We start from the raw sequence: 144179 nt of genomic DNA, 5'->3' as shown, positions 1-144179 counted from the left end.
TGTATCCTGCAGGCAGGTCCATGGAAAGGGCACCTGGCCACATGTGTCCATAGCACAATAGGCACATCTCCATCTAACCACATCTAGCAACATGCACCCCTGTCAGTCCAACATGAAAGCATGCAACAGGTACATGCACCATCTGTTGAGGATCAAGCAGAAGTGCTCTCGAACAACAACACACAAACAAATGTCATGATGACATATCATGTATGCCCCCTCTTTCAGTAGCCTGACAGGTACCAATGTTGATCCGGATAGTCAAATGAACTACATTGCCATGACCATGCATCCATACACATGTGTCAGTCCCAGCTGCTGAGTGTAGATGATGCAATCATCATACACAAATGAGCAACCCCTAGAGGAGCATGCATGAGTGTACGTCACAATGCTCACAAACATCTTAATCTGCTAATGCACACAAGTTTACCTTGTCACCAAAAGCTGACTGAGCTCATTCCTATACTTGTCCACTTCACAGATTTGTGCCATTAAATACTTCCAGCGTCCACATGAGGCTGCATGCCAGTTAAGGTTTGTGCAACACACATGCCTTGAACAACACTAACTTGCTCAATTCATGTATACCCATGCAGGACATATAAATCAGTGGAAATGTTCATCCTGTGAGTATTCACCAGCAGCTTGGATACATGCCTGCAGGTCAAGGATTTGGGCCTGGGCAGCTTGGTTGATCCTCTCCAGGATCCAATGGTTAAGGGGTGACACTCGATGGTGGCCTGCAGAGTGCACCTGCACAGAGCCACCTGCCTCAAGGGCCAGCTTTGACTGGCTCCAGATCCTAAGGTCTTCCCAGCACTTCTTTGCATTTTCCACTGTACGGACTGCCACCCCCTCCGCGTTGATGTCAGCCACGATGTCCACACAGACCTTTTAATGGCCACATATTCCAAGATGCTTCTGTGGAATGATGGGGGCATCATAATGTGCCAAGACCTGTTCACCCATGATGCTAACTTCTGCAGCAGAGAAGTTGACAGCCGTTAGCCTCACCTTGGGGGTTGCTGGTCGATGTTGCTAACATGGTGCACCTGAGGCTGGAGGGGTGAAGCTTGGCCCTAACTATTCATACTGTGGAGCTGTGGTGGTGTTATAGAGGTGTCGAAGTCCTTATATGGCAGATGTGGGGGTTACAGAACCTGACAGGAGAGCCACAGAAGAACTGGCTATGGTGGAATACTAGCCACTCCAATGCAGTGCTAGTGTTCCGCAGCCAGTGACACACATGACTAGAGGAGGAAAGATATGGCACAAGGCTGGAGTAACAGCAAGGCATTGGTGTCTCCACTTCATACACGGACCCTATGCATGTAAATTACATTCCGCACGCAGCGTGCATATGCGCTTAACTCTGTAAATAACATGCCCATGAGCGCTCCTGCATGTTTGGAGGCAGCGATATTTAGGGGGTACCATGTAAGTTTCCTGTTGTGTGTTGAGGTGGCGATATGTAGGGGGTAACATGCGGATTTACTGCTGTGAGCAGAGGCGGCTATATTTGTGGGTACCTTGCCATGATTGCGGCTTGCACCATGAGTGGGAGTCTCCATGGAGAGGAAAAGGATGGGGACAGGGGCAGAAGAAGGGTCCACCTGCTAAACATGGTGGTGAGCCTACAGGTGCCCCAGTACCACCAAGGTCATCAAGGCTGAGCGGACCATCTAGTAGAGCAGGCACAGGCAGAAACCCACAAAGAGGCAGAAGTTAAGGAAAAGGTACCACCAAGGAAGTGGCACTTCACAAATCAGGGGCTAACAATCACTGATCAGGTCAACAAACACCATGTTGACATGTACCCTTGAGAAGGCAGCACCCTTTCTGTGACCCAGCAGTACAGGATGTGGCAGGAGGTCACAGATCTCATCAATGCCTGTGGGGTGACCACATCAGTCAGACCAAGTAGAAGCTTGGTAGCAATGTGGCCATTGCCCAGGCCACTGGATTTGGCTCACAAAATGTTGATGAGCTGACTCCATTTGAAGAGGTCACCAATGGCCTCATCAGCAGTGAGCAGGTGTTTGGTGTGGGAGGCTTGGACACCTATGCAGCCACATCATGTAGTACCATGTATGCATAAGATATATATGCGTTCCGCCACACATGATATGCTATCACATGTTGTAGTACAGTTGATCATGGTCCTTCTCACCCATTCACATGTACTACAATAATGCATCCATGGACACTTCCATTCCATTCCTATAAGGTGGATTCTTGAACCATGTTTGCGCTTGACATTGAGCTTACAGCACACATTACTGTATACATGGCATATATTGCAACAATTCTTCAGAATCATTGCTATATGTGCCAGTGCCCTGCAAGACGCATGTCATTGGACACACTCACAGTGTCATGCTTGTGGATAGTGCATTGTGAACACAAATTATGACTCACATGGAATAGCAATAAGCAGTGGCCGATTTGAGAGTCATCCATTCACTGGACCTGGTGGCCAGTGGACATGGATGAGTGACAATGTCAGTAAGAAGTTGCATGAGGGTGTGTTTCAGACAGAAGTTGCAGTGGTTGGCAAAAAGATGTGTGATGAGTGATGTTCATTCCACATTTGGGGTGTCAATTATTCAGTGGTCATTTAAGTGCACACTGGTCATATGCATGTTGCACCCTCTTCACACATGGTAAAGATGCATGTGAGTATGGCTAACCACAAATATGGCCTTGGCCGATTTAGCGAAGGGGATGATGGGGATTTTGGCAACAACATTTCCTGCATGTTTTGTCAGCAGGAGAAAATGTGATAATTCCTCATGTTGCAAGTAGGCATCATTGAAGTAGAGGAGGGGCTCAGCAATGAAACACAGACCTCCATCCACCTACATGTATGTATGTAGGTATGTATGTGCGCCTAATCCTCCAATCTGTGGCTTGATGCAGGACATAATGCAGGACCTAATGTGTACTGACATGACTGCCTGTGCCTTCCACATGTCAGAATGCCCAGTGTCAAAGGCTGATGTATGTGTGGCTAGCCCTATTGTGTCTGTATGCATTTGAATTCACATATGCGTGTTCAGTTGGGTAGGTAAGCCTCTATATATAGTTGTCTGCCTTTGTGCAGGTGAGGACAAAGGAGATGAGGGGTATGAGGCAGATGAGGGGGAGAAGGCGGATGAGGCACAACCATCCACCAGTGCAGCCTGGGGTGCTGTGCCTGGTGAGAATCCCCTTGTGTGGCAGGCCATCATCAGAAGGCCTGCCGACTCCTCTTCTGACGATACTGCTGAATCTGATGTGGAAGACATGCTGAGGGACATGGTGGAGGGTCCATCTTAACATTCTGGAGTTTGACCTGGGGTTCAAAGTATAAAAATGCCCATGCAAATAACCCACTGAACTTCCACGATTGCACAAACACACTCTCGAGCCCCGAATGCATCCATCATTACATTGTGTACCAACCTAAATTTCTACAAATCTGCATTGGAAATGCACCCCAACAATCACAACACTTTAGGGCATATCCACCTCCTCCCTTTCCCAGAACTGTGTGTGGTTTTCTGAACAAGACTGGCATGCACCCAGGCACCCAGGCTCTCAAAAAACCTTCCTGGCTCCATCCCTCTCTCCCGGTCTTTGTAGCATCTATTTTCCACTTTCCCATCCACTTATCTTCCTCCGGCACATTTTCTTTCTTCCAGGAGAATAGTGTCTGGATATCCTTGGCGGTGGGTCACTGCACCCCACTCCGCAGACGAGTTTGTGGTTATGATGCTACTAAGGTGGAGAGTTTAATGCAGTACAAAAGTATATTGACATATCATAACACAACATATTACCATTGATGTTTGGCAGTGCTACCCACTGATGTATGTCAGAGTTCCATATTGATATTTTTCAGAGCTCCACTGATGTTTGTCAGAGTTCCCTGCTGATGCCTGCAGAGATCCTGGTTGATGTTTGGCAGAGCTCCCCGCTGATGTATATCCCTGCTGAAGTATATCAGAGCTCCCTGTTGCTCTTTTTCAGAGCTACCACAGATGTATGTCAGAGTTCCCACTGATGCTTGTCAGAGCTCTCCGATGATGCATGGCAGAGATCAGGTTGGATATTTGGCAGATCTCCCCAATGAGGTATGAGAGAGTTCTCGGTTGATGATTGGCAGAGGTCCCGGACGATGTATATCAGAGCTCCCTGTTGGGTTTTTTCAGAGCTACCATTGATGTTTGCCAGAGCTCCCCACTGACGTTTGCCCGAGCTCCCTGCTGATGCCTGGCAGAGATCCCGGTTGATGTTTGGTGGAGTGCCCCATTGATGTATGACAGAGTTCCCAATTGATGTTTGGTGGAGCGCCCATTGATGTATATTAGAGCTCCGTGATACGTTTTTTCAGAGCTACCATTGATGTTTGCCAGAGCTCACTGCTGTTGCCTGGCAGAGATCCTGGGTGATGTTTGGAAGAAAGCCCCATTTATGTATTTCAGAGCTTCCCTTGATATTTCTCAGAGCTCCCCACTGATGTTTGCCAGAGCTCCCCGCTGTTGCCTGGCAAATATCCCGGTTGATGTTTGGCGGAGCGCCCCATTGATGTATGACAGACTTCCCGGTTGATGTTTGGCAGAGCTCCCCACTGATGTATATCAGAGCTCCCTGATGCGTTTTTTCAGAAGTAGCATTGATGGTTGTGAGAGATCCCCTGTTGCCTGGCAGAGATCCCGGTTGATGTTTGGCAGAGCGCCCGGCTGATGTATATCAGAGCTCCCTGATGCGTTTTTTCAAAGGTAGCATTGATGGTTGTGAGAGCTCCCCTGTTGCCTGGCAGAGATCCCGGTTGATGTTTGGCAGAGCTCCCCACTGATGTATATCAGAGCTCCCTGATGCGTTTTTTCAGAGGTAGCATTGATGGCTCTGAGAGCTCCCCACTGATGTCTGGCAGAGATACCCATTGATGTATGGCAGAGATCCGGTTGATGGAGGTATCCTCTGAAGTCTAGCAAGCGTGCACTGGAGTATTGTGCCCGAATAGTTAGAAGACTACAGGATGCCATCCGGAGCGGCAGTGGAAGATATCCCCTTTGACTTTGCCGGAAGGATTTCTCCTCGGCTCCTGAGCCGATGATCACCGCCTGACAGCGCTGATAAATCAAACGACTGGGCTCCTCCCAGTGGACAGCACCCAGGCCCCATGCACAGTCAGGCCGCAGTGCACACCACAACAACGAGCCACACTGTAGTAAATTCTTATAAAGATGACAGGAGGCTTTCGGTTAGCTTGATGTCCTTTATTAACTGGGCGACATCTGCTGCAAACATATGCACATAAACGTGCCAATACAACCAGGCAACGTGCCTGTTAACAGCTGCAGGGCTGGGGGCTGTGGTGCCTTGTAGTGCAGGCCCCAAGCCCAAATCTCGGAGGAGCCGTCCGGACGCGTCCTGATGCGCCCTCTGCCGCTCCCGTAATGTGCGTGGCGCGCGCGGGGGCGGTCTTGGTGTGGCCGCGAGATCTCGCGAGAGTGGGGCTCTCGTGATATCTCTACACACCTCCCTTGGGTAATGCAAAGGAAGTTCATGCAAGACATAGTCTTTGTATCTCACCGGTCTTCTGTGCTCTCTACTGGGTCGGCCACCTTCTCCGGTGCGGACTTCCGTCTGCTCCTGTTCTGGTTCAGAGCTAGGTGTTTCCGGTCCCATCTCTGTTTCTTCCCTCTCTCTGTCGTCCCTCTCTGGCTCGCGTTCTTCCCTTCGCTCATAGTCTAATCCTCCTTCCGCATGTGATCTCTCCGGGGTCCTCGCTCTTTCTTGTCTCTTCTGATAAAGGGCTACTCTTTCCAGATTCCACGTGCGCCCATCTTCGGTGCGAACATGGTTGGTTCCCCTGTGACTCACTTTGATGGGTCTGCTGAACCGCGAGCCTGTGATTTGATCTTTTTTTGGTAGTCTTATTTTGACCCAATCTCCCCTTCCCATGTCTGATGCTTGCTTGGTTCTTCTTCTTCGGTCACTACATGTTTTCATGCGTGCCTTGCTGTTTTCAATTCTCCACACCACCTCTGACATGTCAACTGCTTCATCCTCTCTTACTTTGGACAGCCATGGGGGTATGAGCGTGGAGGCTGCACTCCTCCCTCTCAACATTCGAAACAGGGATATTTGCGTGATCCCGTTGAGAGTGAGCCTGTGGGCCGCTATGGCCTCCTTGGTTGTTTTCAGTGGGTCCATTCCAGAGGCTGTGGCTAGTTGGATGGCCCCTTTAATGAACCTGTTGGCCCTCTCTACGAGCCCATTGCCTTGGGGATGATACAAAGCCGCTTTCTTTTGGCCTATATGGTGCTTTCTCAGGAATTGTTCCATGTCCCTTGATATAAGTTGTACCCCATTGTCCGTCACTACCTCCTTGGGGAGGCCTTCCCTTTGAAAAATGTCAGTGAGGACTTCGATTACTGTCACGGTGGTGATGTTTGGGACGAACACCGCCTCGACCCACTTGGATAGGTAATCTACCAGCACTATGCCGTACCGATGTTCTGGCGCCATCGCCTCCAGGGGGTCCTATAAAGTCTATGCCCACTTTTGACCACACCGCTTCTGGTACTTCTGTGGGAATTAGAGGTGCCTGTCTGACTTTTAATCTTTTGTCGCTATTGAGGCACTCATGACACCGCTCTATCATGGTGCGAATCTCTTGGTCCATGGAAGGCCACCAGTAGGCCTCTCTGACTCTGCGACGGGTCATCGTGTTTCCCAGGTGACCCGCATGGGCTCTGCAGAGAATGGTTCTCCTCATGCCTACGGGTGGGATTATCTGGTCCGTTTTCATTATTATTCCGTCCGTTTCAGATATCTCCTCGGCCACCTTCCAATCGGGTCTCATGCCTTCTGGCATTGCTTTTTCATCGGGCCACCCTTCCTTGATCCAGTCTCGGATTTTTGCCATGGTCGGGTCTTTTCCGTCTTCTTCCAACCAGTGTTTTTCACTGAGTTCCAGGTAATCAGGTGCTTTTATATCAGTGATGGATGCCACGATGCACTCCCCTTGTAGAAACGTGGTGGCCTTGTCTTTGCCCTCTGGCAGTCTCGACATGCAGTCTGCCTGCGAGTTCTTCCATCCTGAGATGTGCTGCACTTCAAACGTGTACTCTTGCAGTTTTGCTGCAATGCGTGCCAATCTGGGTGTAGACACTTTTGTGCCTCCCGGGCTGAGCATGTGGATGAGGGGTTTATGGTCTGTCACCAATTTGAATTTCGTGCCCCACACATATGTTCTGAAATTTTCTACCGCCCATGCACATGCCAACATTTCCTTTTCTATGGTGGAGTAGTTCTGTTCCGCCGAGGACAAAGCCTTCGAGGCAAAGGCTACCACATGTTCCGTGTCTCCTTTCTTCTGCGTTAGAACGGCTCCTAGTCCATACGCACTGGCATCCGTGGTGATGACTGTCTCCCACTCTGGGTTAAATGGCTGTAAACACGGCGCTTCCATGATGTGCCGTTTTATACTTTCGACCGCCTTCTTTTGGGGTTCTTGCCACAAGAATTCCGAACCTTTTTTGAGGAGGTCACGGATTGGTGCCGAGGTTTCTGAGAACTTGGGGATAAATTTGGCGTAATACTCCGCCAGTCCAAGAAATGATCTTACTTCATCTTTGCTGGTGGGTTCCGGTGCTTTAATTATGGCATGCATCAAGTTTTGTTTGGGACTAATCCCTTTTTCTGAGATTTTGTACCCCAAGTACTCGACTTCTTTCGCTTTGAATACGCATTTTTCATGGCGTAGTCTCACACCTGCTTCTTGCAGCTTGGTCAGGACAGTTCTCAGTGTGGCATCGTGTGTCTGTTCATCCCCTGCGTACACGAGGATGTCATCCTGAAAATAGGCAACATTTCTGACCTTCCGTAGCAGGACGTCCATCATGCGTTGGAAAGCTGATGCCGCTGACGATAAGCCGAATGGCATCTTGGTGAACGGATAGGTGCCAAACGGTGTGATGAATGCTGTGAGAGGTTTCGACTCTTCGTGCAATTGTATTTGGTGGTATGCGTTTCTCATATCCAATTTTGAGAATATTCTGACTTCTTTCATCAACAGAATGAGTTCGTTTATGCTCGGTAGTGGGTAGTTGTCGGTGATGACTTCTAAGTTTAAACTGTGAAGGTCAATGCACACTCTCAGCTCTTGTGAGTTGGGCTTCTTTATGAGTACGACCAGGCTCAGCCATTCCGACGCTTCAATTTCTTCAATGACTCCCTCCACTCTCATTTTGTCCAATTGATTCCTGAGCGTGTCTCTTGCGGTTGCTGGTACTGGCCTCACTCGATGCTTGACTGGGACGGAACTCTTCCTGAGCATTATTTTATGGACAAAGCCCTTGATGTGTCCCGGCTCCTCCGAGAAAAGTTTTGGATAGTCACTCTTGTCAATGGGCCCGCTCCTCGCGCCGACAGACAGTACCTGGTCTTCTGTGCTGGGGTCCAGTTTGATTTTCAGCTTGTCTTGGTCGTCCCATCCCAGCACTGCTGGGCCTTCATGACTGAAGTAGACTCTGGTGGTGGTTTCTCTTCCCTTAAACTCCACTTTTCCTTTGATATATCCCAGTAGTTCGACTGACGCCCCACCGAAAACTGTGGGTTTGTGTCGTGTAGTGAGAACTTGGACCTTTTCTTTTCCCACCATTTCTTTGTAGGTTCGTAGGGGTATGATGGTGAGGTCCGACCCGGAGTCCGCCATGACTTTTGTTTCTAGGCCGTCGATTTTGATTATACAATGGGGCTTTTCTCTTCTCGCCCTTGTGCTGTTTACCATAATGACGGTGGGTCTCCCCTCCTCTTCTGAGGACGATTCTCTCTCGATGTTGCGATCTGTGTTTACGCTGGTAACTTTCTTGTTCCTCCATCGACACACAATCGAAAAATGGCCAATGCGTTTGCAGATGGAGCACTCTTAATCTCTGGCTGGGCACTCCCTGTCGAACGCCAGGTGTTTCGTGCTGGTGCACCTGTGGCATTTCAGGGGTTCTTTCTTGCCCCCTCTCCCCTCTCTCGGTCTGGTGCCTGTCTTTCCTTTCTCGAGTGAAATGCAACCGCATGAATTTCGGTGGAACTCTGAGCTCCTGTGAGTTCTCTTCGTCTTCCCGCTGTTTCTTTGACTGCTCTGGCAATTTCAATCGCTTTCTCTAGCTGTAACTCTTTCTCCACTATGAATTTATCTTGAACTTTCCTGCTGTTTGTGTGGACTAGCAACATATCACAGATGAGGCACTCAGCATTGTTGCCAAAACTGCACAGCGCCGCCAGTTCCCGCAGCTTGGTGACGTAATCGTCAACAGGTTCTGAGATTTCTTGTTTGCGGCTGTAAAAACGTGTTCTGTGCAACACTGTGTTTTCTTTTCTGGCAAATCTCTTTACGATTCTCCTTACTGCCTCCTTAAAGACATCATCGTTGTCACCCGCCACCGGAATCGGGGTGAGACTCTCAAACACCCTCTGCCCTTCCACTCCCAGGGCGTTAAGTAACATAGCCCTGCGCCGTGCCGCTGAAAATCCTGCCCCTCCCAGTGCCTCCACATACGTCATGAATAAGGGTTGCCATTGCGGCCACGGGATGGCAGGTTTACCTGGAGTTTGCAGAAAGGGCGGTGGTGGCGTCGCTCCTTGCATGTTCTCACGTGGGTTGTGGTGGTGATCCTCGTCGCCAATTTATGTAGTAAATTCTTATAAAGATGAAAGGAGGCTTTCGGTTAGCTTGATGTACTTTATTAACTGGGCGACATCTGCTGCAAACATATGCACATAAACGTGCCAATACAACCAGGCAACATGCCTGTTAACAGCTGCAGGGCTGGGGGCTGTGGTGCCTTGTAGTGCAGGCCCCAAGCCCAAATCTCAGAGGAGCCGTCCGGACGCGTCCTGATGCGCCCTCTGCCGCTCCCGTAATGCGCGCGGCGTGCGCGGGGGCGGTCTTGGTGCGGCCACGAGATCTCGCGAGAGTGGGGCTCTCGCGATATCTCTACACACACGCGCTCCTACAACCTCCGCCTGCTGCAGCAGTGCGCTACAAGGGCACTCAGAACACATGGCAAAGTCACCGCCAGGCTGATGTGGATGATGGGATGGGCGCGGGACCATAACGCACGACAGAAAAAGGCCCATGGCCAGCTGCTGCAACCATCCGACATACCACACAAGCTCCCAATCGGATGCAGGCACTCACCAGCTGCATAAGCAACACCCTTGATGCACATATCCCAAAGAATCTGTCTGCAGTTAACTGCATGCTTTAAACAATTCATGAAACCCTGTTGGCATTGGGTGAATGAACATACAAATAACGAGTCGTGAACAATAAAACATCCACCCAAACAAAAATATGTTTTTGTATTGTATATCTGGAGTACAAAACCTTTATACATTTACAAAATATATATATATATATATATGTATAATTTCATTACAATACATATCATACACCATTTCATTTATTTTTCCCCTTAAAGCTCCTGTATGCATCTAATAAATGGCACTGCAGCTAAAACCATTGGCGTGGTGTGGCCGCTCAAGATACAGAACCATACGTTTTCCGGGAACACGTGGCCTAAACCGTGTGCAGACCTGGCCAGAAATTGGATTCTGAGTGACCCTGTTTTGTATCAAGCGGATCTTTCCTCATACATAAACGGCAAATCCTCAAATAACAATATTATGGTTTTTACACATTTTTGGTTTATGATACAGAAAAAAATACACCTGCAAAGAGAAGCGGAGTGCATTAAATAAAGCATTAATTGCATAAACAGACATCCTAAGTACGAGGTGCTCTACAGAGAATAGTCTGCTGTGTTGGGTTTGTTTGTGATCGAATTGAAGAAACCTGAACATGATGGGAGGAGGTCATGCAATTTAGAGAATACTCGACAGCGCAATTTAAAGTGTTTTTTTCATCTATTAACACTACCATTACATATATATGTACACATATAATTTGAGGCAAAGGGAAGATATATCAATTTGCCAAGAATCAAACAATAATTTTAGCCAAGTGCCGACGCCAAGATTAGAACGCAGTTCTGAGTTCAAAGTTGAGCGATTTAGCCACTTGCATTATATTGTATCACCAGTGTAAATTTTTTCTATGGTTATCAAGTCAGGGCGTGGGGGCCCGACTTAAGACTAGTTGTAAACAGCAACAGCAGAGCTTTCACGGGGTGGGCCTCAGACACAGAGAAGATGGGAGGAGGCAACAGAAGGAGGGTGAAAGGAAGGAATGCTGCAAAAGAGATGAGGCACAGATGTGATGGAAAATGCAGGCATGGCCTGTGCCTCAATATTGTTCCAGATTGGCCACTACCAGAATGCATCACCCTCAGGGCAAGGACGTGCCTGTAGAAAAAGACCCTGAACTCCCTTCATCAAGTTCAACCTGTACTGCCATAGATGAACAAGTTACTTACCAACTGTAACGTTCTTTCGACTGGATGTTCCTCCCACGTATTCCTCATCTTGTGATAATTCGTTATCTCCAGCTTCGCTGCTTCGTAAAAAAAAATTCTCGGCAGAGGGCGCTGTGCTCGAGGTTGTGGCGTCGATTGTCCCTCGACGGACTCCGTACCTTTAGGGTGCCACACTGAAAAGGGTCCACATCCTTGTCTTTGCACCAGTTACTAAACCTGTTCCAGCGACATCGGTACAAAGATTTTGTTGCTGGTCTTCTGGCCGAAAGCAAGATTTCCATTACGTCATCCGGAAGATCCCAATTCTTGTATCTCAACCTCTCAGAAACCATGGGTGAGGTTGAGTGTCTTGATCTCTGGATGGAGAACCCAACCTTCCTCTTGCGAGAGAAGATCCTCTCTTTGCGGAAGACGTATTGGAGGGCAGATGGACATGTCCAGAAGGTCCGGGTACCACGTCCTCCTGGCCCAATACGGGGCAATAAAGATCATGGTTCTCCTGAACTTTCTCAACCTCCTGATTACTTGAGGAATCACTGGGACTGGGGGAAACGCGTACAGCAGTGGAAACTTCCACTCCACTACGAATGCGTCTCCCAGAGCTCCTCTTTGAGGAAATTCCCTAGAGCAGTACTGATCGCACTTCCGGTTGATCGCAGTGGCGAACAGATCCACTTGAGGGATTCCCCAAAGGGCGAAGATCTCCAGAAGGACTTCCTGAGCTATCTCCCACTCGTGAGAGACCGTGCTCTGCCTGCTCAGAGCGTCTGCCGCCGTGTTCTACTCTCCGGCTAGGTGAATTGCCGATAGATTCCTTCTTGTATTGCCCAGAACCATAGCTGCATTGCCTCTCTGCACAGTGGTAGTGACCCTACTCCTCCTCTTTTATTGAGGTAGTACATGGCCACCGTGTTGTCTGTCATTATCAGGACATTCTTTCCCTGTACAGAGGGCAGAAAGGCCTTCAGAGCTAGTCTGATTGCCCTCAGCTCCAAAAGGTTGATGTGTAGTTTGGACTCCGATGGAGACCAACGACCGCTGATTGTCAGATCGTTGGTGTGTGCTCCTCACCCCGTGAGTGAGGCGTCCGTCACTACTGTTATCTCTGGCCATGGTTGCCAAAAAGACTCTCCCTTGAGAATGTTGTTGTTACAAGCCCACCATAGAAGATCCTGAGCAACTGCGCTCGGGACTTACAGAAGATCCAACATATTCCCTGAGAACTGGGACCACTGAGTTCTAAGTGCCCATTGAAGGGATCTCATTCTCAACCTGGCCTCTGGTACTAGGAAAATGCAGGATGCCATGAGGCCAAGCAACCTGAGAAAATCGAAGGCCGGTAGACGTTGGGCATTCTGGAATTTTGTTACCATCTGCTGGATGTGGAGAGCTCTCACCTCGGGAGGCGAGGCTTTTCCCGAGGAAGTGTCCAAGACTGCTCCGATAAACTGGAGCTTCTGGGATGGTATCATGTGGGACTTCTTGAAATTGAGAGAGAAGCCCAATTTGTGGAGGAAGTGGCAGGTGATCGAAAGATGTTCCTGAGCTTGTTCTCGAGAACTTGCTCTGATCAACCAATCGTCCAGGTAGGGGTAAATGTGAATGCCCCCTCTCCTGAGACTTGCTGCCACAACCACCAACAGTTTGGTGAAAACCCTCGGGCGGAGGTCAACCTGAATGGCAGAACTCGAAATTGATAATGAGAATTGACAATCACGAACCTCAGGTACTTTCTGTGCTTTGGATGAATTGACACATGAAAGTAAGCATCCTGATGGTCCAATGAAACCAACCAATCTTGGAGTTGGAGAGCCTGAAGGAGCTGAGAAAGAGTCACCATCTTGAACTTGTCCTTCCTGAGGAACTTGTTCAAGTTTCTCAAGTCCAAGATGGGTCTCAGTCCTCTGTCCTTTTTTGGGATGAGAAAATATGGGTACCAACCCCTGTTCCTCTCCGCTACAGGTACCAGTTCTATGGCACCTTTCTCTAGCAGGGTTAACATTTCCTGCAACAGGAGCAGATCTGGAATTTTGGCAGAGTTGGCTCCCGGTGGATGACTCTGAGGCCTTTTTTGGAAGGGGAGGCAGTAACCTTGGGCTACTATTTCCAGTGCCCAAGCATCTGAGGTAATGCCCCGCCATTTCTTCAGATGCTGGGAGATCCTGCCTCCCACTGGTGTTTTGTGCAACAAGGTCTCAGAGGGATTTGGAGGTGGCTGCAGGATGGCTGAGGGTACAGATGCCGCTCCTGAGGCTGATTTTGCACCTCTTCCTCGTGCTCCACGAGGGAAGTTTCTTTTGCCCCTTTGAGAAGCCTGTCCTCTTCCTCTACCAAAAGAGGAGTAGTATCGAAAAGAACAACCCCTCCAGGAAGATGAGCCGGAATAGGGTTTTAGAGGCTGGCGCAAAGAGGCACTAAGTGATTTAGCTGCCGCTTTCGAGGTCTGAAGTTTTTCTAGTCTTTCATCAGCCTTTCTGCCAAAGAGCCTCGAGCCATCAAAGGGCATGTTGAGGAGTCTAGCTTGCACATCTGGTGCAAACCCCGACTTCCTCAACCACGCAAATCTGTGTAGCACAACGCTTGCAGCCATGGATCTGCTGATACTATCAGCAGTATCCAGTCCAGACTGGAGACATTCCCCCATTGCCTCCTTCCCGTCTTTAACTATATTCAGGAAGCCTTCCCTTTCCTCGCCTTCCGGAATATGATCAGCCACCGCCGAAATACAGTCCCACAGGATATGGGTAAACCTGGCTAGGGTACAGGTGACATTTGCTGACTTAAGTGCCATATTGCCTGACGTGAAAACTTCACGTGCCCAGTCATCAACTTTTTTACCCTCTCCATCTGGAGGGATAGTTGGATAAGCAGTTTGCTTTGAAGTGGATGCTGCCTGAATGACTAAACTCTCTGGAGTCGGATGTTTGTTCAAATATTCAGGATCCGTTCCAGCTGGTCTATATTTTTTTGGGAAAAGTGCTATCTGCAGCAGCAATACTCTCTTGTTACTCCCAGTTTTTCTCCACAGTCCTTTGAAGGGCCTTGTGGAAAGGGAGAACAGGATCTTTCTGAGGTCCCTTGACGATTATATCCGTCATGTTATCTTGTTCAAAAATGGGTGAATTATTACCCCAGCCCATATACTCAATTTCCCTGGTCATAAGACCCCTGTACCCAGCATCTGCATGCTCTGCAGGATCAGGTCTGACGAACTCTAATTCTGGGGATGTGTCAATTCCACTGGCAGAATGTAGAGTGTCACTCAGGTCTCTCATTCTAGATTCCTGATCAATAAATTCCTCAGCAACTTGTCTTGTACCATAAGAAACTCCAAGAGGAGTAACTTCGTCCTCTTCTGAAGCAGATTCTTCATAAATTGCTGACATAGACTTGAAAAAGTCTTATCTGGGCAATGGAGTGAATCTCCTTTATTCCTCTACTATCCGCGTCGAAGGAATTGATAAATCCTTCGAAATTGTCGAAGGGGTCTTCGAAGACTTCGAAGACTTCGATGATGACTTCGATACTGGCGTCGAGGATGTTTTTGGTTTTGGAGTCGAAATTATCGACGCCGAGGGCGTCGACGAAGTCGTCGAAGTCTTCGACGGCTTGTGTTTTTTGCATGGCACTGGAGAAGTGCTCGACTCTCGAAGAGTCTTCGACGGATTTACGTCGACTCGAGTTCTTTTATATTCCTCAACGCTACCGGTCTTTGCCATGGTATTCTTGGACTTCCCTTTCTCGTCCAATGGAGCGACTTTAGGGGTATGGCTTTTTCGATGGTCTTTCGAGGGGGCCGGGGCCGCATTCTCGAAAACCTCCATCATCTTTTTGTGGAATTCTTCCTACTTACTGGGAGAATCCGATTTAGTCGGACATCGAATTTCTTCGGTCGACTCTGAAGAAGAAGATGATGATGAGGGAGATCTATGTCTCCTCTTCATTTCTTTAGATGATGACGAAGAGTGTCTCGATCTACTCCTAGATCGAGATCTCTTTGAGTGCCTATGGTGATCCGATTCCTTCGAATCAGTCGCTTTCTTATGTCTTTTTGACATAGCCTTCTTAGAGGCTTCCCTCCCCACTGACAGTTTACCTCTCCTCTCACAAAGAGCTTTCTCGGTCATGGATTGACAGGACCCGCAGTCGTCGGTTCGGTAACTGGAACCGAGACACCAGAGACAAATCCGGCGGGGATTGGGGATTGACATTTTAGATCCACAATCAACACACTTCTTGAACCCCGTGTTGGGTGTCGAAGGAGTTGAAGATGACGACATTTTCTTCACAGAAAATAGAAGCGCGACGTTTTCGATAGCGAAGCGATCGGAAAAACGGAACTGAAGCAAAAGGCGCGGCTCGAGCTATTTATACCATTGGTGACGTCGACAGAGTACGGAGTCCGTCAAGGGACAATCGACGCCATGACCTCGAGCACAGCGCCCTCTGCCGAGAATTTTTTTTTCCAAAGCAGTGAAGCTGGAGATAACGAATTATCACAAGATGAGGAATACGTGGGAGGACACAATCCATTCGAAAAGCAAAGATAGCCCATATGCAGCCATAGCCGTGATTCTAATCTATTTATCGGCTTATCCATTCTTCCCTATAATTTATGTTTTTCAGTGTTCACTTTGCAATCCCTTTTCTTTGTGTTTTATAGTGGTTGGCCCAAATTTACGTTGTAAAAATCTGGTCACCTTCGTGTTCATGTATACAGCATTTGTCTTCAAGTTGTGGAATTTGCGCGGTGCCTCCTACGTGGACCATGAGACGTCCATTGGAGGTGTGAGCTAAGAGTGTCACTACTTTTAAAAGAAAATATAAGCAGATCCTGCAATTGGTGGGGCCCCAATATCCTTCATTTTACTTAAGGGGGCCAAGCGTAAAAAAGTTTGGAAATACCTGATGTAGAGGAAATTTGACAAATCTCAGTGCGCCAATGTCTCCGGCAATCCACACGCACCCTGCAGTTAACGTTGCCCACCACCTCCTCTGGAGTTGGAAAGAGGGGGTTGCATAATCCCAAATCTTCCAACATTGATCCAGTTCTTGCGGTCTTTAGCCCTTAAGTGCTCTTGGCACCATTTTCCATCTGTGTTAGCGTGTCTGTGCCACTACAGACTGGGATCAAACGTATCTACACCAACAAGCCTAAGCAGCCACTGGTGGAAACTGCTAGCCCCCCCTTTAAATCCCCCCCTCCATCCCTCGACATAGGAGACAACAAGCAACAACAGAAGCACTCCAGCTTCACCCGGCCTCATCGGTGAGGTGTGGGCTCAGTCTGCAAGCAGCGTAATCGCGAGGTCGACCTCTCTGTAAACACGCTCCTCTTAGGAAGACAAACGGAGCACAACAATTTATTTTTGGGATTTGTAGAGCACATTACAGCCCACAAGCATCAAGGTGCTATTACAGGAGAGAGTAGGTAGGCTTAATTCAGGGTTACAGGAATGCAGCCCAACAGCAAGTTAGATAGTTAGGAGGGTAACAACAACAGTATGTTTGATCCCAAGTAGATGAAGCAAAGGGGAGGGTACAGGGCCATACAAATAGCCTGGTTTTGATGGCTTTCCGGAAAGCTGTGTGAGAGTCAATTAGCCTGAAATGAGAGGGGAGGGAGTTCCAGTAAGTGGCTGCCCTGGTTGGGAAACTGGTACCACCCGCACGAACTCTGCAGTTCTTGGGTACGGAGATCCTGTTGGAGTATGCTGTCCTTTTTAGCCTAGCTGGGGTAGGTTTGGTAATCCTTTGGACAGGGTAAGGGGGTGCCAAGTCATGGACACACTTATGTGTCAGGGCGAGGGTTTTAAAAAAAGATAATTTCCTTAACGGGAAGCCAGTGGACCTGCCTCCTAACCTCAGAGATGTAATGCATTGAAGAGAACTTGGTCTTGCAGGGTAGGCTGGACGGCTCCTCGGGGGCCATGGTCAAGAAGGATTTGTCTATGGTTGGCCCTGTTCTCTAATGACATAGACACACTAACAAAACAATGGAAGTAGATTCTTATTGGCAGTGGTTAAGATGGCTTTCCAATGTCCCCCGGATTCAGGAATTGCTCTCCATAATCGAATTCATACTGAGCAGATCCAGGCTGGCCACATTGACTCCACTACAGATCAATTAATACACTGGTCATTTCCGCAGGATTGCGTGCATTGTAAAAAACCCTTCAGGTGCGAATGGCGATCACCCCGGCATTCCCGGGGTGGACAAGGATGGTGAGGTCCCTCATCGCTCAGCAAGACCCTTCAGGGATGTGACAAAGTAGTTTGGGCAGAACTGCCCCTTTGGGGGCGGGAGCAAGCCTGATTTGCATATGGCCTTTTCCCTTTTGCAATGGCTTGATAGGCTAAAAACGATGGTCTGGAGAGTTGCTCAGAGCAATGCCAGAGGTTACAATTTAGTCTAAATATTCCAGCCATCAGCTGTTTTGTTTTGCTGTGGATAGGGTAAAACAGATGGTATGAAAGGATGCCCCGGACAAAGTCAATGGTTATGCCTCATTCAAAACCTGCCATCCATCATGTTTTGGTTTTGTGCCTGTATTGGGGCTTGTCTCAGGGCTGTTGAGTGGACCTTTGTGTACAACTGAACCGTTTTGTCTTTACAAGTGCCCGCATCAGAGATGGTCTACAACTGAATCCCAAAAAGAGACGTTTATATTAACCTGTTTTACCAAGGAAGGCTCTGAAATGGGTCCCAGTTTAGGTTCATCCCAAGTTGACATGAATTCGACCTGCATGAGATTCAGAGTGACTCTGAACCACTTCATGTCTTATGAAACCTTCCCCACCTTGATACACCATTTCTCTGCGGTGATGGGCATTAATGCCGTCCACAAGGTATTTCATGGTTGTGGTATGAAATCTTCCCAAACTCTGATAAAGCATATCTTCGCGTTGATGGTCATTAATGCCGTCCACAAAGTATTTCATGGTTGTGGTATGAAATCTTCCCAAACTCAGATACACCATATCTATGCTTTGATGGTCATTAATGCCATTCACGAGGTATTTCATGCCTGTGGTATGAAACCGTCCCAAACTCTGTTACATCATATCTCTGCGTTGATGGGCATTAATGCCGTCCACGAGGTATTTCATGCCTGTGGTATGAAACCTTCTCAAACTCTGATACACCATATCTATGCTTTGATGGTCATTAATGCCATTCACGAGGTATTTCATGCCTGTGGTATGAAACCGTCCCAAACTCTGTTACATCATATCTCTGCGTTGATGGGCATTAATGCCGTCCACGAGGTATTTCATGCCTGTGGTATGAAACCTTCTCAAACTCAGATACACCATATCTTTGCGTTTATGGTTATTAATGCTGTCCACGAGGTATTTCATGCCTGTGGTATGAAACCTTCCCAAACTCTGATACACCATATCTCCGCGTTGATGGTCATTAATGCCGTCCACAAGGTATTTCATGGCTGTGGTATGAAACCTTCTCAAACTCCGATACACCATATCTTTGCGTTTATGGTTATTAATGCTGTCCACGAGGTATTTCATGCCTGTGGTATGAAACCTTCCCAAACTCTGATACACCATATCTCCGCGTTGATGGTCATTAATGCCATTCACAAGGCATTTCATGGCTGTGGTATGAAACCGTCCCAAACTCTGATACATCATATCTCTGCGTTGATGGGCATTAATGCCGTCCACGAGGTATTTCATGCCTGTGGTATGAAACCTTCTCAAACTCCGATACACCATATCTTTGCGTTGATGGTTATTAATGCTGTCCACAAGGTATTTCATGCCTGTGGTATGAAACCTTCCCAAACTCTGATACACCATATCTCCGCGTTGATGGTCATTAATGCCATTCACAAGGCATTTCATGGCTGTGGTATGAAACCGTCCCAAACTCTGATACATCATATCTCTGCATTGATGGGCATTAATGCCGTCCACGAGGTATTTCATGCCTGTGGTATGAAACCTTCCCAAACTCTGATACACCATATCTCCGCGTTGATGGCAATTAATGCCGTCCACGAGGTATTTCATGCCTGTGGTATGAAACCTTCCCAAACTCCGATACACCATATCTCCGCGTTTATGGTTATTAATGCCGTCCACAAGGTATTTCATGCCTGTGGTATGAAACCGTCCCAAACTCTGATACATCATATCTCCGCGTTGATGGCCATTAATGCCGTCCACGAGGTATTTCATGTCTGTGGTATGAAACCTTCCCAAACTCCGATACACCATATCTCTGCATTGATAGCAATTAATGCCGTCCACAAGGTATTTCATGCCTGTGGTATGAAACCTTCCCAAACTCTGATACACCATATCTCCACATTAATGGCCATTAATGCTGTCCACTAGGTATTTAAACAGGTGTTGAGTTTATAGCATGGCTATGCACTACTTACCAGGATCTCACATTGGTGAATAAGGACTATAAGGGCTTATTTTCAACAAGACACATCAACCTGTGAAATCACTAGTAAGTTTAATGTATTTTTAATTAAACAGTCAGTTATTTTGCAGAATATTTTAAGACTCCAAGTCTTGTTGAGCATCTGTCACTGTATTCTTGCCATTCGCTCTGTAGCTTTGAAATCTGTTATTTTGCTCCTCAAACCCAATCCTCCCGTATCTGTCCTTTAGCATATTCCGATTTATTAGAGATTAACCATTTGATAATCTATATTTACATTTTTGAGGAAGAACTTTTCCAAAAGTTCATTAAGATATCAAATAAAAAAATATATTGATTCGTAAACCGACCATTTTGCAACTGTAGGCACAGTCACTCATTTAATGGGAGTTAGACGAATACAAGCAGCATCTGCGTGCAGATAGCACATGGAGGTTTATTGTTTAAAAGCAATAATAATGAACGTTGAAAACAGGTAATCAAACGAGAAATCTGCTGTGAATGGGGATTAATCATCAAACCTGAGAAAGTGACACTTAAGGTCTGCATTGCCTGCTGCAGACAGGAGCCAAAACCCCACAAGCATCAAGAGGGAGATTCCTGAGAGGAGTACATTGCATGCTAGTTATGGGAGTGTGACTCTTTCATGCACGTAGAGCAATATGAAGGGTTCCACTGTATGTTGCATGCATGTTATGGGAGTCTGACTTCCTCAACCACTTAGAGGGATGTGAAGGCTTCCACTGTATGCTGTATGCATGTTATGGGAGTCTGACACACTCAAGCACTTACAGAGATGTGAAGGGTTCCACTTTAAGCTGTATGCATGTTATGGGTGTCTGAGTCGCTCAAGCACTTAGAGAGATTTGAAGGGTTCCACTGTATGCTGCATGCAAGGTATGGGAGTCTGACTCCCTCAAGCACTTAGAGAGATTTGAAGGGTTCCACAGTATGCTGCATGCATATTATGGGAGTCTGACTCGCTCAAGCACTTAGAGAGATTTGAAGGGTTCCACTGTATGCTGCAAGCATGTTATGGGAGTCTGACTCGCTCAACCACGTAGAGAGATGTGAAGGGTTCCACTATAAGCTACATGCATGTTATGGGAGTCTGACTCCCTAAAGCATTTAGATAGATTTGAAGGGTTCCACGGTATGCTGCATGCATGTTATGGGAGTCTGAGTCGCACAAGCACTTAGAGAGATTTGAAGGGTTCCACTGTATGCTGAATGCATGTTATGGGAGTAGGACTCCCTCAAGCAATTAGAGAGATTTGAAGGCTTCCTGTGTATGCTGCATGCATGTTATGGGAGTCTGACTTCCTCAACCACTTAGAGGGATGTGAAGGCTTCCACTGTATGCTGTATGCATGTTATGGGAGTCTGACACACTCAAGCACTTACAGAGATGTGAAGGGTTCCACTTTAATCTGTATGCATGTTATGGGTGTCTGAGTCGCTCAAACACTTAGAGAGATTTGAAGGGTTCCACTGTATGCTGCATACAAGGTATGGGAGTCTGATTCCCTCAAGCACTTAGAGAGATTTGAAGGGTTCCACAGTATGCTGCATGCATATTATGGGAGTCTGACTCGCTCAAGCACTTAGAGAGATTTGAAGGGTTCCACTGTATGCTGCAAGCATGTTATGGGAGTCTGACTCGCTCAACCACGTAGAGAGATGTGAAGGGTTCGACTATAAGCTACATGCATGTTATGGGAGTCTGACTCCCTAAAGCATTTAGATAGATTTGAAGGGTTCCACGGTATGCTGCATGCATGTTATGGGAGTCTGAGTCGCACAAGCACTTAGAGAATATTGAAGGGTTCCACTGTATGCTGAATGCATGTTATGGGAGTAGGACTCCCTCAAACAATTAGAGAGATCTGAAGGCTTCCTGTGTATGCTGCATGCATGTTATGGGAGTCTGACTTCCTCAACCACTTAGAGGGATGTGAAGGCTTCCACTGTATGCTGTATGCATGTTATGGGAGTCTGACACACTCAAGCACTTACAGAGATGTGAAGGGTTCCACTTTAAGCTGTATGCATGTTATGGGTGTCTGAGTCGCTCATGCACGTAGAGAGATTTGAAGGGTTCCACTGTATGCTGCATGCAAGGTGTGGGAGTCTGACTCCCTCAAGCACTTAGAGAGATTTGAAGGGTTCCACAGTATGCTGCATGCATATTATGGGAGTCTGACTCGCTCAAGCACTTAGAGAGATTTGAAGGGTTCCACTGTATGCTGCAAGCATGTTATGGAAGTCTGACTCGCTCAACCACGTAGAGAGATTTGAAGGGTTCCACTATACGCTACATGCATGTTATGGGAGTCTGACTCCCTAAAGCATTTAGATAGATTTGAAGGGTTCCACGGTATGCTGCATGCATGTTATGGGAGTCTGAGTCGCACAAGCACTTAGAGAGATTTGAAGGGTTCCACTGTATGCTGAATGCATGTTATGGGAGTAGGACTCCCTCAAGCAATTAGAGAGATTTGAAGGCTTCCTGTGTATGCTGCATGCATGTTATGGGAGTCTGACTTCCTCAACCACTTAGAGGGATGTGAAGGGTTCCACTGTATGCTGCATGCATGATATGGGAGTCTGACTCACTAAAGCACTTAGAGAGATTTGAAGGGTTCCACTGTATGCAGCATGCATGTTATGGGAGTCGGACCCCCTCAAGCACTTAGAGAAATGTGAAGAGTTCCACTGTATGCTGCATGTGTGTTATGGGAGCCGAACCCCCTCAAGCAGTTAGAGAGATTTGAAGGGTTTCACTGTATGCTGCATGCGTGTTAAGGGAGTTTGACTCCCTCAACCACTTAGAGAGATTTGAAGGGTTCCACGCTATGATGCATGCATGTTATGGGAGTCTGACTCCCTCAAGCACTTAGAGAGTTGTGAAGGGTTCCACTGTATGCTGCATGCATATTATGGGGGTCTGACTCGCTCAAGCACTTAGAGAAATGTGAAAAATTCCACTGTATGCTGCATGCATGTTATGGGAGTCAGACTCCCTCAAGCTCTTAGAGAGATTTGAAGTGTTCCACGCTATGATGCATGCATATTATGGGGTCTGACTCACTCAAGCACTTAGAGAAATGTGAGGGGTTCCACTGTATGTTGCATGCATGTTATGGGAGTCTGACTCCCTCAAGCACTTAGAGAGATGTGAATGGTTCCACGGTATGCTGCATGCATATTATGGGGGTCTGACTCGCTCAAGCACTTAGAGAAATGTGAAAAATTCCACTGTATGCTGCATGCATGTTATGGGAGTCAGACTCCCTCAAGCTCTTAGAGAGATTTGAAGTGTTCCAGTGTATGCTGCATCCATATTATGGGAGTCTGACTCGCTCAAGCACTTAGAGAGATGTGAAGGGTTCCACTGTATGCTGCATGCATGATATGGGAGTTGGACTCCCTCAAGCACCTAGAGAGATTTGGAGGGTTCCACGGTATGCTGCATGCAAATTATGGGAGTCTGACTCCCTCAAGCACTTAGAGAGATGTGAAGGGTTCCACTGTATGCTGCATGCATGTTATGGGAGTCTGACTCCTTCAACCACAGAGATTTCAAGGGTTCTACTGTATGCTGTATGTATGTTATGGGAGTCTGACTCACTCAAGTACTTACAGAGATTTGAAGGGTTCCACTGTATGCTGCATGCATGTTATGGGTGTCAGAGTCGCTCAAGTACTTAGAGAGATGTGAAGGGTTCCACTGTATGCTGCATGCATGTTATGGGAGTTGGACTCCCTCAAGGACCTAGAGAGATTTGAAGGGTTCCACTGTATGCTGCACGCATGTTATGGGAGTCTGATTCCCTCAACCTCTTAGAGAGATTTGGAGGGTTCCACGGTATGCTGCATGCAAATTATGGGAGTCTGACTCCCTCAAGCACTTAGAGAGATGTGAAGGGTTCTACTGTATGCTGCATGCATGTTATGGGAGTCTGACTCCTTCAACCACAGAGATTTCAAGGGTTCTACTGTATGCTGCATGCATGTTATGGGAGTCTGAGTCGCTCAAGTACTTAGAGAGATTTGAAGGGTTCCACTGTATGCTGCATGCATGTTATGGCAGTCTGACTCCCTTAAGCACTTAACATGCATTGGGAATGAAGGGATTTGAAGGGTTCCACTGTATGCTGCATGCATGTTATGGGAGTCGGACTCCCTCAAGCACCTAGAGAGATTTGAAGGGTTCCACTGTATGCAGCATGCAAATTACTGGAGTCTGACTCCCTCAAGCACTTAGAGAGATGTGAAGGGTTCCACTGTATGCTCCATGCATGTTATGGGAGTCTGACTCCCTCAAGCACTTATCGAGATTTGACGGGTTCCACCGTATGCTGCATGCATGTGATGGGGGTCTGATTTGCGCAAGCACTTAGAGAGAGTTGAAGGGTTCCACTGTATGCTGCATGCATGTTATGGGAGTCTGACACTCTAAAGCATTTAGATAGATTTGCAGGGTTCCACTGTATGCTGCATGCATGTTATGGGAGTCGGACTCCCTCATGCACTTAGAAAGATTTGAAGGGTTCCATTGGATGCTGCATGCATGTTATGGGAGGCTGAGTCGCTCAAGCACTTACAGAGATTTGAAGGGTTCCACTGTATGCTTCATGCATATTATGGGAGACGGACTCCCTCATCACTTCGAGAGATTTGAAAAGTTTCTCTGTATGCTGCATGCATTTTATGGGAGTCGGACTCCCTCAAGCACTTAGAGAGATTTGAAGGGTTCCACTGTATGCTGCTGCTGTATGCAGCAGTCACAACTCACACATCAAGAGGTGTAATCCCGAGGGAATGGCATGCTTTCGGTTATAGTGGTCCAGATCCCTGAAGCATATAGAAAGGGGCAGTTGAAACGTCCCACTGTATGCAGCTTGCAGGCATCAAGAGTAACAATCCTGGGAGAGTAGCACTGCATGTTGCATGCAGATGTCAGAACCCCTCATGCATCAGAGAAAGAGATCTTTAAACACGGTAATGCCTGCGGTAACAGGAGTCTACAGCACAAGCACAGTGATGATTTGGCCCAGCAAACCGAAGCCACATTTGTCCAAAGTTAATGGATAATGATAACGCCGACAATTTGCAAAACTTAGAAGCACGAGAAATCTATCTCAGAGGATTATTTTAAAATGTGATATTATTAAATCAAAGAGAAATGTGTTTTATTTTGCAATTATGCTGCTATTTCTAATCATGTTTTGTTCTGCATCTTTTCAACTATACCTATTAAAACGTTTACACAATTCCTTAAAATATCTATAATTCAATCTTATAGTAATAGCCTTTAGGCAATCATGTTCCTCTCTTTCTTTTAAGATCGTGCCTCTCTTTTCTAGTATATTGTGTATTGTTTCTCTGGTTCTTGCTTTTTACTGCCTTTTAAAGGTTTTGTTTGTAGCCTTGACCTTTGACCTACTTCATGCAATTAAAGATACACAAACATTTATTTTTTACAAACAGAATACGCTCATGTTGATATCTGGAGCAATTATACTTCAATAATTTTTTGGAGGCCGTTATACTCATAATTGTTTATATATATTTAGAATAACACGATATTGAACACATGTATTTGGGGCATTACTTTTGTGAAGTCCCTAAATTAAGTTCAAATAGTTTTTTTTTTTTTATTGTTGAGGGTATGATTGCTGTTGTGGCATTGAAAACAGACTGGCATCTAATTATGCTGGATGGGACGGATGCCGGTTGGGGTCTTAACAAGTCCATTGATAATGTTGCTTGTTTCTCCTTTGTCCGAGTTTAGACCCTGCCCACTGGTCCTGCAGTCCAGAGGCAGAATTACAAGTCCACCATTGTCTCATATCATACGCCTGCTATCTAGTGATACAGTGTGAAATTATCACTTCAGCTCTTGGTGCATCTCTTATATGGTCACCATGCCACCTAGACGCACGACACGCATGCTCACCCAAAAACAGACATGCACCTCTGAGGATACATGTGTGCTCCTAGTGCCGCAGACAAGCCAATTCCAAGTCCTGATTGCTTTGCCATATTGGGGAGCAATTCTTAGACATGTTAAGCAGCACAGCATGAACTCCATATAGACCATCCTTTTTTTTTTTTTTTTTAATATAATCATCTCTTTACAGACCCTTTTATTCATACAAGATATAAGCATACAAATACATCTTGGAGTAAATGCAATTGGTTATACATAGACACACACAGATAAGGATAGCTACAAACAAGGCCTACATCATCGTAAGTGCAGTTGAAAGAGAATGCGCTTTCTCGGCTACTACGACACTACCCAGTGCCGAGGCAGGTAGGCAGAGAGATCACACATGTTAACAGGGTCTGGAACAGAGCGTCCACCCTCTCTTTTTTCTGTTTTTGTTTTTACATATTTATTGATTTTAAACTTTGCAGGCATTACAACAACAAACCACTAATACCATATATACGGAAACATATATACAAAGATTACAGTACAATTCTTCACAGTTTTGTCAAATAACAATGGCAAATCTTTGGAAAAGTTCATACAGTAACAACACCTTTAAAGAAAAATGTCACAGTTCTAAAAAATGTTCCCATATTTGTTCATACACATTCCTTTTCTTTTTCTCTGTAAAAAAATAATTCTCCCCAATCTCTACATTTGTTGCATGTCCATCAGCCGTTCCGACACATCTGGTGTTTTCTCACTTTTCCATTTCCTCAGAATTCTTTTTTTGTGCAGAATTTGCAGACCTGAAAAACGAACAGTGCTCTGGGAATGAGAGATCTTCTACCAAATCTTCCTCACCAAGAATAAAGCTTAAATAATCAAAGTCTCAGTTTATCATCAGGACCTTATTTATTCTAGACATAACCTTACTCCAAAAGGTGCCCTCAGTGTGCTAACACCTCCAACAAGCCTCTTATTCTAACAATCCTCTTGCATATAACATTTGCAGAGTCCAAACTACTCTGTTTAAGATTTTAATTTGCCCACTTCGTTCACCTAGATTTAATGAAGTTAATGTCACATTCTTACACAAATTCATCCACCTGCTCTCACCCATTTCTGATCCTATTATCTCAGACCATTTGTCCAAAAGCTCTTCATTTGGTTCTTTGTTTTGTTCTAATTGTTGGTACACTTTAGAGGCTATGTGACCATCGGATTTATAATCTCTTAACCAATCAGGCCATCCATTACCCTCCTCTGGCAACCTATTCATCAATGTCTTCTTCAGCTGTCTGTATTTTCCCAGCGTGCAGTCTCTAAGACCTTTTTCATGTTTCAAATGTTTGAAACAAATAAATGTTTTATCCTTAAAAAGATCTTCCATCCATTGTATTCCACACAAAAGCCAGTTTGGCCAGAGTAGTTTAATGTCTGAATTCAGCCACAGAGAAGTAACACCACAGGCAGAGACTTCCTTTTTAGCATTTCTCAGTAGATTTTTCCAACATGCCCTTATAAAAATGGTTGGTGCATACGATCTGCAACCTACAGCATCCTCTGATGAAGGTTTTGTTCTAGGTGATAACGGAGAAGACTTACAAGTCTCAGCTTGTGTCCAGACATCTTTTGAATTTGATAGGAATGGAAGTAGATGTCGAGCTCTGAAAGCCAGATGGTAGTTTTCAAAATCTGGCACAACAAGACCACCTCTTTCTATTGACAGCTGAAGTTTCCATACTTTCCAGCCCTGTTGTTTTCCATCCCACAAGCTTTCTATTTTCTTTATAGCTTTCTTTTTAAACCGAATGGCGATCATGCTCAAAATGTAATTGATTTGTGGTGCTGATGTCATCTTTATGGCATTCACTCTCTCCCAAAGGCTTAATCCTAGCTCCTTCCACCTTCTTAGGTCTGTCCCCAAGTTTTGAGTTATGTATGCAAGATTAACATCCATCATTTGAGCCACTTCTTTTGTAAGCCAAACACCTAGGTAGCACATTTTTATCAGGGCACCATTTGAACCTGTAGGCATTCATATGCTCGATCGAACATGTATTTGAAGCTGGCAATGCTTCTGATTTCATCCAATTAATCTTGGTATCCTGAAAACCTTTGAAAAATATCATATTGATCAATTAGTGCTGGTACAGATGAGTCCAGGTTTTGTAGTACCAGAAGCATATCATCAGCCTAGAGCCACAGTTTTTGACAGGTTTCACCAACATGTATTCCTTCAATTAGAATATCTTCTCTTTTTCTCACTCCCAGGAGCTCTATTGCGATGATGAAAAGCAAAGGGAAGAGGGGGCAACCTTGTCTTGTTCCCCTTTTCAGTTCAAATCCTTCCGACATGAAGCCGTTTGTGTTTACACTAGCCGTTGGACATGACTATAAGAGCCAAATCCATTCTATCAAATTTTCTCCAAATCCAAAACCTTCTATTGCTGCCATGAAGTATTCCGATTCGATTCTATCAAATGCTTTCTCTGCATCCAGTGATAATACCACCACCTCCTTTGAAATTTTCTTGCTCTTGTGTAATTTCTCAATAATCTCCTGATGTTCTCCGAGGCATGCCTTCCTTTTACAAAGCCTGCTTGATTCTGATTGATAATGCTTGATAGCAGGTGCACCAGTCTCAATGGCTTTTGCAAAAATGTTATTGTCATTGTTTATCAAGCTTATGGGTATCTGCTTGTATTCACCGATGGTTTCCCCTGCTTCAAGAAAAGGGAATAGTGGCATGACTTGTGCTCGATGGGAGAAGACCATCAGGCAATGATGAGCGTAGCATAGCCTGCATTAGATTGATAGCCTCATCAGGCAAAATTTGATATAGTTCCACTGGAAGACCATCCGGCCCCGGACATTTACCTGGATTTAAGAGACTCACTGCTCTTTTCGCTTCCTCTACACTCAAATCCTTCTCTAGTCTTTCCTTGTCCCCAGTCTTGAGACTTTTTAAATTACATCCATTAATGAATTGTTTCATTTGGTCTTGGCTCACATGCACTTCCAAGGTATATAACTTGGTATAGTATTCCTTGAATGTTTCATAATCTCTGTAGGCTCATATGTCAAATGACCATCACTGCTTTCAATAGCACTTATTGTTTTTTCACTGTCCATTATTCGTAATCGATGAGCCAATAGCCAGTCACATTTTCACCTACTTCATAATACTTACATCTCATTTTGAAAAGGAGTTTTTCTGCCCCTTCTGTAAGTAAGTCTTCCAGGTTTTTCTTGTTCCTTTTCAGCACATTGTAAGAGGCTACTGAATATGTTACCATATTGTGCCTTTCAAGTTTAGAAATCTCATCATGCAAGCCCTTTGACGCTTTCTTTTTCTTTTTTCTTTTTACCTGAGAGGCCTCAGCATTCCCCTCATGTATGATTTGAAAGCCTCTCACACAAATTCCACTTTCACATCTCCAGTCCAGTTCTCTTCCACAAAACACCTAGCCTCTTTTACTATTTTATCCAACAATTCTGTGTCATCAAGAAGTGTTACATAAATTCTCCACGTACTTGTTGTATGATTTGAAAGCCTCTCACACGAATTCCACTTTCACATCTCCAGTCCAGTTCTATTCCACAAAAAACCAAGCCTCTTTTACTATTTTATCCAACAATTCTGTGTAATCAAGAAATGTTACATTAATTCTGCATGTACTTGTTTTGGGCATCGGAAAAGTTAACATTATTTCAAGAGAGATTGGTGCATGAACAGAGATTATGATGCCTTCAATATCTCCCCCTTTATAATTCTGCGTGCACAATCCTGCTGTCAAGAGTAAATCAATCTGTGAGTACTTCTTATGTCGACCAGAATAAAAGGTGTATTGTCTGAGCAAAGGATTCTGTAATCTCCACAAATCCGGTAAATTCCACTCTGCCATAAACTCTCTCAAGGCATTCCTTTTCAAGTGATTTTCATTACTCAAAGTTTCTCCACTTATCTAGCTGTGGGTCTAGAGTGACATTAAAATCTCCTCCCACTATGAGATTGGTTTGATTAACATTTTGCATAAATTGTGCGAGAGTACCAAAAAAAGCCCCATCACCGCCATTAGGAGTATCAATATTACACGTACAATGGGTAACATTTTGTATTTTCAAAGTTACACAGACAATTCTCCCCTCATTGTCCGTTTTACAATACATTTCTGAAATAGGTAAATTCCTCCTAATCAGTGCACGTACACCTCTAGAACTTGAGGTGAATGTAGAACAAAGAACATTACCAACCCATTCTCGTTTCCATTTCTTTGCCTCTGCCTCCAGTAAATGTGTTTCCTAAAGTAGAGCAACATCTGCCCCCAACTCATCCAGTCTCTTAAGAATTATTTTCCTCTTATTTATACTATTTGCACCATTAACCTTCCAGGAAATGGCCTGCAAACTCTGCTTACACGAATTTGCCATGTCAACACTGTTAGCTGCCAGCCCTGTGAAGAAGCCTATAAATGTATTAAAAAAACAACACTAAAAACATACAATCACAATACTGAAACAAGAAAACCCCTGGTTTTGTCTAACCCGAACCCCTGGTATCTCCCTTCCGTATTCCACATAGAGAGAACTCCACTCTGCTCCCTCCCTTAATTTCAAATCTTATCTTCAATAATCAACCATTCCCTTTTACCCATTCAATATCTGGTGTACTTACAAGTAATCCATTTAAATATATTTTAACCCATTTAAGTTACTCCAACTTTCTATACTTAGTCCAAATCCCTCTATTATATTAATCCCCAACATATATTCTTTACTATTCAACAAATGAAAACATTAAACTTCCCTTTGCTAACATTCAAACTGAAATCTAGGTAATATACCGACCGCCCTTAGCAGTCTCCTCCTCTCATCATTTAAACCTTCATATAGTTCTTGCTAGAAATTATACTAAACCTAGTCAGACCTCTGGCCCTCAGGTAGAACTACCAGGCCACTAAACAATCAGAGGAACCCCCCAGACACACTCAATGTATGTTCCAGAGCACACTCTGAATTCTGAGGAATGAATTTCTGCCTTTCTGTCACCTCATCCTTGGTACTTGATATTTTGGCTTCTGAGCAGTAGAGCAACACAAAATGAGGGCCCCTCCTGCAAGACGTTTTGAGCGCCCATGGTATTCCCCCCACCCAGGTATGGATGCAGGTATTGGGCCAACATGGGGCCCTAAATGATGGGGGCACACTGGGATGTAGGGGCTACATCGTGTGCATTAAACCCCCACTTCTGAATTTGATAAGGAAGACCAGAATCATTCTGCCACCTGATGCCCTTCCTCTGCAGAAACTAACAATACCCAAAATAGCAGATGATTTAGGAGTGGCAGAGGTAACAACACCAAGAATGCCACTATCTTATGCCTTCTCAGGCCAAGATATAATGCATGTATGTACATATTTTAAGTATTTAAATATGTTGAGAAATCAAGCTTGTGCAGACAATTACTGCAACAATTACTGAGTTTTAGAAGTGAGGAACTTCTAATCAATGTTAATTTGCAGAAAAGAATGTGTATGGCTTCATGGAGTTGCAAGACAACAAGATTGTAATTTCACAATTCATGAACTGTAAAGTACTTATTTATTCATATAACCCTTGAAATTCAGCACATTTGGAAAGTCATGACCGGCTTAACTCGGCGCACTCCCATTGTTGTCCCCATAATGCTTTGTCCCCTATAATGCAATTGTGTATGTTATTGTGAATCTCCTCTCTTGTAATATATATGTGCTCTTGGGCTTTGCGATGGGAACACAGCAAAATACATTTTTTTCAGTGAATTTTAATGTTATGTTTATACTGTAATTTGTTTGCCTTCAGCCATGACTTGTGGCCACGGCTTTCAGTCGTGACCACTATACATGTTTTTTAGCCCACTAGCCACGGCCTTCGGCCCCTGTAGTTCAACACACTAAAGGGCCACTAGCCATGGCCAAATACATTTTATCTTTATTTCCCTGTTTTTTTATTTTTTTGTATCTTTTCCTTCATAACCACGGCTATAATAGCAACGTACTACAAATAGTTGCGGTTACCTGTAGTCCTCAGATAACCAGGGTTATAAGGAAAAACAGCTAAGAAAAAATGCTTTAGTGTCCTCCCAGTCACCCACAAGGTGCCCTTCTGAAAGTTGGTCTGAGGGTGAAGGAAGGTAACTCCGCTCAGGAAGGGCATGCAGAGGTAAAATTAGTATGGTCTGATTCATCATGAGGTTATTTGAAAGACCCAGGGCGTTATTACAGTATGAGAGTTTACAGAACAAAAGACGCAGGAATCCTTGTCAATTTGAAATGATGTATCTATTCCCCTCCCTCAGCCAACATCATGCATATCTGCATATCCCTCAACTCCTGGTCCTACCAGCAGGCAGGGGGTGTGGTGGGGGAGGTGAAGGGAACAAGGTAGCCAATCCTGACTGTGGGAATCATGATAAGGTTATTGTGTCACTAGCCATAGAAAAGGACCAGTTTGCATCAGAGCTAGACTTTTTGGTGAATTATTCCAGGAGAGAGATGCTGCTGGACTCTTGCAAGGAACAACTAGCAGAGAGGCCTCAATCCTTACATTGGAGACAGTGGCTTTAACATAAAAAAGCTAGCTGGGACCAAAACCAGAGGAGCAAAAGGAGTCTGGGTGCAGGAGAAAATCCATGACTGAAAGCCCTTGACCAGACATGTGCTGTCCACAGAGGAGCCCTGTTGTTTTCCCTGACCAAAGCCTCCCATGTAAGTAGATATCCCAAAGCCATCAATTGTGTGGGGGAGCCACCTGCCATTATACCTTTCCATTAGTGGGGAGGGATGGGGGGGTGAAACTGGGTAGGCCCTTCACACACTTTATTAAATCTTAATCAAAGTTAGTTCCCCATTCGACAACCACCCCTCTGTTGAAATTGAATTGTGTTGGGAGCAGCCATCCTTAAAAAGTTTGATTAAAGTGTGGGGAGGGGGGAAACTGTGTAGATACTTAGCATATTTGATTAAAGTAAATTAATTAATTCCCACCTAGAAAATCACAGGATGAGTGTTGTTAGAATTTGAAACCAACAATAGCTCATGCCCAGTGTGTTAGAACTGGTATAGCCCATAAAGACCTGGTTGCCTGTCTCTGAAATCCTTGACTCCCACATAGAAAGGAGACGTGGGGGGTGTCAATCGTCCCAAAAAGTAGTAATCCATAAAACACCACCTTTCAAATCAGTGTGGAGGGTGTAAAACAAAATTCCCTATTCCTTTTAAACCAGAATTACACAAAGTATTGCATCCCATTGGCATGTGTGGTGCAAAACTAAATTGTTCTTTTGTTTTCATTTTTCTCTGACCTCAAACTATCGAGTCCTGCCTTTTATTTTCAAGTGTGTTGAAAGACGATTTTCATTTGAGTTCCTTTTTCCAACATCGCTTTTTTAAATCAGCAGTAAAATGATTGTTACATTGTGTCCTCAATCCCTGCATCTTGCCTTTCAATCAAAGGGGTCATATTAAATTGAGGCCTGGTGGGTGTGGGTTGCTGGGTGAAAAGTATTGTTTCAAAGTAAGTAATTCCTGTGGACACTGTATCAGATTGTGAACATTTTCTGTCGGTTAAATTGAAATTAAATCTGTGTAAGTTGTTATTGCATGTTTCAAAATTTCACCTGTGTTGTTTTATATAACTGAGTCCTAGTTGTGATTTCGGCTGTTCCCACAGCATTGGTGGCTGATGTTAGTCTGTCTCTCAAATCTTGATTCAATAAGTTCATAAATATATATTCTTACTACACATCGGCCTGGTTCCTAGTCCATTGGTGACAACGGGTATCTGTCGGGTTTGGGTGCGAGACGGGTTGGAGGCCTCGTCAAACTGAACTTGAATAAACCGTAATCTGTTGTGCGCCACCTTGCTTGGGGGAAACAAACTCCCTGAGTTGAGTGTGACCGCACAATAAACTGCGACAATTTACTTGCAGTGTGTCATGGTGCGAGCTCCGAAACCCCTGGAGCTGTTGGGCCCATCCCAGTCCTCACCACCCAGAAGAGCTTGTCAGGCCCCAAGGAAGCACCCCAGAGCCTCATAGACTCAGTCCTGGCGCCTTTGGCGCCTGGCTCATGAAATGGGCTGAACTCATGGAACTATTTAACCTGCCTAGTGAGGCTGGGCCTTGGTATAATCTAGGGAGGGGCAGAGGGACTATTTTTCTTGGCAAGACAGGGTGTGGCAAAGGGACTACTTTACCTGGAACTACTTACAAGGCTATATAAGCCACACCCTGTAGGCAGAACACGCTTCTTGTTATTCTGCACTCCTGCAGCGTAACGCTCACCGTGTCTGCTCTTTCCTCAAGCTTGTACATCCACGCCCGTCAGTGCTTCCATCCATCGGAGCCTGGAAATAGAAAAAGAGAAGAACAGGTGTTACTTCAGCGACCAAACACTTACCTGCAATCGGGTCCAATCATCACATCTCCAGCTGGTTTCCTGATCGCCGCCCCTGTTGAAAGAACGTCCACGCAGGTGCCGATACTCACCTGGGATTCCGCGTTCCCCCTGGTTTCATTGGAGCGGTTCTTCCATTCTTCATCTAGGGACCGCGCCGCGCCTGCAAAAGGGAACAGAAAAAGAAACAGCAGGTTAGCCGCGCACAATACTGAATGAACATTTCTTCAGCCACTCAGCGCCTTTCATCCGTGCTATACTCACCTGGATGCAACCAGTCCATTCTTCATCTTGGGACCGCGCCACGCCTGCAAAAGAGAACAGGAAAAGAACAGCAGGTTAGTCGCGCTCAGTACTGAACAAACATTTATTCCAGTCACTCAGCGCCTTTCATCCACGTTATACTCACCTGGAGGCAACTATTTACCATCCTGGAAGAGTCGAATCTTTTACTTGATTTCTGCACCAAAACTGCATCTGCAAGAGAAAACGAATAAGTTTAAACATTGGGGCAATAAGACTTTGAGCATCTATACCAAGCTGCTATTGAGGTAGATACTCACCCGATAATCCCAGCATTCCGAAACGTACGGAAACAGCACTCTGGAACAGTGAGGTAACTGCGCCCAGAAAAAGACTGTGCCTACCGCGCCCCTGCTGATGGTTAAGCAGGACGGAGAGCCAGCCTCATCAAACTCAAAGGTGAGGAGGAGAGGAGTCGGGCATCAGGTGGTGACAAGTAGTGGGACCAATCCAACCCACTCATAGCTAATATCTTGTTTCGCCATTGCAGGCTAACGCCACCTGGGGAGGTTAAAAGGGAGAGGTCGCCAACATACCATCAAAACTGCGCCAGTACAGATATCGGTCATACGACTACGTGCTACGCCCCCGTGGAGACCAGGTGGGCGTGACACAGTGGCAACAGGATGAGAGTAAATCTGTTAGTAATAGTTTCTTCTATTTTCCATCAAATTTGTGATTTGGCAGAACAGTAAAAATTGCAGTAATTTTACTATCACCATTTTTTACCACTTCTGTCATACTCGTGATGCAGACCTTGTTGTTTCCTATTGACGTGCAGTCAACTTGCAACACTATCATTGCGGCACTAGTTTTCGTAAAAGTGACTCACTGGATCATGTTTGAACCTTTCTCAGCGATTTGTAAAAATGTGTCATTGCTCAGGCACCGGGTAGAAAGGAATAAACTCCGTAAATGAGAGTCTTCAGCTAGAAAAAGCTTTGCATTCTAAATTCTGAATTCCCTTGTATCGTACACATACAGATGGCAAGAGTCTTGGTGATCAGATGACACAATGTCAGCGTAACAAAAGATTTGAGAACAAATGAATTCTGGGAGTTGTGGTCTTGGTTATCTTCTGTTAAACCTAGCAACTTTAAGGGCCCAATACCAAAGATTTTCAAAAGTAAAGGCCAGGTCTGGGAAGATGGTGTCCCAGTGACACTGGGCTATTTGGTTAGTCTGTCTGTGTCTTTTCTGGCTCTTTAGGCCTTTTAAACCAGCCCTTAAAAAGCGGGGGGGAGCTGTTGTGTGCAATCAAGATGGCCGCCTGATGGGAGTGCTCCGATCCCACGAACATCCTAGATTCAAATTAATCCTTTTTGGAGCCGTGACTGAAAGAAACACGCTATTAATCTGGTGCCTCAATGGACACGGCACATTTTGTGCAAATTTGACCTGGAAACGCGACAGCGCTGGGGAGTTCGTGGCTCATCTGGAACTGACGGGCTGACCCGCTGATGGCGGGCTGCTGCGGAGGTCCAGAAGGTTCTCGGGCCACACTGCGGCTGCAAAATCAACAGGGGGGGGGCGTTGACTACTGCATGGCGGCTCTGCAGTGCAGGCTCGGAGCGGCGACCGGAGGCAGCCAGCATGAGCTGGAACTGAAGTCCTTAGCTGAGTGGAGGATCGGCTGCAACACCCTCCCGCACCCTGACCAGCTGCCGAGAGGGCGAACCATCTCCCGCGCGGGGCCCCAGCTGGCTCCGGCAGATGATCCGTCACTGGCTGGACACGCGGGTTGGCTCTGCGCGGGCCGGCGGAGGAAGTGAAGGCTGCACGGCCCCTCAGACGGGACAGAGGAAAACCGAGTGCAGGGCATGGCACACCACGGCTGTACCGAGGAGCGGGACACGGCCCGCTTGGGCTCAAGAGGTATGTGCCCAACACCATGAGGGGCCAAAAAGAAAAAAAAAAAAAAGAAAAAAACTATACACACCAGCCAACACTTATAAACTCTACAAGACGTGGAAGGATACAATCCACCCATGCATTGGCCCGTTAACTGTGTTAAACTCGGAATCCTTGGATGGGGAAATGTGATGGTGCTGGCCCAATAATACCTGCCACTGCGAGGGCCCTACAACCTCATACGCATTGGTCTACCTTTGAATTTCGGCTCGAGCCGGCGGACAGGCAGATCACACGGAAAATTAGTGACATCCTGCTCCAAAATACCACCAATTGCGGCACCTCTAACACCCTAAGCCCGGGGTAGACGGGTCCTGCCCTGGGAGACCCCTGCTGACTCCAGCGGACTCTCTGACAACGATTGAGCCCGCGGGAGAGTGCTGCGGCGACCCCCTGCTGCCAGAGAGAAAGTAAACCAGACACAGGGCACGGCCCGTTTGCACCAGAGAGCTGCGCGCCCGGCATCACATGGGGAAAGGCACTATAAGCAGCGACTAGGACCCACACACTATAATACGTGGGAGGGCACAAGCTATCCGCGTGAGGGCCAGTGAGCTGTGGTTATTGTGGAGATCTGTATGTTGGATACATGAGACCGGAGGTGCAGGCCCAGCAAGGCCAACCACTACGAAAGAACCATAACCTCACACTCATGAGCTCGCACTTGCCCCACTCAAAGCCAACATATAGGTGGATCACACCAGCAGCTGGAACAATCCTGGATTGGAACGCCGCTAACAGCCACACATCTAAGGCCCTCAGCCCAAAATAAAAAGGCCTGGCCTTAAAGAACCGCACGTCGTCTGACAACTCAGTAATAAGGGCTGGGGCTGTGCTCACTGCGGGACAGTTAAGACACCATAGGACACCCCAGCGGATGAGGCATTCAATGATCCTGTATGTACATTGTCAGCTACAGCAGGCTAAAGGATCACAGAACAAACTACCCTACCATATAGACCACCACTAAACAAAGCCCTGTCCCCAAAAGAAAAAAAACATCCTCCTCAATCAACAGCAGGGACCTGATATACACCATTAGGAGGAACCCTGGGGGACACGGCCCAGCTACGGAATACCCAAAGATCTTGGCAACAACGACGTTGACTGACCAAAGGAACTGTTACACTGGTACCCAACAGGTCGAAACATACAGTCGAGGAAACAGGTCTATATGGACTACACTAGACCAATATAAGCGACCAGTCCAATCCAAATCACGGGAGCACGTTACTCATCCTAAATCTACGTCAGCGACTCATGGGCCGCCACGAGAAGAAAAACACAGGTGGGAAGAAAACCGGCCCAATGGACTCCTTTGCTAGCTCTCAACCTCATGGGACGCCTGCCACCACGTCAATGGGAGACGACAGTCCTGCTGGGATACCGACCGATGCCAGAGAAGATCGCCTAATGACTATGGTCCAGAATGGCTTCCTAGCAGTGAATGTCAAGCTCTATGATATTGTCACAACAATCGGCTCTCTTAAGACAAGAGTAGAAAAGGAAAGCTCTCGCATTACAGATGCCGAGAATAGGATCAGCACAAACGAAGATGCAATAACCCAACATAGCCGGGACATAGCACAATTGAAAGGAGAATAAAGATTACCCCTGCTAGCTGCGCAGGGAGTATTAATTCTATTAAAGACTAGGAGGCGAGCATTATGCTTATTACTACTTTTCAGCAGTTTCAACAAACTATAACCAAAAACAACATTGAAATGTCCCAAGTGACTTTTCCATTTTTGAACTACGAATCCCATAGCCTCTGTAGTCCTTCACTCTCCAGCTCAGCTATGACTGCTTCCTGTCCCTGAGCTCCTCCTCTCTTTTACGTGCTCTGAATGTCACTTAACCATTAGAACTTCTCGTCCCGCCAACAGAGCAATGACTTTTTCCCACATCAACCGGCTGCCAATTCCACAGGCTGCTCTCTCGCCTTCTCCTTACTAGCCACCTTACTCAACTATTCTTCTGCTCTTCCTCTAAGGAAAATACAAAATAGAGTATCAGGGTGGTGTCCAGCTTTGTTATCATATCATCACCAAATATGCATACAGAACATATGAATAACATATGACAGAGGGAGGGAACTAATGCTCGCCTCCTACTCTTTAATAGAATTAATACTCCCTGCGCAGCTAGCAGGGGTAATCTTTATTCTATGAAAAGACTGGAGGCGAGCATTATGCTTGTTTAAAGCTGCCCCAAAACTGTAACAGCTATATTGTCAGAAGGCTTAAAGTAAAATTCTCTAAAGATGCGATCATTAGCCCAGTCTGCTGCTGACATGATTTCTATTAAAGGCACCCCTGTTCTATATGCTTTCGACGACATTGCTCCTCTTACGGAGTGAGCCCCATACTTCTGTAAATCAATCCCTACTGCTTGCATTATTCCCCTGACCCATCTCGCGATGGTAGCTGTTTTTGGAAAGGCTTCCTCTGCGCTATTAGCAACTGAGTAGTGCTTGCCGCTCTATTCTCTGCTGTCCTAGCTTCGTACTCTTTGATGCAACTCGCTACGCACCATTTAATGTTATTCGGAAAATATGGATAGTGCACTGTTGAGGTGCTTGTCTTAGTCCTTTGCACTACCGCAAAGGTCACCCCTTCCGGCCCAAAAGTCCTCCTGTTGACCTCTAATGCTTTGATATCCGATACATGTTTACAAGATATGAGACACAGCAACATTGCTAATTTGCCTGAAAGTTACTTGAGAGATAGATATCTGTTCATTGGCCAGCTCTACAATAGTCGCAACACTATTGTCACGTCCCTGAGACCTTGTATTTAGGTTCAGGAGGTACTTTAGCCTGCATACCACTGGATTTTCTCCCGCTGGCACTACATCGATCGGTAGATGCCCTGCAGAGATCGCTGACCTGCACACTCCTATAGTTCGGAATGCTTTCCCATCCTCCAGAAGTTGTGCTAGAAAATTCTGTATAGCTACTACAGGTGCTGAAATGGGATTGAAAATCTCTCCTTCTACACCAGCTAGTCCACTTGGCCCAAGCCGCGTCGTAGCTCCCCATAGTCGATGGAGCCCAGGATTCTGCGATGAACTCTGCAGCTTGCATCGAAATGCCTGGCAGTTCCCATCGTTTCCTGATATCCTGCACGCGATGAGCGTGAGTGTCCCTCTCACTTTCAGAGGATGACACTGCCCAGCTCGATCAGTGAGCAGTCGCTCTCCTTCTGTCAGGATTCTTGGCAGGTCTATCGAGTGTTCCATCAGCGTCGGAAACCACACTTGTCATTTCCACAATGGTGCTACTATCACCAGCTCCGCTTTCTCTCTCAGACATTTAGCTATCACTCTGCTCAGCATCATGAAAGGAGGGAATGCGTAATGCGGTCCACCTGCCCAATCTTGCAGGAATGCATCTGTTCCACTTGCGTCTGGGTCTAACCTCCAGCCGAAGTAGCTGGTTGTCTGTGCGTTGAGGCGAGATGCAAACAGATCTGTGTTTACCGGACCCTACCTCTGATCCAGTTGCTGGAGTTTGTGAGGTATCGGGAATTCCAGTCCGCTATCACGTTCAGTGCTCCGGGCAAGTACTCCGCTCTCACTGACGTTCCTGTCTACAGACAATAGTGCCAGAAATCCTTCGCTAGCTCCGCTCGCATCCTGGATCTCATACCACCTAAGTGGTTTATGTAACGTACTGCTGAAATGTTGTCCATTTTCAGCAATACGCATGACTTTACTTTGTCTCTCCTGAAGGTCTTTATCACGAAGGAGTCTGCTAGAAGCTCTAGGCAGTTTATGTGTAAGTTTAACTCCTCTTCGCTCCACTTGCCCCCTGTCTGCAACTCTTCGCATCGAGCCCCCCAGCCTAAACGGCTGGCGTCTGACTCTATGATCAGGTGTGGCCGGTCTCCGAAAATGCCACGCCCATTCCGAGCGTCCATATCCTGAAACCACCATTCCAGCTCTGTGACGGACTCCTGATCCAACGGTATCAATTGATGATACTTCAATCCCTGCTGGAGGTGCCCTATCTTCAATCTTTGTAAGGCTCGATAGTGTAAGGGACCTGGAAATATGGCTTGTATGGAGGCAGCTAAGAGGCCCACTATCCTCGCGAGGACTCTCAATGAAATCACTTTCTTCCTCAGACACATCCTGATCTCTCTTTTGATATCCCAAATCTTCCTTGCTGGAAGTTCTAGCATAGCTTTCCTTGTGTCTAACACGAAATCTAGAAAAATCTAGCCTCTGTGCTGGCTTGGTATCTGATTTTTCTATGTTCACTATGAAACCTAGAGACTGCAATAGGTCTAGAACCCACTTCGTCTGATATTCCAGCGCTCCCCGATCCTCCAATAGAAGCAAAAGATAGTCTAGATATATTAACAATCTTATGCCTTTCTCTCGGATTGCTGCCGCTACTGGTTTCATTAACTTAGTGAAGGGCCAAGGAGCTGATGCAAGCCCGAAGGGCATCGTTTTGAAATGCCAGAGATGATTCTTCCAGTGAAAGGGCAGGAATTTCCTGAACTGCTTCTGCACTGGAATTGTCAGGTAAGCATCCTTTAAGTCTAGTCTCGTCAACCAGTCGCCCTCTCTCAAGGAATCTCTGAGCTGGTGAATCCCTTCCATCATGAAACGATGGGAGACGATCCATCCGTTCAACTCTTTCAGATTTATTACTGGTCGTACTTTCTCCTTCCTGTGAACGAGAAACATGTTGCTTATGAAACTCGGGGCTACTGGGCATCTCTCTATGGCTCTTTTCTTCGCTAGCAGGTCTAGCTCGATATTTAGAGATTCCTGCTCTACTACTGCTAGGCGCGGGTGCTGGGGTATACGGATCTGCACTGGTGTCTTTATAAATTCTATCGGCAGACCTCTGACGGTTCGCAAATTTCAGGCATCACTGGAAAGCGCGCGCCAGTTCTCCCAGAACATACTGGTCCTCCCTCCTACTGGGGGTAGACAATCACCCTTACCTGGTGTAAATCCTTGTCCTCGTCCGAAACCTCCGCCTCTGCACCCTCTGGTGTTGCGGCCTCTGGCTGGGAAGAACACATCCTGCTGCCTGTTCTCCCAGTACTGGGCTCTATGACTGGGGGGTCTTCTCCCTCTTTGTTGTCGACCGGTTGTGCGACCCCTGTAATGACCGGTCCCGGCAAAAACTCTATGCGGAAAGATCTTCCGAATGGATGCTTGGGCTTTTTCTAGCGATGTATATGTGCCCACGAAGCGGCCCATTTCCTTTCTGGAAGTTTCTCCGAATAGGAGGCCCTGCGCTGCTTCTCCAGCTTCATAGGATGCCAGGTCGCTGAGCTTCGAGTCGATCTTTAATAGAAGACCTCCCCTTCCCTCTGAAGCTATGGCGCAGTTCGTGTTTCCCAGAAGGCAACCTGCCAGAGCATCCGGATCCACTTCTTCCCCGTGTCTCTCGCTCTTTCCGCTAGGTCCATGATCTTAGCGAGAGGACCAGCCAGGTCTAGCACTTTCTCCTGGCAACTCTTCCATGACCTGCTTATACCCTTCCGTGGATCCTTGTTGGTCTTGGACACAAAAGTAAGCATTTTGGGGTCTGGTTCAGGGGTCTCTGCCACTTTCCCCGGCAGGTCTGGACAGGGGCATTCTGCCCTGAGGTGCTGTCTAACCTCCTTGTCTAAGGCCTTTCTCAGCCTTGCTGTCATGTATTGTGCCACCCTCAGGGACGGCTGCCAGGATCTCGGTTTACGGATGCTCTCCGGATTGAACATGCAATCTTGATCCTCTTCGAGGTGCTTCTCCTTGCGGGTTCTTTTCCCCCCGCTGGGCTTTGCCCATTCTTCCTCGGCTGGCTCCTCTTACTCTTGGTGGGACATGTCCCCTTCAGCTGGCTCCTATTCTGAGCCCAGGTCTTCTTCTCCTTCATTGTCTTCCCCAGTAGTGGGGGTTGTGAGTTCTGGCACTGCCTGACGCTGCAAATATGCCTCTTTAAGCTTTGCAAAGGCGTCAGCGACCTCCGGGGCATTCTCTTTTGCCCCTTCCATAGGGCGTTGGGGGTCTGCAGAGGCTTTCCTCTTGCGGGCTTGAATACTCCCCTCAGACCCTGCTCCAGAGGGTTCAGTGGGCGTGCGGTTCGTCCTCGTGGTGCTATCTTTAGGCTGGTGAAGCCTCGCTTCTAATGTTTACAGTCTTTCTTGTAGGGGTCTGACCCCTTGAGCCACAGCATCTACTAGAGAATTCCCTAGCGCCTCCTTGAAGCTAGCAGCTAAGTCTAATGACTGCTCCTCCTCGCTCCATTCGAATTCCGACATGATCCGGAGTGTGCTGTGTGGCTGGATACCTGGTGAAGGTGTCTTTGCCGCCCTCTTCCTAGTAGATGACTATACTTGGGATAGCTCTCCTTTCCCTTTCACAATTTTCTTTTTATATTATTTTTTTTCAATATTATGTGGCTGCACCGGACTTTGTCATTTTGTATGCCTGGGGTGGCTTAAGGTCTTTCACTCCCTTCCACAGTGGAGCTGTTTACTTTTTGTACGCAGGAAGGGGCCTGGTGCTGGTGTCTGCCTCCTTCCTCGTGCTACTGAGGCGTCAGTCTTTTTATGTAGAGGATTTCCCTTTAATGTCTCGTGAGCTAGCTGAACTTCTCACGTTCTTTTCCAACTGTGCACTGCAGTTTAAATATTTATCCGCGCTCGAGCGGTCCTTTTCTTCTCGGTGGCTAAGCGTCGCAGATCGAATGCAATGCTGAGCGGGCGCACACAGGAATCCGGCTCCGCCCAAGCGAGGGTGGGGGCCGGTGCGCTCTGCGTTAGTATAGCCTTCTGCTGAGGGCCTACTACGGGCGCGCTTCAGCGCTCGACTCCTCCTCCACAAGGGAGGGGGTCCGCACTCTGCTACCCTCGTACGGGGCCTGTTAGCTCCGTGGCTACTCTGCGAAACCTCTGCGGTACCGGGCATACTGCATGGGGTTGGGATGCCACTGGAGCTCTTGCCATATTATAAATATGACAAAAGCATATCGTATACAACGGCAGAAATGCTGCCTCGTACTGTCTTCCGCGCCACAACGAACGCTGGTCAGCTGTTCTATCTGCACCACCTAACATGTGTACAATGCTACACTCTATCTAATCTATGGATTACTGTATTCCGCATGACGTAATCTATGTATTATAACTTTTCCCCTCAATAAGAAAACATAAGATAAACTTCCCCTCTTATAGTTAACAGGGAGGTAAAGAAACTTTACTTAACTGCTTGAAGAGTAAAAGAAGAGGAGGAGCTCAGGGACAGTAAGTAGTGATAGCTGAGCTGGAGAGTGAAGGACTACAGAGACAGAGTGAAGGACTACAGAGACTATGGGATTCGTAGTTCAAAAATGGAAAAGTCACTTGGGATATTTCAATGTTGTTTTTGGTTATAGTTTGTTGAAACTGCTGAAGAGTAGTAATACATGAAGATGAAGCAAAATGCTCGCCTCCAGTCTTGTCATAGAACTGTGCAAGACTCAAGCAAAATGCAAAGACCTAGAATCGAGATCTAGAAGGAACAATATCCGTATTGTCGGCATCTCAGAATCCTTCTGCAAGGGCCTGATGGAGCGACAGGTAGAAGGCCGGCTGAAAACTCTTCTAGGAACAGAATTCTTCTCTGACCACTTCTTCGTTGAAAGGGCGCACCACATCCTGGCACCACCACCCAAACCTGGGGCACAGCCGTGCACAATCGTTGTTTGGCTTCTCAACTACAGAGACAGGGACATGATCCTCAGGCTTTCCAGAGAAATAGATACCCAACAATATGAGGAAAACAGAGTGCACATATATCTGGACTTCCCGACCAGCATCCAAAGACAACGGAGATCCTACGAACAGGCCAAAAGGCTACTAAGACTTCACCATATCCCATACGCCCTCATCTTCCCGGCGAAGCTACAAATCCAACATGGAGGCAGATTGCATTGCTTTGAGAACCCAGCGGAAGCCATATCATACATAGAAGCGTCCATTGCAATGCCTCCCAAAGATCAAGCACGTGATCAGAACAGGCCACCGCAACCGGGGGATAGCGGACTAGGCCCAGCAGATTGAAACAGATCCACAGCGATATCCTTACACGGGCTCCGAAGCCCATCCAGTCGAGATCAACGGCTGCAACTGATAACTATTGTGACAGCCTGGATAAGGAGCCTCTACTGACGGAGTCCAGGCGACTGCAACAAGCGACCCTCAGAAAAGTTCCACAGGTTATGGGCGAAGGGACAAATCATCGTGTTGTGGTTGATGGTGCGGGAGGGGGTGATGGGAGGCACAAAGTTTTGCCACAAATGGCAACAGTTTAAAATCAGAGAGCCTGGTTTCATCGAGCACAGTTGTAAAGGCCAGCGGCATTCACAAATCAACACACAAAATAGTACCAAAAGAAGACTATGGCACAGGGTGACAGGGGCATAACCATCAAACTCCTTTCATGGAACATCTGGGGTCTAAATAACCCAATTAAGGCCAGGAAAACTGCAGCATACATCACCAGACATAATCCCCATATCATACTATTGCAAGAGACACATGCACTTGGACAGGTTTGCACCAACTTCCTCCCAAGATGGGGTCCACTAAGATACTACACCGAGTACTCCTCCCAATCCAGGAGGGTTCTCACTCTAATACATCCGAAATTGGGCTTTCGTCTCCACGATACCAAAATTGATATGCAAGGGAGATATGTTTTGGTCCGGGGAGAGGTGGCGGGACAGGGGATGGTTATAGTTAATACATATGGCCCCAACATAGAGGACCCCGAATTCTACAACACCATACATAATATGTTAACTGATGTTGAAGACACGGCGGTGATTGGGGGGGAGATTTCAATACGATCCTTGACACAGGCCTTGGTAGGTCCACAACCTCCCATAGACCCTCAACTAAGACTGCATTAGCTATACGGAAGATAATGCAACAAATGACCATTGTTGACATTTGGCGAGAACTACATCCCCAGAAAACGCGTTTCACTCTCTATTCGTCAGTGCATGACTCTGAACCCCGAATAGATTACTGGCTTATTAGCTCCTGACCTGCGAGATGTACCCACGTACTCTCTCAGATCACTCCCCAATATCAATCGCTCTAAATATCTGCGATACTACCCCGCGGGGCAGACATTGAAGAATGCCCCCCACCCTGCTCAGAGTCCCACACGTGTGTGAATCATTACACATTGAAATTGAGGAATTATTTCAATTAAACAGGGGTTCGGTAGACCGCTATGCCACGGTATGGGAAACATTTAAAATATGGGTGCGAGGTGCAATCATGGCCAAGACTTCTAGATTACTGAAATCTGTTAGGCGACACTGGACACTATGGAAGCCAAACTTGAACTACTTGAGTTTGAGTACACCACCACTCATAGCAAAGAGGCCCTTTCAGACATCCACATGACACTGGCAGAATTTAATAAACTTGCTGAGAGGGAGGTCCAGTATATGGCTGCCTGGGCTCGTATATACGGAGAAAGCAATAAGGCTGGGAAGTTCCTAGCCCACATGCTCAAGGCCGAGAACTGCCATCCCCCCATTACGGCTGTTCAGACGCCCAGTGGGAACATGGTAAACAGCGAACAGGAAATCAATTACATGTTTGCCGCATTTTACAAGTCACTATACTCCAATCAGGACACCAAATCAAGGGAAGAAATAACAGAATATCTACATGCACTCGATCTCCCGACTCTAACCCCAGAAACACGAATGCTATTAAACACCCCCATATCGCTTGAGGAAATGACAGAGACGATTAAGGCACTAACCGCAGGTAGGGCCCCCGGATCTGATGGTCTGGGAGCCGAAATATATAGAGAATTTCGCAACATGTTAGCCCCAGCCTTGCTGAAAGTCTGGGAAGAGGCAATGCAACAGGGCATACTGCCGGACACTATGCGTGAGGCAGTAATACCAGTCCTGCTTAAACCCAGACGACCCCCTCAAAACATGGGTTCATATGGACCCCTCTCACTTATTAATACAGATGCGAAGATTTTCGCAAAAATCCTGAGGACCAGGCTACTACCCTATATGCCCATAATGGTACATCCCAACCAGGCCGGCTTCATACCGACCGGGTCCACGGCCCTTAACCTGCGCAGACTCTTCAGAGTGATGGCACAAATAAATCCAAAGGCAGACACAGTTGTTGCATCCCTAGATGCCAAGAAGGCTTTCGACTCGGTTTCCTGGGACTATCTATTCTTGGTTCTTGAAAGATTTGGGCTAGGTCGATATTTTGTAAACTGCGTCCGGTTACTGTACACGTGTCCCGGGGCAAAAGTACTATCCAATCAAACATGTCATCATTATTCCAACTAGGTAGAGGCACTAGGCAGGGCTGCCCCTTTTCCCCGATTCTATTTGCGCTCATAATAGAACCTATGGCTGAATACGTTCGACAAAACCATGCACACCGGGGCCTCAGAATGACCGGAAACCCACAAATGATCTCCCTACACGCAGATGACACTCTACTATATCTCCGGAACACTGAGGAAACCTTAGCACCAATTATGGCTGAGATCGAGAGGTTCTCTGAGTACTCAGGGTATAAGATCAACATATCTAAGTTGGAACTATTCCTGCTCACTCCCAACACTAGAGACATGTCAGACACACAAGGATTTAAATGGTCCCCTATACATATCTGCTATTTGGTGATTATAATATCAAGAGATAAAAGTACACTGTATGCAGATAACCATGGCGAACTATTACAATCTCTTGCCGTCAAATTACAACTATGGAACAAACTCCCCCTGTCTCTTTACGGTTGAATATCACTACTTAAAATGGTAGTACTACCCAAACTATTATCTCTTTTCTGTTACATACCGATATGGCCAGGGAGAGCATTCTTTACTAAACTCAACACGTTGACCACTACATTTGCATGGAGGTGAGACGGCCAATGGTCCAAAATGACGGAACCTTTCGAAAAAGGTGGGATCATGGCACCAGACTTTGAACTCTATTATTTGGCATTGCAGGCACACTTTGCGAGACACTGGTTCGACCTGGAGGATACAGTAGCACACATCCCCCTGGAAAGATATGCGGCATCCCCCTCAGACTTACGAGCAGTAATGTTTGACCACAAAAGTAAAGGCACATGTGAATATGACCCCGTGAGTACTACCACATGAGCATGGTTTATGATATACAAGAGAATCGACCTCACAACCCCATATGATCCAGAGATACCACTATGGAACTTTCCGGGTATAACACCCACATTTGATAAGGCACTTCAGGGGGTGTGGGATCCAAAGAAACTATTTAGAATGCGGGATATGTTCCCGGAAGGAAAGTTCTGTGAACTGGATGATTTTATTAAAGCGGTGGGTGGGGGTTACCTCAAACAATTCCAATTTCATAGGATGAAAGCCTCCTTTACCGCTAAATGGCCCTCACTCCCACGTGAATGCATTGCGGCCATGACGGAACCAGGGGGACACAGGAAAGGTTTGCTGCATTATACAACTTAATCCAAACGCACTCCAAACCACGCAACAACATTAAAGAAACCTGGGAACGGGATTTGGGAATGGAGTTATGTGAAGCCACTTGGTTGAGGTACTGCCAATTGACCAAACACGTCTCCATGAACTCAGGGCTGCGCCTGATCCAGTTCAAAGTTCTAAACCAACTACACTATACCCCTGCCAAGTTAGCTAAGTTTGCAAAAAAAAATAACACACAGGAAAATGCCCCAAATGTGACACCTCAAACGCAGACTCGTACCATATGTACTGGGCCTGCCCACCCGTAACTAAATTCTGGGGGGAAGTGGATGAAATTCTAGAAGACATTACTGCAATACCAGCCACACCTTCCCCACGTAAATAGCTATTTGGGGATATCAGAAAGGTTTCAGCAACTACTAGACGACTGTTCAATGTGGTATGTGTTGTTGCAAAACGGAATATACTGAAATGCTGAAAATCCGTAGAACCTCCCAGGAGATTGGATTTTTTTGGAAGACCTGTCAATGATTAACGAGTGTGAGGTGCAATTTACTGTAACATTACCGCCAAGGTGTCGCCCTAAGGACATATGGGCACTGTTCAGACTATATCTATGCAATATGCGCCCCGAAGAAGATGACAATATGCCATCACCCTCCTAAGCACATGTGAACAATGTGACAATATGTAAACTATAATGTGTGCGTTCCCTAATGTTGTTCCAATTCATGTGTTGTGCTGACTGCCGGCCAGTTTAGTCTCGATGTAACTCTCTCTGAACAAAAATAAAAACTTTTTTTAAAAAAAGAGCAACAGGATGTCTCAAAACATTCATATTCCACTACTGATGCCACCATATCGACTTTGGGTGAGGGTACAGTGCCCATTTAACAAAGGCATCACTTTGGGGCTCATCTTGTTGAAAGTGTTAGTTGCACATAGCGGAGCGGTAATGCATACACTTATGTATAGGTCAGTTTGCTCTGCAGTTTTCATTGTTTGCATGCTAAACTGAATGTACCCTGGATTACACTCACTTTTTGCACTTCTTAGCGCAAAGAAGCATAACTGTCTTCTGCCATGTTTGGATGCCTATGCCAGCATCAAAATCAGATGCTGGTGTTGTGGATAGAATTTTTGGACAGTGGAGAGGATAGGGCTGGCGTTCAGGTCCATTTCAGACCCCACTCCAGCTCTGCCGGCCAAAAACTACAATATCCCCTGCAGCGCAAAATGAGGTGAGCAGGTGTTCACATTTTATGCATTTATTTATTTATTTGATCATTGCTATTGCGTCTTAGACCCATAGGCAAACAGGCACAGAAACAAACAATAACTTCCAGCCAACAAACCAACAAAAACAGTCAATGAAAACAAAAATGAAATAAACAATATTTGGGCCTAAAAAGAACTATGGTAAAAAAAAAAATACAGAAATACATGACATGACTATGTTTGCAGTGGAAAAAGAAGAGAAGACATTCACAGAAATAAGAATATCGGCAACATGTGATGTTACAGGGTAGAAATGGATACCCTGTGTAAAGTATATATAGTCAACCACAATTTTCAAGTCGGATGATGTATTTACCCAGTTTTTACTAATGCTCAAGAAATGGGGTAGAATACTTTTACCGCACCCAGTGACAATGCAGTCTCTAATATGAGAACACAATTCCTCAATCTGTCGTCTCGGGCAACATTTCAAGTCCTACGATGATTTTATGAGCCCATTCCCCAGTTTCTGGCGCAACCAAGCTAGACCTTTATTTCCTATGGCTTCTCTGGGTTCACTTCTCGACGGCTTCTCCACATCAGTAATAATGAAGTTCCTCTTATCCTGTACTAAGCTGCTTATTTTCCGGTTTGCGATGGCTGGCATTTGAGCTTTTGTTACGCAAAGATCTCTGAACATAGGCATTCTTAGCCTCTGAGCGGCAGTTTCAGTTCCAGTTCTGGCTAAACTTGTTAAACTTGTAGGACCTTTGCAGGTTCTCATGATTGACCTGCCATATTTGGTGATGATTCTGCCGGGAGGGATGGGGATACGAGAGATAGTAGGGATAGTGGTCGCTGTGTACCCCCTTCCCTCTGATTCACCATGATGTTGCTAATTACCTCTCTGGTCCCCCGTACTGTCGCTGTATGCCCTGCCCGCTCTAGTCCCTGTGATGTCACTGTGTGCCCCTTTGGTCCCCCGTGATGTCGCTGTGTACCCCCTGCCCTCTGGTTCCCTGTGATATTGCTGTGCCCCATGCCCCTCTCATGTCCTGTGTTGTCGCTGTGTGCCCCCAAGCCCGTCTAGTCCCCCTTGATTTCGCTGTGCACCCGCAGCCCCTCTGGTCCCTGTGATGTCTCTCTGTGCACCCAGCCCCCTCTGGCCCCTCCATGCTGTTGCTGCATACCCCAACCCCCTAGTTCTCCGCAATGTCACTTTTGCCCCACCCCGCCGAGTCCCTGTGTACCGTTCCCTCCTGTCTATGTCTTGGCACTTGCACTGTCCGAGTCTCGCTAGACCACATGCCGTGGCTTCCTTTCACATCCTTGCTGTTCATGGCCTGTGTGAGTGTCCTTGCATTTTCCCTTCTTCCCTCCCATTGTGTTTGATCGCTGTGTGGATGAAGCATCATATCATATCACTATACTTACTCTCTACTCTACACCATCACACATTTAGAGTGCAGCTACACCCCTCGATCAATTCGGCCTAGCTGCTCACATAAGAACACTATGTTTGTTTCTTTCTTTCTCTATTTGTAGCGCACGCCAGACCCAAAGGTATCAGGGCGCGAGAACAAGAATACTTTAGGCTTACAGGTTACAAAGGTTACACAATCACAAAAGTACAGATCACAGGAAATACAGCAGGTAATCCATTTACATCACAAAATGGGTTTTACAGTAGAAAGGTCAGTTTGGCTGCTAGTCAGTTAGTTATCCCATGAATACCTCATCATTCTAATAAAATGCAGCTATACCCCACATAAAACCGGCCTAGCTGCACACATAAGTGTCCCACTAGCCTAACGCAGCCAGAACCCAGTCTTGGTGTCCACCCGCCAGACTGCACACATTGAAACGATACCACTACCACCACACCTAATGCTAGAATGCAGCTACCACCAAGCAATTACATCAGCTGCACACTTAACTGGTGCACCCAAGCACCCTTCGACACCGTACTCTTTCAACAGACCTGGCCTACGGTCCCCGAGGGCGTTCAACCTACCATTGCTTTGAGGTCATACCAATGATATATAGAGCCCTATATAAATGCCAAATAACATGACAGAAGCATTCTCATCCTGCCATTTCTCTCCAATCTCAGCTCTTGGACCATTATTACCACTGACTGTTGGTAGAGTAGATAAAGTAGCTTGAAAATGATTGTCACCAATGTCGGCGGAATCTGTGACTCGTCATGGTTGCCAGTCACAAGTCACTGCCAAAACTATTTAATGATTCATTTTACAGACCTTTTTGCACTCTGGAGCATTAAAAAACGAGGCCGTAGGCCAGAATGCATTTAACAAACCAATAGACTCTGGAACTTGTCTTGGTTAAATTCAGCAAAACAAGTTGCACAGTGGCCAACATGATTCCAATCTGTACGTGCTTATCCAATCCGGGTTTTTTGTTTGCATTCTGGGACTTATACTTCCGCTTTTCCTATTATAAAACTCAGACTACAAGTCCCAGAATTCAAAGCAAAAACCTGGACTGGATAAGCACCTACAGATTGGAATGCAGCATGTTAGCAACTATGAAGTTGGGTTTAACAATCTGGCACCAATGAGTGGGATGACAAGCCCAAGAGTAGAAAACGTGTCTTGGAGACTTTCAGCATTCTGAATACTCTATTTGACCGTGGCATTTCCGCGCACAAAACATTCAGATTTGCCATTGTAGTGACATTTGTAATGTTGCTCCGACAGGCACAAATTCTAGTGCTGTTGTGTTTTCAACCGGCATGCACCAGAAAAAGCAGGTGCTCTTTCTGCACAGCTGAAGGTCATTTTGCATGCGTGTTATCCTTCCACTAAAAAAAATAAAGTTTGTTTACCCTACTATTGCTTTGGCGAGCTCGCAGCGTAATTATAGGAAACACAGCTGCACGCCCAGGGTCGTCCATCACTGATCACCGATTGCATATTGGAAAGTGATTGCAGCCCAGTCTATGTTGACAAACGCATTAATCGCAAGCAGGGGTTTGGGTTACCTTTGGACTCCCCCCCATAGCCTGGGAGGTGCAGGCACAGGGAGTTCCCACAAATAGCCATGCTTTGACAAGCATGTGCATTATGCCCTGCAGTTAAACTGTTTGGCAGGTGCTACAACCAGGGAGAAGATTGGAAAAGCACAGCTTTAAAGCATCTGCCATTAGATTCTTCATAATTATGATGTTCCTCTGTGAAAAAACAGTTATGGCAACAACATGGCTGCCTTGCAGTCCCGCCCTGACTCTACTCTCTGAAGCAATACTGCATAGCGCTCTCTACAGTGCTCAGTGCCACTCAGGGATCCGCTAAACGTTGCTGTTGCTATACATTACAACATACACCCTTCCAAACTGGAGATACCAGTTTAGGCATGTTTGCTTTCTTTGCATTCTGGGACTTGTAGTCCTGGATTTCCTCGTTATAATTCTCCTCCACTTATAAAATGCATGTAGTCCTTCAGTTGTCTCTTCTGTCTACTAAGTGCATGTAGGGTTCTCAATATTTTGACCTTCAGAACAACCTATACAATATACATGCATTCTCAGTGCTTTGGAAGTCACTGCAGGCTATAAAATGAATGCATGGTTCACACAGCCTTGACATTCTCATCAACCTACTAAATGCAAGTGTGCCTAGCACTGTTTTAGACTCTTCCACCTATCAAATACACGAGGGAGCTCTCTATGATGTGACCTTTACCTCTGACTACAAAATTCATGTTGGATTGTCAGTGCTTTGGGTTCCCCCTGCACCTACTAAATGCATGTTGTGTTCTCAGTGTTTTGGTCTTCTACTCTGCATACAAAATGCAAATGTGGTTCCTACTAAATGCAGGTGGGCTCAATGCTTTGACCTTCCTCTCCACCTACTAAATGCATATCAGTGTCTCTGTGCTTTGCCTGTTCCTCTGCCTTAATACATGTGATATTCTCAGTGCTTTGGCATTCTCCCCTGCCTACTAAATATAAGTGTGCGTAGCACTGTTTTAGACTCTTCCACCTATCAAATACAAATATCAAATATGATGTGACCTTTACCTCTGACTACCAAATTCATGTTGGGTTGTCAGTGCTTTGGGTGCCCCCTGCACCAACTAAATGCATGTTGTGTTCTCAGTGTTTTGGCCTTCTACTCTGCATACAAAATGCAAGTTTGGTTCCTACTAAATGCAGGTGGGCTCAATGCTTTGACCTTCCTCACCACCTACTAAATGCATATCGGTGTCTCTGTGCTTTGCCTGTTCCTCTGCCTTAATACATGTGTTATTCTCAGTGCTTTGGCATTCTCCCCTGCCTACTAAATATAAGTGTGTGTAGCACTGTTTTAGACATCTCCTCTGCCTACCAAATGCACACAGGGTTCTCAGTGCTTTGGCCTTCTCCTCTACTGGTGAAATTAACATGGGGCTCTCACTACTCTACCCTTGTCCGCCTCCTCTTAATGCACTTGGGGAGCTCAGTACTTCTGGTTGTATGTTTGTCTTTGTATTATTGGATTATGTCTTTTGCATTTATGTGCGCCCCTATGCTCATGGGCTATTGGGCGCATTATAAATAAATACACTCTCCTCGACATACAAAACAAATGTAGGTTTCTTAGATCTTTGACATTCTACTTCACCTACAAAAGGCATGTAGGGTTCTCAGTGTTCCGGCCTTCTCTGCCAGCTAAATGCAGGTGGGGCTGCTAGTGCTTTGCTCTTCTCATCTGGCTATGAAATGAAAGTGCTCCTAACACTGATTTTGCCTTCTTCTATGCCTACTGAATGCATGTGAGGTTCTAATGTTTTGACTTTCTCTTCCCTCTATAAAAAAAAAAAAACATGCAGGGTTTTCAGAGCTTTGGCCCGCTGCTCAGCGTATGAAATGCAAGTATTCCTACCACTGTTTTGGACACCTGAGACTACTGAATGCATGTAGGGCCTTGGTGCTTGGCCTTTCTTCTCCTCATACACAATGCACATGGGGATCTCAGTGCTTTGGACCTTTCCTCATTCTACTAAATGGATGTGGGTTCTTAGTGGTTTGGCTTTCTCCTTCGTCTACTAAATGCATGTGGGGTTCTCAGTTACTTGTTCTTCTCCTCTGCTTACAAAATGTACATGAGGATTTTTGCGCTGTAGCTCTCTCCTTTGCCTACAAAATGCATGTGGTGTTTTCATTGCTTTGGCCTTTGTCTCCACCTACCAAATGCAGGTGTGCCTGACACTGCTTTGGCCTTCATGTCACCTACAAAATGCAGACAGGGATTTCACTGTTTTAGCCTTCTCTTACCCCTACAAAATATAGGAACAGTTCTCACTGCTTTGGCATTCTTCTACATCTACAAAAGGCTCCTGGGTTCTCACTACCTTGGCTTTCTCCCCTGCTGGCAAAATAAATGCATGTGTGCTTACCACTGCCTTTGCGTTCCTCTCTACCTACGAAAAGCACATGGCATTCCCACTGCTTTGGCACAGTCTGGTACCTACACAAAACGTATGTGCCTAATATATTTTCATGATCACTGGTTTGGCGCACTGCCCCACATCCACAAATGATGTGCACCCAAATAGCAGCAGCATTGTCTCCTAATTCCCTAACTCAACCTAATCCCTGTGACCAATGTAATTCTACTTTTACCTAAACCACTACAATCACAAACCACAACCAGCAATAATTCCCTTTCCTAACTTTATTAGACCATACAAATATCCAATACATAAAACAACTTGCCACAGCTGCTCCTTCCTCTTGAAACGCCAGCCATCGATTGTTCCGAGTTTCTACTTGCATGCTTTCACATGTACTCACCAGGCCTTGTTATATCCAAATACATTTCAATGAGTCAGCAGGAGAGGGATGATCCCACCAGGCACAAAGGACGCAAGTAACACCAACAGCCAGTCATGGCGTTTCTGTCAACGCAAATTTTATACGAGGTCTTGATGACCCGCAGCAAAATTCCAAGTGCAAGGGATATTGATGAAAGAATCAGCATTGGCCGATGGTGTAACATGACATATAGCAAATGGGCAGTCATGCTTTTTAGTGCATCCCACTGTGCCTGCGCCTGGAAACAGTCTTGCTTATAATATGTCGGGTGCTAAAAACCCACACATCAAGCATATGGTTTGAAGCCAGGCCTGGATCTTTTAGTCACAAGGCGCACTTGACAGCATGCCCCCATGTCCTTCGGGCGATGCTCGTCCATTTCTGCTTCTTTCCAGTGCCCTGGCAAAAAGGAACTTTTCAAGTCCAAGAATGCAAAGCAAAAACCAATGCTGTGTGAGCATCTCATCACGTGGGGCATTTTGGGGCGTACTCTACAGTGCTTAATTTGTGGCGGTGGTTGCCAGTGCCCAACACCGGCACTCTTTTTTGGGCACCGGACCTAATCATAGGGGGGCCAGCACACGTGCAATTGCTTTATTTGTTCTTCCACTTCATTTTGCTTCATTATAAATCATTGGGTTTGTTTGTCATTGTGATCTCTCGTGCTTGCAGGTGCAGGCCATGTCCGGATGGGCCTGGGAGGGGCCAGCAATAGCAATGAACAACAAGTTACAAACAACAGCCAATGAAAACTGCCATTTTGTTGTTACTATGCAGTATTTGATACATTCTGTATAGTAACACAGAATGTGCAGTTTTCATTGGCTGTTCTTCTTACATGGTGATGTGTTGTTGTTACAGGAGGCAGCGCGGCCCCACCTTCATTTCACGAGTTACTGTGAAGTGAAGGTGTCTAGGCGTGGCGTGTGAGAGACCGCCTGCCCTGCTGCACTGCGTGGTGCGGCCTAGTTGCTTCCTGGGGCCCCCCTCTGCCTTTTTCATTTGTGCCAGTGTGCGCCCCCCCAGCCTGAGGCCCCGAAAGGAGAGAAGACCAAGTAGCAGTCGGCAAAGCAGGTAAGTCTGGACTGTAAAACAGCAGCCTGCCCTGAGCCTGTCACAGTGATCAGGCAAGGAAGGCCCAGGTCGAGCTTGGGGGGCAGCACGGCCCCCTGGTGGTGTCCCGACTGCCCAGGAGTCAGGACCCCACCAGGGGCCAGTCCGCATCCGGGCTTCTGTCTCTGTGACCTGTGTGCTGCTGACTGCAGTGCCAGGCCCAGGCCAATTTCTGTGACCTCCAGGTAGGGCTGCCGCAGATGACTCTGCTGCGGCACTGGCCTGTGGATTGTGCCCAAATTAGTACGTTTTTTACTTTTTTCTTTTAAAACCTGACCTTCCGTGGGGCCGGTGGCCGAAATCCTTGGCCCAAGTGATGTGCGTTTAGCCCCCCTTCACAACGCGGTACACCACGAGCCCATGTGCAGGTTTTTACACTTGCATATTTCCTTTTCCATAATTTCGATCCTTCGGGGCCCCGTCCGCCCGTTTGACACCATTTTGATTGCAAGCAGGAGCAGCCATGGTCTTGTCACCTATGCCTCTCTCCACTGGAGTAACATACCTCACTGCTTCCTTCACCCCAAAACGCACACCTGGCAGAGTACCGGATAGGATTCGGTCGATGCAGGGGCTGAGTGTTTCGTTTTCATTGAAAGATAGCACCGGCTCGGACTGGCCTATAGGGCAAAGATAGCATCGAGCTCGGACTGGTCTATAGGGCAATGCACAAACCAAAAACATAAAATGCTACTGTGGGCTAGCTTTTTTGGTCCATGTGGGCCACTTTTTTGTCCCATGTGGGCCAGTTTGACGAGTTACTTCACCATTCGGTTAGTAGTTTGGGCCAGTGTCACTGAAAAATACTCTTTAAAATGCACAATTTGCCTCACATTTTATCAAAAAGCCTCCCCCGTGGGTACTACTCAGTCTGTCACAAAAGGAATGAATTGTCGTTTGCAACTTTGGCCACTTTTTCATTGGTGCCCGACTCGAGCGAATTTTATGCCCCAACAACACCATGTCATGCTTGAAGGAAGGGTGAGGGGGGGATGCATTTATGAGATGTGATGACTGATAAGGGCTTGAGAGTAAATTGATTACACAAAACACCTGAATGAGGTGACTGAAGAACAGGCCGAGTGGAGGGTGCACTTCCTGGAGGTAACCGATTAACAATACTTGGTGTACTTTAACAGACTGTCAGATGGGGAAGAAGGGGTAGAGACAAATACAGCAGTGAAAAGGGACCTTTACTTGATGGGAGTACACAATGGATACCTACCTCCAACCCTGGAAAAGATGGCAAGAACAAGATCTGAAAAAAGAACGCTCTTGTATGCGCCAGTGAGGACTTTGTCTTCTTTGTCACACATAGCCAGAGAGCTAGAGCAATCAGTATAGAGCAAACCTAAGTGAGTTTATGACACAACTTATTTCATTGTGCATCTTAAAGCGATTAAAATAAAGTGGGAAAATAAATATTTTGCCCTTTGCATCTTATAGTTTTCCATCCAGGATGTGGAAAATAAAGGTACACTGATATTATTTTGGCCCAACATGCTGCTATAAGGATTTACATGTTGTCATGAAGCTTTTATGCAATTTGTGTATTTTGCAAGTAAACTATAGGACAGTATTGTAGGTCTTGTTGACAACCAAAACTGAAATATTTGTTCCATGTAAAGCATGGAAGAAGGTGGCTGTTCTGTTCCCAAATTGGGTTAAAATCCCTGCTTCGCTGTTCAGCATAAGTGTGTGATCCCGGGCAAATAATGTAATCTCACCCTGACTTCAACTGCAAAGAGTGTCCCTCTATCCCTTTGTTCCCCTCTGCATTTTTGAAGGGAATTGCAAGTCAAACATATGTCTGCGGGTGCTGTGATGGAGGTCAGTAAAATATTGTGCAGTGTGTAACGTCCTGTCATGTTAAGTCCACCTTGCCATAGAAAATTTGCCCTGTTAGTAAAATGTCTCACTTACAATGCCTACAGATTTGGCCCATTGTGTCCTAGGCTTTCTTTTTCCTACCCTCAAGTTTGAGTTTATACAAACCACTGAGTGGGGAGTGTAAGGGTGTGCAGCTCAGAGCAGAATAACCTGATGCTGTATTAGCAATTAACAAGTAAGGAAGCACCTGTAAAATACCTCCTGATAAAGCAACTGCGGCCTGTACATCTACAACCCGAGTCAGTGTATTATTTCTGGGGGGCTGTTGAAGGAGGTTATGGGAAAAGGGAAATGTGTGGAGGGCTGCAGGTTAAACCAAGGTGAATTTTTAACCAGGTAAATCAAATGCAGGGCCCGTGGAAGGCCGGTGTGGGGTGTTGCGGCTAAGCAGGGGGATGCGCCGAGTGCAAGGAGGAATGTAGCAGACACCATCATAGCCGCTACATGCAGCCGGACACACTTGGGCCCATGTACTCCATCCCCCTCCAACAACAGGATGGGATGATCAGCGGTGGGGGGACCTCCTCAGACTCGATGGCACAAGGAGACAGGAGAAGGCAGGGAGCAAGGAGATGCAAAAGGGACATTGGAGGAGCGGGCCTAGACCATCCCCTATCTCAGGCTTAAAGGCACGGGGAGGTGAGGGAAACAGCATCATTCTTCGACAACCAAGAAGGGTTTTCCAACTTTAAAGCATTATACTTTCTCAACCCATGTGTGCTCTTCCCCATCCATTCCCCTACTAGCCTGTACCAGCAGTTGCTGCAGCACCAAACATGTGTCATGGAGCAGCACCAGTGTGATGGGCTGGTGGTGGGCAGATCTAGGTCTAACACTGAACTTGCGCGGGCCGGGCAGCGCCCCGCGCAGCATTATGGGGCCAATATTTATTGGCAACTGGCACTTATTTTTTTACAAATTAAACACTGGTCATACAGCCCTATGTCTGAGTAATACCGTGGGCAGGTAATGGTTTTTCACTATGCGCGCCTTGGATTTTAGAGCGCCATATATTTGAGAATCGCTCACCTTACCTCCCGACGTGAGAGCACGCCACACCAACCCCAAGTGAGAGTGTCTCGAATGCATCCTCCTAATGCGATAATTTACTACACTTCACACGATTGAGCACATTTACCACTAGAGAGAGCCTCTCTCACTTTACCCCTAGTGTGAGTGTTAAGACGGATTTCTGAACTCTGTCCTGGTAGCGCAGAAGTTCAGAAGGCCAACCTAATTACTTGGAACAGGGTAACCTCTGGACGAGCCAGACCAATCAAGGTAGCGATCGCGGCGGTCAAGACTAGGTCTCAAGAGGGGTGAGGGTAACTGAAAGCCCGCAATGAGCACACAAAGCAAGAGCGCTTACAAACTACTCCAAACAGTTGTTATATCAAAAATATATACACATTTATTTTAAGGCCTTTAAAATAATGACCGTAGCGAGAAAATCACAATATCACAATATTAAGCCAACACATACCATATCAACACAATATATATACAAATACGACAGTCGCAAGCGTTATATGCACGAAATGTGTAGTCCACCTGAAAGGGAAAGAAAACAGGCAGTGCGATAACGCTTTAGACTCAGTTCGCCTTCAGAGGCACCTAACTAGATGGAAGTCCGAGCCCTGCGAAGAGTGGAGCCTTGTGCTCAAAGTACCTGCACACGCTGGTGCCAACGGGCAAAAGGGGAAGCTCTTCGGAGGAAGTCAGGCAGTTCGGGTTAGTGCACAACAGAAGAAGAACAGGTTTCGCGACTCAAGCGCAGCCTCCACAGTGAGCAGAAGCAGAGCGCGAGTACGGACAAAAGTGTGCTGTTTTTACACAGCGGGGAAAAGCAATGGGCTACTGCAGGAGGGCGACCAGATCCTAGCTATACTACTCACCGGTCCCCGATGCAAGCAGACCCAGGCTTCTCCACGTCCGTTTCAGCAGCTGGCAGGTTCAGAAGAGCCGGGAATGCCTCGTCGTCGTGTAGAGAAAAAAAGACGTCCCAATCGAAGAAACCTGCACAGTTTTGTCACCACCGCAGGGCAACGGAGCGGCCGTGTGTATTCGAGCCAAATGTACACTACTCACTTCAGACTTGGGAACGCCAAGTGTACGAAGCGTGTGAGAGTGACCAGGACTCGAAATACAACACAACCTGGCGGCGGTTACAGAGCAGGACTCCCGTGTAAGCTGGTCAGTCAACTGGATGGCCCAGAGACGCTTCCGAAGGCTTACTGGCAGGAGAGGATGAAGTCGCCGAGAATAGCTGTTCCTGCTATTCCAAAGGTCGAAGCACCAGTACAGGCCTTCTGGTTCGATCAAAGGAGGAAAGGGTTCCACAGGACGACAGCAGTGCAAAGGAGGAGTCCTTCAGCGGGTCACCAGCGATTCCTCGGTCCAGCCTCTTGGTTGCAGGATACTTGGCTCCTGTATTCCTTCGTTCGTGAGAACTCAGGAGATCGACATGGTAGTGGTGTTTCCAGCCCCCTCTTATCCACGGTTCCCTTCGCGCCAAAACGGAGGAGAGCCAATGGGAGATCCGCTCATCAACACACATACCATACGTGGACCAATCACGGACCACGGTGGTCCCAGGCATTCACACCACCCTAGACTCTCTGGCACCCAGGATGTGTATTGGGACCAGACATCCCAGCCCACACCCTGGAGGCACACAAACGACATGTAGAAGCCCGCGAAAGCAACCACGTTTCGCGGGAAAGTACATGCCCAAATAAGGAAGGCCCCGGGTCGCTCGACCTGGGGAAGGTGAAGGGAGCAAGACGGTCAGTGGACAAGACAAAGGAGCCTCGTGGTCTGGCCATTTTGGGAGCCAGGCCACCATTTTGGGTTCAGTGCGAAAAACGCGCTCAGAACGCCAAAAGGAGCTCAAAATACACAAATCGATCGCTGCCACCATTCCAGTCCCTGAATGACTTGCACCGATCAAAATACCATCCTAAAAGAGTATCTATGGCCTGTAGAAGGCTAGAGACCCAAGAGAGCTGTAACTTAGCTTACAGTGCCCTCTTGTGTCATGTTGCACTAAAGCCGCAGCATGATAAAAGAAACTACGGGAAACAGCGTTCCCCGGTACTGACTGTCTTAAGGGCATGTCAGTTTCCCCGTAAGAAAGGAGCGAAAGCCCAGAGGAGTGCGGCAGAAGGCTGCACTTCTCTGGCAAAGTCAAGAACAAGGTGAAAAACAACAGCAAAAAGTTTAGGGGTTGCCACATGGAAGGAAAATTACCTACAATTACGAAATCTTTCCTAACACTCGCCCCTCCCAGACTATGGACAGGGGGAACTAATCCACCCCTGGATGAGTCTCTTGTTCAGGTCGGTTAAACATTCTGGACAACCCATCAGCATTGCTATGTTGGACACCTGGCCTATGCTCAATAGTGAAGTCGAAGCCTTGTAGACTTATGGACCACCTAAGCAACTTTGGATTCTCCCCCTTCATGTTCATTAGCCACTTTAACGGCTTATGGTCAGTTTGCACAGTGAAGTGGGTCCCATAGAGGTAGGGCCTCAGCTTCCTTAGGGCCCACACAACAGAGAAACATTCTTTCTCTACCGTGGACCATCTGAGCTCTCTGTCCTTAAGATGGCGACTAATAAAACCGATAGGGTGTTCCTTACCCTTCTCATCTACTTGTGATAGTACAGCTCCTATCCCAGTGTCAGAGGCGTCCGTCTGCACGATAAAAGGTCTTTGATAATCCGGGGCCCTAAGGACAGGGGCCTGGCACAAGGAGTCTTTTAAGCCATTGAAGGCCTTCTCACACTCGTCGGTCCAAGTTACCTTCTTGGGTTTCTTCAGAGTTGTGAGGGCAGTCAGAGGAGCAGCTATGGTGCCATAGTCTGCCACAAAATTGCGGTAATACCCCGTGAGTCCTAAGAAGGCTCTCACTTGGGTTTGCGTAGTGGGGGTAGGCCAGTCTTGTACTGCTTGCACTTTACTGGGTAGAGGCTGTATCCTCCCTCCACCTACTTCATGTCCAAGGTAAACCACTGAGCCTTGTCCAATCTGGCATTTACTAGCCTTTATGGTCAAGTGGGCTTTCTGAAGAGCCTGGAGCACAATCCCGAGGTGTTTCACATGGTCTTCCCAGGTGGCACTGAAAACTGCTATATCGTCCAGATATGCAAGACAGAATTCGTCCAACCCATTCAACACATGATTCACAAGCCTCTGGAAAGTGGCAGGTGCATTCTTCAACCCGAACGGCATTATCCGGAATTGGTAAAGGCCGTCTGGAGTAGAAAATGCTGTCTTCTCCTTGGCATGTTCTGCTAAAGCTATTTGCCAATAGCCAGCAGTGAGGTCAAACGTGCTGAGGTACTTGGAGGCACCCAAAGTATCCACCAGCTCATCTGTTCAAGGCAAGGGGTGTGCATCGATCTTGGTGACAGCATTCAGAGCCCTGTAATCCATGCAGAACCTCAATTCAGAGGTGCCTGCCTTTGGAACCAACACCACAGGGCTGGACCAAGGACTACTAGAGGGTTCAATCACCCCAAGGTCTAACATCTTGTTGACCTCGGTCTTAATATAAAACCGTACTTTGTCTGACATCCTGTATCCCCTACTTTTGGTAGGTACACTGTCTCCTGTGTCAATGTTATGTTTGCACCAAGGTGTCAAACCAGGCGACTGTGAAAACAGGGGGGAAAACTGCCTAAGCAAACTTTTCACCTCAGCCTGCTGATCAGAAGTCAGGTGAGGGGCCACTCGGACACCCTCAAAGGAGCTATCTGAAGGACCGCTTTGGAACAGGTCGGGAAGAGGTTCAGACTCCTCTGCCTCAACGTCTGAAGCCAGTAGCAGTGCTGCGATTTCGACTCTTGGGATGAAGGCCTTCAGCCTATTCAGGTGAAACACTTTTGGAGCCTGTCCAGGCCTTCCAAGGTCCACTAAATAGTTCACCTCACCCAGGGGCTCCACCACTGTGTAAGGGCCTGACCATTTGTCCTGTAAAGCTCGAGGCCTTATTGGATTCATGATCAGGACTTGCTGACCAGGTGTAAAGTTGATGAGGGAAGCTTTCTGGTCGTACCAATGTTTCACCAGCGCTTTCCCTGCCTTCAATTTATCACTAGCCAAGCCCATCAGAAGTACCATCCGTTTTCTGAGCCCTAGCACATAATCAACTACATTGGTAGTAACAGGGGGAGTGGGCATCTCCCATCCCTCTTTGACGATGGCTAAGGGTCCCCGTACGGGATGACCGAACAGAAGTTCGAAGGGGCTGAAGCCAACACCCTCCTGTGGTACCTCTCGGTAGGCAAACAGTAGGCATGGTAAAAGAAGATCCCATTTTCTTCTCTGAGGTTCCTCCAGAGCCCCAATCATGCTCTTTAACGTTCTGTTGAAACGTTCCACCAGACCATTGGTCTGGGGGTGGTATGCAGAAGAGAACTTGTAGGTGACCCCACATTCTTTCCACATAGCCTGCATATACTTCGACATAAAGTTGCTGCCACGATCTGACACAACTTCTTTAGGGAAGCCAACCCTAGTAAATATGCCGAGTAAAGCTTTTGCAACTGACTTGGCAGTTACAGTTTTCAATGGGATGGCCTCAGGATACCTGGTTGCATGGTCGACCAGCACCAGGATAAACCTATTGCCCGAGGATGTTTGCGGGTCAAGGGGACCAACGATGTCGATCCCTACCCTTTCAAATGGTACCCCCACCACTGGGAGCGGTACCAACGGAGCTTGGATTGTCGCGCCAACCTTACCAGACAACTGGCAGGAGGCACAACTCCTGCAGTGACTTTCTACTTGCACCCCCATCTTGGGCCAGTAGAAGTGCATGGATAACCTTTGCTTGGTCCTCTTCATACCAAGGTGACCAGCAAGGGGAACTTCATGCGCCAACTGCAGGAGGAAGGGCCTAACAGCAAGGGGAACCACCAACCTCCTATGGTCTCCTTCTGTAGACTCTGTGGCCTCGCTATACAGGAGTCCACCTTCCCAATAAATCCTATGCGTCCCAGGAGGTTCACCCTCAAGCTGGGCGCAGGCCTGTCTCCTTAGGCCTTCCAGAGATGGGCACTCACGTTGGCCTTTACTGAATTCGTCCCTATCAGGACCTCCTTCAACTAACAAGTCTTTTAGTTCAGGATGATCGTTGGGGTTGAATACTTCAGGCATCGCCACCTCCTCGTCAGGCCCGGGCAATTGACCAACTTCCTCCACCGCAGTGGTAGGCGAGCTCGGGAGAATATTCTCTTTCCCTCGTTGTGACTTGTTGACTCCTTTCGCTTTGGGTTTCCCCTTTGGCTGGGGCGGCGTATTGGACTTGGCCAATGCTGCCCGTGCTTGAGACCGTGTGTAGGGTCTTTCGGCAGTGTCTCCTACGAGCCCTAAAGCTCTGAGATCATTACCCAACAAGACCTTTCCCGGACGTTTCTCTGAATGCTCACTGGAATCCTGACTGCTGTACCATTTAAAGTAAGATTTACAGGTATTACTGGAAACATACGGAGGGGGCCGTCAGCCAACTTAGTGGGCATCAGAGTAGCTCTGGCAACTTCCTCTGAGTCTACCAAGGTAGAATCCACTACAGTGCGACTGCACCCACTATCCCTAAGAGCTGGAGTATCCACTCCATTGATCAGCACACTGTCTTTAAAGTAGTGCTTGGTATTATCCGGGGTCCTAGCATAAGCCTCTGCGACTTTAGGCTCCCAGGAACCCAGGGACACTAAAACTACCTCAGCCTCTATCCCGCTGGGAAATAAGTCTGAGGAGAAGGATGCTCCTGTAATCTCTTCTTCCTCGTAGGAGGAGAAGGCCAGATTAGCAGAGTGGACCCCCAAAGGTCTAACCTTACACCGGGGATCCCCCTTCACATGGTCAGTTGCTCCACAAGAAAAACAAGCCCCAGTGGGTCTGTTTACGTAGGGAGGCTTATTGTAACCAGAGTTCTGTTTCGGAGGCTGACCTCCACTACCCTGTGAGTTCTCTTGTGTCTTACCCTTGTTTTTCTTTTTGTGGCCCTTATGGGAAGAAGATTTAGCAGATTCCCCACCCTCCATATCTTTGGACTTTTTCCCTTCCTCCTGCTTACCAGGACGAGTTTTGTCCTTATTGGACACTCGATGTGACACCCATAAGTCTGCTGCAATGGCCAGCTTCTTAGTATCTATCTCCTTCGAATCGGCCAAATGCTGCTTAAGCTCCGGGGAAGAAGAAGCAAAAATGTGTTCCAGCATGACAAGATTTATCATGCCTTTGAAGGTAGAAACCTTATAACCTTCGACCCAGCCAGTTAAGTTTTTCAAGGATTCAGTGACATAAGATACCCAAGTACCACCTTCCTTTTTCTTATACTCTCGAAAACGCTTTAAATATTGGGCCGGAGTCTTCCCAAACTTTAAAATGAGAGTTTGCTTTAACATTGCGAAATCAGCTCGCTCAGGCTTCGACATTTCCATAATGGCACTACAGCCAGAATGGGGCAGTCTGCTGAGTAACCATGCAATCTTATCAGCATTGTCAACTTGTTGAACCTCGCATGCCTACTCAAACGCATTCAGCCAGTCCATAATGTCATTCCTTTCTTCATACACACTGAGCAGATCTTCCGGAAACCGTGGATGAGAGGAAGCCCCAGACCCATGTCCAGGACCCTTGGACCCATTTGCAACCTGAAGCTTGGCCAGTTCCAACTGGTGATCCCTGTCTTTTTGTTTTTCTGCCTGTTCGATTTTTAGTTTGGCTATGCTGAATTCAAGCTCCTGCTGCCTAAACCGCAGCTCTTGCTTCTTGAATTCAAGCATAGCCTCCCCATCAACACTGGCAGAGGAAACATTAGACATCACATCCTCCCTGTCCTCGTGGTCGCGATGGATCAGTGCAGCGGCAGAACCGTCGGTTCTACCAGTGAGAGCAGCCCCACCACCTTCCGCACTGTCCTCAGAAGTTATAGCGTCAAGCTGCGCTTCTTGCCACGCCACGATTCTCTGGATCATTTCCAATTTTGTGCCTTGAGAGGAAACACCTCTCTCCGCACACATCTTCTTCAATGTTTCTGATTTGGAAGCATTTAAAGTTAACAAGGTATTTGTTTCCATACTGTTAGATAGGACTATGGCCTTTTTAAAGTTATACTACAACAATTCACTACGTGTACTGGTTGGAATAACCTGAAATGCCTTAGTTCGAGCGCAACACTGGATACCTTCAGTCGTATCCCACCGCTGTACACCAATTTGTTAAGACGGATTTCTGAACTCTGTCCTGGTGGCGCAGAAGTTCAGAAGGCCAACCTAATTACTTGGAACAGGGTAACCTCTGGACGAGCCAGACCAATCAAGGTAGCGATCGCGGCGGTCAAGACTAGGTCTCAAGAGTGGTGAGGGTGACTGAAAGCCTGCAATGAGCACACAAAGCAAGAGCGCTTACAAACTACTCCAAACAGTTGTTATATCAAAAATATATACACATTTATTTTAAGGCCTTTAAAATAATGACCGTAGCGAGAAAATCACAATATCACAATATTAAGCCAACACATACCATATCAACACAATATATATACAAATACGACAGTCGCAAGCGTTATATGCACGAAATGTGTAGTCCACCTGAAAGGGAAAGAAAACAGGCAGTGCGATAACGCTTTAGACTCAGTTCGCCTTCAGAGGCACCTAACTAGATGGAAGTCCGAGCCCCGTGAAGAGTGGAGCCTTGTGCTCAAAGTACCTGCACACGCTGGTGCCAACGGGCAAAAGGGGAAGCTCTTCAGAGGAAGTCAGGCAGTTCGGGTTAGTGCACAACAGAAGAAGAACAGGTTCCGCGACTCAAGCGCAGCCTCCACAGTGAGCAGAAGCAGAGCGCGAGTACGGACAAAAGGGTGCTGTTTTTACACAGCGGGGAAAAGCAATGGGCTACTGCAGGAGGGCGACCAGATCCTAGCTATACTACTCACCGGTCCCCGATGCAAGCAGACCCAGGCTTCTCCACGTTCGTTTCAGCAGCTGGCAGGTTCAGAAGAACCGGGAATGCCTCGTCGTTGTGTAGAGAAAAAAAGACGTCCCGATCGAAGAAACCTGCACAGTTTTGTCACCACCGCAGGGCAACGGAGCGGCCGTGTGTATTCGAGCCAAATGTACAATACTCACTTCAGACTTGGGAACGCCAAGTGTACGAAGCGTGTGAGAGTGACCAGGACTCGAAATACAACACAACCTGGCGGCGGTTACAGAGCAGGACACCCGTGTAAGCTGGTCAGTCAACTGGATGGCCCAGAGACGCTTCCGAAGGCTTACTGGCAGGAGAGGATGAAGTCGCCGAGAATAGCTGTTCCTGTTATTCCAAAGGTCGAAGCACCAGTACAGGCCTTCTGGTTCGATCAAAGGAGGAAAGGGTTTCACAGGACGACAGCAGTGCAAAGGAGGAGTCCTTCAGCGGGTCACCAGCGATTCCTCGGTCCAGCCTCTTGGTTGCAGGATACTTGGCTCCTGTATTCCTTCGTTCGTGAGAACTCAGGAGATCTACATGGTAGTGGTGTTTCCAGCCCCCTCTTATCCACGGTTCCCTTCGCGCCAAAACGGAGGGGAGCCAATGGGAGATCCGCTCATCAACACACATACCATACGTGGACCAATCACGGACCACGGTGGTCCCAGGCATTCACACCACCCTAGACTCTCTGGCACCCAGGATGTGTATTGGGACCAGACATCCCAGCCCACACCCTGGAGGCACACAAACGACATGTAGAAGCCCGCGAAAGCAACCACGTTTCGCGGGAAAGTACATGCCCAAATAAGGAAGGCCCCGGGTCGCTCGACCTGGGGAAGGTGAAGGGAGCAAGACGGTCAGTGGACAAGACAAAGGAGCCTCGTGGTCTGGCCATTTTGGGAGCCAGGCCACCATTTTGGGTTCAGTGCGAAAAACGCGCTCAGAACGCCAAAAGGAGCTCAAAATACACAAATCGATCGCTGCCACCATTCCAGTCCCTGAATGACTTGCACCGATCAAAATACCATCCTAAAAGAGTATCTAGGGCCTGTAGAAGGCTAGAGACCCAAGAGAGCTGTAATTTAGCTTACAGTGCCCTCTTGTGTCATGTTGCACTAAAGCCGCAGCATGATAAAAGAAACTACGGGAAACAGCGTTCCCCGGTACTGACTGTCTTAAGGGCATGTCAGTTTCCCCGTAAGAAAGGAGCGAAAGCCCAGAGGAGTGCGGCAGAAGGCTGCACTTCTCTGGCAAAGTCAAGAACAAGGTGAAAAACAACAGCAAAAAGTTTAGGGGTTGCCACATGGAAGGAAAATTACCTACAATTACGAAATCTTTCCTAACAGTGAGCATCACAAATACTCCTTGGTTGTGTGGGTCACACCCGCAGTGCGACCTAGTGTAACTGCCCCACACTGCTCTTTAGTCTGTGTGTGTCTCCCACACAGGTGCCCATTGTAAATAATCACAATATTGCCCTCCCCAGGGTCAGCAGGTCAATATTACCCTGTAGTGTGAGTATCTCACATGCTAGGCACGTGTGTGAGCCTCTGCTTCACTGACCTACTGTGAGCATCTACAACATTAATCCCTAGTTTCAAACTCTCCCACACATCCCTCTGCTGCGGGGGTCTTCATTGCTTAGTGTGGATGTCTTCCAAAACTCACCCCTAGTGTAAGCATCACCAATGCTAATCCCGGGTGTGACAATTCCATACACTGCACCCTGGTGTGATCATCCACATTAGTATCCTCTATTAGCACATGGAGATCATTATTGACCTCTCAGCCAATCGGAATGTTCTGGCAGCAGTCAATAACTTCTGATATTGACTGAATTCTGAACATGCTGCCTTCAAAAGCAGACAGTGAAACAAAAAGGCAATTTCCATGAAAGATTTCCTTTAACAAGGAACGTCCTGTCTGGGAGGATCTTTCCTTTCACTGCAACATCCTATTTAACACACCAAAGAGAACGATAACACATGGGAAATTTCTTTCATTTTATTATAGAGAAACCGTTTACTTTTAGATGACACCTGATGCATGTTCGTGTTAAAATCGGTCCAGTGTAATCAAATTTGCAATAGAAATGCTAAACTTTTGAAGAGTTCCTTACTATTTAAATACTACAATATAAAGCGAAAGTCAATATATGAACTCATGTTGTCTGTTTACTTTACTCACTATAAAGTAAAGTTTTTATTTACGTATCCACTAAAACTCCGAAACACGCATTGCTGCTACCACTTTGTTCTAATAGCCTTTTTGATGTAGTGAGTGGTCATTATCGCTTGGGATAATTACCCTTCTCAAACCTATCAGCCTCGGGCCATACCTTGGTGGCAATTCATTATCCTGCTTTAATGACCTTTCCCTCTGTCTTTAAGACCATAGTAGGATTATCTCGAATACAAGTCCCTAATGATGGCATTGGCCACTAAAGCATCTCCTTTACTAGTGACTTCATAAACAGCCAGTGCTCATTCCACTCAACAAATCTCAATTGAAGTCATGTGTCTGTGGGTCGATTTTAAAGTGTTTATTAGTGGCATTCCAACATTGTATCAATTATTCGACATGCTGATAGGTACCAGGACTTTGCCTGTGTATTTTCAATGGGCCAAACTTGCATTTTCACAAGCTATTGCCAGCTGCTCTTTCTATCAGCATTCTCTCCTTGCTCCATAGACCAGAGCCTGCATCGCACTAGGGCATCATTTTGCCATGGGTACCATTGAAATAGTGCCCTACAGTCACCAGTCACAAGTGGCTATTTGTTCCTTTTTGGTTGTGGGAGACCATTTGGTTAGTACACAAGGGGTAGCCTTTTGGTACAGTCTGTTGCAAATTCTGCATTTTAAAGAATATTTGTGGAGTAACACTTATCAAAACTACTATCTGCAAAGTGAAATAACCAATTAAACATGTCCATTTTGGACAAATAGTCCCACTTTGACCAAAAACAGTGTCCCACATGCCACAATAGCATGTTGGGCCTGCATTTTGAACATTGCCCTAATGTGTTACATGCCAGTCCGAGCCTGATGAGAGCATGTTATTTTGGAATACTTTGCCTTTACTCTGCTCTTTCTAGACCCTTTCTCTCCTTGCTCCGTAGGTTGGGGTTTGCTGCTTTGGAAGGCTTTGACTTTACGTGGTTTCTCCCTCTTGTCTTCTTGAGAACTGTTGCTGGTTGCTCTTTCTAGCCCCTTTCTCCCCTTGGTCCGTGGGTTGGAGTGTGCTGTTTTGGAATGCTTTGACTTTACATTATGCAGTTTCTCCCTCCCATCTTCTTGAGAACTGTTTCTGGTTGGTCTTACTAGCCCCTTCCTTTCCCTGCTCGGTAGATTGGAGTGTGCTGTTTTGGAATGCTTTGACTTTACATTGCACAGTTTCTCCCTCTCGTCTTCTTGAGAACTGCTGCTGGTTGCTCTTTCTAGTCCCTTTCTCTCCCTGCTCACTAGGTTGGAGTGTGCTGTTTTGGAATGCTTTGACTTTACGCAGTTCCTCCCTCCCGTCTTCTTGAGAACTGTTGCTGGTTGGTCTTTCTAGCCCCTTTCTTTCCCTGCTCCGTAGGTTGGAGTGTGCTGTTTTGGACTGCTTTGACTTTACTTTATGCAGTTTCTCCCCCTCGTCTTCTTGGGAACTGTAGCTGGTTGCTCTTTCTAGCCCCTTTCCTTCCTTGTGCCGTGGGTTGGAGTGTGCTGTTTTGGAATGCTTTGACTTTACATCATGGAGTTTCTCCCTCTCGTCTTCTTGAGAACTGTTACTGGTTGCTCTTTTAGCCCATTTCTCGCCTTGCTCCATAGGTTGGAGTGTGCTGGTTTGAAATGCTTTGACTTTACTTTACGCAGTTTCTCTCTCGTCTTCTTGAGAACTGTTGCTGGTTGCTCTTTCTAGCTCTTTTCTCTCCTTGATCCGTAGGTTGGAGTGTGTTCTGTTGTGTCTTTACTTGCTGCAGCTCTCCATCTCATCTTCTCGAAAATTGATTCCAATTGCTCTTATTAGCCCCTTTCTCTCCTTGCTACGAAGATCAGAGTGTGTTGTTTTAGAATCCTTGTCTCTACTTTCCGCAGTTTCTCCATCTCCTCATCTTATAAGCTGTTGCTGGTTGCTCTGCTAGCCCCTTTCTCTCCTTGTGTAAAGACTGGTAGGGGGTGTCTGTTCTTCCGCTCTCTATATGGTAGAGGAGAGGCACAGCGGACCACAGCCAAGATTCTCTATGTGGTAGCAATGGACGAGCAATCAAGGCCTAGCTTCTCAGGAGGTGATGCGGGCTGGTTCTTAGGTACAGTGTAGTCCCCGAACCCCCACAAAGGAATGTCCACACACTGTATTACTGAAAACACAGTCTTTATATAATTAATATTCAAAAGTATGTACACGATCACAATAACGCACTTTGTACTTGGAAGTCAATAATGATAAATATATACAATTCTAAAGTGGTACCACCATTGTTATCAAATCTCATTAAAGTGCATCAACTGTACGGTTAAAATGTCACACAGATTAATAACGAGGAAACCAGCAATAGCGATAGGAAGGAACGCAAGATGGTTGAAACAGTACGCAGAATACTGGCCCTGTACCCTAGACACAGTTCTGTGTGGAGACCCCCCTCCCACCTGGGCAACCTGTAAATAAAGATATATCGCACAAGCCCAGTCCATATGTTCAATAGTCTCACTTCTTCCTATTAAGGTTTTACCCTCCCCAATGTACCTGGAGGAGTAAAGTTCTCCGATGATGCGCCGACCAATCCTTCTTGAGTGCCTCCCTTTCAGGCAGGAGCCACGGATCGTCGAGAGGTGTCGGGGAACTTGGCGTTCGGTGTCGGGGAATCGACAGCCCTTCTTGAGTGCCCTCCCTTTAAGGCAGGAGTCACGGGTCGTCGAACGTCCGACGATGAACAGGGTGAACTACGGCAGGGAAGTGGCAGCTTTGTTCCTAGCGGTGCTTGTCGACGACAGAGCGTTGGCGTCCTGCAAGGAAGAGGCGTGCGGGGCACCTCGGTGACGATAGTTCTGGACTGCAAAGAGATGATGAAGAACTGTGGCCCAGCAAGGGCGTCGAGTCATCAGCGTCTCTGTGGTCTTTGGGTGGCGGGAAACCCACCGGTGGATGCTCCTCGGCGCGTCGACGGTCGGGCCTTCTCCAGCGGGAGACAAGCCTGTGACGATGCAGATTAGAGCGTCCGATGATCAATGGAAGTTCTTAGGCAAACGGAAGCACGGCGGCTCCGGTCGGCGACGGCGGTCGTCGACAGTGGCGGACAACAGTCCGAGTGCTTCTCCTTGGAGTTCTGCAGCAGTCCCCGTATCGGGTCAGCAACCTGTCGAAGGTCTGTCTACCAGGGAGCGTTGGCAACGATCAGCTGTGCACGATGGTCCCTCGTAGCTCGGGAAGAGGGCGCCTTACCAGGTCCTCTCTGGGTCAGTCCTTGGATACACAGCAGCTTTCAGATTGTGAAGGAGAGCCACAGCACTTCTTCTCATCCAGCAGGGTTTCAAGGTCAAGCGTCAGTTACTCCAGTTACTCGTCGTAGTGGACTTCAGCTTCTGAACACGATTCCTAGCAGTGAGAGGTCCCCAGATATACTGTTGATCTCCCTTTCATTCCGCTAGCTCACACTCAAGCATCCAATCACGACTACGGGCATTAATGCAGGCAGGCAGCCAATCAGGCACACGAGGTATTCAGGCCATTCACTTCTCTCCAGACACTCACAACAAGTTATGTGTATTGGGACAAGTACCGAGCCATTCAACACTCCAAGCTGCATTCATACCGGTTTCGGGCAGGGTTGTCTCAGTCATTGTGTCAACCACCAGATGCTAGACACCCACAACACAGAATGCATATTCGTCACACACTCTATTCACCCAGGTCCCACCCACAGGAGGTACCCACAACATACATCACCGGGAAGGCTCCAGCTAGTCTGGCCGGGCCTTCACAACAACACCATACATGGCATTTCCACCCAACAGCCAGTCAGGGGGAAGGGACAGAGTCAGGGCTTCCCAGGACTTTGGGAAAACAAGGTAATGGGTAATAGAAAGCAAGAGGCCACAGGGGCCATCTTGTTTTCCATCAGGAATCAACTGATCCCAATGGCAGGGCCGGGATATCCCAAAATGGAGGATACTCCGCGCACCTGTCAAATTCAGCATGGAGCTCCCACCAGCCCATACATCCACAGGTGCCCAAAAACATACACTAGGGGCACAGTGTTGTACCCCCACCCATGGGTGCCATAAGGGTATCCCACGGGTCGTTTCACCAAACCAAAAGAAAGAGAGCTGCACCGCCAGGAGTCTCACATGAACTCCTGTGCGGAAAACACAACAGAACACACGATAAAAAGCAGTAAAGGACAAGGATACGGAGGCCCTGTCCCTCCGATGCATTTCCAGCATCACACCTTGCTCCGTAGTTTGGGGTTTGTTCTTTTAGAATCTTTGCCGTTACTTCCTCTCGTCATCTTGTGAGTGGTTGCTGGTGGCTTTTTGTACCCCTTTTCTCTCCTTGCTCCGTAGGTTGTAGTGTGCTGTTTTGGAATGTTTTGACTTCACTTCATGCAGTTTCTCCCTCTCGTCTTCTTGTGAAGTATTGTCGGTTGCTCTTTCTAGCCCCTTTCTCTTCTTGCTGTGTAGGTTGGAGTGTGTTGTTTTGGAATGCTTTTTCATTACTTTCTGCAGGCTCTCCCTTTTATCTTCTAGTAAATTGATGTTGGTTGCTCTTACTAGCCCCTTTCTTTCCTTGCTGCGAAGATCAGAGTGTTTTGATTTAGAATCTTTGCCTTTACTTTCCACCGTGTCTGCCTCTCGACTTCTTGTGAGCTGTTGTTGGTTGCTCTTCTAGACCCCTTTGTCTCTTTGCTGCGAAGATCAGAGTGTGTTGTTTTAGAATCCTTGCCTTTAACTTCTGCAGTTTCTCCCTCTCTTCGTCTTGTGAGCTTTTCCTGGTTGCTCTTCTAGCCCCTTTCTCTCCTTGCTCCATAGGTTGGAGTGTGTTGTTTAAGAATCCTTGCCTTTACTTTCCACAGTTTCTCCCTCTCGGTCTCTTGTGAGCTGTTGCTGATTGCTCTTTCTAGCCCCTTTCTCTCCTTTCTCTGTAGGTTGGAGCGTGCTGTTTTGGAATGCTTTGAGTTTACTTTATGCAGTTTCTCCCTCTCATCGTTGTGTGAGCTGTCGTCGTGTGAGCTGTAGTTGGTTGCTCTTTCTAGCCCCTTTCTCTCCTTGCTCCGTAGGTTGGAGTGTGTTGTTTTAGAATCCTTGCCTTTACTTTCCACAGTTTATCCCTTTCATCGTCTTGTGAGATGTTGTTAGTTGCTCTTCTAGCCCCTTTTTCTCCTTGCTCCGTAGATTGAAGTGTGTTGTTTTAGAATGCTTGGTCATTACTTTCCACAGTTTCTCCCTCTCGTCGTCTTGTGAGCTGTTGCTGGTTGCTCTTTCTAGCCCCTTTCTTTCCTAGCTCCGTAGGTTGGAGTGTGCTTTTCTGAAATGCTTTGACTTTACTTTACGCAGTTGGTCCCTCTCGTCTTCTTGAGAACTGTTTCTGGTTGCTCTTTCTAGCTCCTTTCTCTCCTTTCTCCGTAGTTGGGAGTGTGTTTTTTTGGAATGCTATGACTTTACTTTCCAAAGTTTCTCCCTCTCATTGTCTTGTGAGCTGTTGCTGGTTTTTCTTTCTAGCCCCTTTCTCTCCTTGCTCCGTAGGTTGGAGATTGTTTTTTTAGAATCCTTACCTTTACTTTCCCCAGTTTCTTCCTCTTATTGGGCCTCATTACGACTTTGGCGGTAGCCAGGCCCTTAATAAGGGCATGGCTGCCACCAAAACCGGGTCCGGGTTCCCTGAATGGGGAATTACCGGGCCATTCCAAGTTTGGAGGGCCCAGTAATTCCTCCTTCAGGGAACCCGGGCCTGGACCTTCCCCATTCCCATTTGAGCCCCCACAGGGCTCAATGGGAATGGGTGCAGGGAGCTTAACAATGGGCCGGTTACGACTAGCCCGTTGTTAGCTCCATGGTCCCCTCGCAGGACCCGGTAAGGACGCCTGGTTTTACCAGGCGTCCTTACCGGGTCCCGCGAGGGAACCTCGTAATCAGGCGGAATGTGTTTAATGGGTCCGCCTCCATTAGCGGCACCCGTTAACCCATTCCACCAGGGTCGTAATAAGGCCCAATTGTCTTGTGAGATGTTGTTGGTTGCTCTTCTAGCCCCTTTGTCTCCTTGCTCCGTAGGTTGGAGTGTGTTTTAGAATGCTTGGCTATTACTTTCCACAGTTCCTCCGTCTCGTCATCTTGTGAGCTGTTGTTGGTTGCTCTTCTAGCCCCTTTCTCTCCTTGCTCCATAGGTCTGATGATCCTGATTTGGAACGCTTTGTATGTCTACTGCTATCTTCATCTCTTCCTCTCATTCCACACATGCAGTGATTCTTCCCAAGGGGATCACTGGTTCACTGTTGTAGATTTGGAGGGCACTCGCTCGTTTCAGGAAGCAGCATTGTCTTCGTAGGATTCCCGCTTTACGTATGGTTACTGCACCTGACGCCTCCATTGTGCCATGCACAGCTAGCAAGACAATGATGACTACCCGTGTCCTCCCAATAGGTTCTTTCCAAGAGTCTACAGAGCCTTGAGCTCGATCAAAAACCCTGACAAGGGGACAATTATTGTTCAGGTGGTCTTTCTTTTCCCTTGAAGATGAACTCATCACGGGTCATAGTTATCATTGGGTTGGCTCTGCAGCACTGCATCTCTGCCTGGAGTTGCATTCACTGCAGGTGCTTAGGCACGATACAGACCAGAGTGTTGAGCCGAAGTGGATGCTGCCCTGAGTGCACATTAGCTGTATGCACTTACTCGAAGGTGAACGGTCTTCTTGTAGTGGTGCACACATCTAGTTATGGTACTCTGCCTTTGTTCTGCTCCAAATCACCACCATAGTAGTTGCGAAGAGCATGTTCATCAATTATATGTGGGCTACCTTGTAGAGGGAGGCCACACAGAAGGGCGTTTGTTGAGCTAATATACGCACTGTGATTTAAAGGCAGTTTTGGAGAGTAATACAATAGAGATCGAGTAGTGTTGGGTGAGTGAGGAGCATGAGAATGTCCTCATGCTCTCCTGGTAGTTACATAGGCTAAAGAAAACTATAGCAAAACAAAAGAGGTGATGACTGGAAGGTTTAGAATTAATCTTAAACTCTGGCATCGCTCTGGGAACCATCCAGACCATCATTCGCCTCCTGCCAAGCCATTACGAAAGGGTCAAAGGCCACATGCAGATCAGGCTTGGTCCCACACCGAAAGGGGCAGTTCAGCCGAACTGCTTGGCCACATCCCTTCTGCATCATTTCGCATCTCCAAACATGTTTTATCCTTATTGGGCCTCATCAGTGAGCAGTAGCTTGGGTCTGTAGGCATAGCAGGCATGGGGCCCACATGTAGGCATACCCGTCCCACTCGAGGTGACTGCAGCAAAACAAAAGAGGCGATGGCTGCCAGATCTCTTTATGGGATTCCAGATAAATTCCCAAATAATAATTCTGGGGCTGACAAGGAAGCCTTTATTCCGGCTATTTTATGCATATATTGCACTGTGATCACTATTTTTAATGTTGACTTCATGACTTTTTAAATTCTCCTTTGCTCCCGAGCTACGTGCACGCTATTCAAAAATATATAGTAATGATAAAATAACTCAGAAGGCAGCCTAATTCAAAAGTAGGTTGTGTGATAGGTGAATGTTATTCAGTGAGCAAATTTCCTATGCTTGTTTGTATTCCTATCCCTTTGTTCTTTTTCATTTGGATACTTAAACCTTTCATGTGTTATATTGTATGGTTTTATGTGAATATATAAAAACCCCAAAAATATACCTGGTAAAAAAAAGAAAATGTCAGTACCAAAAGGCCAGGTAGTAGGATGGACAATTAATAAAGTAAATATGTTATGTCTGGCCATAGCTGGAAAGCAAAGAATATTTGTGTTCTATATAGTGCTTCATGGCATAATGAGGCCACCCACATAACTGGGGAGCGGGAAGGGAGTCTTTCAGGCTGAAAGCCAACAATATTAGGGCCAGTGTGCCCGAAGAGCAGCCGTGAAGGCCCCAAACGGCCACAAACAACCCTTTCCATAGAAGGGACAAGTGGGGGTACACCAAAGAAGGGCTGTGAGCCTGGTGCTGGGGCCAAAGTCTACGAAAAAAGAGACTCTGAGTTGGGTTCACCAGTGTGCCCGAAGAGCAGCCGTGAAGGCCCTGAACTGCCACAAACCACCCTTTCCATAGAAGGGACAAGTGGGGGTACACCAAAGAAGGGCTGTGAGCTTGGTGTTGTGGCCAAAGTCTACGAAAAGAGACTCTGAGTTGGGTTCACCAGTGTGCCCGAAGAGCAGCCGTGAAGGCCCCAAACGGCCACAAACAACCCGTTCCATAGAAGGGACAAGTGGGGATACACCAAAGAAGGGCTGTGAGCTTGGTGCTGTGGCCAAAGTCTACGAAGAGAGACTCTGAGTTGGGTTCACCAGTGTACCCGAAGAGCAGCCGTGAAGGCCCCGAACGGCCACAAACAACCCTTTCCATAGAAGGGACAAGTGGGGGTACACCAAAGAAGGGCTGTGAGCTTGGTGCTGTGGCCAAAGTCTACGAAGAGAGACTCTGAGTTGGGTTCACCAATGTGCCCGAAGAGCAGCCGTGAAGGCCCCGAACGGCCACAAACAACCCTTTCCATAGAAGGGACAAGTGGGGGTACACCAAAGAAGGGCTGTGAGCTTGGTGCTGTGGCCAAAGTCTACGAAGAGAGACTCTGAGTTGGGTTCACCAGTGTGCCCGAAGAGCAGCCGTGAAGGCCCCGAACGGCCACAAACAACGCTTTCCATAGAAGGGACAAGTGGGGGCACACCAAAGAAGGGCTGTGAGCTTGGTGCTGTGGCCAAAGTCTACGAAGAGAGATTCTGAGGTGGGTTCACCAGTGTGCCCGAAGAGCAGCCGTGAAGGCCCCAAACGGCCACAAACAACCCTTTCCATAGAAGGGACAAGTGGGGGTACACCAAAGAAGGGCTGTGAGCTTGGTGCTGTGGCCAAAGTCTACGAAGAGAGACTCTGAGTTGGGTTCACCAGTGTGCCCGAAGAGCAGCCGTGAAGGCCCCGAACGGCCTCAAACAACCCTTTCCATAGAAGGGACAAGTGGAGGTACACCAAAGAAGGGCTGTGAGCTTGGTGCTGTGGCCAAAGTCTACGAAGAGAGACTCTGAGTTGGGTTCACCAGTGTGCCTGAAGAGCAGCCGTGAAGGCCCCGAACGGCCACAAACAACCCTTTCCATAGAAGGGACAAGTGGGGGTACACCAAAGAAGGGCTGTGAGCTTGGTGCTGTGGCCAAAGTCTACGAAGAGAGACTCTGAGTTGGGTAGTGTACTCCGTGACCCAGGCAGTGCAGACAAGGGTTTTGTGTTTGGTACATGGGCTCTTCCGGTGTAGGGTATCTGATCCCTGTTCTACAGACCCCATCCTGGATACAGGTTGAGTACCGAGGTTATCTAGATGTAGGTACATGTCTGGGTTCTGCATGGGGTGGTTGCAAATGTGTGGTGCCCTGTGTGGCCCCTGCCGAGAGTAAGAGTGTATTGGAGTCACCTACTGTTAGAGTCTGTCTGGTCAAGTAACGCAATGTAATGGAGAGCTATATAACACATTGTCTGCCATTTTGGAAGCTTCCTTGTGCATAAGTAGAGATAGGGGCATTCAGGGTGCAAGTAGAAAGTAATAGGGTTGCACTGTCATGTAATGAGTGGGGTAAAGTTTCTGTAAATACAGCTGGGCTTATTTGCAAGTTCCCCTTAAAATCGAGGCAGGAATCCGTCACGCTTACATTTGTGCTTAAGAACAGGTCCCCGCCATTTAGTGCAAAACAGAATTGAAAAAAGGCGGCGTACAAGCATGAACATGTTTTGTTGTAGTATCGTTACTGGCATCACGGGCAAAGGAAACATGAGTATGTGTTCTGATGTGGGGACACTGGCATATATAGGAGCACCAGAATGGACGTGTTTGGGCACAATCAGTATGAAAATGTTTTTTACACTTGGGGGTTCTGGCATACAGTGGGCAAAGGCATTATGAAAATGTGTTTGAAAATGCTCCGGTGCACTGTTGATGAGTTGGCAGCTAATGGACATTTTTCATGTCTTGCCCTACTACACCGTTTATAAACTGTGTGACTTTAACTTATGTATCACAGAAAGTGTAGAGCAAAATTCACCATTTCAACCCCGAATATATACATTTTTCTCCGGGAGAAAACCCCTCCCAACCTACCTTGGTTGGTTTGCTCTCCCTCAGTATGCTTGGCAGCATCTAGAGATTGGGTCGGGGCAGAACAAGCCCAGTTCCCTCTTCAAGATCCCCATTAGGGTGTGCCCTACTACATCAGCTACAGGCCCCCTTGTTACACACTCCTGGCTACGCCTCTGGTGATTGGGCTGAAAGACCCATCTAATGGGCCAAAGGTAGGGGCAATATCAGCCTCCTGGGGTCCAGGCGATGATCAACAGCGAAATAGGTTTAATGGCCCCACTCATTATCAGCATTCAAAACTGCCATACAGCCCCCAACACAAAATATTTGTGGCTGGCTCCGCCCCCGGTTTTATGCATCAATTTTACACTTTTAATTCACCTTCCGCCCAGAGTAAAATGATCCCCATTGAGCGAACCAATGAAAAACAGGCAAATTGGAGTGATAGAACTTTCTCTTCCCTGTACCATATTTTAAGTGCTATAACTCCCCGCGGCAGTCCAGCTATGGAAGCTAGAAGGTGCTTTCGCTAGTACACATGGTGAAATAGCTGACTCTGTCCTTTCCCCTCCCAGGAAAACAAAGCTCGCTCAGAACTCACTTTGTTGACTCACTGTTCCGCAGCTGGTTATTAGTTCGTGATTCACGGTGAGTTCATTGCCCGGGGCCTCTGACATGTGGCATGATGGGAGCCACTGTGCCATGCTGTGCACGCCCAGGGTACCTCGTGATGATTCCTCCCTTTGTAGAGAAAGCGGATCCCCCAAAAGCATATGCGATCACAGGCCCGTTTTATTTGGCAAGAAGTTGCGCGCTCTGCCACATGATGCTCGCATTCCCTTGCTGTCCTGTTTCCATGGAAACCAACTGTTTTTTTTGTATTTCTGAGCTGCAGGCAGTGTTCTGGAGCAGACGGGATTTCGCTGTACAAACACAAACAGCATAATCTTTTCTATGTGGTTTTTCTATTTTGAATTTCGATTGGGTTCAGTCAGTTCCTCGGGAGGAGGGTATATCCCATTTCAACCTCCCCTCCCCCCACCATTTCTCTTTGGTAAAATAGGTGTGATGCTCCCGCACCAATCTAAATATTCCTAAGATTTTGATAGTATTAAAGTAGTACTCGTTCCACCGTGGCCTCTTCAAAGGGCCCTGGGGAGGGGTACAGGGAGCCAGCAGAACGTTAGCCTTGGCATCATGCACACAATTACAGACCTTCCGCAAAGCCATGAAAACCACCCTGTTCACCTGATCAACACCACAGTCCCTATATGACCTCGCGCCACCTCTCCCTATAAACCTGCAAACGGATCTGCAAATGGCTGACTGCATTAATGTGTTGCCAATGTAAATTATGTAAAATGTAAAATATGTATATTGTACCTCCCTTATTTATATTGTATCTCCCTGTAACTAAGCTCCCTGCAAGTAACAGCGCCGCGATGCCCATCGGCTGTTTGTGCGCTATACAAATGCAATAAATAAATAAATAAATAGGTGGAGGGGAAGAGGTAGGTATCCAGAGCTCTCCTGTGCTTGGGCCCATGATCCCTGCATGTACAAACTCCACTATATTCCCAATGGCTGGATCCGTTTCATGCCCTTTTGCCCGACAGGAATTCCTTCCAAGTGATTTACTTCGAAGCAATTCCAGTCCAAAAAATAATCTCTTTTTTGTATTTGGGGGGTGTCGCCCTCAAACGCCCCTTTCCCTATACTAATGCCGCTACCCCAAGCCCCCAACCCTTTTTACCCCTTACCCCATGCCTATATAATTCAATGAGTTTTGCAGCTCAATTCCTTAGTAGTAAATGAGTCGGCAAAGGATGCGATACCGCTGGATCGCCTTTATGCCACTTTTGGATGGCTACTCAGGATACCACGAGCAGGGGTGCTTTAGTGCATAAAAAACATGACGCCTGCCTCCATTGCAAAGGTAGCGGGACCAAAAAATCCTCACACAGGCCCTGATGGCACTTCTCTGAGTCTGCCGATTCTGGGTCCTGAATGCCCTTTGTTTTTGCACAAAGCTTGGATCCTCTGAGCAGCTGGCCAGATGCCTAATACCAGTTTGTCTCTGCTTGCCTCTCAGGCTGACCTTACATCATCTAGGCTTTGCCATCAATCATCAACTTGACTGCACAGAAGAATTAGTAGCAAGTCTTCCAACCTTTTCCAGACTCTTCCCATTCCCGATTGCACAACTCTTATGCAACCTCTCTGTACTTTCCTGTAAAGCTCTCTGAGGCTGCTGTCGGAAGTATGTAGCGCTTTACAAAACCCCCCAAAAATAGTCCAAAGTACTTTTTCAGGTATTAAGGCCCTGATTCATGGAATTATTTGCGTGTAAAACAGGGATTTGCATGCCATTCTGCCCGCAAATCCCCATTCGTCAAAGAGGGATTTGCGGGCAGAATGGCATGCAAATACCGGTTTTACACGCAAATAATTCCATGAATCAGGGCATGAGTGCCAATGCTAAATATGCTACTAGCACATGATTATTGACAATTCCGGCCTAACCACCGGCCTTCCTCTGCCCTAATAGCAAACTCAGCATTTCTGCTCCCTTGACTTTTAAAGATTTCTAATGTCATCATGTTGGATCAAGGCTTCAAACTGGGACTATTGTGGACTAGAATTCCCATGAACACTTGTGGTTGACTGTGCTGGCTAAACCTGATTGGAGTTGTAGTCCAAAACCTCTGGGCACACAAAGGTTGCAGACCTCTGTCTTGAAGTGCTGTCTGATAGATCACATGTAGACATACATCATAGAAAGCCCTGGGTTGTGATGATAACTTGTTAGATCTAACACAATGCCAGAAGAAATGGTTATATAGAGGTGCCATGATTGGAAAAAAACATCATTTTAAGGAATTGGAAAAATGCTACTACCTTACACAAAGTTGTTTGGTTTCATGAAATGCATAGTCTGGCTGATGGGGAAACGTTTGTATTCAAAAGACAACACAAGAAAATGCTATTTAATAAGATATGGGGGAGATTTCTTTCAATATACTGAAAATGACAATTGTATATGTTCGGATGTTAATTCTAAGATTGGGGAGTGGGGTGGAAATTGTGTTCAGTGATTTGTAATCTTGTATATAGTTTATTTTTGCATTACATTGATGTTTTTAATGTATTGTTGTATTGTTAAAATTGAAAATAAAATTTCAAAAAAAAAAAGAAAGCCCTCAGTAAGACCAGTGTTCTTCCCGTGATGGGATGACTGAGTCTTGCACCTGCACACGCAAACCTGCATGTGTATGGACAAAATCTAGTGGGGGAACTATCCCGCCCTAGGGAACTCCACCCCCCTTTGTGGGGGAGGGTTAGTCAGAGTGTTGTGTGCAGGACTGAGGGGTAGAGCTTGGTTTTGAATAATGTGACTGTCCTGAATGTCAGATACTGGCTGCTTTGCATTAAAATAAAGTGCATTTTGGGAACATAAGAAGGAGAGAGAGAGAGAGATAGAGAGAGAGAGAGAGAGAGAGAGAGACAGAGAGACAGAGAGAGAACACACCTACAAGCTGTGTGTCCCTCCTCATGTGCCATTTCTCCCTATCTATACTCTAATGCAGTAGATGCAACTGGGGCAGATTCTCAAAATTTTTTGTGCAGAAGTAATGACATCTGCTAGTGCATCTCATCACTTGCACCCAAAAAAAGTGTGCTCAAATCCACAAATGGTATCAGAATGTGAGCATTTTATAAGCAGGCATGTTATGGTCCATCTTCGCTTTTGTGGATTTTTGGTGCACTTGCACAAATCAGGGGCATTTTTGAGCATTTTCTTATAGTGTATCCTGAATTCCTAATGGAATGCACTTTAAAACGCACAGAAAACGAATACATCCTTCTGCACCCGTTTTGCATAGACTGGGGGGAAGGGGAAGGACTCATTGCATGACAGAGTTTTTTTATGACCCTGTCATCATTAAAGTGAGGTAAACTGCTGCAGTCTCAATTGGATTTCTATCCCTCAATTAGTGATAGAAATGCTTTTTTTGCCGATACTTCACAGTTACAGAACCCTTAAGTGCCAGTCACAGTGATATACACTTCAATCACCCTTTGTGGGTCCTGGGAGCCTGTAATACATTTATATTGGAGAGGGTGGCCAGTGCCTCATTTGCGCTGCAGTAAAGCTCCCTGGAAACAAGAAGGCCACCTTTGAGAATGAGGCAACCTGCTTAGCTCAAAAAATAGGGCATCTAAAGAGAGCGCATCCAATGTGCTTCTGTTTAGAGTCCCCATTTTTTGAGAATGGGCCTCCCTGTCTTTACATACACCCCCAGGCGTTTCCGGCATCTTATGCCAGAAGTGGTGCATCAATTAGCGTATCACTCGCATGCCCCACTTCTAGCATGTTTTGAGCGCCCTCCTCACAAGGCACAGTGTCAGAGATCAGAATCTGCTGTTTCAAAGGCATGAGCAAGTGGCACATGCCTGTAGAAAGCGCCATGAATAGCACCGGGGTCTAAACAGTTAACATTTAAATGGAACAAACTTTAAAACGAAATCCCTTTTATCGGTTTGCATACAGCTTTGATGGAAAGTAACGAATCCCACCGAGTTTACAGAGAAACTTCGGTCAAGACGTGACCTGCTGAGAATAACAAACCTGCCAGCGCGTGCCAGGTTAAACGATACAAGTGGCTTTGAGTTCCAGTGTTAGTTTCATGAGGAGAAGCGTCTTGTTTTTTCCATGAAAAAAATGCGTATGATGGGTGTGTGCAAAAGAAGAAATAAAAAATCAAAATAATGTTTTAATTTAAAGACACTCATTATGGGGAGTGTAGTAAAAAGACTCATTATGGGTAGTGTAGTAAAGAGACTCATTATGGGGAGTGTAGTAAACAGACTCATTATGGGTAGTGTAGTAAAGAGACTCATTATGGGGAGTGTAGTAAAGAGACTCATTATGGGTAGTGTAGTAAAGAGACTCATTATGGGTAGTGTAGTAATGTTAAAAGCATATGATTTTTTTTTTTAAACCTAACTGATTTGGGAGCACATTGCATATTTCTGGAAAGGTGCACGTACAAACAACTGCACATGTTAAATATGGGTTATTCACCCCATGCCGTAAATATATTAATTAGGTGATATTTTAAATATAGGCAGTTAAAATGCCATGGGCCTCATTCCGAATAAGGCCCAATTCAGCTGTAAATCTGGCGAATCATCCCGTAGCAAACCGGTTATTGAGGAGAAGCATCACCAGCTCCGGAAGCACCTCAAGACCTTCCTCTTTGCTTCTGATTTCTCTCCTCCTTTCCCCTGCTGATCTCCTGGCTGAACCTGAAACTGCACTGGTTACCTGGCTAGCTTCTGTTCTCTGTCCCAGGTCCCCTCCACACCAGTCGCACACCTGCACTGCCCCCCTGACAACTCTTGCACTCGGGGACTGTTTCTGTATCCCTACAGCCCCATACCAGCACTTGACACCTCATGTCTGCACTTACCCTTGCACTTGCCACCAGCTGGCCACACTTTTTATTTATTGTCTTATTTATTTTACTGTTTATCCCATGCACTGCCCCTCCTGCTTCCCCCCCGCACTTCCTCCCCCCACCTCCCCTGCACTTGCAGTGCATGTCTGCACTTACCCTTGCACTTGCCACCAGCTGGCCACACTTTTTATTTATTGTCTTATTTATTTTACTGTTTATCCCATGCACTGCCCCCTCCTGCTTCCCCCCCCCGCACTTCCTCCCCCCACCTCCCCTGCACTTGCAGTGCATGTCTGCACTTACCCTTGCACTTGCCACCAGCTGGCCACACTTTTTATTTATTGTCTTATTTATTTTACTGTTTATCCCATGCACTGCCCCCTCCTGCTTCCCCCCCCCCGCACTTCCTCCCCCCACCTCCCCTGCACTTGCAGTGCATGTCTGCACTTACCCTTGCACTTGCCACCAGCTGGCCACACTTTTTATTTATTGTCTTATTTATTTTACTGTTTATCCCATGCACTGCCCCCTCCTGCTCCCCCCCCGCACTTCCTCCCCCCACCTCCCCTGCACTTGCAGTGCATGTCTGCACTTACCCTTGCACTTGCCACCAGCTGGCCACACTTTTTATTTATTGTCTTATTTATTTTACTGTTTATCCCATGCACTGCTCCCTCCTCCCCCCCCCACGCACTTCCTCCCCCCACCTCCCCTGCACTTGCGCGATCTCAATGTCACCTGGCCTAGTAAGATTGTTTTCTCTGTCTTCCCTCTGTTTCCCCCTCCCTGGCATCGTCGTTTCTTGAAACACTTGTGTATAGGCGCTTTATAAATGACATATCATATCATATCATTACTGCCAGTGGGTCCTGTGGACTTAGCACTTGATTGCAAATGCTGGGATGGCAGTGCAAATCCCCATTTTTGGAGTCAATCGGACTCCATGGGGATTTTCCCAAAATTCTAAGGATTTTTGGAGCATTAATCCACCACGCCAAGGCCGAATTCATAATTCCGTGCTGCGGTAGAAGTGGCAGCAATTGCATTAACTGCAAAAAAGTAGCAGAACTTAATCACCGCCACTCTTTTACCGCACCACCGAACTTGGAATGAGACCCCATGTTTTTAACGTTAACACCGCTCACAAAATGTGGTTCTAAATCTCGATCCTCGACCGACTGAATAATAAAATCCAATCGAATGGCCAAACGTATGCAGACAACCTCATTGAACTTCATTGCATGTCAGTGTTTCCCATGCATGTTAATTGCATGTATTCTAAAAACTGGAATGCGTTTTATGAGTGGGCCGGAGCACCAGCCCAGCCCTAGAGTTAATAAAGCACGGATGCCGTGGTTTACAGAACACAGTTGTGTAATATTTCAGTTCTGGGGAAGGTCCTTTGGCCGCCGAGAGCAGGCGTTCGGCGTCTTTCTCGACACCCTCCTTTGTATGGGGAAGGCCCTCGGCTGCTTGACTCATCGTAATCAGAAGGACTGGAGACAGCTGGCTCAGCGAAATGAAAGCTGCTCACCCCGCCCCTTAACCAGAGTGGTTGTGCGCCATCGTGTTGCTAAAACACTCAGGGGCACCTAAAATCTGTCAACCCTCCCCTTAATGGGACAGGCTCGGACTGGGCAATAGGGCAATGGTCGAAGTGCGGGCCCAGTGTTGGCCAGTTGTTTTGGTTACAAGTGGGGGCTAGTTTGAGGAATTACTTCACCGTGCAACTAGTCGTTTTCCCCACTGTTACTGGACACAAATGCACAATTAGCAACACATTTTACCCCAAAACTCCCCCTGGGGTACTACTCCAACAGAAGTCACAAAAGAACGAATTGCCATTTACGATTGAGAGTCACTTTTTCATTTGTGCCCGGGCCAATTCTATTCCCAATCCGACCCTGAACATGGACAGGGACGCAAACGACAACCTTGTTGACACCCCCTGGGCGCCACAGCAATACATTAATTAATAAATACAATTTGTAATCACATATTAGAGCCTCCTTATAAGTTAGATGCAATGGTAAAATAGGCAGCTTTTCTAAATAGTGATTGTTTGATCATGCCTCTTTGTTATGGGTTCAGAACAGTTCTGGAAATGGGAAAATGTATTCGGGGCAACCTCTCATCCATGGAGGGGGTTGGGCCATGCGGGAGATTCGGTGGGGCTGAGGGACATGGTCCCAGGCCTGGTCACACAATAGAGTGGCTTTTCGTAGAACCCAATCCTGGCGATTTGCATAAGAGCAAAGAGCATTATGGGAACATAAGTATGTCCAGAATTTTAAATTTGAAACATGTCTCATTGTGATTCAGAAGGAAACCCTTTCAAGAGAATAATGGAAGTTGGGGTCTGCAGTTGTTTTAATTGGTCACATTACTTGCCCCAAGAAAAAAATAATATCTACATTGCAGGACATATACACCAGTCTGGACAGCTGCAACACATATGTGAGGCTTTGGTTGTTTCTGTATTCAGTTACCTATGCCTGCTTACTGAAAGTGTTTGTTGAAACGTGGGTGCTTGTGCATGTGATAACTCTGCTTCAGGACAGAACACACTGAGAATATCCTGTTCTGAATAGTCACACAAACAACCCATGTTTCATGGAGCAGACTACTTACAGAAGACTCAGCAGTGCTGCAGAGTCTTCGGAAGCCTGCTAGTTAAAGCGTGAGTGTTTTGCCAGAGCGCCACTCCGGCAAGACATCTTTTGCAGGATCCCCACTCCGTCGTGTTCCGGCCCATTTCCTGAGCTGGTTCAGAACACCTCCAAGAAAAGAGGCGGAAAAGTTCTAGGCGGAATTTCTGCAGGTGGCCATTCCGCCTATCCCAGATCAGCGAATACATTTTGTTAGTGCATGCAGTAGCAGCAATTAAACTTGGCGGCATTAGCAAGGTTAATATGAGCAAACTTGGAATGAGGCGCTTAGCGATGGATATACATTTTATTTCAATTATTTGATCTATTGCGGATCTAGCCCAAAGGAACAGAGAAGCGCTGCTGTACCAGGAGCATTAGACATAGTGCCTAGAAGAGTCTGTGGGGTTCACAGAAGAGCATATTAGGGAAACTACGATCTAATGAGGGGGTGGGGACAGAAGCATGACATTTGGGCAGTACTAGGTTGCACACCATGCAGCTGGTTTGTATATTCTAAAACATTAGAACACTGCAAAGTGCAGGAAAATAAGCCCATTTACCCAGAATCACACAATTCTATTGCTTAAATGACAAACGACAAAGTAAGAATAAAGTCCCAGGTTTTCAATTACCAAAGTCAAAAAACCCTTTACACTGAACAGCGTCTCCACCATTGAAAGCAAAATGTGTCCCCTTTATGTTGGCAGCGGCGCTTGTTCTCTTCTCGCTCATTTCCTGTGACCAGATAGCATTATTTTTCACTGATAAAACGACTCCAATATTGCAATTCACTTCCAGCTGAGAGCATCCAGATCCAGCCAATCAGGTGGCCAGGAATGCGGGTGGAATCTATGAGTGCCTGTCTGAACCTGTGCGCCTCCCCATGGGGCGTGAAAGTGCTTAATTTGTAAATAAATATGTGCCAGGTCCCAAATATTTTCTAGCACATCTGGCACACACTGGGGCAGGCAAATGCTGGCCCACTGGTGCCGCCATCCATGGCTCTGCCTCAACGTGTCAGCATATTTAGGGTAAAACCTGCAACTTCTACAGGCTATTGCACCCCCCCCCCCCCAAGGCAGATGCGTAATTTATATATAGCAATCGCTGTAAAACAACATAACATATTAGTTCAAGGCAAATATTTGAGTGATTCTTTAAACACATCATCATTGTTAACATTTTGATTGGATTCTATAGGTGGCAATTGGAACATATTGAACATCTATTCACAGAAAAAAAGTACACATGCTTTCCACCTATGGTAAATTAATTGACAAATGCAGGAAAAATAATTCCCAAACTGCTGAACTTGCCTGTCAAACACTAAATATTTGGGCATAGTGTGGCGCTCATGGCAGACACCCCTCTTAGGGAGTGCCCTTTTCCCTGGCTTTGCCCCTGTGGTGGTGCTGCTGGCTGGTGTCTGTCCTCTTATTGTCAACCCACACTGCAGTAGCAGCACTGCACCGTTGTCATGCAGGATGACTTGAGCCCCCAGCATTGTCACCTTCCAACTCTTTGTTATCCATGAAAACCAGCACTGTCCTGCCCACCTGGGTCATTATGTTCAGGAATAACAATGAACTGGCCCAGAATGAAAGACTGTACCCAGTGCACACTGCTGTTCCTTATTTTGTGACAACTAGTGAATGAGAATTAAAATAATAAAGTTTCCAAATCACAAGATCATAATGAGAGTGAGTTTGCGAAAAAAAGGGCAAGGGGCTCAAAAATAAGTGCCGAGGCTGAGCCCTGGCAAACAACTCACAAATTAAGCACTGGTGCAGCCTATCTTCGTTTCAGCCCTCAGCGCCCCGGCTCCCTTCCTTCTTAGCCACCTCCCCTCTCCTTCCACATCACCCTCTCTGAGAATTAACCCCCCCATTCAATCTAAAGTGTGAAAGGTCCTCCCACTTCCATAACCTCCCTACTGCTCAGGCTTCAGGGTACTTCCAGAGGGACTTAGTCCCTTTTCTATTGCTAATGCTCCCATCTTGTTTTTGTTTTTTTTCTGAGGGAAAGTGGGCATGTGCAAGTCGCAGCCCCATTTCCTCTTTAAATAAAACTATTGGCACCCAGAGGCAGCCCCGGGATGCTAGTACCGAGAGCTACTCCTGCATGAGTTTGTCAGGGCAGTCATTGGCCCTAAGCCCTCATGAGTTCATTTCTGTGCTCAGGCCTACCAGGCGCATGCTGATACCTGCCCGGCCCGACTCACATAGTGTTAATAATCTCTACATTATTACTTATTTACTGTTAATCCTTTTTAATTTCATTATGCATCATGCCTTCATTTTTAGAAATAAACTGAAAAGTGCACGGCTCCGCTGGCCCCTTTTCAAGGCTCTGTGGTCAGATCAAAAAAATAACAACAAGCCCACATCTTTAGTGATGGGCATACTCAAAGAGCACACTTCTGTTCACCTTTGGAAAGGCTGAGCTGTCGATAGAGGCAGTGACATGTCATACGGGCTGGGCTCAGCCTACATCCTTCTGAGGGAGGTAAAATGAGACAACTGATGTGGGCGATTATTTGATGGGAATGTTTATTCATACAGCACACACTCTAGTATGGCTGCCACTGATAATATGAGCAATGTTGTTTTGGATATTATTAAATGGGGAGATAAAAAAATGCAGGTACCACTGAAGTTCAATAGAGGTTTGGCAGAGTCCCTTGCATATCAGCGGTGACTAACTCAGCCTTTTATCTCTCGCATGTCCGTGCAATGGATTCCAGTCCCAGCTTCTCCAATTGTTCGTGATGTGTGCTTGTGAAAAAGACACCTCAATTCACTTATTTTCCAAACTATGGATTGCCCCAAAGCAGAGCAAACTGAATCAATGGCTTCTGGGTTCATCCTGGCTGGAGATATGCTCAGGTGGGCATTAAAACGAGTCCCTTTCCTTCTGACAGTTTGGTTTCCACCATTATTGTGCATATCACACACAGGCACTGCTTTCCCTTGTCTGATTGTAAATATGTCCCCATATCAAGATGAATTACGTCATTGCGGCACACACAGATCTAATGGTGCAGATTCTGAAAAATGAACACTAATGAAAACAGCACAGAGAATGTGCTTTGCTAATTTGGGCTCATTGTTGAAATGTCCATGTCGTCTTATTCTCAGAAATGCGCGGTCCAACCTGTTTCATACATGCTCCTGACACTGACACGTTATGGGCCCGATTCATGGAATTATTTGCATGGAGAAAAGGGTACTTGGGAGACAAACTGCTCGCAAATCTGCATCCATCGATTCATGGAATTGAATGCACAGTACTCTTCCTGGATTTGCGGGGAGTTCGCGCAGGCTTGGCACGTGTCTGCGAGCCATCGAGGGCCTTGTGCGAGACTCCAGGCAGAGCGTGGGCGTAGCTTGCACAGAGGGCTGGGAAGAGGGTGGAATACCAGAAATGGGGGAGAACATGAGAAAAAGTGGGTGTTCTGAGGGACGGCCTGCAGGCAACCCCTCACACACACCCACAATTGCGTGGCACGAGACATATTCATGGGTTCGATCACGCAACCTCTCAGCCGGGAAATGTCCACGCAAGTCCTTCATACTATTCTCCATCCCAAGGCAGCTGTAAGTACACTTTGCATAGGAATGCCATCGCTGAGGTGGGTTTGCATGTCAGATTTCCGGGTGCGTGTACGTAACTGGGGTTCTTATCCAATTTAGGTGTGCGCATGCGCAGTGTAGCAGGGTGCAGGGACAGTTTACGGGGGTTCACATGTAGATTTTTCGAGATTTCAACCGAGTTACGATTTTTCATACACATGGGGGCCCTGCGCAGGGTATCTGATATGCAGGCCTGTTTGTGGGGGAGTCCAGGCACTATTTGAAAGGTGTGTTTATTCGTGCTCGGGGGAGAATGCAAAGTAGCTGTCCTAGCTGTTTTTCCTTTGCAGGGGGACGCGCCAATGGCGTTCTGGGTGCGACTTGCGAATACGGTTACTTTGCGCAGTAAATTTCATGAATATGCAGGGCATGCATTTTTTTTATCTGTGCGCAGGCTCGTGCAGTGTCCTTCTTGGTGCATGGCCCATGCAGGATTTCTGCGCACATTTCCAAGAATCAGCCCCATACATGACAGGCTCCTAGCAACCACATGGTTGCTGGGAGCGCATCTCACAGATATGGGCCCATGAACGGCCAGTCTCTGTGAAAAGCTCCTAAAAAATTATTTTCATGTCTGTTTGTGGGATGGAAAAGCAAGCATGACAGCCACGGATTAATGCGCTGTCCAACCCGTTTCATACATGCTCCAGACACTGACACATTTTGACGGGCACCAAGCAACCACATGGTTGCTGGGAGCGAATCTCACAGAGATGGGACCATAAACAGCCAGTCTCTGTGAAATGCTACTAAAAAAATCATTTTCATGCCTGTTTCTGGGATGGAAATGCAAGCATGACAGCCGCAGATTGAACTGTGACTGCCACACTTAACTGGTGCAGGGGATGCCCCTCATTTAAAAGCGCATCCTGTTTGTTAATTCGGAAGGCACTTTTAAATGTTCTAGAAATGCCCCCTTATTTTCAGAGACGCACAAGTGTGAAAAAGGGCATCTGAATGAGTGCAGCTAAGATTGTGAAATTGGGCTGCTCCTTTTTTGGCATAGGTGACGATATGCGCTAGTGCATCTCATCACTTGTGGCAAAAAAAGTTTGGAGAATTTTGGACCAATGTATTCATATTTTTGCAGCATGTCCAGACACCACTGATTTACTAATTTCTCCTGCCTTCTAAATGACTATTGCCAATATGCAGTAGCACCTGGAGCATTCCAAGTGCTGAATGGAATTACCAGTAAACATTCCCAGGCCCAAATAACCAGACAGACTCAAAGGATATGGCAAAATGCTACTTTATTATTAGCTCAATAAAGTAGGGAAACCTGTTGAATAAACAGATTGCAGTTCACACACTCTCGAATACATTCTGTTTACACAAAAGCTTTTATACTTCGATGTACGTCAGGCCCCGCTCTAGTAGGGGGACAGGGCGCCAGGCCCACCCAGGCTCCCTCTGCCCCCCCTAGAAAGTGCACCCGTCCATGCCAGTGGGACCTGAGGGAATATGGGTGTGGGGGCGGATTGCACTCTACACATGCAGTAGCAACCTCAGAGATATTCTGAGAGGCTGAACTGCAGGAGGTCGGCCAGGATTTTTCCCCATGCCCTGGACAATGATGTATGCCCCCCAGCCATGAAATGACCAGGGAGATGGGGGGCCATTCACATCTATAAGTGAGGTAGCATACTTATTCAAGCTGGCTGCCTACAACTATTTTCGCAAACCTAAAATTACAGTTTTGCTTTCTGTAATGTAAAGCATGTTTATCTTTTGTGGGAACATAGCGTTTTTTCACATCATGCTTAATAAAATGGTTAACTATATCAAGCAATAAATGACAGATGATGTTGTTTGAACACAGATATCTGCAGAAAGTGCATCATCTGACTGGAGGACCTTACAAATTACATTCAAAGTATTTATTCTGCTGCATTAACTACTTGAGTATAAGTAAAAAGATAAGGTTGATAGTAACACAAATGTAATTCTGGAGTGTAGTAAAATAAAAAGTGGTAGATGCAAGGCTTTGAATTAAACATTACCACTACCGTTGCTCTGCGCAACATTCCATAATTCTGTAGTATGTCTGTGCCATTACAGAAGGGGGCAAGCCATTAGCAAATGACTCTTGTTGCTGCCACCAAAAGGTGCAGTCCAATCTCAATTAGTAGGCCATGACCCCTTTGCACTGGAACACAGCAACCACATGCATTTTTTAGGCCTTGTGGTCTAGCAGTTTGGGAAGGGCTTCTCGCATTGGTGACTGGACCAAGGCTGATTTGCAAACAATGGGAAAGAAGACTGGCCAGTGCAATGCCAGTGGTTATCATTGATTCAGACTTTTTCCTATTAGGTTCAAGACAGAACTCATGGAGCGGAACACAAACAGGATGGAGATAAAATGTAAGGAGAAACCCACCTCCTATGGGTGTATTTGGTAATTTACCTACCCAACGACTGGCCATGGCTATGTTAGACCCCATGGCATTACCACCAACTACCTGCCTCTCGCCACCAAAACGTAACCTTTCTGGAACTCTTTGAGCAAGCTCTATCACAAAGTAACACCAAACATGTTGCTATTTACAGCCTGCCAGTGTTATATCTAAGCATTCTTTTAGTGTTTAATTGCTTAATTGCCACTGTAAATTAGCTCCTTGTATGATAAAAAAAACTCAATGTGTGCCTTCAGCCAGTTGATTTTATAAGCAATATCATTGTCAATGCCTCTGTCTGAAGTACTGTTTTGAACAAGCAATCGCAAAGCCAACAGTTTTTGCTTGTGTATAGGTATTAGACATTTGCCAGGCAATGCCATCATATGCCCATGTTCTCACACCATTTTCCAGCTCTTTGCCAACTTATGGCCAGGTGGTACCCTTATGGCAGTGCCTGGCAAATGCATATCCTTGCCTGATCAAAAGCACAAGCTATTTGCTTTGTCAATGCATGTTGGTTTCATTTTGTCTCCCGAAGTGAACATGTGTATGCCCAGATGTGAGTGCCTTGCTTGCTACACCTAGGTAATCAAGCTGCACCTCACTGAGTTGGTCCAACAAGGTCCTACCTGAAAATGATAAGGTTCGGATAGCAAGTATGGACCAGTTTCAGATCTTCTCATGCATACTTAACAGTGGGGCTCTGACCGAAATAGAATGTATCTTTTTCTGTGTGGAAGCCTAGGCTAGTCTGCCAGAATATTTCATGATTCAAATTAGGTACCGACCTGAGAAGCTCATCCTGTTTGAGTAACTTAACAGAGTTTGCATTCCAACAGAATACATCATGTACATTGTGGGTCTTGTTTGGAAAGTATAATGTAAATCCTGGGTGCTAGGTGTTTAGGCTATGCCGGAATACCTTGAAGAGCACCTATAAAATAACATGAGAGAAGAACATTTCTAATAATGTTGCATGCAAAGTATAAAAGGTGTACATCTTTTAAAACTAAAAAGCAGTATTTAAATATTTCCTAAAGAGTGAAATCAGAGGTGGATTTAACATTTGGTCCTGGGACAAATCCTGATGCCCCCCCTGCTCTGCCTCTCTCCCCAAATACAAACAGCGAGGGCAGCAGAGGCCCTCACACTGAGGTCGTATCTTTTTAACGTGTCTCAGAGGCAACTTATTTACACCAGGAAGTGATTAACAGAAAGTAATTAGAGATGAGAAAAGGAAACAGGTAGTTACCATTGCTGTGGCACTTTTTGCTTTAAATTATATAGAGTTTTAACAAGCTATTTAAGTGTGATTGTTGGGTGATTTGGATGCAGAACAAGTGGTGTGAAACAATGATCTTTTCATGCATTTCATTTCACTGTGTGTCTGTATGAGAATTTTTGTAAACTATCATTAATGTCTATGCTGGAGCCTATATGCTTCCATTCAGGATGGGTAAAAGAAAGCTACAATCATAGGGGGTAATTTTCCAAGCGAATCGGAGTGCAAGAAGTGGTGATAAATGAATTTATCTCCACTTTTTATGACCTGCAGGATTTTGTATGATTTGGCATGTGAGGTTGGAGACCAGAGGTCCCCCTGCCAAATCATATTGGTGTTCCACTAGCATTTATTTTTATGTTGCAGAAAACCAATGGATTCCTCTGACCTCTGTCTGACATTTACACCTGGTTAAAGCAGGCAGATTCCAAAGGAATCCATTGTGGTTGGCTCCCACAATCATTCATCGTGGAAGTGATTTACACTTTCCAAGACACGTAGCGGAAATGTAAAGAGCAAAGGAGATTTTCACCTGTGTTTTATTTACACTTTACTCTTCCAGTACTTGGTTGAAACAATTACAATTAATGAATTGCTCCTTTTGCAAAAAAGTGGGAACAGGAGCGGTCCCCCTTCCTGTGAAATTTAGGAATCAAAACAAAATTCCCCTCTTACTCTTTTCATCAACACATTTGTTGAATGATGAATACATTGTCAGGTTGCTTTATCATTTGACTTGTGCATTTTTAAAGTAATCTGTATAAAATTAAGTATTATTCTAGATAGTCAAAACCAAACTTCAACACATATTTCTACCAAGTTGAGCATGCAAGATATATAGTCAAGTATCTAAATTTCAGGTCATGCTCACATTCTGGCTTTACCACTCAACCAAATTGTGTGATCCTGTACAAATCACTTAATTTCACTATGTCGTACCTAGTAAAATTAGGTGCCACTAGAAGTGATTCATTTTGCATTATAAGCTATTCCAAATACCCCACTCGTGGTTTAACAGATGGGCAGCAAAGCATTGGAACCCGCCAAGAACACACACTCCTTGCCACACACCACCAGGAGTGATACCAGGAGGCCGGAAAACCCTCAACCTGCATAGTCTGCCTTCTCATGCAGCTCTCCCAGCCCTAGCATTCTCTCCTACATGCTAGCACTCCCTCACACCCTCGACTCAATTAAAATGTGCTGCAAAAATGCAACGTAAGTTTCTAAGAAACACAATCTCCAATTCCTTACTTCAATATTCTGGGGGGGGGTTCTATCTTTCACATAAGATCGAGGGACCACAAGCACCGCCTCTGGGGGCCTCTTAGGTGTATCCACAGTGTTCAGGATGGCATTGGTGGCCAAACACCATCATCTGAGATGGTACGAAGACTGGGGGCCTCACTGCTCACCCCGCTCAGAGGAGGTGGAGGATGCATCACCCTCGATGTTCCCCAGCCAGGCTAAGAAAGACATGCTGGGGGCTGGTCGGAGTAGGTGGGAGTGGAGGTAAATGGGAATGGTGATTAGGGGAGCTGAAGAAAGGTGACTGGTGGTGAAAGGTGGAGGAGGATAGGACATAATAGGAAGGGAAGAGCGGATGGGAAGGGGAGATAGGTAGATTGATTCTGCAACACTATTTTCCTTGCTTCTCCTTTTGCTATGTAGTGTTCTTTTATAGAGGGGTGCAAATGTATTTTTCCAGATGTGGGAAGACGTTTTTGCAGAATCACAGATCAGTGAAGTCTGGATCGACGCAAGCACTTTCTTTAGGGTGCTCATAGACCCAAACCCAATGGAATTTGGGCCCCCCTTATTACAAACCTTGGCCACCCAGATGAATAGTCCTGGAGCCGGGCCCGACATCGGCTAGGACATCATCCTACATGGCAAACAGTAAAAACCTATTGAAAGGAGGGATTGGTTAGGGGAACATATATACCTGTATTTCGTGTTGTGTGTTAATAACATCACTGACTGCCCCTTATCTGGTAGGCATGCCTTGAACTACCGTTTAACTACGTATAATAAAGATACTAGCAGAATAACAGCAGCGGATGAGCTTCTTCAACAACGTATAGTTCATAGCTCCATAGACCCTCATGATTTGTTGACATTCTCTCCCAACCTTGGACATTCGGCTAGTTAGCAGCATGTTAGCAAAACGAAGCCCAGGTGTGGGGAACAACGTCAGACAACTGCCCACTTGGCCAACTCACCCACCATCTCTCATCAAGTTAGACCCTAAGGCAATGCTTCTTCTTTGTGGTTGACCTTGCTGACTGTTTTCTTCCTCTGAACTTTAAAGGGAGTGAAGGCACATTGTTAACTTCGTCTAGAGCATAATGAATAGTCCTTGTTTTCTGGTCTTGCACCGTGTGTGAGGAGATCACAATTTTGTCCATCCTGACCTTCTATTTATTGCTATTTAGTTCAATTATATTGGATGCTATAACTCCTCTTGGCCTCTGGACACTTGGTTGCTCCGTCTTGCATATGCTTTCTGCATCTTTGATTGTTCAATACTTGCCACTTGCAAATGTTCACTCCTTTGCTTAATCTAAGAAAAATATGTCGCTCATATGTAACTTATCCTCTTCGACTCCTTTCGTGCCTTGCAGTTGCTTCTTGCTGTGGAATCCTTGATCCCAATCCAAACAAATACCCTTTGTTCTTTGCACAAAGCTGTTTTCCAGCGCTTGTCAGCTCACACCCATGGTCGCTCTCCCTCAGGCTTCTCACTTACTCTTTATAAATAAAATATATCCATTTATACAGAGTCAACCCCCATTTTCTCATCATGGCTGCTTTACTTGTGTTACATTTTCTACAACATCAAGCTTCTGTATGTCTCATCTACCTTGTGTTTCTGCATGTATGCATTTACTAATCCTTTTCTCAGTTATCTTCTCAGTGTGTATGATTTCTTCATATTCGCATACTGTTCACTCTGTTACTGCAGTTACATCTTCTTTCTTAAAGTATTCACTTATTGTTTCAGTGTGTCCTTGTGTCTTCTCTTTATGACATCACTTTTCACTTGTCAGATTTCACTTATAGCTCTTCTACATTCGATGTTGTCTTCAGGCATCCTTCTACCACCGCCTGAGCACATAACATCTTTCATATCTTCAATGCGGTATTGGGACGATACCTGGTGTCATGCACAGTGTTTTCCTGTTATTCTTCCAATATAACGGAGGTGAGGGGCGGGCACTAGAGATGACCTGTACACCTGCCTCTATACACCAGCTTAATAGCATATATGCTCAGCATCTATGAGTCCAGAGGGTTCCATATTATTTTACTAACTGAACTCCAGCAAATCATTCAATAACACTTTTTTATTGTGAATGTTCTTGTGCAGTGGAGTAGTAAATAAATAAATCTTCCTGAATATCACTTACAAGAAATATAAACACTATTAATATCTTAATAGGAGCCGCCTGAAGAACGAGTAGGAGGTGAAGATGGGAGCGGGGCAGCAAAGCAACCAGGGTCTGGTGTTCACGGGCGGCCAAAGAGAAGAGATGAGCAAGGGAACTCAGTCCCTCCTTCTTCCCTGGTCATGCTAAATGCACAGTTAAGTACAGAACTGGAAAGTGTATCTATTGAGGAAGGAGGGTACACCTCACCGACACAAGAACCATAGACCACACCATGCACTCCACATGCCAGGGTGGCAGCATCCACTCCAGAGCACTGATTCTAAATCCCACACTCATACGTGACGTCCACAAACCAAAGAAAGGCAGGCCTGTGGGGGGAACCCAACACGCTGCCATGAAGGGGAGTGTGAGTGTGTGGTTGGCCACTGTTTCGTGTGCTCTAAATGCACTAAACATATTGTGTGCAGTGCTAGCAAGATCCTAAAGGTCAGAGATGTGTTGACTTCATTTCACACACTGCACTTGTGCATTTAACTTGCCAGGATTTCTCATGTACTGGAGTTATTCAAGTGGACATGCATATATTAGCACCTGTGCCCAGTGCTGAATTAGGAACCCCTGGGGTCCTGGAGGCGCACATCCTTTGAGGATCTCTTTCCTCGTAGTTTTCAATGTTTAAATATTACAGCAGTTTTTCTGATTCTTGTATTGCATTATATAGGCATTTCTGTTAACTTTTGCATATACTCAACAGTTAGCCCTCTGCTGTATTTTATCAGTCAAAAGAAACCTTCGTATATTTTCTAAAGAATATTTTAGCTGCTGACACTTTTTTCGTCTTTATTGCAACACATTGTAACAATGTCTAATATCGTGTTGTTTACAGTGTGCAAGGTGCTCCTTCATTGTGCTATTGGATCTTTGCTGGTGGACCTGCTGCTGCTGCTGAAGCTTCTAACGCCCCCTGCGGGTGAAACTCTGCCTCTCCTCCGAAGGGGATCCTGCGTCATTCCGACCATCTTCTTCTTGATCTGGCGCGAGCACCTGCCTTCTCCGGCCTGGTCTGTCATACTCCCCGGATCTGAGGTGGACTCTTCTGAGGCCTGATGCAACCCTATTGGCATTGGTGCTGCTGTGTAAAAGAACCTGCTCCTTCGTGGGTGCTTGGGGGGGTCTCCTCTCAGCACGTCGCTTTCCCGCAGAGCTCCATTCTGTGGATCCAGCTTCCTGTGATACCGCACCTCACTCCCCTCCTGGAGCGTTGCTACTTGTTTGCCATCGACCAGGCTGTGTTCTTCCTATGTGTGTCACATTCCCCTAAGACTGTTTCCTTCCTCTTTTTGGGCACACAGGGAGTTGGCCAAATGGGCTCATGACGGTATGGGAGACACCGGCTGTAGCTCACTTTACCACAAAATGTTGACTACGATAAAGGGACCCACCCCGTTTGTTGAACATCCTTGCTCGGACCTCTGCATCTGTTCCTCCTTGTTAGAATCTTTTGCATCACTCCATAGCCCTTTGACCTCATAAAAGCATCAAGTTACCTGTTTTTAAGCGTCACTAATATGATTCCATGATGTTGTTATTGTGCCCTACGCTTCATAGAGCACTCAAAGGGGGCCATCCATCATTGCTGGTTTTGTTTTCTTCCTCAATTCAACTCCACGGGATTTGCTTGCAGATCCTACAACATGTACCAGCACTGCAACCAAAACTAAATCTGGACACGTATCTCATCACTATACTCGCGACTCCTGGCCATCATCAACCTATTCCAGAGGCCTGCATCACATACCCGGGTTTGTTTGTTTGTTTGTAAGCTTGCTATTAAACACTTCGCTCGTCACCAACTCTATACCTGAATTCAAATTTAAACTAGTCACCACAACAGAGGTTGAAAAAATCATTAACTCCCTGAAACCATCACGGTGTCAAGGCGACATCTGCCCAGCCCAAATCATAAAAGATGGTAGCAGAGACCTTACCCCCTTCATCACTAGACTCATAAACGCCTCCTTCAAATCCTGCCAGGTTCCTACTAACTTAAAAGATGCCTGGGTTCTCCCCTTACTTAAAAAAGCATCCCTTGACCCTACTATCCCCACCAACTACAGGCTATAACGACAGTCCCCTTCCTTCTCAAAGTCATTGACAAGGCGGCATATCTTCAGATCCAATCCTACTTAGAGATTAATAATCTCCTGGGGCTAAAACAATCCAGTTTCAGACCTCTCCATGGAACGGAAACAGCGCTATTAGACCTAAAAATGCAAATTGACCAAATTAAAGACAACAGACAATGCGCATTACTCCTACTACTAGACCTCTCTGCTGCCTTTGATTTGGTAGATCATAGCATACTATGTAAGCACCTTTCATCGGCAGCAAACTTCTCCTCTGAGGCCACCACTTGGATTAAATCCTTCCTCAACAATAGAATGATGAGAGTATTCTCCCCTACAGATGCAGCCAACCCCATCCCCATCACTTGCGGAGTCCCCCAAGAATCCTGTGTCTCCCCCACACTTTATAATGTGTTTACAAAACCCCTCTTTGACATTCTGGACCATTTGGGTGTCATCTACACTAACTATGCAGATGACACCCAGATACTTATCCCATTAACTGGAAACTACGACGTGGACAACGACCGGCTAAATGAAGTCTTACTCGTCATTCAGGCATGGATGGCTACCCACAGCCTGTGCCTGAATGACGACAAGACTTAAATCCTTATACTAGGCACCCCCACTCAACTAAACAAACTGAATCCCAACTACACTGCCTTTAATATAGACGGCAACATGATTACGACAGCTAAGCCAACGCCGCTGCATCAGCGACAGCCTAAGCTTGCAAATTGATCCATGCCTGCAAAAACTACCTCTCTACCAATGATCTTGGCTCAAGCACTAATCTTATCAAACTTGATTATTGCAACGCTCTGTATGCAGGTGCTTACAAAAAAGTTCTAATCAAACTCCAAACCTTACAAAAACAATGCACTAAGAACTGCATTGGGCATCCCAAAAAAGGACCACATCTCAGACACAAGAAGAAATCATAAATGGCTTTCTATCCAGGATAGAATATACTTTAAACTGGTCTCTATCTCCCACAAATGTCTTCATGAAGCCGCCCCTAAATACCTTACAGACAAAATTGTTACCAAAACATCTGCCAGACTCACAAGATCAGCTAACTCCTGCCTTATTGTTGCACCACGTTGCAATCTCAAAAGAGCTGGAGGCACTAGCTTCCCAGTGCAAGCAGCCCAGGCATGGAATGCCCTCCCTCTTAGTCTGCGCACTGACTCCAACGTACAGAGCTTTAGGTCCAACACCAAAAAATGGCTCTTTTCCAAAGACACTGCACTCTAAATGCACCATCCGATTGCCAACAAGTAACTTACCAGGCTGTCCTGTCCCACCCTACCCCTCTGGACCGACTCACGCCTAGCGAGTTATGCATTGTATTGATATGTTTTTTTTCACTTGATCTGCTTATTATTTATAACTGTCAATTCTGTAATAATGACTGCTGATACTGTACCATTGATGTATATGCTTTAAGCTGTCTTGTATAGCGCCCGGATACCTTTGGGTGCGGCACACTCTAGAAAAACAATAAACAAAACGTAAGCTTGGAACCCCGCTGGTGGTCCCTCTGTTGTTGCCAGACTGAAGGTTGCCTCTTATGAAGCTTCCGTGGAATGATGGTAGCACTTATTTTCACCTAGTATAACCGCCAGCTGCCTTCTGACCTTATCTCATTAAAGTCTATGGGCAAACTTTCAGTCTATATAAGTAACCACAAGTCTTTCAATATTTTGTTAAGGTGGTCCCAATCGATAATCAATAATAAGACAAACTCAAGAAAATTGAGTAACTACAAGTGCACGAGAACACCAAGCTTTATTCAAACATGAATGGCCAGGAAAACTCAAACAAGCATTCTCAATCATTATAATACATGGTTAGTCACAAGAAAACACTTGTATTCACTTGTTCTATTGCTTGGTAAGATATAATACTCTTTAGACATTCTTTAAGCAAAGACTACTACTATTGTATATTCTTTAATTGACGGCTCCTCCTAAGTTCGTCCTACTAAAAAGGTTACACTGTATTCTACTACTTCATTGGTTGGCACAATGTTACGGTAGCCAACCTGGTGGATGTGGTACTGATTGGTCGGTAGTTTGCTCATCCGACCTTGGGCACTTCAATGTGATTCCAAGATGTGTGGTGAGGAAGGAGAGATGAACAGAACACTATGATTCAGTTCGAAGAAGTTACTCCCTTCTCATTCCAAGGCCTGAGACCTTATTTGCCAATTTGTTCATGGCATTGGCACACCGGCCCTGTGTATGGACGTACCACGGGGGTAGCAGATGCGCTATCAAGTTGAGCTAAGAATACATTTTCACTGTTCTGATCACATGGTAGAGGACCACAGTCCAGAACTCATTTTCATATATTTATTGAGTTTTCCTTCTATCCTAGTCCGTTTATGCTGTGCTGTGTATTTTTTCATTATGAAGTTGTCTGGCATGGTAGTTATATGTACCCGGAGGTCAAGGTTATCTGTACTTTCTCACTGCTACTAATAATAATAATAATTTTGCATTTATATAGCGCCACAAACCCTCAGGTATCGAGCGCTGCTTATTATTACCCACATTGTGTGGTGCTCATTTATGGACCTCGGAAGGATGAAAGGCTGAGTTACGGCCTGGCACGATTGGAAACTGCATCGGCAGGCTCTGCACAGATGTCAAAGCGAGCGCTCTACTCGCTGTGCAATCTGACATGCTAATGGAAACAAATTAACTTTACAGTTGCTTGCTGTGTGCTTATGGAGTATATTACGTAGTGTTGCGTTGATTCCCTGTTGGGGCCCCCTTGCTTACTAGCCTTGACGCCTGAGCATCTGTCTGAACATCGTGAAGCTTGGGATTATGTGCAAAGCAGTTTTGATATCAGGATTCAGTATTTCAGAATAAAGGCCTTGCACAGTTCTGTCTAAAATGGCGATACTCTGATTCAATCTCGGCCATGTTAATGTTCTTCGTATCTTGTGCATTGAATGCCACCATACGTTATTCCTTGCCTATGTATGCTGCAACATATCCCCACCTACACCCATCTTTATGCTACTTGTGTAACCCTATCTGTGTATACTGCAACCTTTCCCTAAAGTTGTGAGTGCACTCTACGTCTCAACCTACATGTGTGGAGTGACCTATTCTACTCTTTATGGCGGTTGTATAATCCCTAAAGTTTAAACTGACTGTTTACAGGTTACTTGTCAGCTTGTACCTTGGTTCACCTCTTTCAACAACTGGGGGCGGGGCCAAACCATGTGTTGATATTATGTGCATCTTCACAATTTCACCTACTGAAAAATACATTGTAAAGAATACTCGTTTAGAAAGGGGTTTTGTTACGCTCACCTGGTTCCCACAGGGGCGTCGATCGGACCCGGACAGCTGCGGTCTCCACCAACGCGATGCGTAGTGCCGAGATGACTGTCTGGACTGGCCTGCCTAATCTCGTCTGCTTGATCCGTAGAAGTATTCTCCTGCAAGTGGAGAAAGGGATTTAGCCACCCGTGGATTTGAGTGATAGCCCCCTTCCACTGTTCTCGTTCTCCCTTCTTGTCTCCTCCGATATCCCCTTTTAGGAACCTCACCTTATGTTTTTAAATGATGAGCAGCTCTCCATCCTGCGTGGATTGCAGGGGCGCGTTGATGCCAGTTACTTCACTGGTTTGAAGGCGTGGGAGAGTTCCGGAGAGTATTGACTCTGAGGTTCTTGGCAAGTTTCGGTAAGTATCAAAGTTCATAGAGTTCAATATGTCCGATGATTCACTCTTGTCACCTCTTCCTTCCTTGTCTTGCAACTAAGATCGTGAGAAGATACCCCTCGTGGCAGTTGGTGGCGCTCAGGTAAGAGTCTGTATTACCCGACGCCGTCCGGTAAATGTTGCCGGTGTTTAACGTGTTGTTTTCTCTCTCTTTGCAGGTGCGGCACATGAAGATGTGGAGAGTTATAGAGTAATACCTCTGGTGGTAATCAGGTAAGTCTATGATGATAAGTGTTTTATTTGTTGGTTTTCTCGGCTCACCTTGTTGTTTTCTTTTGTTCCTCAGGTGCCGGAGTTCGGCGAAGAAATGATGGAGGCAGCGTAGAATCGAAAGATGCTGCGAGGACTGGTGAGTATGGCGCGGCGCTGCAGCTGGAGATGCGACGCGTACAGAAATGATGTTCTTTCCAGGTCCGGAGGCGAGATGGATCCAAAATCAGGTGAGGAATTCGAAATTGTTCGTTTTCCAATCTTGTCCTTTTCTTTCCTCTTGGTTTTAGGAGCTCCAGATTCGAGGGGGGCGTGGCAGAAGACTGGATGCAGACTGCAGGCACGGTGAGCGTTACGCTACTGGATGCAGAATAACGCAAAGCGTGTGCTGTTGTTAGAGGGTGTTTAAATAGCCTCCAAAGTAGTTCCAGGTAAGAAGTTCCCTAGAACCACGCCCGAGTAAAAAATAGTCCCTGTAGAAAAATAGTCCCATCCAGGCCTCACGTTGGCTTGGACTCACTAGCAGCATGGTCTGCATCAGGTAAGTAAAGTCTATGAACCTGGTGCCTATGGCGCCAGGACTGATTTCCATGATGAGCCTGGCGCCTAAGGCGCCAAGACTGAACCCAAACAGTCCCCAGCCGGGGCTGTTGGGGTTTTAGTAAGTATCTGGATGACTGCTTCTGGAGCGGATGGGCTTGGTCCTGATGCCCGGGGGTAGGCATCATGATAGGTTTGTGATTTTCCAGGACAGTGGTCTGATTTTTTATGATGACCTTCAATGTTTGTTCTAACACTTTCAAGTCTTCTAAAATATCTCAAACAATCCCCTGTAAAAGTGGGTGCTACTGATTTTCATTGTGTTGTTTGTCCTTTATAGGAATGTTACCGTTTTTATAACACTTGTGAGTATTGTTATCTACTTATCCGAACTTTCGATATTTTTTCATGTGTTTTTATGATGTAGAGTATATTACGTGTTAAATCTACAGTGATGACATTCCTTAATTGTGTGCTAATATGTGCCCAATTGTACATTAGAACCACGCCTCTCTCCACTTAAGAGTGAAGCCAGACTATTTCAGTCACGCAACAGTTGTGAACATTTGGACATTTGTAAGATAAGCCCTGTCTAAAACGTCTTGATGGTTCTCCCGAGCACTCACCAGAGGACAGCACTTCATCTATACCACCTTTCCAAATCGAGCCAGAATTCCAATTCATCCTTTCTGCTGTAGGGCAGCATGTGTGATCTTAGGCAACTGAGTGACACGATGATGCATGACCTGTCAGAGAATGGAGCACCACATATTCCCCCACCACAGCTGCAGCTTGCTTTGGAAAACCTGCTCTTGCCACATTTTCCACACGTTGACGAAAGCAGTATTCAGAAATACCTTCATGCTACTTTATCACATGTGTTGGCAAAATCATTCTGCTTATTTAAAAAAACACAAATATTAAAATACTTTCTAATTTGTATTTAAGATCAGAAACTAAAGAGCCTCAACCCATCCATTTACTGATAGAGTTTTTTCCACACCATCAATATACACAAGATATACTTTCACATTATCCATGTCCTAAAGTTAGGTAACACCTGCCATTCTCTGTCAGTAAAAATGGCAATGAAGCAACACACATCTTCCTATTTGTCTTGTATTGTCAGAACTCCTCACAGAGGTTGCAAGCATTTGATGTTATCATCTACAAAGCTATAAAACGGACTTGCAGCAAAATATGAGTCCCTCTGAACGGCTGAACGCTGATATAAAAAATGTTTTCTAAACCTTGCCCCTCTACAACCATCCATCACCCTAGTGCTAGGCTTACTCTATATAATTATAAATATGGCCCTTTAGGACTCGTTTTAGTCCCGGCAGAGGGTCCCATCTGGGTCCAGCAGTCACATGGTTAAGGGTGATCTAGTTGGAAGGTTCAAGCGAGATCAGATCGAGATCTGTGGATGGATGTTGGATTCATTTTCTCCATGTTTTCTGAGATCAAGCTCCCCACTTATGAAGCTATAGACGGGATGGGGTCTGAAGTGATCCAGTCACATGGAGTGTCTGCATCTCTCGACAGCACAAATAGCACTAGGGGAAAGCAGACGAGAGATGTTTGGCATCTCTTTTGATTGCCTGTTCATCTCAGTGCTGCTGCTTATGATGAGATAATGGGGATGGAAGTGTGATGGCAGACATGGAAATGGGAAGAGTTAGAAGAATGGGGCAGGAGAAAAAATAATGGTTTATTTCCAACAAGCAATAAGAAAAGCTCCCGAAAAACCATTAGAAAGAACTAAAAAAATAGGGGCCACCCACCCAAGAACAGGTCAATGGGCTGTGTTCGTGCTGGTAGAGAGTTTCCCAGACCACCCTCTGTTTTGCATACCAAGTAACTTTGGGTCTCACCTTAAGTTACCAGGTTAATCCAGACGTGGACCCCTTACCTACTGCTCTTAGAGAGGCACAGCTTCACCTCACTGATGATGCCCAACTAGGCTGAAACACGTGTATGGGGTTGCTGTGGTACTCTTGTCCAGAGGAGAATTGCCTAGCATTTTGGTGCTGGACTGCCCCTGGGCAGGACTAAGACTAATGTGTGGGGACATTTCTTCTCTGTGAAAAGAACAGTGAGCTAAAGACTTGGTTGAGACTCTTCCAGGGGCCACCCACCCAAGAACAAGTCAATGGGCTGTGTTTGTGCTGGTAGAGAGTTTCACAGACCCCCCTCTGTTTTGCATACCAAGTAACTTTGGGTCTCACCCTAAGTTACCAGGGGAATCCAGACGTGGACCCCTTGCTCACTGCTCTTAGAGAGGCACAGCTTCACCTCACTGATGATGCCCAACTAGGCTGAAACACGTGTATGGGGCTGCTGTGGTACTCTTGTTCAGAGTTTAATTGCCTAGCATTTCAGTGCTGGACTGCCCCTGGTCAGAACAAAGACTGATGTGCGCGGACATTTCTTCTCTGTGAAAAGAACAGTGAGCTAAAGACTTGGCTGAGACTCTCCCAGGGGCCACCCACTCAAGAACGGGCTGTGTTTGAGCTGGCAGAGAGTTTCCCAGGCCCCCCCTTTGTTTTGCTTAAAAAAATAAGACACACAATGAAAAGGCCATTGATCAAGTGGCATGGATCTAGGTCTGATGTTCTCTAGAAATTGGAACTACATGACTCGTTGTCCACAGTTTACTCACTTTCCATTTGACTTAGATGCGTTTTCCCTTGACTATCCAATTAATTAAGTGGTCCTCGGTGGAAATGAAGAACAAGCATATGCGCCCAACGCAACGATATCTTCACCCCTATCCAAATTTTTGAATTCCAAAATATTTAGCAATTTTGGTAACACCCCACAAAATAAAACCACTTGCAATATGTTCATCAAAGCTTTCACACAACTAACCTCCAATGCCCACTAGACTACCATATCCCTGGCCCATCCCTCTGCATGTGGTTAAATGGGACACCGAGAATGTTATTTACATTTTTTCAGTATTCATTTTTGTAAGTATATATTGGTATATGTATATTTTTGAAGTTGAAATTATTTCAGTTTACAAATGGCCTTAGATGTTTTCCCCTCTTGTGCTTTTATAATTTGAACTCCAGTTAAAGTCCAATCCTGCTGTTACGTGATAACTAACACAATGAGCCTCATTCTGACCCTGCCGGTCCGGAAACAAGAGTTACTGGGAAGTTTACCAGCACCGTTGTTTTCCGGACTGGCATATTACAGGTCTGCCTGCCGGAGCGGCTGTGCCTGACAGGTCCGACACTGCTGGGCACAGCAGCCACGGTAGGCAGACTGGTCACGGAAGCACCGACACTGTTTGCCATGGTGCTGGTGCTTCCGTGGTCCCCACTACTATAGAGTCCAATGGGTAGTAAATATTTCCACATTTTGTGTGGCCTTCAATATCACATTGTAAACCCACAATCCCCCCCCTCCCCGAGCCTTCTCCCGCGCTGGCGGGATTTTCTAGGAAAACTGAGGGTTTCAACGACCAAACGCCCCTTTCATCAACCACCCCCTTCACACCCCAAAACATTGCCCCTCATCCTCCTCCACTCACGCAGACACGCAAACACACTTCTACCCGCTCCCCCGACCCCCTCCCTTCTTCAGCACAAACATTCCCCTTTCTCTCCCACACAGAGACTCACAAACAAAAAAAGCACTTACCTCACTCCTGCGACTTCCCTCACATGGCTGCGCCTGTTAGCCCCTGCTTGAAGCTTCTGCGCCCCTTCAATGTCTCCTCTCCCCCAGTACCCTTTTCATAAAGGATTTTAGAGGCAGAGAAGGTGGTTTTTTTTCTGATGGAATTTTCCAGACGCTGTTATTGAATATTACTTTTCTCTAACAAGGGACTAGTTGTGCCTTTTATTGCTTGCATTGGATCAATGGACACTCGCAGGTCCTTCATCCTGGCGCCATCTTTGAACGCAAGTGGGAAAGGGAGTGCTTTAACATGCTGGATAACATATTAACCTCTATAGGACGTTTCTCAGCTGCAATCGCCTTAAAGAGCATCTAACTTTTTTAAAAAAAACCCGTCATTATTCTATTATTGTGACGGAGGTCAGGCAACTCTGGGGCGAAGAACTAGACGAAACAGCAATAGTCACTCTATACTAGAACCAGTTACATTTAATTTCAAACAGGAATTGGGCGGTTTTGGAACACATTTCGCTTCAGTGACAAATAAGCTGCATTTTTCCACACATTTCACCCTGAGTAAAAGGGCAGAAGGAAATTGATTCATGACAAAAATGAAATTATTTATGGGAAAAAAGGTTTCTTTAAAAAAAAACGAAAGATTCTTCAAAAAACAACAGCTTGTGACAAAAACAAATTGATTCAGAATACAAATCAACATGTTTGATGGAAATTGAAGTGATGTATTATTATTTGGGGATTTTCGAACTGTTAATTAGTGAGGTGAAAAATCCTACCCTAATCCTGACAGGCATGCATCCCAAGGAGCAACATTAGATTTAGTCTGACGCCGAAAGGCGCCATTTTCGAATCCCTACAGCGTTAAAACAGGTGTACAAACCCGTCTGAAAAGGGATACGCCTGGTTTTGTACTTGTTTCAACGCTCAATGACATTTTAAATTTTTTGGGAGGCAGAGCTGGGGCAGAACATGTGATCCCTGTTTCCGCCTGCAGCACACGCTCCACTTGCCAAACAAAAAGACAATAATGCCAGCATCTGACTTTAATGAAGGTGGTAATGTATAGGATTCCCATGGAATGTGTTCAAACTAGGACTCCAAGCTAAAGGCCTCCTGCTATGCATATATGCTTGGAGGCAGTTGCATGTGTTTGTACTACAAAGTGCAAACATTGGATGTCTTGCACTTTTCATATATATGTTTTGCACTTTGTAGTGCAAAGTACGACAATTGCATGAATGGGACAGCAGTGCATGCAAGCTATGTTATGTTAAAAAGCATTTATACTGCACCCATTACTGTGATGTGGGTGTTACCTTGCTGAAGCTTGTCCAAAAAATGTGGCAGATTGTGCCCCTGCTCAGGGGGAACGAGACAGTGGTGTGTGGAACAAGGGAGGAGCAAAGAAGAGAGAAAAAGAGAGGCAGTAGTAGGAGAGCCGTGGACAGGACCATGGAAAAGGGGTTCAGGGAGAGGGAATGTGGTTGTGGTAGTGGGAATGAGTGTGTATGTGTAGTGAAGAGAGGCAATACATTCCGCTCGTACAGCTGTGCATTTACTGAGATGGGAAATACTAGTGCATTGCTCCGCGGTACTAGAGATAGCCAGTGCATCGTCCTCCAATGGACGAAGCAAGATGTGCTCAAGCGAGCCCTTAAAGAATGGAGGCTTCTTCACCAGATACAGTTTCTAAAACATTCAGCCTTTTCCCCAGAGAGGATCATCTGGGAATTGCTAACCCATCAGACGGAAGCGCCAGGTCCAAGAGTTGGCCACCAATGGGTGAGCGTGGGTGTACCCAAAAGGGGAGAAGAGAAGAAGGGTTGCTCAGTCCCATCAAGGGCAATAGTGAGGAAATAGATCATAGATCAGGACTGCAGAATTAGGGGAGGTAAATTCTGAGGTGTTTGAGGGAGGAGGGGATATTTACATATGGGTGGTATCAGGCATTACTAAAAGTAGTGTGTAGCTGTGTGATGGGCTCAGGATGTACCCAAGTGGAGCCTTACGACATATCAGTTTATATTAATCAGGACTATGTTTAATTTGTCTCAGAAATCAAACTCCAGAATTGCAATTCAGGGACCAACAAGCCTTGTAGCCAAGTCAGAAATAGACTGTGTGAGAGGCCAATGTGGACAGAGTTGAAGAGGGATGCACCAGATAAGGTCTGGCTACTGTTATGGAAATGGTCACGTGATGAAAGTGTGTCTTTGGCTCAGGGTGGCCAGCCTTTCAGGCCTTCCACAACTGCAGGGCTAGTATTGTTAGTGTGGGAGTGTTGAAAAAGCTCTTCTGGGAGTTAATCTACGTCTCAGCCTGGGCTGGACATTAAAGAACTCTAAGGCTGAAACAGAGGAGTAGGTCCTTCTTTCCAGCTACATCTGCAGGTGTTTGTTGAGCAGTAAGTCCCCTTCTTCAAGTACATTCTTGGAGGCGGTGATGCATGTCATTATCTATATGCCCCAAAGCACTTGTCCTTGTACCAAGCAGCGTGAAACTGATGTGAAACGACATAAATCATGACATATCAGTACGACAAAAGCAGCACTATATTAAAAAAAAGAAAGGGCTAGAAGGGAAGGAATAAATAAATAGACCAGTTAATGAAAGCGAAAAAGGAGCACAACTCCTGTAAAATTGAAAAATGCAAAGTTCACATTTTGGTGACCCCCAATACAATGTATTACTTTGGTGTTTGGTGCGGTGGTGGGCTTGCCTGTGTGCATATCGTGAGACCCCATCTCTGTGTGTCTGCCCTTGCCGTGCATGCCCCAATCTAATTACAGTGGATTAGGTGGAGGCCCAGGGGATATTGCTCAAGGTCACACAGTCAGTGCACATCTTGACTCATAATCTGCAAGCTAATATCATAGAATGGGGTTCTGCCTCCCACTCCTCCCCATTCTCACCCTTTTACCCCTCCCGATTCCCTCCTCCTTCTCCTCCCCACCCCTCTCCCTCCCTCTCAGTTCTACTGCACTACTCTCCCTCTTCCCTTCAGTTTAATTGCTCTACTTACTGTTTTGTTGGAGTGATTCGTGATTGTAAATTGCTTCTATTGTTACTGTTATAATGTTAATGTTATATGTATCCTGTTGTTAAAATGTGCAACGCTTTGGAGTAAAGCACTATATAAACATAACAAATACAAATACAAACACTAAGCGATATATGCTTCAACACAATGCATGTGTCAGCAAAGGCATTTCCACTCTCCATTTTTATTTTGCAGACTCAGATTTAAGAGCGACGCTTAAGAATGCGAGGTACTTTGGAGACCTCTGGTCCCTAATGTAATAGCCACACTGTCTCCGCTGGGAGATGCGTCGCAACATTGCGACAGTCAAGTCCGCTTGGATATCTTACGCCGTAATTGATTGATCCACTAAAAGAAGGGACAGACGCTTTGGGTTCCATCTGTGCCGTCTAAGGGCCCTATCTTGATTGACTGATTGCGGAACGCGGGGCGGCAGACGGCATCCGGCAAATCTCTGATGATGCAGCATGATTTGCGTGCAGCGGGCCCTGATTGGCGGCATCCCAAGAGCTCTGATTCTGAAGAGCCCCTGGAATGAAAACTCTGGGCTGCCACCATTATGGCCCATAATCCGCAGCATGTATCGTGCGCTGACAAAACCCTCCATTTTGCATGACGAATTGAGGATTAGCACAGATTTCATTGGGGGGCGGGAACAGAGTACATTATCCATTAGACCAGGTTGGTGCAGAAAAGTACTATGATATATAGAGTATTAAAGCATGTTCCTATGTTTGACTGTTTTCATTTTACTTGTATTGATGTACTTGAGCTTTCAGATATCTTTGGATAATCTTCATCATAATAAATCTTGCATAGTGCCTAAGGATGGAATGTAGTACTTATTGTCAGATGATGAAGTGACAGTTGCAGCATATCTTCTCAATAGCCGGCAGTCACACCAATCTTTTGTGATGGCAATGCGATCACAGCGGCTTGATGTGATGCAGCGGGCACGTAAACAAGATGCAATTATCAATTACATTCTTGCTCTCAAATGGAACCTTATACTAAACAGAGGGGAGGCTAGCTATCTATTAATGGCATCTAGAAATGTGTGAGGCTCACTCTCACTCATGCATTCATTCACTCACATTCATTATTAAGTATCATTGCATATTGTCTTCCGCGTAGCCTAATAACTACAATATCATCTTGTATTAAGAGGTTTAATGTTAATGTAAAAGGATATTTGTTCCGCACACTATCACCACCGGAATGGTGCTCTGGCGCTCTGGCAGCTCTGAAAAGGGAAGAGAGGTGAGTTAGTGGGAACGAGCGGGAAAAGTGCAAGAGAGCAGCGATGTGCTGTTGGCAGCCTCAGCCCGGTTAACACCGTTCGCTGGGCTTGGGGTGTTTTCCGGTCGGCAGCCGCTGTGTGCTGTTGTGTGAGTCTAAGTGTGGTTTGTTTTGTTGTTGCGGTGTAGTGAAGTTTGTGCGGTTTGTTGTGCTATAGGGTTGTGTTTGGTTAGAGTTTGAGAGGTGTATGCCGAGGGGTGAAATTGTTAGTGGGTTGGTTATTGGCATTGCTGTCTAGAAGTGATGTGCTATATTTCAACGTTCTTTCTAGATGTGGTGCATGAATATATCAGCATTTCTATCTAGATCCAGCACTGGCTGACATTCACAGTCCCTTCCATATATGATGCCCACCAATATTCACAACTTTATCCAAATGTGGCACCGGCCCACTTTCGAAAAATCCTTTCTATATGTGAAGCAAGCTAGTATTAATAGTTCTATCTAAATCCGGCCTCAATAGTATTCCCAATGCAGTCCAGACATGGCACTGGCTAACAATTGCTATTCTATCTGGATGTGTGGCACTGGCTGACATTCACAATCCTCTCCAGTTGTTCACCGAGTCTATTGTTCACAATCTTACCCAAGTGTGGCATGTGCCAACATTCGCAATTCTGTCTAAATGTGGTACTTGCTATCATTCACAATTCTGTCTGGGTCTGGCACATGCTAATGTTCACAATTCTGTCTAAATGTGGTACTTGCTAACATTCATAATTCTATTTTAGTATGGCTCTTGGTAACGTTCATGGAGTGGGTGAGGTTGTTGGATGGTGTTGGGAGAGTATGCTAATTTCTGTCCTCATATGGTTGTTGCTTGTGTCCTATTCATACTAGCATTGTCTCTCTTGTTCTAGGAGTTTCCCTAAGTTGGTTCTGGGTGTCGTCTGTGCCATCCTAAATTCTGTCAATCTGTTGGTTGTGTTTCCTGTTTCATTTATTGGTTGTTTCAATTTGGTTATGGGGTGTTGAAGAGCCAGGTTTTTAGTAGTTTTCTAAGTTGTAAGTGGTCTTTGGTGTTTCTTATTTCTTTTGGGATGTTGTTCCAGGTTTTTGCAGTCTGGTGAGAGAACGAGGAACCCCCTAGTTTTTTTCTTGATGTATGGTTTTGGTTCCAGGCGGATTTCATTGCTTGATCTGAGGAGTCTCGTTTGCTTGTAGATTGTTATTTTCTTTTGTAGGAATTCAGCTCCCTGTCCACTGCTTGCCCTGTGTGTTATGCACATTATTTTGAAGGTGATGCGATATTTGACTGGGAGCCAATGTAGTGTTTTTAGTGCTGGAGTGATGTGGTCTCTTCTGGATAGTCTGGGAAGGAGTCTGGCTACTGCATTTTGGATATTTGTAGTTTCTTCAGGAGGTATTCTGGCATCCCGAGGTAGACGCTGTTAATGAAATTAAAATATCCTTTCTTCAACTCAACTCATTAACATCAGCCGTCAATGGAGCAACATTTTTAAAGATGCCAATTTGTATGCATTTTATTTTGCCTTGAAATCATACATTGGTAGTTTGCAAAGCAATTCTTAGGATTCAGGTAAGATAATCAAATTGATGTTTGTGACATCCTTATCTATTTGGATCCGTCATATAAAATCCAATATCACCAGGACTGATGCAAAGTTTTGAGCTGCTGTTCTTCATTGTCAACTGTCAACTAGCTGGCCAAAACCTTTGCAGTAGAAATGATCTCTATTTAAATATCCTTCAAATATCCAGTTTGAGGTTTTTTGTGGCTTTGGCTTTCCTCCTTCCTTGAGTATTAATGTTGTGATCAGCTGAGGCTTGTCTGATCTGGAAGACAGTGGCTGGGTCTTCTTCAGGGTGTGCAGCTAGGCATTCGCGTGATCTGTCCAGAAAGCACGCATCATAGCAGGCATCAGCATTCAGTGCATTAATAGGCAGGCTAGGGTTCAGTAGGCTTAGATAGTCTGACTGTAACATTGAAGGTTAAATAGTGAGTGACCACTCTGATCTGATCTGCATAGTCCAATGAACCTGTGCCTCTAAGAACCTATTTGCAGGTTGGATAGCATCTTGAGACTTCAGTAGGATGCCAAAGCAGAGTCCTGTCTTTCTGTGGTAAAATATTAGAGGTAACGTAACATAATTTCCACGTGTCATCTCTATGACTGATTGAAAGTAAAGATCACTGCCACAGATGGAGTCCACACTTGAATCCTCTGTTTGGCAACTACCTATGGCATCATGACAGCCCTATGGAGCTGTGTCTACGTATATTACATTGTGATTGATTGTATTGTGCATGATCAAGCCAGACCTTTGTTGGGAGGCAAATGAATATGTCATCCATAGATTCTGCCAATCCCCTGCACCAATACCACATGGGTGAGAGACATCACTAAGACAAACATTCCGCCCTTAATCCCTGCTGGTTATGCAAGATTTGGGGATAATGTGATGTTAGGAAAGATTTCATATATGTATGTAGTTTTCTCTCCATGTGTCAAGCCCCAAACCTTTTTGCTGCTGTTTAAACACCATTGACTGACTTTGCCAGAGAAGCACAGCCTTCATCTGCAGTCCTCTGGGCTTTCGCTCACTTTTTATGGGGAAACTGACATGCCCTTAAGACAGTTAGTACTGGGAGACTTTGTTTCCCTTAGTCCTTTTCTCATGTTGCAACTTTTGTGCAACTTGTAACAAGTGTGCAATGTAATTTACCATACAGCACACTTCGGTCTACAGTCATTTCCAGAGGCCCTAGATACTCTTGCTGGACTTTTTATGAACTGTGCAGATGTGTCATGGACAGGACTGGTGGCAGCTATCGTTTCACATTATTTTTAATCCTTTCCTGCCATGTTAACCACATTAACTGCATTTGGCACGAATAGGTGGCCTGGCTCCAAAATGGCCATGCCGCGAGGTTCTTTGTCCTGTCCTTTGGCCATCTTGCCCCTTCACCTTCCCCAGGTCGAGTCGACCCGGGTCAGTCCTTATTTGGTCATGCATTTTCCTGTGAATCCCAATGCTTTTGTGGGCTTCTGCATGCCTTGTGTGTGTGCCTCCAGGATGTGGGCTGGGATGTCTGGTCCCAATACACATCCTGGGTGCCATAGAGTCTGGAGTGTCCTGAATGCCTGAGACCACCGTGTTCTGTGATTGGTCCACATATGGAGTGTGTGTTTGTGAGCAGATCTCCCATTGGGTCCTCTCCATTTTGGCGCAAAGGCAACTTTGGATAAGAGGAGGCTGGAAACACCACTACCAGGTCAATCGCTTGACTTCTCACTGAACAAGTGGATAGGATCCAAGTATCCTCCAACTACAAAGCTGAGTCGAGGAACCGCTGGTGACCCGCTGGAAGGTTTAGCACCCTGAGCCCGCTGTCGTCCCGTGGGACCCCCTGCATCTGGTCATCCTAGAAGGTCTGGGAAGATGCTTCGACCCATTGAAATAGTGGGACCAACTCTTTTCGGTACCTTCACCAAAACCTGCAAGTAAGCTTTCTCGGAAGTGTCCCTGGGCCAACCAGTGGGCTGACTATCTTACACAGGACCTTTGCTCTGTCTCCGCTGTCAACTTGGTATACTGCTAGCTCTGTGTCCACGGCACCCTCACACCGAATTTTGTACAGTTGGCATTCCCAGGTCTGAAGTGAGATGAGTGTGCCCGGACCGGAGTAAACGCAGTTACCGTGTTGCCCTGCTGCGGCAACGTGTTGCCCTGCTTGCAAGTCTGCTGCATTTGTGACCCTCTTGCCATGAAGCCTGCTGCAGTGAAACTGGGGCGATTCATCCACCCAGAGTGGAGAAATCGCCACTGTCCCATTTGGGAATCTTCGCTGAATCTCAGAAACTAAACGGTGCCGAGACGTCCTTTTTGCCATATTCGAACCTGCAACTGAATTGGACTAACCTGCTGAAGTTTGAGTCTCCTTGCATCGGGGACCGGTAAGTAATCAATACCCCAACCAGTGTCCCCTAGCGCAAGAGCCCATTTTTTTACGCACAAGTGGCTCCTGGGGGCCCCTCTCCTGTCCACTGCTATTGCGAAATAGCGACTCCATCCCAAACTCTCAAACTGCCTCTGCCTTCAAATGGAGGTCCTTCTTGAATAGTGGAAACTTATTCTTCATCACCTTATCCACCTTTACGAGCTGCTAGAGAACCCTGCAGAGACCCTGTTGTGCCCATTGGAACAACTGCATGCATTTGCATTACATGTACTATTGAGCACAAGGCTCCCCTCTTTTTAGGACTTGGACTGCCTCCTAGTTAGCTGAATACCTGATGTTGAATTAGGCCCAAATATTAACTGCACTGCCTGTTTCCCTCCCCTCTAGGTTATCAACATATTTTGTGCAGTCATCCCTTTAGACCCTGCTGGTCTTGTATATATATTGTATTGAGTGTGATGTATTGGTTTACTTAGTGTTACTGTGATTCTTTGCTATGGTCTGTGTTACAGAGGCCTTGTAATAAATGTGTCTATATGTTAAATATAACACCTGTCTGGAGTAATTTGTAAGTGTCCTTGCTCTGAGTGCTCATTGAGGTCCTTCAGTGACCCTCACCCCGCCTGAGACTTAGTCTTGACCACCTGCCAAAGCTACCCTGATTGGTCTGGCTTGTCCAGAGGTTACCCTGTTCCAAGAAACTAGGTTGGCCTTCTGAACCTCTGTCCCTCCTGGTCAGAGTTCAGAAATCCTTCTTAACACGTGAGCATTCAAATTAATGTTATAACAGTAACAGCACATGCATTAGACACAAAGAAACCATGCACTCCAAATGAAGTACACATACAGTAGGTAATATATGCATATAGACATGAAGATTACTAACATAACATCCACAGACATGAAGAACACTAACATTATTGAAGTATAAGGTGAATGCAACATGAATGAAAATCGAATATAGTTCACTAACAAAAACAAGACAGTTACTGGGCAGCCATCTTCTTAAATATGCAAGCCACTGAATGGTTTTGAATGAACAAAGGCCTCGTACCCTCGGGTGAGCTCATAAGCTGAATCCACAGAAATATATATCTGTGCAGAGTTCAGACAGTAGCTGGCAACTAGTGCCAAGGTTACAGTGAAATATGGGAGGATTGAAATGACAGAAAAAAGGCACAAGATAACAATTCCCAAGATGCAAGCAGTATAGTCTCAGATTAATTAAGGTTTTAGAAGAGTACAACCAGTCTTTGTTAGCCAGGTGCAGTAAAACCATAAGCCAAAACACTCCATGAAGAATAACTAAAAAGTGTCCCTGGTGGCAACAAAGAAAATGAAACCCACATTAATATTAGCTAAACTCTCAAAGAATAGGAGGTAATTCAGTGTCATACATGGTCTTTTAGCATGTGACCCATAATTGAAGAACATAGACATGAGGGATGTTAACTTTTAATTGAAAATAGAACAGCCCATGGGCCTGTAAGTGATTTCAATCTGGCACACACCCAAGTCAAAGCCCAGCATGTAGTGCACAACTGAAATCCTTATATATTTTTGTCTAAATGTTCATTATTCTGAACGATATACCACTCATATCACACCCTTCTCCTGGAACCCCCGCCCCGGTCACACTGAACCAGGAATCAGGCTGGTTTGCAAAGGTAACTATTTATTTATGTATTTAAGATTTAATCACACTATGTTTTAATAGATATACAACAATCACCAATAAGGTGACAGAACACTGAATAATATCTTTAGTTCACTAGGAATAGGTAATAAGCAAAACAATTGCAGCACAGAAAATAATACTTTTTGTTGGTTCAGATAAAATAGCACTGTGGTTAGCAGTTCCCCTGCAACACCCCCCAAACCCCCCAATAGGCAATGTAAAGAGATAGGAGAAGAGAGCAGGTATTCAGGAAAGCACAAATCAAATAGAATATCAGTCCCACTTTCCCCCAGCAAACACAAGAGAAAAACGAATTGACTTTCAGCTGTCAGACTGGCTTTCAAGATTGTCTTTAGAATGGACTGGGCAAAAACACTAAATATGTTAAAAAATACTAAAATTGGTACAAATTCCTATGGGAGCCACTTTGGATAGTTGCACACAAGCACCAGCAATGATTTGGTCAACAGAAAACAATTGAAATCTTAACGTCCAAGTCGGAAGCAGTTAAAAGCTATTTTACACGTGTAAAATTTCTCAAAATGAAATTTGCTGCAAACTTTTCCGTGTTCGATATTCGCGATAACAGGAGAATCACACTGATTTTGTTTTTTAAAATAGGCGGGAAATTGAAAAACAGAAATGCACTTTTAAAAATGACAAATGAGTTTGCTTATACAAGGGGATGACCATGAAGAAGTGAATACCACACAGAGATTACAGTCACTAGATCAGGGTGACCACCTGATAAGGAAACCCGACTTCTTCAGATGAGAAAATGGGCAGCGCAAAGATAGTTCTAACAATACAGGTTCTGAAGGAAAGATAAGATGGGTTTGGGATAAGACAAGGCAAAGATACTCCTAACAATACTGGTTCTGACTAAAAGACAGGAAGGGTTGGAAATAGGGACAAGACTATGCAAATATACCCTGGGACACAGTTCTTCCTATTTATACTCACTGGATAAGTTTTAAAATGGGACCGTCAGCTCTGGTCTGGATGGGTATGGTCTAAGAAAGACAGCACTTCAGGCACGGGACTGAATCCTGTAGGCCGGTCACCAGATTGGCACGGGATCTGCTCTCCTAGTCTGTGGGTATTTGGATCAGCTGGATTGCGAGTTGCTCAGGAAAGCCTAGTGGTGGCAAGCCAGAGAATTTCTGGATACTGGTTCAAAATGGCCTTCTCACAACACACAGTGCTTTACTGAGTGGGGAGAATATATTTGAGGATTTGAGGCCTTGCTGGAAATCAATAGTCTCTATTGCTGGCAAGAGATTTGGCATCTGGATCTGGAAGAATATTTAAAGCTGGATGTAGAAAGCTGGATCAGAGTGCTTTGCCGGAATCAGGCAGGTGGCTGGATCAGTGAGTCCCTATCTGCTCTCTGCTGTCTCTATGTATGCCTTCAAAATGACATCACATAGGGGTGTATGCGCCGGCTTAGCTAAGCCTGCCCCTGTGAAAGGTGATTGGGTCAGAGTCTACTCTCTGCCTTGATAGGAGGAGAGAAACACAGTGTCATCTTTATGGTGGAATTTTATGATGCTAAGAATCCACCCCTAGCCACTGGAACAGAAAATACATATTTACACATGTGCAACCTCTATAAAAATCACATATACAGATTGCATATTTTACATAGCAGCTATTCCTCAAAGCCCCGTAGCTATGGGATCATGTTTCCCCTTTCTACGGAATTTTGCCCTTTTTCGCTATGAACACACTTTTCAATTTTTATGCAAGTTTCCACAAATGTGCGTGTTTAACATGGGAATGAGTGTATAAAGTTTCACAATTCTAGCGGAAATACAGATCCCATAAACCCACATTTATTGCCATTCCTGTTCAGAATAAGCTACACGGTTGTACTACATTTTCGACAGTAGTGCTAAAAATTAGGTTAATTAATCTGCCATTTTCAGATTTTGCACCCCTTTTGATAATAAGCTATAAACCCTTTAAAAATGTCCATTACATATCCTGTTAACACCAAATGGTCAGTCTTTGTCACTCCTTGAAGCATGTGGTGGCCCCCTCCTTTGGAATTTGCTTCTGTCAGCCAGAAGTTTCCTGTGCTGCAGCAGTTTTACGACCTTTCACACCTTCATTGTCCTGGGTTGGAGGATGGTCATTGTTCCTTTGCCCTTTGTAGACCAGATTCTGTTTAAACTCCGCAATTAACACCTCACCGTGAGTTTCTGCTGAGGGAAGGCCTTCCTTCTGGGAGAAAAACCTGCTTTTCAAGTCCTGGCAACTTCAGCCAAGCTAATTACTTTTTAAACTTAGCAAAACCCACATCTGTTGCATCACATGCAAATACATTTCTTTCTTGGCCTTAAAATCTGTGGAATCAAAACACAACTAAAATCTGTATTCCTTTTTGGCAATAATCCTGTTTGTGTTGCTAATTCAGCAGACTTTTTAGTTTTAGGTCAAATTGAAGCTTCCTCAGTTGTCCTCTGACAGCTGTCATTCAGGGCAATGCACCCAGAGTTTTGCATGGCTGTCAGTTGTTAGACAATCCAGTTTTCTGATGAATGTTTTGCTTTTCATATCAGGACTTTGTATGTTTACAAAGCTTCATTAGAAACATGACGTTTAGCACCAGACAAGATTGTGAATGTTGAAAAGTGTTGTGTTATCGGCATTTTGGAGTTTTTGGGAACAAAACAAATGTCATTTGTTGGGTTTCATTTGCAAAGTGCTGCTTTTATCTGTGCACTCTGTTTGCTGGTCATGGGACCCACTGGCACATTTTTGCAGGATGTGCTCTATTCCACTGCTCATGCACCATGGGTGGCAGGTTGTCCATCCCTCTTTTTGTGTGCTGAGGCACACGGTTTTTGTAGGTTTTTGGCATGTACAAGGATTTTGCCACCATTGTTGCTGTTTCTATCCCCATAACTGGCAGGGTGATGCCACATAGCATAGTGGAGTGGGTCAATACATCCCACACAGCCCCCCCACCTGACTTGATTTTTACCGCCCGTCAAGGGGAAGTCGGGATATTGGGATGTTCTTTTCTTTTGTCCTTGTGGGGAAATTCAGCTGCTTCTCCCGTCAGTGATGAAGCGACACGCTCTCCTCGCCGGGTCTGGTCAGGAGTCTTGCTGGTTCTGATTGGGAGTATGGAGTGGCATTCCGGGCTCCTTTGGACTTTCCTCCCGGTCCCCGAGAGGTCCTCCTTGGGGATTAGATGATTCTTAGTTCTAATGCTAGAAAACAGAACATAGCATGCTCATGGAAATTTCCCCATTACTACTCCCTGAGGGTATAATGGGGCAGATGCATGCATTGAATACAATTTACAATATTCCCTGCCTATATTTAAGACAGGTCTTAACACTCTTTCCTGGTAAATACTCCATGATGACCCTGTAGTGATTCTTCTAGGTTTCAGATTTCCCCCTCTGGGTTTCTGGTTGGCTCCTCTATTTGCCGCAAAGTATGCCTAGATGACAACTCTTCAGCTGGTTTATGTGGACCCACTTGTCTTCCCCTTCTGCCAAACTGCCCTTGGGGATGCGGATTCTGTAGGCGACTGGTGAGATTCTATCCACAATTTCAAAAGGACCCCGCCAAGTTGGGGGAAATTTGCGCTGTTTGGCTTGGTTCCTTTGGATATTGTACAAGTAGACCCGGTATTCCTCTTTAGTTATCTTAAGATCATAGTGGGTCTTCATACTGTCTGCAGATCTTTCTAGATTCCGCTGAGCATAGGCAAAAGCATGTTGAAGGTGTTTTCTCAGATTCTCAACATGCTCATGAGTTGTGGAGTCATTTATCAAGGTCTGCTCTTGAGTTCTGTAGAGCAGATGCTGGGGTAGCACCATACTTCGTCCAGTCATCAGCTCAAATGGAGACATTTTGGCTGCAGAAGAAGGGTTAGATCTGATGGCCATCAGGTCAAGCGGTAATCGAATGTCCCAACTTGTCCCAGAATCAGCTACAAACTTTTTAAATATGCTAACAATAGTTTTATTGTCCCTCTCAACTCCACCACTAGAGGATTTCCGGTAGGCAATGTGTAATTTGCTTTTGACACCAAGTATCTCCGACATTTTGGTCATCACTTCGCTGGTGAAGTGGCTACCTCGGTCTGACTCAATCCTTTGGGGTAGTCCAAAATGCGAGAAGATGTGATTGATCATCAGGGCAGCTGCTGTTTCTGCCTTGCAATTTGGGGCCTGGAGACATTCCACCCATTTAGTGAACAAGCATGTTATGGTCAACATGTACTTGTTCCCCCTAGAGGAGCGAATCACAGGCCTGATAAAATCGACTTGCAAATCTGACCAAGGCAGTGTCATCCCCCTCTTTTGGAGGGGAGCACGGTGCGTGAGTGAGGTTGGCTGAAATTGTGCACACACAAGACACCCCTTCAAGTATTGGTCGAGGTCCTGCCCCATGTGTGGCCAGTATGCAACCTCTCGCAAGATTTCTAATGTAGTATGAAACCCCCGATGACCGGCTGTGGCCGAATCATGGGTGTGACTTAGCATCAGGCTTCAGAATGAGGTGGGGACCACCCACTGGTCATGGCCAGATATGGATTTCCTCACCAGCAAACTGTCTTGGATTCGGAACATTTTTGGACATTTCATCAACACTCTGAGGTCCTCTTTCCCTATGTAATCGGTATCCGTCAGGGGAAAGTTCTCAGGGTCCACAATGTGTTGATTAAACTTACCAATTATTGGATCCCCTTTTTGAGCCATAATCAAATCAGCATCTGGGGTCTCATTAATCCATTGTGCAGTTGAGAGTTAATTGTGAGCATTTGTCTGGGACCTAGTGATAGCAGTGACCTGGATTTTCCCCAACAGGGACTCGATATCAAGTAGATCCCCTTGGATGGCACCGGTTTTGGCCAGCTGATCAGCTAGGTCATTTCCAGTTTTGTCTGGTCCCTCTACTTTAGAATGGCCCTTGATCTTTTTCCAGTAGATGGTCATCCCATTCGAGGTGACCAGATCCTCAATATTTTGTATTAATTGTCTGTGTTTCAATGGTTTATTATTAGCCCATAGCATGCCTCTGGTTTTCCAGTTAACCAGGTGCTCCACAAACCTGATTCGTACATAATCTGAATCAGTGATTATGACCAGTTTGTGGAGTTGGTGTTGGACAGCAGTGAGGATGGCTTGATGCACAGCCATCAGCTCTGCCACTTGACTACTTCAGGGACCGATTTTGTACCCAGCAGACGGTTCTGGGGCATCATTCACCCATGCATTCCCTACACCGGCCAGAAGTTCCTTTTCCCCGTTGTTGTCAACATGGTAGGAGCACCCATCCACATAGACAGTGGACATTCCCTCACACTTGTCTTCTTCATAGACTTTGTGTGGGGAATTAAGGTATGCCTCCATGTTGTCCTTGATTTTAAGACTTTTGTCCTCGAGACAGTTTTCTCTGGCATAATCATGTAAGTCAGCCAGACCTTGCCCGAGGGGACTCTTCTTGTTTTGGCCATATCTGACCTCCACAGGAAAGCCTTGCATTGACAGAATCCAGGAAGTAATTCGGGAATTACTCACATTTCCGGGCTGGAACCTGTCACTTTGTAGATATTGCAAAGGTTGGTGTATAGTCTCCACTATGATGTGTTCCCCTTGGATAAATGGGTGGTAATTCTTCAATGCCCACACCGTTGCCAGGAGTGCCTTCTCACAATCGTTGAATTTTTCCTCCACAGAGGATAAAGTCTTACTCGCATAGGAGATTACTTTATTGACCTTGTCATGCTTTTGATATAATACTGCAGTCAAGCATGCATTTGAGAACCCTGTCTCCAAGAAGAACTCCTTGTTTTTGACAGGGTAAGCTAGGCAAGGCGCTTGTGAGAGGCTTCTTTTGAGTTGTCTTATTGCCTTGGCTTGTTCTGGACCCCACTCCCACTTGACCCCCCCTTCAACAGATGGATCAGGGGTCTCGTGATCTCTGCGTAGTCCTCAATGAACTTTCTGCTGTAATTAATTAGTCGGAGGAGGCTCCTTAGTTCCCGCAGAGTTGTGGGGTCTTTTATTTTCTGGAGCGCTTCTACTTTCTTTTCCTGGGGATAGAGACCTTCAGGAGTTATCTCATGCCCCAAGAAATTGACACGGGTCCTACACCACTGTGCCTTTTGGAAAGAGAGCTTTGCTCCAGCAGCCTTCAACTGTGTCAGAACATAACGGATCTCCGCTATGTGTTCCTCCACAGTTGAGCTTTTGACTAGAACAACATCTACATAGGCCAGGTTACGACTCTCGCCCAAGTCGGGCATGGCCTTATGCAGAAAGATGTTAAAATCATTGCCGGAGTTGATGTATCCGAAGGGAGTCCGAGCCCAAGTGTACTGCTGCCCCCGAAGGTAAAGGCCAGCTTGCATTGGTCCTCCCTACTGACAGGTACAGTCCAGTACCCATTGGTCAGGTCAATTGCAGTAAATACCTGTGACCCTTGGACCTGGGCCAGCCCTTGGTCAATGTAGGGAAGAGGCCATCGGGAAGTATGGACCCGTTTGATGAGCTCCCTTAGGTCAGCACAGAGTCTCCAATGGGCGTTTGGTTTCAAAATCCCCAGCACCGGATTATTGAAGGTGCTGTGGACTGGACGAATTATCCCACGGGGCTCAAGGTTCTTAATTATTTCAGTAAGGGACTCCATTTATGCGAGAGGCAAGCGATATTGCTTCACAAACACTGGAGTCATGCCAGGGTCTGTGGGAATTGTTGTTGTGTGGATGTCCATGCGACCACAGTCATATGAGTCCACCTCAACGAGATCTTGAAAATCTAAGAAAACTTGTTTCAATTTTTGCTTTTGCTCCAGAGTCTCACAGGCATCAGCTAGGTTGACTCTCTCTTCAACCATCTGCCTGAAGCCTGGAAAGACTTCTGGTTTGGCTATCTCAGCGGCTCCTCCAGCTGGGTGGAGAAGTCCGAGGTCAGATTACTGACTTGGACTGATGGATTCAGGTGGGGAAGGCAGTCTTTGTGGACTTGAAAGATCACCTCATCCCTCCTGAAGTCACAGGTCACATCTTCCTTACCATAAGGGCAGGAAGAGTACACCAGGAAATTCGCCCCATGCCGGTTGAAGATCCTGTCTGGTGTTGTGTCATCGTCGCTGTCACTGTCAAAACCGTCCTTGGAGATTTGTCCTAACAGTTTGTTACCTAAATCTATGGAAAAATGTCAGTCATCAACTGCCATTCCAATTATGGTGCCTGCGCCCAGAGTGATACTCTTTAGGTCGCTGTTATCCACCTCTATTGGAATGGTGTTGTGTTCTGTATGGACTAGTGGTGTTGGGTTTACCCCCAATCCTTGCTTTTGGAAATGAGCATTGAGATGAACATAGGCATCAGGATTTTTCAATTTCTGTCCTCTTTTAATTTTTACTTCCAGTGAGAATTGTCGGGTCTGTTCTGGGATGGTGACTTCCTCTCCAATCTGAATTCCAACTGCATATGGCAGCAGTTGAGCTGAATGAAATGCTTTCTCTGGGACATCAAAGTCCATGGGATTACCCGCTAATCAAGACCAGCTTTGAAGTTTATTAGGTCCAAACTAATGGCAAAGCGATTGAGAATGTCACTGCCTAAATAAAATGCAGCAGGGACATCTTGCACGACCCAACAATTATGGACTATGCTCTTGTTGCCTATGGGAATTTTGAGCATACACCTGCTAGGCTTGAGAAGTTTAGAATTGGGTGTTTCCAGGTCCATTTCCCATTTGTCTAACAGTTTAAATGTGGGAATGGCTGGATTTTTTGGGAGTTTGCGCAACATGGCCTCACTGATGAAGCTCTTACCATTGTTCACACACACTCGGGCGAGAACAGAGTCCTTCCCTTCATTTAACTGAATAGGGACGAACAACTGCTCTCCAATTTTCTGAATATCATCCAAGCTTTGAGCTGATTTCTCATCATTTTGGATTATAGGAGTAGGATTTTCTGATTGTGAATTTGTATAGAATTTCGGAGTATTCCCTTCCAGTATGGAATGCCACCTTAGACTGGAAGGAAGGTTGATTTTCAGAAATAGAGAGGACTCCCCATCCCCAGTGTGTTGTCCTACTGCAATTACTGTTATGTCTGGGATTTGGTTATTTTGGAAGTGGAATTCAATTTGGGTCAGGTTTTTGCTCAACCATGTGGCATGCACCATTTAAACTAACATGGTTAACACTATGAAAAACCACAAAGGACTCCAGAACTCAGCGCCAATGGAAAGGGTTTATTTAATAGCATGGGCTGTATTAGTCGTAGCTATGTAGGCAGACAATAGCCCTCCACTAGATTAGATTACGCGTTTCGGCTCACACAAAGCCTTTATCAAATCAGGGCTACGTTGGTTCAGACAGACATAATATTGTATTGAAGTATTATCATTCATACAACAATTCAATGTCACATGTACCATGTAAAAAATGGAATTTGCAAAATCATACGTGCCAATAATTAAGACAGAGAAACAAGGGTTGGTGAAGGGGAGGATAGATTGGGTTCAGAGAAACATCAAATTAATGCCATAAAATCGACATACACAATCATATCAAAATTAGAAAAATACAAGCACAGATTGTCAGTATATCAATCGAATCAAATCAAAACAAATAGAGAAACAGGAGTATTGGAAAACAAACACATAGGGGGAAAGAAGATAGAAAAATACCCATTAGTTAGGTCATAACAAAAATAGGAAAATCTTTTCTTCCTGATAGAAGGCCTGAAAAATCCGCTTACCCAAATTTAATGTGCTAATCCCTATGACTGTTGTCCGATATGTAATGATAGGGACAAATCCCAAAGACAGACAGTCTACAATTGAAGAGTTGAAATAACCCCAAGTTAGTCAAACAGTATAGTTAACAATTGGTCACTCATAGTAATAGTGAAGAAACCTATACAAATTGTGGAGTGGGAACCTATACCGGTCCTGGTCATCGTATCCTCTCTCTTTGTGGGGTAGCTGTTAATTATGTTCTGGTAGCATTCCTGCCCCAATCCTTACCGATACAAATACTCGCATCTAAGAGTGTGCGAAGTATATAATGTAAAATTATTATAGAAATGACATACGTGCCGGCGTATCTTTTGATTGCGCTCATAATACACATTGTGTACCAGATATGACTACTCGCATCTACGTGTGTGTGAAGTAAATAATGTAAAATTATTGCAACAATATCATACGTGCTGGCGTGACTTTTTATTGCGCTCGTGATACACATTGTATACCAGATAAACAGTGATTGTTAACGTATTGCATTAAGAACGTTCGTATTAGCAAGGAAAGCACTTACTTTACCCCTCCGGTTACACTCGCGTCGGCTGCTCAATAGGCAAAGGCAGCCGGCACCATTTTGAATTAGATTAAAGTAGCGTTAAAAAAACCATGGCAACCGATCTACTCGTTGCCATGGGAGCCTCACTGGTGTCAGCTCACGAGTGATTGAAGATTTAAGCGGCCACCAATGCCACCATGATGGAAAGATCAAGCGCAGATCAGAATGTAATGTATATAATGTAACATTATTGTAGAAATAAAATACGTGCTGACGTATCTTCTGATTGCGCTCATAATACACATTGTGTACCAGATACAACTACTCGCATCTCCGTGTGTGTGAGGTAAATAATTTAAAATTATTACAAAAATATAATACGTGCTGGCGTATCTTTTGATTGCGCTCGTGATACACATTGTATGCCAGATAAACAGTGATTACATTGAGAACGTTCGTATTAGCAAGGCAAGCACTTACTTTACCCTTCCGGTTACACTCGCGTCGGCTGTTCAATAGGCAAAGACAGCCGGCGCCATTCTGAATTAAGTTAAAAGAGCGTTCAAAAAACCATGGGAACGCATCTACCGGTTGCCATTGGAGCCTCATCTAATGTGTGCTGAACCCCACATCGGTTGTAGTGTTAGGCTGGAAAATAGCCCAACCCTACACAATATCCCTGTAAGTGGCCAGTGCCCATAGGTTACCAAGTCTTCCACAAGAATCACAATGAAGTATATGTAAATGCATTTCATCAGTAAATAAGTTATAATCAGTGAGAACATTTAACCAGTCATTTGTGCATTGACAAAGACATATACATTCTATAGGAATGACGCCATCTCCTTATCATTATTGAGACCAGTGACAGTGGAATTAAAATAGCATATAGGGCGTGCTTCAGACTGCCTCAAAGCCTTCAGTCTATCTCCTCCTCGTTTGCTCAGTGTGACTTGCTTGAGGCCTATAAATCTAATGTCCTCTTTATTGTGCATCTGATGACAGCTTTGCCAGTGTTCAGTTAAGGGCAAAGAATTATCTTGACTGCCAATTTTAGCCAGGTGTTCCCGAATGCGTATTCTTAGTTCTCTTTTAGTAATGCCAATATAAATCTTATTACAGACACAAATAATACAATCGACAACAAATTTTGTCCTGCAGTTGATCCCTTGGCGGATGACCCATTGTTTGCCATGTATATCGGTAAATTCAGTCGTCTGTTGATAGGCATATTTGCATTGTGTGCACATGCCACATTTTCTGAATCCACTTGTGTTGCTGGATAGCCAGGTCGTACGGTTCATTTGCTCCGTGTCTGGTAGTAGTGATGGGCTGAGCATGGTCTTGAGAGTTCCAGCTCTCTCAAAGATCCTACGAGGTCTCTCTTCTATAACTTTGGTGATGTGGTCGTCAAGTTTCAACAGATACCAATGTTTGTCCAATATACGTCGAATCTGCTGATGGTCCCTGCTGTATTGTGTTATGAAGCAGGGTCCACCTGGTTTCACTGTGGTTCTATCAGCTTTAGGTTGAAGAGTATCTTGCTGTTGCATCCGTTTCGTTCTCTTATATGCAGATTTTATACATTTGTCCGAGTATCCCCTAGTTTTAAATCTGTCTCGTAGTAGCGAACACTCTTCTTTGAACTTATTATCCTGTTGGCAATTCCGTCTGGCTCTAATATACTCTCCTAATGGTATAGTTTGGATTGTAGGGTCATAGTGACAGCTACTCGCATGAAGCGTGGAATTCACCTCTGTCTGTTTCCTAAATGTCTTGGTGTAAAGCTGATTACCCTCAGCTTCTATTGTCAGATCCAGAAAGTGGATACTCCTCTTATTACATTCCCCTACAAACTGGATATCATAGCAATTGTGGTTCAATGTATGAACAAAATCTTGAAATTCATCCGTGCTCCCATCAATAATGCAAAAACCATCGTCTATATATCGGGTCCATATTTTGATCTTGTTCAGATAGAAAGGAGCTATGTATACTATTTTGTCTTCTAACATACCCATGACAAGGTTGGCCAGGGCAGGAGCATATTTAGGGCCCATGGCCACTCCTTTGGTTTGTAGGTATATATTGTTGTCAAATGTGAAAAAATTTAGATCCAGAGTTAATTGCAACATTTCTTTCAACATTTGAATTTGGTTGTAATATGAAGCAGAGTCATTCCTATAGGTGTAATCAATGGAGGCAGTCGCCCATTTGTGGTGGATGGACGTATAGAGGGCTTTAACGTCCAAAGTGGCAAGATAATAGGTGTTGTGCCATTCAAAATTCTGTAGCTTGCGTATGAGGCTTGTCGAGTCTTGCAAGTATGACTTATGCAAGGCTGCTCTTGGCTTGAGAATCACATCTAGATATTCAGAGATATTTTCAGTGATCCACCCAATCCCACTCATGATTGGGCGTCCTTCAGGTACGGTATTGACTTCCTTGTGTATTTTAGGGAGGAAATACATTGTTGGAGTTACTGGTTCTTTCACTGTAAGGAATGTCCTTTCCTCATCTGTAATGAGTCCTTTCCTGTGCCAGTTCAATATGTTAACATTGAGTAACTCAACAGCTTCTTTCTTGAAATTGTCAGGTCTTATTTGGTAACACCCGGGGGTTGATAAGTGATTATTAGCCATCTTTAGGTAATCCTCCCTGTTCATTATCACAATGTTCCCCCCTTTTATCTGCTTCCTTTATGACAATCTGTGTGTCTGATTTCAATTTCTTGAGTGCTGTACGTTCTCCCTGTGTCAAATTGGCACAGTTGCCCTTACGCATTTGCTGGTGTTCTTTCTTTTTTCGTGCATGCATTGCATACAGATCTTGCGATACTGCTTTGTAGAAAGTATCTATTAGGTTGTCAGCCGGTAATTGAAGCACAAATTTGGAAGTTGTTTTCAGTTCTTTACTGGACAAGGTACTTGATCTCACCCTTAATTCATCCAGAAGATTGAATGTAGCAAATTGCTCATTTTCCACTAGAGATCTGGCCAAAAACGTGTCCTCAACATCCTGAATTGAATAGCCACTAATTGGGATTTCTGGGTCCTTGCTTACATAGTTGCCAGGTGCTTTAGTAGCAAAAAACTTTTTTAGCTTCAACTTGCGTATGAATTTGAACAAGTCTATATGTACTTCTACACTGTTTGAGTCACATGTAGGTGCAAATGACAAGCCCTTGTTGAGAAGACATCTTTCATCCATAGTTAATTCTTTATTAGATAAATTAAGTACCAAATCTTCCTTTATTTGCTGCTGCTCGCCTCCCTGGAGCTGGCCCTCGTTTGCCTTTTGTCCATATGGACGATATCTTGATTCGTGCCGTTTCCTGCCCCCCCTCCTTCCTCTCCTCCTGGAACCAGATTCTGAGTATTGGTTGCAGTTGGTAGCTGAAAATGGACTGACTTCCTGGGAAGATTACGATTACCTTTTTTGAACCTCCTAATTTGGTTCATATATCCACCTTGTTCACGTGGGTGAACGATGTCAGCATCTAGAGTTTCTGCTTCCGAGTCTGCATCAGAACTTGCCGATGACGTATTTGGAGTTGAATTCTTTGAAGACGGTTTGGTGCTGGCATCATATTTGGTCTGAAAAGTGTAAACTCGGTCCTCTCTATAATAACGATCATCACGATAACATTTCATTAGCTTTCTAAGCTTGACTTCATCCTGGTAAACTTGGAGAAGTTCATACATTTTCTCATAGTTTTTGGCTTTTGTAGCTTCATTGGATTGCATTTCAGTTATTTCTTTCTTAATAGCCTCGATTCCTTCCACTGCTCTTTTATGTTATCTCGTTGCATGTTCAATTAAAAGATCCATCATTTTCAATGAGCTATTGCTCAAATTAGCTTCCCATGCCTCCGCTAGGTCTTTATCCTGATCATTATTAAAGTTAGGGAAAATGAGGATCCTTAGACCCCTTGGCACTCGATCATTCCGTACATAATTCTCCAGGGACACTTTCTCCCAATATTTATCTATTTCTTTTTTAGAAATTCTTTCTAATTTGATAAATTTGGAACGTAAATCTTCCCTTTTGGTTGCAATATTCGAGAAGGCATGTGCCATGTCTCCCCGTTCAGTGAAGAGATTCTTGGTGTCTTCCTCTCGATTCTTGAGATAGGAGGCCATCTTGTAATATAGGGTATTTGATCAGCCGTGTTGTCAACTTCAGAAACCCCAGGTTTCGGATGTATGAAATTGTAGGGCTTATTTTCAAAGTTGGTCAAGCAGGCGACTCCTTACAATCCCCATTAATTGCCACGCATTTATAATAGTAGTTGGTTAACGCTATGTTTCAATTTTATTGGCCGGTTAGTCTGGGACCAGAGGACCTTGTTTGCACAATCTATGAAGGGAGACAATATATGCAGGATGTTATTCCCTAGTAAACATGGTGTGGCCTCTGGAGTCACAACTATGACCGGGTGCTTCACCTTGTGTCGCCCAATTTTAATGTCTAAATCTGCAGTCCCCTCGACAGGAATTTCATTCCTGTTGAAGATCTGAAGTTGTCCAGGAAGAGGGGTGGGAGGGATTTGTTATTTCTGCCCCCCTTCCCGTATTCAGCTGATCAAAGGCCCTGTTTGACAGAAGGGTGGCTTGGGATCCAGTGTCCACCAGTGCCTAAATTGTACATTGCCCCTGTATTTGGACCGGGGCATAAAATCTTCCCTCCTTCTCCTCGAGGGGGCAAAGATAATGCACATTTCTTGGCCAATTGGTGGGTCGATTTCTTTGCTTTGGATTCTGACAGAGGGGTGATTTGGTCAGGATTTCGTTTGGGAACTTGGGAACCTGTAAGAAAAAGGTAGCAGCTGGATATGGGGAGAGTTTTGGACTCCCTTGGTTCTGATTCTGGGCTGCCCTCCCACCCCCTTTTTGGAGGCAGTCACCAGAATTGTTTTGAACAAGGGGAATTTCTTGCTGGTCATTCTGGGGTGTGATGATGGGCAGTTTTAATTTGGTCCGCACATCTACCCAGTCTTGATCAGGATCTCTTGGGTCCCATTTTTCTTTGGGAGGAGTTCCCCCATACCTGAAGGATGAGATCCTTTTCCCAGAATCCTCTGAGGACCTCTCTCCCTCAAATTGGAAGATGTGCACCTCCTCCACAAAATGGACCTTTTTATGCTATTTATTTCTCCTACCCACCCTCTGTTCCTGGGGTTGCAGACTTTCGGGGGCAGGAGATTCTGGTTCCGGTTCCTGGGTTTCCATGGGCTTTTCACAAGTGGGGAAGGAAGCTTCCTCTAAGGCTTTACACCCACCTTCCCCCTTTGCCTCCTCCCTGGGAACCGGTGGGTTGTCGGGGTTTTTCCCCTGTCATTGTTTTGGAGCACCAGATCCTTAATTTGAGGAGTTCTGAGTCGCCTGGCCACGTCTGGCGCTCCAGTTGGGACACCCGCTCTGGCTGGTAGGAGCGTCCTCTTGTCGGAGTGATTCTCCCGGGGCTGGCAGAGCCATCCGCGGACCCCCGGGCTGGGGAGGCCCCAACTCCTCCTGTGTCCCCAAAAGGAGTATGAGACACACACAAGAAGCAAGTCGAGTACTGCTGTTTATTATAATAACGGCAGGGATGGGTCTCGGCTCGTATGCATCCGATGAGACTCTCGATGTTAGGGGGGCTCGCAGGCCCTTTTTACAGCAGTATGACACGCTACTCGCGTCACCTGGGAAAAATCGTAATAAAACCTATTGCCACTCTGGATTGGGTCCCCGAGTGGTAGGGTTAGTATATGTCCCCTATGGGAAGAAATGTTAGTGGATAAGGACAGATCAGGTGGTACACTTGGGCTGTCCCTAACAGTTGTTACTTTAGAATTGTTACAAGGAGACCCTTGGTGATTGGCTAAGAGTACTGGCGTCAGTACTAAGCCCCCCTGTATTCTGATTGGTTCTCCCGCGAGCCCCCAAGCCTGGGACCATCGTCGTTCCCAGCTCACGGTGTACCTGTCATTAGCAACAATGTGCAACTATGTGTTTGTGCGGACAACGGACAGGTCTGCTCATGGGCTTGTGAGCGGGTCTTTCCCATCGCTGTAGGTGTCCATCTTGCTGCTTCGTTGTTGCAACCTGTGTCCCAAACGTGGGACCCTGGCGACTGTCTGTCTCGTGAGCTTGGCACCTTGTCAGTTCGGCCTGGTCACGTGTGGAGAGACCGTAGCTGGAACAGAATTATGAGCATTAGTTTTTGTATTTTGCCTCTGAGGGCTTGGCACTTACAGGTGTAACCTTGGCGCTTGGCTCGCGGCATCCGAGTTGCAACATTGTGGCCTTGGCTGTGAGCTCTCGTTGGAGGCTCGTTCTGCATGGTCAGCACTTGTACTCTTGTCGCTGAGAGGATTTTCATGGCGAGGCTCCTGTCTGGGACTCTTGCTTGCGGCCTACTCGGGCCTAGTTCATGGGTGGCGGTACATAATCCATAGTATGGAGTATGGAGGTCGCGGGGCGATAGGGTGTCACCGGCAGCACTAGATATACATGGTGGTGTCGTCATAGGGATGGGTGGCGGGGGAAAGCGTTAGCAAGCATGTACACAAGCTCTTAATGCGTCTTGCGTTTCTGCGGAGCTGTACAAGGCCTATGTAAAAATTACAACGATGCACGTCAGTCGGTGTGTCAGTCCCCTACGTCATAGCACTGAGTATGTTCTTCGTGTAGGTTGGTGTGTGAGAGACCAGTGTGCATGGTGACACGTGTGTTCTTGTCTGTTGGCTATATCATCATGGCATCTCTAATGATGTGAATACTTATGGCTGTTGTTCTAGTCGAGCTGGTCCATGTTGCAGGCATCGGCTTGAGCCTGTCGTGCTGGTGGACACACTCCTCTTATGTTTAGGTTTCTGAACCAGGGAATTTTGTCATCTGGTAGGTAAATGAACTCCTCTCGTGGGGGATATCTGGGTCGTTATCCCCTAGGCCATGGTCTGGATGAGATTGGGGCAAGGGTGTTATCTCATTCTCCTACTTCAGTCCCCCCTCTGGTCGACTTGTCGACCACAAAATCATCCATTCCATTATCTCCTTTCACTCTCCATACTTTCGTTATTCTGGCCAGGTGTCCATAGTGGTTGACATGATCTTCAAATGACCAATACATATAAACACAGCCGCCGCCTGGTTTGCAATAGACCCATCTTCCAACATAGCTCCTCGGGTTCCTTGGGTTCTCCACTTTCACAGATGGTGGGTCTATGTGAGTGTCCAATATTTGCTTGCGCAGTCTCTCACATTCCTTTATAATCATGTCTGTGTGCTTGTCATCTTCAGCTGGTAGTAGGGCGTGCATGCCGAACATCTCCATTATTTTGTTTGTTGTACATGCTTTTCTAGCCTTCCAGAACTTTATTACGATCAACACAGCTGTCGTCAGTAGGCGTGGTGCTAGAGGTTGTGTTGTTAGAGTGCGTGGTATTTGTACCGGTGTCGGTGGTATTAGTTGTGATGCTCTACTTGCTACCTCCTTTACCTTCTCCTTACCTTTCGTATCTTCCTCCCTTCTTTCGAATGACCATGGTGACTCGTGGTTGGTGCGTGTGATGTACAGTTTCTCTAAACTTTCCCCATTGCCATCTCCTCCGCTTTTCCCTGAACATTCTTCCTCCTCGCTACAAAATCCATCAGTTAAAGATAATCCCCAGTTTTGCGTTTTCCACCCATTGTCACCGTTTTTAGATCTATTAAGTCTGTTTTCTTGTGCTCTTCTCCTTTAACTGCTGCCCCTTGTGTTAACGTTGTGGCCACCTCCAAATCCTGGCGTGTGTAGGTTCTTACCCCATGCTCCACCCTTTTATCTTCATTCTCCTCATCCTTTTCCCCTATTATTTCACCACCTATCTCCTCTCTTTTCCTTTTTTAGTTCTTCCAACACCTCTGCACTTACCTTCGCTAATATCCTCTCTTCCTCTTCCCTCCTTTCCCATTTTGCCCGTTCCCTTTTTAATATGTTCTCTATTGCTTTACCTTCTTCATATTTCCTGGCGCTTTCAGATAGTATTTTCTTTTTCCACAGTTCCAGTTCCCTTTATTTCTCTTCCTCCCTCCTTTTCATGTCTCGTTGCTCTGCTCGTGACACCCTTTCTGCTATTGCCTTCATCCGCTCTGCTTCCTTCTTCCGTTCTTCAATTCGTTCCATCATCCTCTCCTGCTCGTCCCTGTTCTCCTTTCTCTCCTTCCTTCCTCGTGCTTCTTGCTTGAACTGTCTAATCAGTGCACTTTGTGCATCTCTTAATTCAGCCAACCTTTCCTCCAACATTTTTTCCTCTGCCTGTGACAGTTGACCTTCTCTTGTCTTACTCACCTCTGTCCCTGTCTCTGTGTCACCCATTTCATCCTTTGCCATTCTTCTCACTATGTCCTCTTCTTCCCCTGTAAGTGTCCCTCTGAGTTTCAGGAGCATCTTTGCTGCTACCCATTCGTCTGGTCCTATATTTGCGATGTGTTCCCCACTTTCTTTCCCCCTCTTCGTTCCTGCCTGTGTGTAATTTAAGTTTGTCCGGCTGGTCACCTCCTCCCCCCTCTGGTGGCTATCCGTAGGGGCATATGGTGGAGGGCTGTATGCAGGGTTGGCGTACCCCTCAGCGGCCGTCAGTTGTGGTCTATCGGCTTCTCTTAATTCCGTTACTGGGCACAACCCCCCTTCTTCCTTCTTCACTACCTTTGCCAGAGGCATATTGTCTGTCCCTTCCTTCTTCACATTCTCTTCTGATACCTTAGTCGATCCTTCCTTCTCCTTCTTCCTCTCGTCTGCGCATAGTGCATTGCTGCTCGCCGTGCCCATGCTCTCTTCGTTGTCTTTCTCTTCCTTCACACCCTTTATTTCCTCGCTCCTTTTCTCCTCTATTGCCCCTTCCATAGTAAACATTCCCATTGCCCCTGGCCTAGCTCCTTGGAACATCTTCCATAGGTTGAACAATTCTATATGGTGAGCTAATTTCTTTCCCTTGTACGTGTTGTGCATATATGTTAATAACGAGTTTTGTGTATATGAGTCAAAACTACCGTTAGGCAGCCACAGTGTCAGTATTTTGTTGTCTGTCCTTGCGTCTAGTCGATACTGTACTTTATAATTTTCTCCTTGTATGGTGATAGTGACGTACAAATGTGTTGGAGGGGTGTAGTTAGAACATTCCCCCTCACCCCAGACCCTGACCTGTAATACGTGGCCATGTTACAGCTTTGTTTCCACAATATCACCCTTCTTTACCTGGCCCCGTAAAATTGGGGACTTCCGACCGTCCGCTGAAAGGTAATACAATCGCAAAATATACAGTTCTCTTCTTTTATTGTTTGTCCCCCTTGATGTTACCAGTATGGTCCCCTACGGCCGTGGCGCACAGAGCCCCCTGCGGTTGCGTGCCCTGTGTGGCATGCTTTTACAGCTGCCCCACCTTTCCTTTTTCTTCAAACCTCTCCCTCCCCTTTTCCAACCCCCTTGCTTTTCATGGCTAAGCTCCTTTCTGGGACCTTGCTTGCGGCCTACTCGGGCCTAGTTCATGGGTGGCGGTACATAATCCATAGTATGGAGGTCGCGGGGCGACAGGGTGTCACAGGCAGCACTAGATATACATGGTGGTGTCGTCATAGGGATGGGTGGCGGGGAAAAGCGTCAGCAAGCATGTACACGAGCTCTTCATGCGTCTTGCATTTTTCTGCGGAGCTGTAGAAGGCCTATGTAAAAATAACAACGATGCACGTCAGTGGGTGTGTCAGTCCCCTACATCATAGCACTGAGTATGTTCTTCGTGTAGGTTGGTGTGTGAGTGACCAGTGTGCATGGTGGCACGTGTGTTCTTGTCTGTTGGCTATGTCGTCATGGCATCTCTAATGATGTGAATACCTATGGCTGTTGTTCTAGTCGAGCTGGTCCATGTTGCTTGCGTCGGCTTGAGCCTGTCGCGCTGGTGGACACACTCCTCTTATGTTTAGGTTTCTGAACCAAGGTATTTTGCCATCTGGTAGGTAAATGAACTCCTCTCGTGGGGGATGTCTGGGTCGTGATCCCCTAGGCCATGGTCTGGATGAGATTAGGGAAGGGTGTTATCCCATTCTCCTACTTCACTCTGATCTACCCTTGATTGATCAGGGGAAAGGTAACTGTCCCTTCTCCCATAATACCCTTGGTTGGGATAGTTTTGGTACCCCTCCACCCTTGGCCTCCCCTCTCCCGGATTGGGCTGTCTGGGCTCAGGAAAGTGGGGAAAGAAGGATGGGTTGTTTTTGGGGTTGAAGTTTGGCGGGTACCGGGGAAAGAAACTTGGCCCGGCATTTGAGGGATTACTGCCCTCCTGGGGAAAGTGAGGTGGGAAGTTCCCTGGGTTAGCAGCTGTCTGGTTGGACCCCCCAGCCCCCTTGGGCTGGATGAGTCCACACATAGCCCAGGATGGGTCTGTTGCCCTTGTAATGGGGGCTGATGTAGTCAGGGGAGTTAGGGGTCGCATTTGTGGGGTTACCTCCCTGACTCCCTATTAGGGATTGGCCCGAGAGCCTTCTGGGTCTGGGGTTGGTAGGATTCTGTGCAGGAATGTTTTAAGGCCCCCATCTCCAGATCTAAGATGGGGGCAACCTTCACCTCCGCTACCTTAGCAGCAGCAGGGGTGCTGTTTGGTTTTGGGCTTTTGTTAGTATTTTTGCTTTCTAGTGGCTTCTGCACTTCGTAGATGCGAGTTGCTTGTTCAATGAACCAGTCTAGTGATCTTTTCTCGTGAAAGTCCCTCACTAGCTGGGTCATAATGTACTTAGGGAGGGCATGAAAGAAGGTATTAATAAATTCCCTACTGTCAGTGTGCACCCTCCAGGTGGTCTGCGCAAAGGCATGTTTCAATTCTTGGACAAATTCTTGTGGGGCCTGGTCTTCCCCACATTGCAGGTTGTAGGCTGCCTTGCAGGCCTCTTGAGGGTTTCTATAAATAGGAAAATGCTTTAGGTTGGCCCTATAGGTGGACCATCTTGAATGGTTCTGATCCTCCAGCCCCGCAAAGAAGCTGTACTACTCAGGTGAAAATGTCCACTTTAAATACTGAATACAGCTTTGGCTGTCCTTCAGGTGAAAAGTCTCCATCATTTGCTCAAACAATTCAAGCTGCTCCCAAACTGAATATTTGGCATGTTTGTGATAGGGCGTGATGACGCTCCTAACAGCCTTTATTTGCTTCATAGTATCTTTGAGTAAAGCTCTCTTAACTTTGTTGGCCTTTTTAGTTCTGGTCACCCTGGTCCACTCATCCTCTGACTCAGAGGCACTGCTACTAGAGGTGGCTGTCTGATCTTCTAGGTTCTCCCGGATTCTGCAAGCTTGGGATTGGCTGGCAGAATGTGGGGGCCTAGCCTCTTGGGACCTGTGGCGCTTAGCAGAGTCTTCTGACTCTCCCCTGCTCCCAGTATTGGCTGAGTACCCCGCCCCCACCCCCACTGTCCTAGCTGCGAAGAGGTTTTTAGTATGCTGTTAGTGGGCCTAGTCTCATGGAATTCCCCACCAAATTTTACTGACTGATCTCTAGGTAGGTGTTATTTCTGAGGATCCAGTTCTCTGATTCTCCCCTCACTGGAGTCTCCCTGATCAGAGAAGATGGCCCTAGCATTTTGGAATCTGTACATAGATGCCCGCGCATCCATTTCTGGGAGGTGTTGATCCGTCAGTCCCATATTTCCCATTGTGTTGAAGTCTACCATCCCCGTTACCCTTGGTTCATATGAGCCAGTGGACATGGGGATGGCAGAGTCGATGAAACTGAAGGTTCCTGAGGTTATGCTCAGGGGTTTCTATCTCCCATCTTACCTCATCTCTTTCAGCCCCTATTTCCTGATGACATCCCAAGATCTGACCTTTTCGCTCCTCTATTAAGGCCTTACTGGTCTCTAAGAGTTGTTCCTGTCTATGGAGCCTGACATTCTTTTCACAGAGAGCCTCATTGTCTCTCTGTGCTTCCTGCATGAATTGGGAGTATTGGGCCAATTTTTGCTGCGGGAGACTCGCCTCCTGATTTTGGTCCTTATTGGCCTGATTATTCTTTGCCAGAACCTCCTTCTCCCACCTGGTGTGCTCTAACAGCTTTTCATAATCCCTTTTGATTTCACCAAGTTCCTTAAGGGCCAGGTGATTTTCTTCTAACTTTGTTTTTGAATGACTGACTTCCTGGCCTAAGGCATCCCTTTCCTGAGTTAGAGTGCCCCTCTGTGCAGCCAGGTCTTCCCTTTGTTTTTTTTTAATGCACCAGCTTTCTGGCGCTCCTCATCAAACTCTGCTTGGGATTCTAGGTCCTTAATAATTAATTTATTATTTTCCTTTTTCAAGGATTCTAGGTGGTGCTGTAATGTGACTACCTGCTCTGTGCAGGCTCTATTAAAATGTAACTGTTGTGCCAGCTTTTGTTGGCTCTGTTTTAAAGAGTCCAACCTTTCGTGACACTCTTTTTGCAGTTTCAGTACCTGGGCATCTTGCTCTCCATTGTTTTGCAGTAAGAGCGTCAGTTCTTCTTGTAGTTTGGTGGTATGCTGCCTTAGCCTCTGTTTCAGCTTCTTGGCTACTCTGGGGCTTTTGCTCTGCAGAATCCAGATTAGTCTGCATTGCTTCCCCTTGGCTCTTTGTGAAGTCTACATGGTCTGCATACTTTTCCTGTATAACTCCTATGTGGAGGGACAGGTAGGCCGCTGTTTTGGCAATTTTGCATTGCTCCTCTTTTATTTTAGGGGTCATGTACAGCTCACTGAGTGCTTGATGTAATGGCCCCTTTTCCTGACAGATATTAATGTTGGTTTCAGTGACTTCTTGTTTTATTCCCTGCAGCCATACCTGTTGTAGCCATTCATCCCTGACAAACAATTTGTGTAGTAGCACTTCAGGCACGGGACTGGATCCTAGAGGCCGTCACCGGATTGGCATGGGATCTGCTCTCCTAGTCTGTGGATATTTGGATCAGCTGGATGGGGAGTTCCTCAGGCAAGCCAAGTGGTGGCAAGCCAGAGAATTTCTGGATACTGGTTCAAAATGGCCATCTCACACCACACAGCAATTTACTGAGTGGGGAGAATAGATTTGAGGATTTGGGGCCTTGCTGGAAATCAATAGTCTCTATTGCTGGCAAGAGATTTGGCATCTGGATCTGGAAGAATATTTAAAGCTGGATGTAGGAAGCTGGATCAGAGTGCTTCGCCGGAAACAGGAAGATGTTTGGATTAGTGAGTCCCTATCTGCTCTCTGCTGTCTCTATTTATGCCTTCAAAATGACATCACAAAGGGGTGTATGGGCCGGCTTAGCTAAGCCTGCCCCTGTGAAAGGTGATTGGGTCAGAGTCTACTCTCAGGAGAGAAACAGAGTGTCATCTTAATGGTGTGATTTTATGATGCTAAGAATCCACCCCTAGCCACTGGAACACAAAGTCTAAATTTGGCAAAATACATATTTACACATGTGCAAGCTCTATACAAAATCACATATACAGATTGCATATTTTACATAGCAGCTATTGCTCAAAACCCCATAGCTGTGGGATCATGTTTCCCCTTTCTACTAAATTTTGCCCTTTTTGCTATGAACACACTTTTCAATTTTTATGCAAGTTTCCACAAATGTGCGTGTTAACATGGGAATGAGTGTATACAGTTTCACAATTCTAGTGGAAATACTGACCCCATAAACCCACATTTATTGTCATTCCTGTTCAGAATAATCTACACAGTTGTACTACGTTTTCAAAGGTAGTGCTAAAAATTAGGTTAATTAATCTGCCATTTTCGGAATTTGCACCACTTTTGATAATAAGTTATACACCTTCTAAAAATTTCCATTACATATCCGGTTAACGCCAAATGGTCAGTCTTTGTCACTCCTTGAAGCATCTGGTGGCCCCTCCTCTGGAATTTGCTTCTGTCAGGCAGGAGTTTCCTGTGCTGCAGCAGTTTTACTGCGTTTCACACCTTCAATGTCCTGGGTTGGAGGATGGTCATTGTTCCTTTGTCCTTTGTAGACCAAATTCTGTTCAAACCATGCAATTAACACCTCCCCATGAGTTTCTGCTGAGGGAAGGCCTTCCTTCTGGGAGAAAAACCTGCTTTTTAAATCCTGGCAACTTCAGCCAAGCTAATTACTTTTTAAAGTTAGCAAAACCTACATCTGTTGCATCACATACAAATACATTTCTTTCTTGGCCTTAAAATCTGTGGAATCAAAACACAACTAAAACCTGTATTCCTTTTTGGCAACAATCCTGTTTGTGCTGTTAATTCAGCAGACTTTTAATTTTAGGTCAAATTGAAGCTTCTTCAGTTCTCCTCTGACAGCTGTCATTCAGGTGGCCCAGGGTACTGCACCCAGATTTTGGCATGGCTGTCAGTTTTCAGACAATCCAGTCTTCTGATGAATGTTTTGCTCTTCACATCAGGACATTGTATGTTTACAATGCTTCATTAGATAGATTACTTTTAACACCAGGCAAGATTGTGAATGTTGAAAAGTGTTGTGTTACAGGCATTTTGGAGTTTTTGGAAACAAAACAAATGTCATTTGTAGGCACATTTTTGAGTTTCATTAGCAAAGTGCTGCTTTTCTCTGTGCACTCTGTTTGCTGGTCATGGGACCCACTGGCACATTTCTGCAGGATGTGCTCTATTCCACTGCACATGCACCATGGGTGGCAGGTTGTGCATCTCTCTTTTTGTGTGCTGAGGCACACGGTTTTTGTAGGTTTTTGGCACACACAAGGGTTTTTATCCCGCCATTGTTGCTGTTTCTATCCCCATAACTGGCAGGGTGATGCCGCATAGCGGAGTGGGTCAATACATCCCACAGGCCTCTCTCCCCCTACTCTACATCTGGCTCACATCTTGACGACCTGTTAAGTGTCCCACATTGGTTAGCAGAGAGCCACCCTGTCAAAATACCTAGTGTTGTGCCACCCAATAAGTAGTATGCCAACCAACCACTTGTCATAGAGATGACGTATTTTCACCTTTATCAATATAGGGGTGGTTCCAGGTGAAGCCATCAGATACTTGTAACCCAATGAAATGTTTAACTACTATGGAATCTATATGTAGCCAAACCCTCTAACCCATCCCTGTAGTAGGTAAACTGAGATTATGTTATGACAAGATTGATGACACGTTTATAGTATTTAAGCAATTGCTTTTTATCAACATGTTGAGAGCGACAAGATTTGATTGCTTGCATGCTGTCTCGGCTTTGTTTTGATGATAATAAAGCTGGACCTTGCTGTATATTTTGTCTACTCCGTCATTGAGTTTGGCTTGGACTGACTCTAGTTGCTCTGTGTCTGTTTCGGATTTTGAGATCACCTTAGACCTTAAACACCACACTTTGAATTGACACTGTTAAAACTAGGCAATTGGACACGAAAGACAAATGGGCGGCATAGTTGCATTTTTATATTGTCTTTGAGTTAGATTCATCAGAGTGTGGCTTGGTAGAGGATTTCTCATTTTGATCATACACATGATGAGATATGCACCTGTATTTCCAACTTACTTATCCTTAACCATTGGTGGGTCCTCTTATTGGAGCCCTTTCAGTAGACAAATCTAACAAATCGTATTTTTGTAAATAATAACTTTATAGAAAAAGCACAGGAATAACTGCCGGCACAGGGACAAGAGTTCAAACTTTGAACTAAGTTTCAATAGAAGCTGATGGCAGGGCATCAAAGGTCAGCAAGTAATGCCTCAGATGTCCTACCACCCAAACTGGCAGCATTATTCTCTACAAGGCCCTGTTATGATGCACCATAGAATAATAGAGTTTTACCTTAAGATATTTCTCAACAGTGGATGTACCTGGTTTAATATAGAGGGAATGATAGGAGGGCATTGGCCAGGATGCTCTTTCTGCTCATGTTGGATGAAGAACGATGGTCATCTTGGAATCCGGTGGGCTTGGGGATGAGAGCTGACTGGGCATCCACTTTCTGATGAATATCATCCCAGCTTCTCTGTAGTCTTCTACTGGAAGAGGACATGTTACCAAACTTTGAAAATGTATCCTTTTATATACATATTTTACAACTAACTGGTAGAATACTTGAAAGCATTCTCCATCTGTGTGTATTGAAATCCTATACTTGTTGTTTAGGATTGTCATATTACTTTCTTTGCTGTGTTTTCTTCTTATTATTTTTTATGTGAACGACCAAATGCAACAACAACTGAAAACTAGTAGCATGGAACAATACAGGGATCTTAGAAAGAGGACTGTGCATACATATGAGGATCTACACGCATAGGCAATGGACTTACATCACAGAGTCACATATACAACCACAGATTGGGCAAGCCTCAACAATACAAGAAGATGAAGAAGAAAATCAAGATTTAATAACACATATCGTGGAACATTGGATGGGGGTGCAGAATAACTCTGATGCCAAATAATTGAACCAACTCAGGAAGATGGCAAAGATACTATCTTATTAACAATGATCTAAAACAGGGAGTTGCAACGAACATCAACAGACGTTCACTCAGGCTCTCAACGATTTTCTCATAAAAAACATCCTTATATGCAAATAATACATCAGAAGTGACATCATACTACATGGCAAATAAAAGAAAACCTATCAAGGATTGGGATTGGTTAAGGGAGACATCTAAAT

This window comes from Ambystoma mexicanum, chromosome 13 (genome assembly GCF_040938575.1).
Source record: "Ambystoma mexicanum isolate Mex_15411 chromosome 13, UKY_AmexF1_1, whole genome shotgun sequence".
In the NCBI taxonomy this organism is placed as follows: Eukaryota; Metazoa; Chordata; class Amphibia; order Caudata; family Ambystomatidae; genus Ambystoma; species Ambystoma mexicanum.
The sequence above is the reverse complement of the archived record's forward strand: the minus strand, read 5'-3'. Positions refer to the sequence as shown.